General features: G+C 49.5%; 3 protein-coding genes and 1 long non-coding RNA gene across 19 annotated transcripts; all 4 read right to left on the bottom strand.

Moving 5' to 3' along the window:
* Nucleotides 1-2739: 2739 nt before the first annotated feature.
* On the bottom strand, nt 2740-12682 carry dact3a (dishevelled-binding antagonist of beta-catenin 3a). The gene is made up of 4 exons (XM_023824659.2): nt 12170-12682; nt 5695-5824; nt 5204-5329; nt 2740-4603 (listed from the first exon to the last, which is right to left on the bottom strand). The coding sequence occupies exons 1-4, from the start codon at nt 12416-12418 to the stop codon at nt 3207-3209; spliced, it is 1902 nt and encodes a 633-aa protein (XP_023680427.2). The 5' UTR covers nt 12419-12682; the 3' UTR covers nt 2740-3206.
* Nucleotides 12683-16352: 3670 nt separating this feature from the next.
* Nucleotides 16353-80278, bottom strand: LOC111850619 (protein Aster-B-like). 12 transcript variants are annotated; one of them, XM_072706206.1, is made up of 22 exons: nt 66088-66348; nt 47554-48282; nt 44063-44155; nt 42006-42026; nt 32597-32795; nt 29028-29048; nt 27071-27155; nt 26773-26876; nt 26518-26613; nt 25511-25591; nt 25209-25324; nt 24708-24873; nt 24323-24551; nt 23461-23607; nt 23261-23382; nt 22730-22872; nt 22478-22581; nt 22185-22388; nt 21948-22038; nt 21106-21213; nt 20800-20917; nt 16353-20590 (listed from the first exon to the last, which is right to left on the bottom strand). In XM_072706206.1, exons 2-22 carry the CDS (start codon nt 47862-47864, stop codon nt 20501-20503), a joined length of 2649 nt encoding a protein of 882 aa, XP_072562307.1. In that variant the 5' UTR covers nt 47865-48282; nt 66088-66348; the 3' UTR covers nt 16353-20500. The 12 variants fall into 12 exon arrangements, with proteins under 12 accessions (XP_072562307.1, XP_072562306.1, XP_072562310.1 ...); XM_072706205.1 differs by lacking the exon at nt 66088-66348 and adding an exon at nt 56077-56435; XM_072706209.1 differs by lacking the exon at nt 66088-66348 and adding an exon at nt 56077-56435 and having other exon boundaries at nt 24323-24527.
* Nucleotides 69378-71707, bottom strand: LOC111850621 (uncharacterized). Its single transcript, XR_002839851.2, has 3 exons — nt 71090-71707; nt 70528-70646; nt 69378-70275 (listed from the first exon to the last, which is right to left on the bottom strand). It is a non-coding gene; the product is annotated as an uncharacterized lncRNA (long non-coding RNA).
* A 1483-nt stretch (nt 80279-81761) lies between the features above and the next one.
* LOC111850661 (CXADR-like membrane protein) lies at nt 81762-123033 on the bottom strand. Of its 5 annotated transcripts, XR_011985225.1 has the most exons (8): nt 122428-123033; nt 91004-91161; nt 89143-89341; nt 87631-87798; nt 86980-87102; nt 86450-86591; nt 84542-85682; nt 81762-84426 (listed from the first exon to the last, which is right to left on the bottom strand). XR_011985225.1 is itself a non-coding variant. In XM_023824794.2 (7 exons), the coding sequence occupies exons 1-7, from the start codon at nt 122453-122455 to the stop codon at nt 85343-85345; spliced, it is 1158 nt and encodes a 385-aa protein (XP_023680562.1). In that variant the 5' UTR covers nt 122456-123033; the 3' UTR covers nt 81762-85342. The 5 variants fall into 5 exon arrangements, 4 of the variants coding, with proteins under 4 accessions (XP_023680562.1, XP_072562701.1, XP_023680563.1 ...); XM_023824794.2 differs by having other exon boundaries at nt 81762-85682; XM_072706600.1 differs by lacking the exon at nt 122428-123033 and adding an exon at nt 98114-98149 and having other exon boundaries at nt 81762-85682.
* Between the last annotated feature and the right edge of the window lie 461 nt (nt 123034-123494).

Raw genomic sequence — 123494 nt, 5'->3', positions numbered from 1 at the left:
CCTATTTCCAAATTATACACACGTCCTGACCATTAACAAATGCAGTCTTTTATAGCATACGCTTTTAAGTGACCCGTGCAACGAGATCTTCTCATAATGACAGTCAATGGAATACAAATGCTTCTTTTATAAAAGAAGTGAAATGAACATTGCTGCCATTCCGTGCTGCAAATGCCATGAGGGGCCAGTTTAATCCCTGGCAGATGTTTTTAAATGGAAGAAAACCATCGTTACCTTGAAAGCAAACCACGACTTTAATCGGCCCAGTTGGGCCCAAATGCAGCCCAGGTGTCTCATGTTGTATTAACCATAAAAATCTTAGAAGCCAGGATGCTGACTAGGGCCAGAGCGAAGCCTTCCTGGGATGGTCTGATTTACGTCTGTCACGAGCCTTTTTTATGTTCACTCTGCTTCATTCTACCTGAACTTACCGAACGTCAAGCTCCTGAAGACTGATTACCGCCTCACTCCATCTCTCTCTCTCTCTGACACCCTGTGTGATGTCCGAGTACATCTAGGACACTGGAGAGTGGGAGCGAGACTTAAAAACACTCCATGGAAACCAAGCAGAAGATGGAGGAGTGACTCGTGGGAGATGGATAGCTGGCAGGAGATCATCTACGATGAAAAGGCAGTACAGATTCACCCATGTCCTCCGAGGTAATGAGACGGCCTTTAAAACATTCCGCATGGAATCACATGTCTATTCACAAATCGGAATGGTTGGGGCGCTGTCATGTCGTCATAGTAACGGCAGGCTATACCGCCTCACCCTCTAAGCCCCCAGAGGTGGGTCCACTTGGGTGGCCTGGCGGACATCAGATCCACACCCTGCCCCAACCTGGACCTCCGGGGGAGAACCGGGACTGTGTGCTGGGAACAGCTGTCTGGGAGGTGAACATTCCCAGTGTCGGGAATACGCGGCTCTCTCCCCTTACAGGACTGGCCTCGCTCCCGAACTGTGGAATGCAGACGGAGACTCAGGCAACAGCAGGCAGGAAACACGGCTTCAGTGTGCGAGGGCCTCAGTGTCTGTGCGTGTGATGGATTAAATGTTAGCGGCGAGGGAAGGGAAAAAGAGGGACAGAAAATGGACAAAGACTGAAAGTAGCCACCTTTCTCCTGAGAGGCCAAGCTCGTCTGAGTCTGATAGCAATGAGACAAAGAAAGTTATGAAGGAGAAAGAGGTCAGTCGGCCTGTAGGATGAAGAAACCGTGCCAAACTGAAAACCGCGCCTCCCCCCTCCTCATCCTCCCCCCTCCCCACCCCCTGCCAGTCGCAGTCACCCTGTCCTCTCTCCCCTCCTCTCTTCCATGTTAATCAGATCCAGATGTTGTACGGGGCCGGGCTCAGTGATCTCCCCACCGCTGCAGTTTTTTGTCTACCTCTTTACTCTCCCTGTTCCTGCTCTCCCCCGGATCTCCTGGTTTCCGTTTGCCCCCGCTGCCGGTCCACCGTCGCACCCCTGCCCCCTCCCACTTTCCCTCCATCTCCTTCCCAGGAAGTGCTCCGGGTTCCTGGCCCGAAGGCCACATGCCTCTCTAACAGCATCCAGATGGAAGGATGGAGTAAGTAGGACTGAGAGAGGAATCAGGAAAGAAAGAGAAACAGTGCTGGGTTGGGGGGCGGGGGTTTGCTTAGATGACTTTAAAAGTCTCTCTCTCTACTAGATCCTCATACAGCTCAGTCTGTAGGGAGGCCTCTCAGCTCACTCCTGCTGACCCATGTGTCTGTTCACCTATGACTCACTGCCTGTCCGACTATCTGCCTGACTCTTTCTCACTTGCGTGACTCTTCCTGACTGTCTTCTGGACTGTCTTGCACTGACCGTGTTTCCTACGTGGCCCTTCGTGATTTTCTTGCACGGCTCGACTCCAGCTCCCCTCCGCTCTCGCACTTCCCGGCTATCCGTGCACCGCCTCCGCTTCCTGTGTTGCTGCCCCATGCTCAGCCCAGGCCTGCAGACAGATCGCCCTTTGTTCCCTCGCTCCTGACAGTATCCCCCTCCCCGAGTCTGTGAGTGGCGCTCGACATTAAACCGCAGCCATATGCGTCTGCGTGTGTGAGTGTGAGCGTTCATTTCTGTGTGCACGTGTCCTCTGAGTCTGTCTGCCCATCAAATGTGTGTGTATGTAGGGGGGGGGGGTCTGCACACTAATGTGAGAAATAGGAGTTGTGTCCCATTCCCTTTGGTGCTGAGGGAGAATGGGCCGTACCATGTCTGTCATGCAGCAGGGGGGAACAGGGGCAACCAGCCCATGATCCCATGCCAGCACATAGAGGAGTCCACTGTACCCCCAATGGTACCACCTCCCCAGTTACTGTCCCCCATGTGACATCACAAAGCATCCCAGAATCCTTCTGTGCAGATCCATCTGTATAAGCGGATTCTTTTATTAAAAGTGGGTGGAAACGAGAACACAGCGACCTCATCATTAAACCAAAATCTTCTGCTCCTTAAGGCTAACCTGCCTGCTGCTTCACTCAGAACAAAATAATAACTCAAAATAGACTCTTTGTGCAACACAAGGCCAATGGCTACTTTGAGACGGAGATGTGGACAGGGGTGAGGAATGGAGAAAGAACCTTGGACCAGAACAGGGGTGGGGATAAAGAAGTAACTATGGCCCAGGACAGATGGGTGGAGGTGTGGGGCGGGGGGGGGGGAGGGGGCTGTATAGGCTCCAGACTCAGTCTGTCCACCGTAACCCTCCCTCCTGATAAAATAAACCATTGACTGTTAGATCACAGCTATTTATTTACACATTTTATACAGGCTGCACGTCGGTATGTACACATTTACAGGTAGGGCGGCGCTGACCAGCGGGTCGGCGACCTTGGCGGTTGTGGCTGGGATCAGATCCCAGGAATGCTTCAATGGTAGGTTGATCCTACTCTTCCCTGCCAACGGCTCCAACTTCCCGTCCTTGACCTGACTTGCCTGGTGGGGATGGGCAGGGCTGGTCCGCCCCCTCCCTTACTTTCCAGCCTCTTTCCCTGGAGCCTTGCCGTTCAATAGGCCTCCACACTTGGAGCCCCTAATCAGCGAAGGGGTCTGTGGGGTACCTACAGCAGTCTTGATATCCGACATCTCTTCCTGTGGCCCGCAGGGGTCTTGTGACCAAAGGGGTTATGGTTCACAGTGGCAGCGTGGAGGGACAAAGTGAGCAGGTCTGTCTGCATGCTAGGGGGTGTGGCCCCAGCCTCACACGGTGGTCATGACCTTGAGGGAACCTGTTCGGAAACGCAAGATCTTCTTTTTCAGTGCATGGGAGGCCTTGATCTTAACGAAGGCTTTGGGCTGCGTTGGGGCCCCAGGCAGGGCTGGCGGGGAGGGGGGAGCCAGCTGAGGTGGCAGCTGCTGGGGCCACACCAGACCGCCGCTTTCATCAGAGTCACTGGAAAGGGAGGTGGAGCCAGGGGACTCGGCCTCGCTCAGGCTGGACTCGGACTCCCCCGGGGCAGGAGGCCCATCCTCTGGCCTGCACATCAGCGCATGCTCCAGGTACTCTGGGTGGTGGTGGCCATGGGGTGGCCCGTGAGAGTATGGGTAGGGAGGCCCCGGAGCCCGAGGCTTGCGAGGGCGCCGGGCGGGGCCTTGCTCCCCCGGGTGCTCGCCTTCATCTTGACTGAGCTCCAGAGTGGACCGCCAGCGGCGGTAGCTGGAATTACCCTGTGGGGGGCGGCGGCTCTTGGCCGGGCCGCCCCTCCCGCCATCCCGCTCCACGGTGTTGTACTTCCTCTCGGTGCCCCCCCGCTGCCCCAGAAGGCTGTTCTCTGACTGTGAGCGGCAGGCCTTACGGCCGGGCTTGCGGGAGGCTGGTCGTTCTTCACTGAAGCGGCATTTCTTGGGTACGGCCCGGGACCGGGGCTGGGGCTGCTCGGGCGAGTAGCCAGCCCTCCCGGGTTTAGGGGCCGCCGGGGGCCGGTGCGTGGGCGCCCGGCTGGGCGTGCGGCAGGGCTGCGCTGGGATGTACTGGGCGCTCACCATCTGGTCGTAGGACGACGGCGAGTCAGGGGCCGGGTAGCTGGGGAAGTGTTGGGGCGAATCGGACTCGCTGACACTTGGGTCGGGGCCCCCCCCAGCGTAGTCCACAGAGGCGGAACGAGGCAGCCCGGTGAGGGCCGCCTGCCTGGGCAGGGCGTACATCACGGGCAGAGCGTCCTCCGCAGGCAGGGCCGCGTAGTGCTGCTCATCCAGACTGCGGCAGGCCCAGGCTTGGCCCTCCAGCCCTGGTGAGACGTTACGCAGCTCGGGACCTAAGGGGGGCTCCTTGCGGCACAGGCTGCTCTGCCGGACCACGCCCCTGGAGTCGGGGGGGCCTAGGCTGGTGCGTGGTTTGGAGGGCCGCTGGGGAAAGGCCCGGCGCTGGATGAGACCCAGGATGTAGCTCTCCACGCGCTGGGCCTGCTTATAGTCCTCGGCCGTGGGCTCCCCCTCCAGCTCCGAGGGGCAGTGAGAGTCCCACAGCCAGGGGTCCTCCTCCGCCGCTCCCTCCGCGATGCCCTCCAAAGAGGGGTACGGGGCAGAAAAGGAGCGCGGGACTGCGGGCCGTGACCCCATGTCCAGCATACCATCCCGGTTTGCTCCGAAGGCTTCTCCTGGGGACAAAAGACACGGCTTGAGGCTGAGCAGACATGCGTGTTTGCTTGCATGTTTTCCCGTGATTGTATGATCACTATAGCAGCTGTAAGAATGTGAGTGTGTGTGACTGCAGTGGTTTAGTCATCGCTCGTGAGCTGTGAGGTCATTCAGCTCCACCAAGGTTAGAAACTTCATTATTATTTTGGGGAGGGGGGGCAGGCCTGAGTTTGTCATGTAATAAATACTGCAGCTGCCCTCCCTGCACTGCTGCCCCTCTCCTCTGTGCTCCCTGCATGTGCATGCCGTTCCACATGCGCCGCTGTCATTATCAGTGTGCCTTCCCTGTGCCTAAAGCGGGAAGAGGTCCCATCTGTACCGTAGGAGGCTCTCAGTGTCCATGAGCTTTCCTGCTGCTGCCGGTGAAATTTTAACGCAGCGATCAGTGTCTGGGGCTGGAAAAACGTTCAGCTTTTTTAAATGATTTTCCTGCGGAGGCGAGGAATTCAAGCTCCGCGGGCTGCCAGCTGCTCGCTGAAACTTTCTGCGGCGATACATCAAACTGAGCCCTCCGACAGCCCCCATCAAGGTCCACGCAGATCTGAGGATAGGGGACTCACCAACGGACTTGGGTCTCTCCCCGGGGTAGGCTGGCCGTGTGGGGCGGGGGCAGCTGGGGGAGGGGAGCTCTCCCAGCGTGTCGGAGAGGCCGGCGGAGGAGCGGCCCTCGCTCTGCTCGTAGAAACCTGCGGGAGGAGCCGGCGAGGCGGTGAGCGCTTCACACCCCATACTGGCAACGCGCTGACATGCTAAACACGTCCGTGGCGTCGGCGTGACCCACTCTCCTTCAGTGCTAACCGGGTGACGCCAGGCAGGGAGTGACTGGCATGACCACCAGCTCCAGGCCTCTCCACCCCGTTACCCAGAGGGCTGTGCAGCTGAGTCAGAAGTTTACTCCAGGGATGTGTGTTTGTTTATTGTCACTACAGACCAAGCGTGTGAGAATTCACAGCAAACTCCTAACCTCCTCTGAGCTTGGAAATAAAATAAACGCTCTGGTTCTGGATGACGGGGTGTGGAGCCCGGCGTCATGTATGGGTCGGGGACGTACCTGAACTGGGCCGGCTGTCCCCCACCTCGCTGGGGCCCTCTGGGACGCTGGGCTCCACGCCTACCCTCAGCTCCCCCACTTGCTGTTCCAGCGCCGCCAGCAGGCTCCACGGATGACACTGCAGGCTGTTCTGTAGAACATAAATGCAGGGAGTCAGGGACACCACCAACCCACAGCGCCCCCAGCAGCCCTGGAGGTCACATGACCGTGAAGCGCGGTTTGAAGGTAGTGCATTCCCCTGAGAGACGGGGATGCCGGCTGGGGTGCTGAGCCGTCTCACACTCAGACATTGTAAACACTGAGCCTGTCTGTGCGCCTACACATGACGGGGGGGGGCGTCTGGATGGGAGCAAGGGGCCGGGGAGCTGGAAAATGGGAACGTACGCAGATTCCGAGGAATTAAACCTGACCGTGTGAAACACTGATCCCGGCTGCAGACTGGTGGCTGTCGAATGCTGTACTAGGAAAGAGATGTTACGCATCTGTACTGCTCAACATTCCAGTCAGGACATTCACGGACTGACCCTGGCATGGCTGAGGCGGACCCAGACTCCCTTTGATCGTTTCTGGTCCTGTTCTGGCCCCTCCCATCGCCTACAGGCTTGAGCGGCTGTCCGAGAGGCACTTCTGTTCTGGAAAGCCGGGGCTATCGCTACTAAATCTTTCCCATCAGTCCCTTGGTGTCAGTCACACTGATGAAGTGTACACCATGACAGAGAGACCTACCCTGCAGGGGACTCGAGACAAACGGCCTGTCAGATTCTGAGGGGGGGGAGGTGTCATGGGGGTGGTGACAGTCTGGGACAGCTTCAGACAGGGGCTACGCTGAGACACCCCGAGGGACAGCGGCTGTCCCATCCATCCAGCCAACATCTGCCTCTCGTCTGCTCGTGTCCCCCCCGGGTGCCAAGCCCCTTGAGCCCCTTCTCCAGGCTGTGAGGTGGGGGAGGGGGGTTCATTGCAGTGGACAGGAGAATCGGTCCTTAATTTGGTTCTAAACAGTCAAAACAAATGAAAAAAAAAAGATCAAAACTCAGGGCAAATGAGCGGCACTCCAAGTGACAGGACCAGCGGGCTGTTTACATTCCTCCCACAGAGACACAAACGGAACCTTCTGGAGCGCCTCAGAGGACCTCGCCGCAGCACATCACATGACCACCAGAGCTCCCACAGCGGGGGGGGGGGGGAACATTTCACTTTCGCCTCCAATAATCCGCCGTCTATTCCCATATATTTGCCACAAAAGCTCATCTGTGTCCGTGGATGGACAAGACCTGATACCAGCTTAGGGGACGGTGAGCGTGCAGGAATGTCAGTAAGAGACAGAGAATAAAGAGTGAGCCACATGCAGGAGTGTGAGGCCTGGGGGGCATGGGTATTTGGGGGGGGGGGGGGGGGCATGGGGGTTAGGAGACACTGGCAGCGGTGACCCGGCCCTGGAGGTATTGCTGCCCCCCCCCCCTCATATGTGGCTTGTACCACTTGCCCAAAAGACCCAGAGGGTCGTGATAATAGCCAGACCCCTCCCCCCTCGAGCGCCAACATCCCGTGTTCCTGCTCGCCACCTGAAAAGCCGGCACCTTAAAAAGTACACGGCGGTTATTGAAGGAGCGACTCCATCTCTGAGGCTGCACGTCTAAGCCAATAAGGGCTCCATTAAGAGGTTTAAATTCCGCCCTGGACACGCAGCGATGAGCCGAAATAGATTATCTGGCACTTCTGTCTCTAGCCTGAGGTACACAGGAAACGAATCAATATCCATCTGCCCGGTGAGTGATGGATTTACACCATGGCATTCGTTCTTTGGTAATAAACTTTACCACAGGCCGACAGTGGTGGCGTGGCTCTGGCGTACCGTCAAGCAGGCGTTTAGCCCTGCTATCTGGTCAGGGTCGGCCTGCCCAGTGGGACGGCCTGTTAGCTGAGCTACCATGTGAAGTGGATGTGATCCGAAAAGGGACCAGCTTGACCTAACAATGCTAATATAGCGCCACCACCTGGGCAACACTGCTAGTTTGCCAGGGTCAAACTGAAAGGTAGAATTTGGCTTTGGCAAAATCGATATGAAGAAACAGGCAGAGTGGAAGACGGCTAGATGCCTCCGGAAGGCCCCTTTCACTGTTCCGTCTATCACATGACCAGTTTGTTTTCTCTGCACAAATACCTTTTGCAGAAATATTGCATCACAGCTTCACTGAGACTGACTGGCTCTTACCGGAGGGAGGCTTTGCCGTGTTTGTTAAGAGTGGACCGCTGTCTGGAGAGACGGTGGCAAAGCTTCTGGTTCTCTCACATCTCAGGTTACTCAGCTGGTAAAATGTGAAGGATTATGCTAAAAATTAGCCCATTAAGTTTGTCGTTTTCTCTTCCAAAGGGAACCCTGACGTAATGACCAAAGGATCAAGCTGTGTCAGAAGGCATCCAGTGAAGAGTCCATTTTTATTTAATTGAGTCATATTTCATCAAACTCCAAAGACAAATATACGCATCATAAGGGTATTAGCCATTAAAACTGCGCGCTAGCAGACTGGCTGGTATTCATATCCACAGGGACTGTAATTAACCCTAGGATGTCTGCCACCGCGGATCCCGCCACAGCGCGTCAGACAGCGCAGCTGTTTGCGGTAACAGCTGTGCTAATACAGGGTGATGACGTACAGGGAGGGGCCCACACATCACAGATTCCCAGAGCTCCCGGATGGCAGCACCACCTGCTGGTGGGAGGATAGAAGGTGTGGCCACTCTCAGGGACTAATTAACCATCAGTAGCCGGCTGGGGAAAAACACCCTCCCATCGCGTGAGTTTGGTTTTACACACACGGGGGGTGCGAGGGTGGGACCTGTGCTTCAGGGTTAGTGTCCATCTTAGGATATTGAGATGATGAAGTGGGATCCACCCACATAGAGCTACCTGATTATCATACAGACACACATAGATACAGATACACATAGATACAGACACACATAGATACAGACACACATAGATACAGAGACACAGACAGGCGCCAAGGCATGAGGTAATAAACTGGAAGCTGGTTTCTGGGATTAAGTGGGGGAGCTGGGGGGGTTTTGCACTTTTCCTGTGTTCCCTATCAGAGCGCCGGGCTGTTCTCCTGAAGACTGGAGCCCCAGAACCTCGCTGCAGACATGGTCATTAGCCTGGGCCAGTGATGTAACCCAGTGTCACCATGGCAACATGGAGGCTTGGCCGCTGGAGGGGTGATGGAGCGAGGAATGGGGCTGGGGGGTGGGGGGATCGGTACCTCGACACCATCGCTTACGCCGTATGAGTCACGCCGGACCAACTGTGCATGAACAACACGAAAACATGCACACACACACAGACACACACACACACACAGGCTGAGACACATACACAAACTGAGACACACAAACATGCACACACACACACACAGACACACACAAACATGCACACACACACAGAAACACACACAAACGTGTACTCAGGTGCACACAAAAAGACAAACACATGCACTCAGCTACACACCCACAAATGGATAAACACACAGACACACATGCATGGCCGTCAATCAGTCCCAGGAACACTGGCTCAGCGCCCCCCCCCCCAAAACAAAATGACACCTCCTCTCGCCACAGCTTGAGCTCCTGCTCCTGCCACTGTTGTAATTATAAGGTAATTACTGGTTCCAGCGATGCCCGCTCTGTGTGGGGGAGGGCAGTAATTACAGTTTCTTCTCTGCCCCTGTTCTCTAAAGTGGCCAGGCGCACACACCCCCCCCCCCCCTCCCACAGCACGTGCCTGAGAATTCAGAATGTTTACCCAACACAGACGGGTGTCAGGAACAGCCCCCCCCAACACACACACAGGGCCTATGTCCGGCCCCAGTGACCCACAGACTGACATCTGACACATTTAGTCTTTTCCGTTGTCTGGTTAACATGCTGCCGTTCATATGACATTGCATGGCATCACCCTGTCCTACGGCATGTAATGCCGCACTGGAATGTGGCCACGCTGTGACATTTGCTAAACGTGGCACTGTGACCCCAAATAATTGCCGTGTTCATTTCACTGAAATAAATCAAAGCTGAAATTAATCTGATATAAACAGATATGCACATAGATGCAGAAACCACACATGCCTACACAACATGCAAACACAGACACACAGACACACACAAGACAGACTCCAGGGTTTTACAGCTGCCGTTGCCCCTTGGAGGCCTGTCAGCACCATGGGGCCTGGAATAAACTACCAGCCTCTGGTCACGTGGTCACACGGACAGGGCACGTGGGGGGTGGATTAGGACCTGCTGGGTGGGTGGCAATGACTCACTTCCAGGCATGATGGGTCCCCCCTTGAGCTACCCAAAACCAGGCTAACGCCGGCCGGCCGACAGCATCCGGGGTCCGAGGCGCTGCCCATAACCGTGAACCGTCCCTGACCCGTCCCGACACGCCAGGGCCGCCTGCCCGCGCAGAACACACCGGGGACACACCGGGGAACACGCCCACTCCGCGTTCGGGACAGAGAGCAGCGCTGTCAAACTCCCCGTCACAGATATGCGACATGCAGCCTCATGACTGCTCTGCGATCGCTATTTATAAAGATCCCAGTCAGGGGGATAAAGGCTTAAATAAAACATCGCTTTTCTGACAGGATTTTCTGTCCCAGCCTCAGCTCAATGAGCGCCTTGTGTACAGCTGCACCGAGCTGCCCTGTGGACTGCAGTGAAAGTGCATCCTGCAAACAGAGGCTTTTAACAAACCCCTACAAACAGTAACGTTTGAAGGCGCAGTGATTACGGCGCGATAATGGAAACGGAGACGAATTCCGGCTGTTTCAAGCGGAAACATCGCAGATGTCTGCATGCCCTGTCATAAACCAGGACAGGATAACTCCGTTTTAACAAAGAGCACCGCGGCGCCAACATCACCGGATAGTTTCCATTCCTTACCCCCCCCCCGGTAAGCAACACCGCAACCTGTCAAATTTACACGGCATCCATCTATTCGCACTCCTATCCTATCTATTCGTGGCACAGGTGTGCGCTCTTTGCCAAGGCACCGGTTTTATATCCACGGGACTGTAGATAATACTGAGCGCGCCCCCGCGGTTCGGCGCGCACACGCACGCCAGCAGCGCCGCGAGCGGCTCCAGATCATTAGTATTCCGGGCCATCCGCGCCCTTTGTCAGAAACGCAGCACTTGGGGGAGAACTGAAGGGAGCAATGTTGGAGAGGTGGCGCGAAAGGCGCTGTTTATTTAATTTCTCCCACTAATTTAAAGTCCCCCTGAACTGAAGCTTTACGGCTGGGGGCGCCGGCAGCGAGGCCGCATGGACAGGGAGGGGGGAGGTCTCGCTCCGTGTTATCACATAGTGCCGCACTACACAATTAAATCTGCATGAATATTAAACTGCTATTTAAATTCAGCTCTCCTTGGAGAACAGGGGGGAGTGAATCACGTTGTGAAGCACACTAATAAAATGACTATATATCACAGTTATGTACGAGGGTATATCATTTCTGCATGGTCTGTCATCCAAATAACAGGCGGACATTATCGGTGCATAAACCTTAATATTGCCGAACAACTTTGCCCTGCTTGGCCTCTGCATTGTAATACGCTGCGCCCATAAAAAGAAATAACACTGGATTTACTCCGGCTTTAATACAATAACGACTCTTAAAAATCAGTTTCAACTGCAAGAAACTTAGTAATAACGAGAAAACTTTCCACACCCAAAACACGGCAGGCAAATAAATTTTTTGTTCCTTGCTTTGTTCTGCAGAAAAAAATGTGGCAGGAGATTTAATTAAAAACCATCACACAAAATTAACTACAATATAGTGAAGATTTCCATGACAGTTAAGAAGCGATAGCAGCGTCTAAATCAGACCGTCCCGCATAAGTTTTTCTGGGTTTAGTTAAACTGCTTATCGCTTAAAAGTTTTACATACTTTTTAGCCCGAGCTAATAATTGTGAAATATGAAATACTGGGTAACACCAATGCAAACTCCCTTGAAGACAAGAGCCTCTCTCCCCCGGCTTCACCCTGCGAACGGAGCCGATCCGGTTCCAGTGTAAACAAAAGGCTCATTACTCATTTTAATTCGACTTAAAGCCGCAGCCGGTGTGATTTAATTCAGCACACAATGGGAAAAAACCAAATTCGCCGAGTTCGCCATAAAAGGCCACGCTTGCATGGGACTCCGGGCGCTCTTTACTGTGATTTATTATATGTGGGGGGCCCGTTATTTTGCGCTTGGGGCAGTGGAGCGCCAGTCACATTATAAACGCTTCAGGACATCTTTACTAGAGAACCGACCAAGGGGCAGAAAAAGGGGCTATCCGAAGCGCTGCTTTACTCTTATAAAAGTCTCCACCGTCTACTTTAGTGAAGAAAACCTCCATCACTCCTGAACAGACGAAAGAATACGCAAAAACTTTTTTTAAACAATCAGTTAAAATTTAATTAACTTCTTACCAGCTGCCGTCTCAGAGTCAGGTCGTCTTGGCTCCGGAGCTGAGCAGAAGCAGCCGAGCGGGGAGGCTGGAGGTCGCCCCAAGCGGGCTGCCCCGGGGTGGCGTCCCCGAGGGACAGGGCGCTGAGCACCAGGCATTCCTGCCTCTGCTTCAGCAGCTCCAGCTCGCACAAGCCGGCGAGGCTCGCCTCCAGACGCTCCTTATTCCGGCTGCGCTCCGCAGACATCGGGAAGGAGAAAGCACGGTACATGCCGTCCTCCCTCTCTCCTTTCTTTTTTTGGACAAAAAAAGACCCGCAGATACTTTTCTTCCACAAGCCGCCGCTATGAGACCTCCCTAGCCCTGCCGTAACTTACTGAGGAGTTGCTTTGCACGGGCTGCTATTGCACAGTGTGCATTCCCATTTTTAATGCAGAGCGACGTTAGTACAGCTGCGGCTGCGGAGCACCGCCACTCTCACCCCATCCCTCTCTCTACATCTAGATGATTTTCCTCTCGCAGCTGTCAAATGCTTATTAGTCTTCTCCTCTCCCTTGGATTCCCATTGGCTACAAGGGTCTAACAATCGCTTAATATTCATGAGTGGGCCCGCCTCCAGGCACACCGCTTGCCATCGACTGGGCGACAGCTGGCGTTTTGCATAAATTGTCCCTCTCTTCGCATCGGATTCGCCCGGCGCAAGTAAGGGTCCCGCCCCTTCCACATAGCCGGACCCCCCAGGGAGCCCGTTGACTGGGAGAGTGGTTATTCCAGCGTCGCATTCTGAAGATTTCACATGAATGAATTGCGCGCCGATGAATGGCGGCGCGAGGGGCGTCCGTGGCAGATGCAGGCCACCATCGGGACATACGTAGCGCTTTTTGGGAGCCATAGTCTTGGCAGTCTGCTCAGGTAACATTATAATCAAAAGTTTAATCAAGAAGAAAATAAAGAGAAAAAAAAACGCTTGTACATATATTTAAAAAAACAAAAAACAAAAACAACATAATATGCTACCTTCTTACACCGGGGAGAGACAATTTAACAAAAGACGCTTTTGTCCAAAGCGACATAGCAACGTCACAAACATACATGATGTCACCAGGGCTACCAACTCAAAAGCATCTGGCGTGACAGATAGGCTATCAGAGGCTCACGCAAAAAATCTTACGGCAAATCTATACATTATTCCACTATAAAATTAGCTACATCAAAGCGTCGGAGTAGTTTGCAAACCCTACATACTATTTACAAGGTAATAAAACTCTTACATACATGTCAATGCGCGTGCAGACTTGTCTCGAATTGAAAATCTTTCTCCAGCCAGCTGACCAAAGCTGGCAACCCTGTGTCACGGAGTGGACCAGGCACAAGTGCAGCTAATCTTAAAGCAACTGCACAACTAAAACACCCTATTATGAAGCCATTGCGTGTTTCACTTCCACTCTAGACTGTATACAGCATCATCTCTGCTAAGGGTGGTGGCGCGTGCTTAATCTGAGGCTATGTATAACCCTAGACTCCCAGTATTTATGGGAGGGAATGATTTTTGGTACAGCTGCATCCCCCTCCCATTAGTTTAGTGCTGCTCTTACTTTAAATACAAATAATTTATAAACCACACACAATTCCCAGTTCTCTGCCTTCTCTGTTCATGACCAACCCGACTGTCCGTTAGACTATTTTTTATTTCTGCTCCGGCGCTATGTGTCGCGGGGGCTCCTAAGGGGTCTTAAATAGCGTGACTCAGCTCAGACCCTTCAGTCTCCCCCTTGTGGCCGCCATTGTTAGTTTTCAAACCACGCACAGACAGTCCGCATCCCCCCACCCCCCACCCCATCCCACCGGCCGTTTCTCTGTTCCTCACGCACTGACCCGGGCCTGCTTCCTGTCACTCAAAACCGAATGTGCGCAATAAAAAGGATGGCCTGTTCTTGTCCTTCTGTGAGAGGAAAAAATGACTCAGCACGATATATGCACAGATACACAGAAACAGCAAACCTTGAAGGCTGTGTGAAATACAAGCTTTATGAATGTTTCACATTCTTGTTTAAATAAAAAAAAATACAAGGTACATTTTAGCATAGTGCTTTACAGTATATTTCAAAGACAACAGAAGCAAAAAGAAACTATAAAAAATTCTATTTAAATATTTAATACCTTTCCCTCCATCGTCTGTTCTTTGAAATCGCAGACATCAGTTTCCATCTTATAACGATGTAGGTATAACGGTTAGATAATACTGTATCGTCAGAAAACAAATCAAAGGCATTAACTCATGGCTCCTCCAACAACAAGAAGCAACACTACCCTCTGGGTGTCATTTAAAATTACTGTTATAAGTCGACATTGACGGCACTTCAAAGAATAAAGATTTAGAGATGACGGTTCATTGGCTGGATTTTACTGCCCCATAGTGGCGGAAGCAGTCACTGCAGCTGAGTGACTTCTAGCATGGTTATGATGGGAAAATTAAGCTTTGAAAGCCACTCTGGGTGGGATTAGCAGTCACAGCTTGGGTCAACTTACTTGGAAAGAAAAGCAATGGGAAGTAGGTCAAGTAGGCAGTGATTGACAGCACACACTAATCCCGCCCAATTTTGGCTTCATAGTCTGATTCCTCCAATCACTGCAGTGACTGACAGCATGTTAATCCTGTCCGCTTTGGGTTTTCAATCCTTCTTCCTCCAATCACTACTGAGCAGACGGTGACTGACAGCACATACTAATCCTGCCCGCTTTGGGTTTCAAAGCCTCCTTCCTCCGTTCGCAGCTGAGCAGGCGGGTTGTGGGAAGCGCCAGGTGTTTGCGCAGACCATGGAGGATTTGAGGTAAACATTAAACTTCCTACTGAGGGATATAAGTAGAATCAAGAAAAGTGCCCTTCCAGTCACAGTGATTCAGCGACTTGGAAAGAATTTGAGTTCATTTGCATGTCACGTATAAACCATCTTAGGCAGAGCATCAGTGAAAGTGATTGATTTTGGTTGCCTGTGCACCTTTGGGTAAGTGCCAGGTGACAGGTGCTGCTAGCTAATAGGCGCAGCATTATCTTCCTGACGCCTGACACACTGGAAGCCTACCTGCTCTCAGCTGCCTGCCGCCCTCCTCCTGGGTCACTTCCGATCAGCCATTCTGGTCCTCGCACTGGCCTCAGATCAGCTGGAACATTGGATTGTCATCCCTGTCAGACGTAGTCCTGTAAGATACTGGCAGTCTCACAGGAGATCTCCATACACCACCAGCATGTCAGCAGTCCAACTGGTACTCGAACCTACAACTCCCCCAGACACCTTATACCCACCTGATATCCAGTACAGAAATGTACAGAAATGTCACAGGCAGAAGGGCGAGCAGGCCGGAAAGACGCCACAGGCAGAAAGGAGGGCAGGCCGGAAAGACGCCACAGACAGAAAGGAGAGCAGGCCGGAAAGACGCCACAGGCAGAAAGGAGAGCAGGCCGGAAAGACGCCACAGGCAGAAAGGAGAGCAGGCCGGAAAGACGCCACAGGCAGAAAGGAGAGCAGGCCGGAAAGACGCCACAGGCAGAAAGGAGAGCAGGCCGGAAAGACGCCACAGGCAGAAAGGAGAGCAGGCCGGAAAGACGCCACAGGCAGAAAGGAGAGCAGGCCGGAAAGACGCCACAGACAGAAAGGAGGGCAGGCCGGAAAGACGCCACAGGCAGAAAGGAGGGCAGGCCGGAAAGACGCCACAGGTAGTGGAGGCATCACAGGCAGCAGGGAAGGCAGACTATCTTGATATTTTGGGGTCTCCAGGCAGCACAGCCCAGGAGGGGTAGGGAAAATAAAATCTGCAATGTTCAGTCTATGGCACCAATCTTCAGTAGTACAACCAGTCTTATTTTTTTTAACTTAAGTCATTTAATAATACGTTGTGCTCTTGGGTGAGACCAAAACACATCTCAGGAACAGCTTTAAATGGGTTTACTTTGTGCAAAAGGCCAGAGGCCATCCAACATCCGCTGTATGGCATTTTAAACCTCGGCCTGCGTCTGAGGGCTTCTATACTGAACAGGGGTGCTGTGTGGGTGTCATAACAAATAATGGCCAGCAGAGGTCAGGGTCAAAAACACTTTTGTTTAAATCACCTTCTGCGTTCAGTAAAATATGGGGTGTTTGAACCATATTATGCAACCATTGCTAAAAATGAATTTGTTGCTTGAATGATGCGCTGAGACACTGCAATGCTGAGACATGGGGACTTTAATCAGTACCTTTATTCATACATTTCATATGCCTCTAGCTCACATTTTCATAAAGCTGATTCAGAGTCCATGTCTACATGGAAATGAAACCACGCACAGCGCAGATTCTGATTTGTCTTTGTAGATATATACAGCATATACACACAATATATAGTATAAATATATTAAGGTTCGTATACATACATAGATCAAAACTGTTCTAAAAACAAACAAAAACATACATTTCCATTCTTTTTTTCCACCCCACATAGTTATTTAATGCCACAACACACCTGCGGTACATTTTCCTTAAAATATCACCATAAATTTCTTTCATAATTCCATTTCTTTTCTGTGTGTAAATACTGCATACAGATGCCTGCGCGTGAGAATGTGCATCAGCAGCACGGACATGGGATGTGACACTGGTTATGGGCGCGTGTCCCTAAACTTTGAGTTGACTGTAATGCCCCCTACAGGAGGACACTGGCAAACCGTGTGGAACCGTAGGGCCGTGAATATGTCGTCATGGAGACACTTCCCAGAATGTGCAACATCTATTAAAGCAGGCGCTCAGCCTGGGATTTCTGAGCATTCCTCTTTGGATTTCCAGTGATTTAACTGGATAGTGACAGCGGATCTTTCCGATTAGCTGGGCACCCCACTGGGGTAAATGTGCATGGAAGCTGGGCTACCATTGACTGGCACTTTATACACGAGGTCTTGTATGGCCTTGAATTCTTCCCTTAGATTAATAAAAATGAAAAGCATTAACATGAGAGGTGGCATTTTGGTAACATGGCAGCTGCACTTTTTCAAACCTGAAGTCAAGTTTATAATGGAAATATGGATGTGACGAGGAGTTAATTTAAAAACACAAGACAAACAAAACTCAATGGTGACAAGTGTGATGTGCAACAGGCCAAATCTTAGTAACAGCGCCACATAGGGGACAGGAGGTATCACTGTCACATATCACAACTAACTTCTATTACAGTTAAAGAATGCTGTCAGCTCAGTACAACTGGCATGCACTGGGAGGTGCTCAGGTGCAGCCAATCAAATCAGAGGAAAGCATGAGTGTTGAGAAATTGTAACCACTATTGGCTGAGCTGCCGTGCAGCCCCTCCCACCTCATTCCAGACACATCGGAAAGATTAGCTGCTAGTGAAGGACAGACAGATTACACAGATTCCTGGGTGGCGTTTTTGGCATAGGCATAAGACTAAGGCTTCAGTTTTCCTCTGACTGTATTAATCAAACTTAACGATGGCTGCAGCCAGCCTAGGAAGACAGGAAGCATGTTTATAAGGATGCAAAGACTCTTTCACTTCAGAAATCTGGGCATGAGACAAAAATGTGGCATTTCATGATGCTGGAACAGTCTGAATATGACACTTCCTGTAAATGAAGGTGGGTTTGGTGTGCATCAGTCCTACAGAGCACCGCAGATACACACCTGCTGTTTCTCATACTGTCCAAACAGGGGCTGAATGAAACACTGCGGTGCTCCAGAATTCACAGATTTGGTAGATTAAACTGGTTTCTGTGATCAGCCTGGTTTTCTTTGGTGATGTTTTTTTCAATCAGCTGGAAATGATAATAAAGATTTTGGTATCAAATAATCAGATCATTCTTTGATCTACCCTTCAATGTTTGAACCCATTGTGACCTCATTTTCTGTCACAAACGCAGGCTGTATGATACCCATGAGAGGACCATGTCCAGAGTGTCCCGTAGTGACGGCCAAATGAAGCTGCATGAGCCATTTTCTGACCCAACTAAATGGTGCTCTTGGTTTACTTTGGAGCATGGCTTTGAGCCCTTTCTTTTTTAACAGAGAGCACCACCTAGTGGTGTCAGACAATACAGCAAACGGTTCAAGCAGCTTCATTTAGCCATCATTAGTGTCCTGGCATATAGGAGGGCTGCAGGTCTGCTCTTTTTGCGGGAGGTTTGAAACCAGGATGCTTCAGATGACACTGAATGATTTATTCTAAATGGAGGGGTTTAGCTTTTTTACAGAAACATCTAGATGTGACATTTTCCTCTGTCAGAGAGCAGTAGTTTTGACCGTTATGCAAACAAATACCACAGGATAAAATGCATAGAACTCATTGGCTCATCCAGCAGGATGTGCGAGAGACACGATGCTGAATAGCACTGATGTCAACTCTCAAGATGCATTAGCCGCACGTGACGAGCGAGCCGTCGTAAAGGGGCCCGTGTGACCCTTGTGAACACAAGCAGCTCCCGGATCATAAATAACCTCAGAGCGGAGACGTTGGCTCCGGCGTCAGGGCCCATTAAGGGACATTCCTGTCCCTGAGTCACTTTATACGAGTGCAAGCCTCACATGCCACTTCAAGCACACTGCTCAGGTTCACGGACCGGGGGGAGGGGCCAGTCATTGTGCGTATGCTGGGTGCGGCTTCACGTCGCAAAGCCGCGACACGCTCATATACGTCAACCGGACAGAAAAGCAGCACATCCGGGCCCAAAGAGGCTCCGGTAAGGAGACGGGGGCCAATTAAATCTGGCCACCGTTCAAAGTGATCATAAAAATGACAGCAGATTCAATTGCCAACTGCTATTTTCAAGACAGGAATGACATCTGGCTGAATGACTGGCTGAAAATGAATATGACCGTAATAAATAATCTAAGCAACAGGTAGATACTAATGTCCAGGCTGGGGCAGTGCGCTGACAGGTCCAGTGTGGTGATACTGCCCCCTAGTGATGAGTCACTGGTAGTAGCCTTGAAAAGCATTAAATACTGTCCTGATGAAAGGGGTACAGTTTGACTTCACTCCTTCACATAATTGGGAACAAAAAAAGGACAAAGTAAGGACAAAGACAGACTGGCGGGCACGTCACGCCCAGTAATGCCAAATACATGGTATTGTCACTCAGCTGGAGTTCTTCAACCTCTTCTGTACATCATCACATCACATATATAATCCTCTTATTATTTAAATGTTTCCAGTAAAGCTATTCACAGTTTCTGAAATGAAATACTTGGAGAATAACAGTCACCTTACTTAGTTCAACTGCAGATTCCCTTTAAAATACCCCCCCCCCCCCTTACCCCAACCCTGACCTTGAAAGCCTCAGAGCACATGATTATTCACCAAAATCTGCTCGATTCTCTCACAGAGGTGAAAGAGTAACACTGATGCTGTTAGCTGCTGGCTGTTTGATCTGTAAGGCATGTCCTGATCTGGGAGCCAGCCGTGAAGAAAAAAAAAGCAAGAAAGAGCACAGACGGTGATGACAACATGAGAGAAGCGGCCATGATTCACAACTGGGGGGGGGGGGAGGCTTTCCAGAGCCCGTCTGGACAGGTCGCCTTTGACTGCATCATTATGTGCCGCTCTCTTTCAGATACCTGCTCGACAAACCTGTGTCATGTGACTCTCCCATCTACCCATAACCAAGTGCAGGAGCATCACTGCAGCTTCCAGGACAGCCACCGGGGGGCGCTGCGGTCTAATGGCGTTCCCGCTGGGCATGGTGATGGAGTGGGATCAGTGCAGTCTTTTGTCAGATTCTCGCTGGACATGGTTACCATGGGAACGGCGAGAATCTTTGATATGGTCCATGGATGCTTCATACCAGGACGACCAGCCTTGTAACACGATGGTGTCACTACGCCGCGGCCACACGAGGAATCGGGGAAACCAGCCCTGATTCCACCTGGCCGCAAATGCCATACAAAACCAATCAGTATAACTATGTACATGAGTACAGCTGTGTATCTCCATGGAAACCCACACCAAGATCTATGTTTGCATACTGATTGGTGGTAATTAACTTACGTGGTCCCAGATTTTCAAGGTAAAAAAGGGGATACTGCAACACTGACCACCGGGGGGCAGTCTACCTGGAACAGCTGAAGTAGACCTAGTCCTGTATGAACAGACGCTCCCTGGAAGGAGAGGGTCTTCACCGGGAGGAGGCGTGGCTGAGAGAGATTGGCTCTCTCTCTACTGGAGATAAAACCTCACAGCACGTCTCTAAAAAGGAGACAAGCTGACGGCTTGGGCCAAGCAGAGCAGCTCTGCTGTCTGGGAGGGACCGCCCAGCCGAGACACTGCTACGGCCTCCTGCCTGTCAGAGGTCAAAGGTCAGCCGGGCGCACTCCTGGGTTTAGTGGTACGACCCTGCGCTTTCCTCCGGCTCAGAGCTGTAGTCCTTCAGGATGATGCCCTTCTGGAGGTTCAGCAGCGACTTCTTCATCTGGGGGTGGGGAGTGGGACACGGAGGTGGGTGAGAGCTCAGTGGAGGATGCGGAAACGAATTAATATTCATGAGATGCTACATGATTGGCTGGTGAACTCTGTCTATGGTATTCACTGGCCAATCAGGTGGTGCTTACCTCATGAATATTAATAGGTTTCCCATAACCACCCTGTAATATGAAAATTTACCCCCAGAGCGGCCCCCACCTGATCCAGGAGCAGCACCGAGGACCGCAGGATCTCTCTCCACTTCTGCAGCTCGTCGTCATGGTACTGCTGCTGTGACTCCAGCAGCTGCGCCCACTCTGCCTGCGTCTGTGGGAGCCTATCATACCAGGAGGGCACTCTGAAGATACTTATTCATACAACACTAAGACTGTCAAGCCAGCAGAGGGCACTCTACCTACATTTACTGACACTGCACCGACACCGTATAAAAATGAGAGAGGAGCACTCCTGATGTAAGAGACACTACGTGCTGTGATGCTCCTCGGGACGGCACGTACACGGTACCTCTCGTGGGGTCGAAGGCCTGGCCAGGCAGTGAGGCTCTGCGTTGTGTGCTCCAGCATCCACAGCTTGTAGAAGAGCATCATGTTGAGGAACACCAGAATAACAAGGCTGTGTGGAAAGATGGAGAACTAACTGAGTACACACTGAGTACATCAATACAGACACATCACCAGCAGAGCAAGGCTCTGTGGAGAGGGGGAGAACACACTCAGTACACACCAAGTATATACTAAGCACAGAGTACACAATGAGTACACACCGAGTATATACTAAGCACAGAGTACACAATGAGTACACACTCGGTACACAGATACAAGCACATCACCAGAGCAAGATTCGTAGCGAGACAGAGTACACACTCAGTACACACCGAGTATATACTAAGCACAGAGTACACACTCAGTACACACCGAGTATATACTAAGCACAGAGTACACACTCAGTACACACAGAGTATATACTAAGCACAGAGTACACACTCAGTACACACTTTGTGGCACACAGGTATCAGAGATCAGTTTGGAGAGACAGACTGGCACACAGACCGCCAGAGTTAAACAGACAGACAGACAGAGACAGACAGAGACAGACAGACCCCTGTGACAGTTCTGTATCACGCTAACCCTATGTCACCTCCTACGGCTATGGTGAAAGTACGTGTACCTTACACAGATCCTGCAGGAAGCCGGAGGAACAAGGAGAGAGGGGTCAAAGAGCGAGTCAAAGCAGAACACCGACCCTGCCACCCAGCGGCGCCCCCTGCCTCCGGCCGAGGGAAGAGCGTGTGAGGGCATGACGGAGGTTAAGGCCAGCGGCTCCCCTCCCCCGGCCGGGACACTCACACAAGACTGACAACCAACAGCAGCCTGGAGACGCTGTAGAGAGCCAGGCCTCCTGGAAGCTCCTCGGGGATGTGCCGGGTCTGAGTAGATCCTGTGAAGGGGGAGGGCTCTCAGTACAGCAGCCAGTATAACAATCTGAGGAATCTGGTGAATCTAGGTGATTTTAGCTAGTTAAAAGCAGGATAACGTCGCCCCCTACAGGCCCGCGTTAGCGCGAAGGCAGAACAGCTCACGGACCCTGCACGTGCCGGATGCGGTGGATGGCCTCCTCGTGCTCGGGCATGCTCACGAGGCTCAACGGCTCCTCCTCCAGGTGCTGGGCGCGTAGGTGCGACAGCGCGCGCTTGCGGCGGCGGCAGATCGCGGTCCTGGCCACGCGAGACTTGGGGGAGTTCCTGGGGGGCTCCGTCATCACCGCCTCCGTCTTACTCAGCTCCAGCTCTGGAGGAAGAAGACCGGGCGCATGTGCCCAGTGGTCAGTCACGGCCACCAGGACCTGCACAAACTGCCCTGCGGGAGGCGCTAGTCACCTAGGTGTCTGAAGTACTCATCCAGGCCACTCCAAAAGTTTCTCTCGATGAAGCCCTTGACGAGACCCCAGGGCTGCTTTTTGTAGCGGAGCTCCGTGGAGGCCCTGTTGAACCGGGGGGGGGGGGGAATCACTGAGGTCATGTGATCACTGACACGAGACAGCCGACAGCCATCGATTCTGGTAGACAGAGAGGCTGTAGCTTCACCCACTGCCTCTGGATTGGTTATTGAGCAGTAAGCTGCAGCCTTACCTGAGTCGGCACTTGTTCTTGGCCACCCGCGTCAGGACGTAGCGGTTAAGCGTGTAAAAGTAGTCGTGATACGGGACGTCGTGGGCGATCACCTCGGCGTCGATGATGTAGCACTCGCTCTCCTGACTGGCCTTGTACAACGTCTGCGTGCGGTTAAGAGAGTGAGAGAGGGAGGCAGGAAGGGAGACAAAGAGGGAGGGGGAGAGTGAGAGGGAGGGAGAGAGTGAGACAGGGAGAGAGGGAGGCAGGAAGGGAGACAAAGAGGCAGGGAGGAGGAGAGGGAGGGGTAAACATACATCAAGAAACCCATGCAGCGCCGGTGTGTGCTAATGCCCATCGCCACAGCTCACATGCTACTCAGCATGACGGGTATTTATCAAATGATGAACCGGAGCTTATACACGGCTGTACGGACAGCGTAGTACAAATACCAAGGAGAAATCACACAACACGTTTCACTGATTATGTTCCCCACATGAGCTCATGAGCCTTTGGCCCCGGCCAGCAAACAGGCAGGACGCCGAGTGTCACCTGCGTCTCGGTGACGGTGGCAGTCTTGGGGGCCAGCGGGTTGCTCAAGGAGATGGTGTACATGATCTCCCGTGTCTGGTTCCCCGTCTCGTCGTCCTTCTTCCACGGCCGGTACACCACGCCTGCGGGAACGACACGGCCCCACGTCAGCGCCCGGGTCCGGTTACGGTACCGTGGGCCGGGAGGGACACGGGGCAGACCTGAGAACCTCCGCAGCTCCAGGAAGTCCCTCATGAACTGGGATTCTGTGAAGAGCAGGCTGTGCATCTTGTCCACGCTGAGCTTGTAGATCTCATTGATGTACAGCTTTCCGGGCAGGTCCTCTTGGAAGGCCTGCACCTCACCCACTGCGGAGAGACAGAGACAGGGTGGGGGGGGGGGGGGGAGAGATAGGAGTGCACTTCAGAAAGCTCCAGCTCCAGGAATAAAGGGCTGTCACATCACCGATACCACCTCCCTACTCATGTGCAGCTATGGAGAAGCAATACAAGCATCCCTCTGTGTCTGCGGAGGACTGCTCCAAAGTTCACGGATGCTTAAGTCCCCTATATACAATGGTACAGTATTTGCATGTAACCTGCGGACATTCTCCTGTATACATTAAATCATCTCTACTTTTAACCATATATCTATATATCTAAATCTATATATTCATATCTATACTTATAATACCCAACACAATGTAAATGCTATGTAAATAGTTGTCATTCTCTAAACAACACAATATCACAAGATAAAAAATCCGATACATATTCAGTACACAGCACACAGCACAAGCAACGAATGAATGGCGTGAGGCGAACAGTGCTCAAGCAATGAGTGCTGGAGAGAGACTGGGCATCTGAGATGGCGAGAGGCTACGGTGGGATATGCCTGCACATCACTTCATTGGCACAGGTTAGGCGTGGCACGGGGAACTTCTGGGAATTTTTTTTTCCCCCCGAAAATTTTCGATCCACGGTTGGTTGAATCCGTGGATGAGGGACCAATGGATACGAAGGGCCAACTGTAATCGGAAACAAGAGCGTAGTACAAACTGTGTGCTGTAGGGGGCGCTCTAACCTTCATCGTGCGTTTCTGAGGAGTCGCTGAGCTCCGTGGGGAGGTCCTCGTTGTCGTTGAAGTCCAGCGACGGCGAGGGTGCCACCGGCTCCTCCCCTTTACCATTGGGCAGAGGAACGGCCCCTTTTCCATTGGGCAGTGGGACGGCCAGGAGGTCTCCGTCGGCGAGGCAGTTCGAGTACTCCTCTGCTGTTGGGAGGTCGGTCTGTAGGCAGGGGAGGTACAGACACTGCTCGGGTCAGAACGTTAATCAGAAAACCCCCCCCGACGACACGAGGAGAACATGCAAACTGCACTTACGGTTGTATAAGATTCTTGAAATGTACACGTGGGTAAATAGTTAAGCTAGACTGTCATGATTATGAAGCTAATTTAGGGGGTTTACTGGAGGAGGCGTCAGGCGGCCGCGGTGCTTCCTTACGCCTCCGTGGGGGAGGGGCTTGCGGGGCAGCTGGGGGCTGGGCTCTGGCCGCGCCTCGGCGCTGCTCTTGGATGAGCTGTCGTTGGCCTCGTTCTCCTCGTTGTACCTGCACCAGGGCGGGGGGCAACAGCTGAAGGTCAAGGTTACCAGCTCGAGGCACCGTGCCGACAGTCCGTGGATGATTTCGGGGAGGTATGGAGTCATGGTTGGCTGGAGAGCGTTCCTCCTCTTCCGCTCGGACGGGTTTTATCAAAAGCCGCGGCAAAACTGCAAGGTCACCGGCACCCACATATAAGACACTCCGCAGGTGCACAAATATGGAGTGAGGCATTATGGGAAATACGGCAGGATCAAGGACAGGCCGCTGTGGGACTTCACACCGTACACAGACCAGCAGACATGGAGCCACAAGAGGCCAGGGGGCGGTGAACTGAGGCGTGCTTGGAGAAAGGCGACCCCACTCACCCCATAGTGTTGAAGTCATCATCGGGGGGGACATAATCCTCGTCATCACTGGTGAGGCCCAATTCGTTGCCATAGCACTGGTGCACAAAGTGCCACAGCTCCTTGGGACAGAGGGGCTGGAGGGACACAACAGCCACCCAACAGACAACCGTGTCAGACTCTAACCTCTGTCCAGCAGGGGGAGCCTTCCTGGGCACAGACTGAGGGCCCAGTTCACATGCATCAAAAATGAGTGTGCCACTGTAGCAGCCATAGAGAGACGGCTCCCCCCACCAAACCGGGCCCCGGGCTGAGGTTCTGACCTTTTCCAGGAGTGCGTTCTGCCAAAGCCTGAACATCATCATGTAGGTCCGGTCCCTGGCGCCGAATGAGGTTAAGAAGTGCTGCGGAGATGCAGAAGATCAACAGATGAACAGCGGCTTGAGGACAGCTACTGCCACGACCTTGTTACTCAGTACAATAGATGTTATAAGAATAAGTAGGAATTTCACTAAAAGTAACCGTGCACTTTGTACTTACAGTATGAGGCAGGGCTATTATTAACGAAAACAATTCCTAAAACTAAGATACAATAGGAGATGAAAATAAAAACAACTAAATGAGAACTAAGTATTGCTTCCAAAACCAGCTGATCTTTGCCCATCCCATGCAGAAAGAGCCAATGCACTACATCGCTGCACTTTGTAGAGAGTCCTACAGCTTTCTGTCTATCCCTAAAAATACAATGACTAAAATCTGTGGTAAAATATAGCAACATCTTTAAAATAAAAACAAATGAGCCTCACCAAAAACTAAAAGCAAACTAGATTTCAAATGAAAATAAACAATTATATAAAAACCAAATTAAAGAAATAAAAGCGATAACACATACACAAGTATTGCAGTAACAAACGTATTTTATTTTAGTTAGGATTAGTTAGATAGTAGCGAGGATTCATGTATTTCCAGACTTTCTCAGTCAACCATTCTTCAAATTTGCTAGTTATTCATGTCATCATTACAATCATAGAGGGTCGAAATGGTGTTTATATACAATCTTTGGTCCGACTACTTTCTGACTGCTACTTTTATCCTGGCTGACAGACGATCGAGGTTTGCTTGTGTCATGGAGTGCTGCGTGGCCTACGACAACAATGGCATCACAATCGCCGCGGGACGTTGCCCTAGGAATCCTCGGGCTTTTAGATCCTGAGGAGATCCTCCAGACAGCCTTCGCGCTTTGTTAAAAGGACATTTTAGAAGGACTCGCAACATTTAACCCGACCCCTTAATCGCTACGCCCCCTGCTGGCCCACAGACCCATCCTCACCTTTTCGGACTCGGTGCACAGCTGGATGGCGTTGGGAATGAGGCGGGCCGTCTTCTCCTTCGTCATGGAGCAGATGTCCTTCAGACGGACCATCAGCTGGACGGGGAGCAGACAGTATCTGAACAGCACTGCCCACACACATGGAAGCAGGCGGCGGATTCTACATACTACACCATGTCTAGCATGCATTACTCTAACATGTGCCTGTTCAGTGTTAGATCACCGGGGGGGGGGGGGGTCTTTTTCCAGCCGTACCAGCGTTTCCCAACGGAAGATGTTGCTATAGAAACAGATCCAGTTCTCAGACAGGTAGAGCCGACCTTGCAGCAGGATGTCCCTCTGTAGAGCGCAGGAGTAATCTGGGGGCAAAGGTCAAAGGTCAAGAGTGAAGCCCAAGCCCCCACTGCTGTCGCAGTGACTCGCCCTGACGAGGGGTTGCTGGGATATCGGTATCTCACACTCCATCCTGCCACTGGCTGCCAAGCCCATGAGTGCAGGTTGGCGAGAGCTGCCCCCCCAGCCTTGCCCAGCGGCACGGTGCCCCCTGGCTCACCCACGATGAGCCGCTCCGAGTCCGGCAGCTGCTTGAAGAGTTTCCTGAAGTCTTCATTTCGCTGCTTGTAAGTGGGGCTCAGGACCTGGGGAGAGGGAGGGGACGGGTGAGCAGAGGAGTGTGCACTGACACACACACACACGCACACGCACACGCACACACACACACACACACACACACACACACACACACACACACACACACACACAGCAAGCAGCCACGGTAGAATGAGGAGCAGAAGCCACTGGCTGTGTAGACTGGCCCCCCCAATTCCCGAAAGTCCATGTGCAGAGAGAGCAGAGAGCAATGGGAGTGGCATGACGGTGAAGCCTCTGGCCCTGACTGGTGCCTCCAAAGACCACACCCACATCTTGTGTGGCCACAAAAACGGTCCCTCGCTCTGACCCCAGACCAGCCGCCTTGCTTTGGGAAGCCAGCAAAACAAGCTTTCCCTAATGAGCAGCATCACACCAGGTCGGGGACGTGTCACAAAGCAGGGTCACACTAATGAGCAGGCTCTGGGGAGGGAAGGGCAGGGACAGAGAGGGGAGGGACAGGGACAGAGAGGGGAGGGGCCAGGCTCTGGGGAGGGAAGGGCAGGGACAGAGAGGGGAGGGGCCAGGCTCTGGGGAGGGGAGGGCAGGGACAGAGAGGGGAGGGGCCAGGCTCTGGGGAGGGAAGGGCATGGACAGAGAGGGGAGGAGCCAGGCTCTGGGGAGGGAAGGGCATGGACAGAGAGGGGAGGGGCCAGGCTCTGGGGAGGGAAGGGCAGGGACAGAGAGGGGAGGGGCATGGACAGAGAGGGGAGGGACAGGGACAGAGAAGGCCAGGCTCTGGGGAGGGAAGGGCAGGGACAGAGAGGGGAGGGGCATGAAAAGAGAGGGGAGGGACAGGGACAGAGAGAGGAGGGGCATGGACAGAGAAGGGAGGGGCCAGGCTCTGGGGAGGGAAGGGCATGGACAGAGAGGGGAGGGGCCAGGGACAGAGAGGGGAGGGACATGGACAGAGAGGGGAGGGGCCAGGCTCTGGGGAGGGAAGGGCATGGACAGAGAGGGGAGGGGCCAGGCTCTGGGGAGGGAGGGGCGTGGACAGAGAGGGGAGGGGCCAGGCTCTGGGGAGGGAGGGGCATGGACAGAGGGGGAATTCTGAACACAGTATTGTCTTGAGAAGCCGTTGGGACCCAAGCAGTCACAGGACAGAACAGTCCAGCGATCCTTGCATCAGAAGTTGCCATATTTCATGTGAAGGCAGACGAGATAAACATTTCCCCAGAACGCAACACCCCTAAGTGCCAGCATCCTGCTTGTCTGTAGTCATGATACTCAGTGTGCAGCCTTTCCTGGACAGAATACAACATTTCTGTGAGACTGAAAAATGTACCATCTGGAACAAACAAAAATATGCCGTATTAAAACCATATTGTAAAATGCCTTGCCGCTGAGAGATAGACATACGGAGGTGTGAGTACTACCGAACGTGACTCGGTGTTTAGAACCAAGGCACGAACCCTTTTCTAGGGTCAGTGGTAAGTTATCTTGATTTGGAACACGGCAACCCAGCTAGAGACAAATAAGATTTCAGGAAAGTACATAGAGCGACTTGCAGAGACAGTGTGCGCCTCTCCGCTCTATGGGGATGGGCGGAGTTTTATGAAAGAGGCAATTTGATTGGAGCACAACCTCACTAGCCCCATGCAGCAAGCCAACCCCCAGATACCATAATTTAACCTCAGTAACATCCCCAGACAGGTGCCAATGGTCCGGTTAAGCAGCCCTGGAATGAAATCTCACAGTGCTGTTTATGTTTCAATTTTCCAGGGCAAAGGGGTCAGCTACAGCTCACAGGTTAGCCACTGGCTTGAGACAAGGAGCCATAGAGATGCACGGAAGGCGGCTTGATTCACGCTGACCAGCACCACTGACAGGCACGGACATGGAGAGGCACATGGGCTACTTACATTGTACCAGCTCTGGCTCTTCTGTCCACCAAAGTCCGGCAGGGAGCAACGAGGGAAAAGAAGAGTGAGGTCATTAACAAAGTCCTTCATGCATTTTATCAGCAGGCATTTCCCCACACAGAGCAAGAAATGCCACAAGCCTCAAGAAGTGCCTACAGTTCATCTACAGACAAACTCGCATAGTTCAGAACTGGTAACAACTGCTTTCCCCAAATCTGCGTTGCCTTTAAATAACGATGGATTATCGTAAACAGGAAAACCTCGTGCAGCCTCAGCACTGTAAAGACAATCTGCTCGACACAGATTGAGATTTTCACCAGCCGACCATCGGTGACTGACGACTCAAAGTGTGGAGACACGGCTCTGCAGGGTCAGCAGGGCTCGGTGTGAACAGGCTGTGCAATAAGCCTACACACTGGCTCCATGAAACAGATCACCAGTGCTTTTCTGCTGCCACTAGGAGGGAGCAGTGCCATCTCTGTGGTGGAATCCAACACACCAGTGCCTCAACGCTTATTCCTGAGGTGCACATAAATAGAATTTGTGTTATGTTATTTGACAGTCTTTACAGTACAGCATTTAGAGCATAGGTGCTGCTGTCAGTTTTGTTCTTTTTCACTTTTGTGAAAAAGAATCATTACCATTCCTACAGCTGGAGATTTACTAAAACAATTCACTAAAACGTGCAACATAATAATTTTGCCTATAGATATATACCAATGTAGATGAGAGCCCAGTCTTTTCTACCAATGCAGATGAGATCCCAGTCTTTTCTACCAATGCAGACGAGATCCCAGTCTTATCTACCAATGCAGATGAGAGCCCAGTCTTTTCTACCAATACAGATGAGAGCCCAGTCTTATCTACCAATGCAGATGAGAGCCCAGTCTTTTCTACCAATGCAGATAAGATCCCAGTCTTTTCTACCAATGCAGATAAGATCCCAGTCTTGTCTACCAATGCAGATGAGATCCCAGTCTTATCTACCAATGCAGATGAGATCCCAGTCTTATCTACCAATGCAGATGAGATCCCAGTCTTATCTACCAATGCAGATGAGAGCCCAGTCTTATCTACCAATGCAGATGAGATCCCAGTCTTGTCTACCAATGCAGATGAGATCCCAGTCTTGTCTACCAATGCAGATGAGATCCCAGTCTTATCTACCAATGCAGATGAGAGCCCAGTCTTGTCTACCAATGCAGATGAGATCCCAGTCTTATCTACCAATGCAGATGAGATCCCAGTCTTTTCTACCAATGCAGATAAGAGCCCAGTCTTGTCTACCACTAGAGATGACAGCTGTGACTTGGGCCATCATGTGATCCATCCTTCGCCATGGGATCCATTCATTATCACCGACTTTGTGAGAGCAGCTTAACTAAAACGTCGACTGACATAGATACAGATGTAGACTGCTAAGCAAGGTGGGGAACATATCGTAAGCACCCGGTTGACTTAAACCATGACACTGCCAAATTAAAGCTGAGAGATTGCTTTGGTAAATCTCTGCTGTACAAATGGATTGTTTGTAAGCTCCATGTGTTCATATTAAATCCATGTCAAGCCGGGTGTACAATCAGGTGCCACGTCGGCCACTGGGACTCGGCCTGCAGCTGGCAGCCCAGTTGGAAACAGACAGCGAGCTACTAAACGGAGAGACAGGGTGTCGGGCAGGGCATCGGAGCTGGGGGGGTGGGGGGGTGGAGCGCCGCGGGCCTGGGAGGAGAGGGGGACAGACGGCTTACTTTAATCAGGTTTAGCCTGTCATACTGAAAGGGAAATAAAAAGGATACCAGAGCTTTGTGACAGAGCCAACGAGGCCTGCAATGCAATCATTTTCCCTCCATAATTTGTACAGTTGAAACAAACAGGAGGAACATAAAATCGGTTTGACAGCCAAACAAACACCACTGTAATTTTTCCTTCACCACAGTTAATGCCACCTTTCTGTCACTTGTGGACTGACACTAGTTCCATTGTGCCACCAGCAACTGATATGCATATAGTACCGGGAGAGCTATGATAATAATTATAATATTAATAATAATAACAACAACAACAACCTTTCTGTTATACGGAACAAGAAGCACAGCTAAAAGTGCTATTTCAGTAGTAATAATCCTGCTGAAAGTCCCAGGGCATAATGCATGATACACATCCGGGACTCGATCCAACAGCCTTTCACAGGCGGAGGGAGCATCCCAGCAAGACCCTCACATCGCTTTCCACATCACCAGGACAACCACAAAAGCTGCGTTTTGCTTTCGGACGGTGTAAAGGTGGGATACAGAGCAGACACACTATCCACAGGAGCGAGAGTGTTAGATGGAGAGGGAGCTGAAGGGTGACATAAGGGAGGAGGATGTGGGGGTACGGGATGCGGGGGGGGGGGGGGGGGGTTGGGGAGCAGACACACACAGGGAAGAGAGGGGTTAATAAAAGAGCAATGCTTACTTTGGAAAGTCGCTTGTGAGACTAGCATGCATGAGAAGAAGAACAGTGATCAGAGGGCAAAAGCACACTGTGCCATCGGCAGTCACAGGAACAGATCAGTGTTACGCGGCGGACAGGTCATGTGACGAGGTCCGGGGGGGGGAGATGGGAGTGGCAGAGAGAGGGTGAGATGGGAGGAGCCAACTGCTGGAGGGGCCCGTATACAAATATGGCATGGAAAGGGGACAGTGCAGCGCCCTCCCCAGGGCTCGATGAGGAAGTTCACTCTGAGGATTACAATACACCTCAGTTTCTCACCATGCAAACTATTAATCAACATATAGCACAAGACGTGAAAACCTTGACCTGAGTGTTTCTCCCATGCAATATCCATCAGTATAAAGGAGTAAAAAGTTACATTTGTATTAAAAGTACTCGGTAAAGTTTCAGAATAATAATGACCAGTAGCTCAGAAATTAATTACTTGATCCCTTCTGAACTCCTGTCTGACTTGTAAGGCACTATTATAAATGGTTGACAAACCAATGAGAAGTTACAGGATGAGGGGGTCACAACCTCTGACCAATCAGTAACAACGGGCTCAGTGCTGAGTCAGCAGCTAGTGACCAATCAACAGTGGTGCATTATAGGCTGTGACCAATCAGGAAGTCAGGCCCGGCGTGAGGTGGCTAACGGTGCTGAGGAGGACATGGGGCTGCTGGAAACGCTGCCTGTCTGTGGGACTCAGAAGGCTAGACTGTCCCACATAGCAGATAGACCTGCTGCATGATGAGAACCTGGCCTGTTTTTGCAGGTATAACCTTCAGTAAACTTTGTGGCATCAGTAACAAGTTCTTAAGGATTATTCTTGTTAGTTTATGAGTTTTGTGCCAACAGCGACTCTGATTGAACATAATCCATAACGCAGACACGTGTTACCCTTCCAGCCAGTTCCTGATTGGCCTGTTTTTGCAGGTATAACCTTCATGATGACAGATCTTTCAAGCAGAAAGGGACCCCCCCCCCCTTTCCCGGGGCAGGTTATGCTACATTACAGCTTTAAAGTGCTTTGTCTATTATAGGATGTGACCCGTTCGATTACTTCAGTCTGACCCTGAGTGTGCAGTTCTCACCTTGGAGTTCTTGCCGCCGCTGCCGGATCGTGGGGGTTGCAGGGTCTGGCCGGCGGTGGGGGGTGAGCGGTCTGCGGCATGCTCCGCGCTCTTCTCCACCATGGCGTCGCCCTCGGGGCTCTGGGGGGTGGGTGAGCGGGAGCGCTTGCGCAGGATGGGCGAGCAGGCGGGGGAGCTCCGGCTCGAGTTACTGGCAGTGCTGGGGGGGGGGGGGGGGGGGGACAGGGCGGCGGTCACTGCGGCAGCCACGCGGATACATCAACACCATGAAGACACAGAATGCTGTCAAACGACCCGGCTCTGCTCAGACGGCAGTTTGCGTCAGACTGACCGCCACGCCGTGGGTAAATGCCAAATGTACGGCTCCTTCACCACCTCTCACCGGCTGGCCAGAACAGTTTGTACCGAACGGTATCTATCGAAGCCCCTTGGGGACAAAAAGCCAGAGTTTCTGGGCAGCATCCCGTTGAGCTCCTGCGTCCATGGGGAGGACTAAAGGGCACTCCAGCAGATTGTCCCAGAGTGAGACAGAGACAGCATTGCTGCCTGTCCTCACCACATCACCGCCTGTCCTCACCACATCACCGCCTGTCCTCCTCACATCACCACCACTCTGCTCTTTTCCTTCTGACCCGCTTCCAATCTCACGCTCCCCCTCTATGCTTCTCTCATCCCTGGTTCCCACCCCAGGTGTTTATGTGAGAGAGCAGGCAGAGATGGAAAAACACAGGACAGTGAAGGGCAGAGCTGCTGACGCAAGCAGGGAGGGAGGTTGTAAGGGCACCAAGGGCGATTGGGGGGGAGGGGGGGTTCCTGCTTTAAGGTGCCTGCCCACCGCCTGCTTTAAGCAGATGTGCTCAGTACGGCGGATTGACTCTTCCCGTGGATGTCAGAGAGGTGAGCAAAGGGAAAGGTGCCCGTCAGGGCAGAGAGCCTCCGTGAAGAACACCCCCCCCACACAGAAACACACACACACAGACACTCCCCTGACTGGCAAACTAGCAGAACAGGGAGTCCCTGTTAAAGGTCGCTTGTGGGTCAGTTTGTTCACGCTGCAGCTACAGTGGAAAAATCGAATAAAATCTCCTGCTCACTGGCCTGTTTAACCTGATCCATACTCACAGTCGCTGTGCTTCATTTGAATGGTTCTGGTTTTATTAGCTTATCCTGGTCAGAGTCATGGGGGGATGCAGCCCATTCTAGGGAGCCCAGGGCACAAGGCTGGGGCACAGTCTGCGAGGGAGGCCACACGCACACACAGACACAGACACAGACACACACACGCACAGACACAGACACGCACATGCACAGACACGCACGCACAGACACACGCACGCACAGACACACACACGCACAGACACACACACGCACATCTTGCGAGAGGAACATGGCGTGCCAGAAGGAACGCTGCATGACATGGGGAGAACACACAAGTTGTACATACACAGGCCGGAGGCTGGGCCGGAACCCACAGCCATGGAGGTCCCGCCCACAAGGCCAACGCGCCACGCCCAGATCATAATAAAGAATAGCAGCACAGGAGCTTTTGTAACAGTGAAACGGGAAGTGTGACATGTCTCATAAAGCCACTTCCACATGCCCCAAAGTACTGGGCACCCCTGCACTTAAGTTACACGCCATTACAGGGCTGGAGTGCAGATGAAAGCATAAGGGGACCCGCCCTGCATTCGCCCCGGGGTGTGCGGGCGACATGGATCTCACGGCCGTCCCAGACGGCTCCGCTTTCCTAGGACGCCCTGTGGCGCTTTCCCACAGCACCTCGCTCCCACACAGTAAGGTGTTAAGGTAGCCGGACTCGGGGACTCCAACAGGGAAAGCCACTCGAGTCAGATTCCAACCTGACAAACAGCGTCCAAAGGAACATGCATCAGGCAGCAATCTGGGAAGCAATCTCCCAGATGCCTTTGCTATAATCTTTGTGGAAAGTTAAACAGGGAACTCAGCTCCTGGGCTAAAAATAAGGCAGAGGGAGATCTGGAGAGCGAGTACGTCCTCCGTGGCTTAAATGAAAGGGGGGATTCACGGCCCCCGATCAGCAGCCCTGCAGAGGAGGTCTCTAAATGGACCAGGGAGGCGGCGATATACGAACACGCATGGGTCTGAAAAGCGGAAGCAAGAGCGTGACCTGTAAGCGGCCTGCCATCGATTCAGTTTAAAGTGCTATAATCGGAGTAAAAATGTGAAACTAGTTTAAGGAATATGGGTGGTCTGAGACACATACACCTGACAACTTAATATCCAAATCGCTGAACACAACACTACCGGATATGAGAAAGACTGATTTATATATGTATACATGCACAGGAATTCTGGAGAGAGATTTATCCGGAAAACCAGTGGTAGTATGACGGTGTGGCGATATGTGGTGATGGAGACCTTTCCCCGCAGTCATAAGAGGTGGGGGTCACCAAAGCCGGCCTACCGGGGGTCACCAAAGCCGGCCTACCGGGGGTCACCAAAGCCGGCCTACATCCGGGGCTCAGGGGTTGGGCTCTCTCTTCGCTCGATTGGCCGAGGTTAGAGATGACAGCCATCTGCATGGCTGAGTCCAGGCAGTGAGGGGGTGATGGAGGACAGACAAGAAACCAACAAGACCAACAACATTCAGAGACGTCATAGAGATGGACGATATTCATACGAGGGTAACTGCACCAGCATACCACCACCTGGGGGCATAATTCCTGACAAATTTACTCTGTCACATGAGACTATAGAGAGCCAAAGTGTCCCCAATTTCCATCAGGACCAGCCAGAGACAGGGACCCAAAGTGAGGCGTCAGACGCCCTCCACGTGACCCTGTGACGGATTTAGTAACGTGGGGGAGGGCTGGAGGGACACAGGAGTTACAAGGAAACCAGGAATAACTCACAGGGCGCCGCCACAATCGGCACATTAAAAAATAAACAGCTTTCATTACTTCTTAATGCCCGCGGTTCTAATTCGAGCAGAATCGACCGACCCTTCGGACATCTAACAAGTGCTCATGAAGAGCTCGGTAATTTCAGCAGGCTGCCTGAACCCCCCCCCCCCCCCCCGGTACAGGGGGTCCGGTGAGTTGGAGCCGGGCGGCCAGTCGCTGCGAGGCTCTAGCGGATGCTATCGCTAAGCGCTAAGAGGTCTCGTTAGCCAGCTTAACCCAGTTAGTCAGTGCTCAGCGAGACCTTCTGCTGCCTTCATGCAGGCTCCAGTAGGCTTTACATAGTCAACCCCCTCTTAGCGACTAGCAGGGCACTCGGCTACGGCACTCGGCTACGGCACTCGGCTACGGCACTCGGCTACGGCACTCGGCTACGGCACTCGGCTACGGCACTCGGCTACGTCTGCCCTGATTACGGCAAACCCCGACATCCTCTTTACCTCACTGAGCAGCAGGAACTCCAGGTAAAAATCGGTAGAGCCGACTTACGCTGTAACTCTGGACTTCCTGTTTGCCTGACTGAGCCCGTAATGATATTTACTTTCTTGGTAAATGCTCCACTGCTACACTAATCATACACTACTCCAGGGCTGCTACACTAATCATGCACTACTCCAGGGCTGCTACACTAATCATACACTACTCCAGGGCAGCTACACTAATCATACACTACTCCAGGGCACGCTTGCTTCTCGGTTCATAACCCACAGTCCCTTGAAAGCCTGCTGTATTCCGTTGATCTTGAAGACTCCAAAAAAGCATCAGAATTTGAGAAGAGGACACTGGGTGTTTAGTTTATAGGCTTACATCCGTCATCACAGCAGGATGTCTGCTTCGCCTCATACTGGCCGGACTCCTGACCTCCATTAAGGGAGGTCGGCTGCCGGCCAAACACCACGTGAGAGATCCTACTTGTCAAGAGTTCTCAGAGCTCAGGACTGACTCCTCTGGTATAAGGTAGGAGCCCCAGGACCATTTGAATCAATCACTAGAGCACAGACACGTAGATGATCCTCGGGCTGGCAGACCGTCAGCGCCTCCTGGCATCTGCAGGTCTTTGGTCAAAATCTGATCCCTGACAGGCGAGATTCTCAGCGATAGGAGCTACATGAGACGCCCAGGGCTGAAGCCTCCATCACCTCATGATGCAGCGTTCAACATACGGGCTCTGTACTGATGTCACCCATGTAGCGAAAACAAAATAATAGCAAAACGTCTTTTTGTGACCTCAAGAACATCCAAAACAAAATAAAACGTTACACAGATTGCTAGTATTCAAAACGGTAACGCTTGACAGCTAAAATTTCACTGGGAAGGTCGAGTATGACATCAGCTGAACGGAGAAGACGCTTTTCAGCATTCTGACTGCACATCAGTTCTGGTATTCAAAGAACTCAGTTATGCATGAGATGCATTCAGACCATCAGTCTGACACGAATCCACATTTTCATACCCAACCGTTGGTGCAACCTGTGGGATTGTAATGATCGGGGCCTGATCGACTGGCCATCATTACAGAGAGGAGGACAACGCGCTCACCCTACCACGTGACCGAAACGCCTGGGGGTGTCACGGGGGGGTGACCTGACATGCTCAGCCGCTCTGGAGAATGACGTTCACATTCTCGTCCGTTGTCGCCGACATTACTACAGTGACATCATCCCAAAATGAGGAGCTCAGAGAAACACAGTGACAGGAGAATGGTGATTCCCCCCCCCGCCCCCCCCCCCGGATATGGCACTTAAGGTCAGCGATGCGAGCAGACTGAGCAGGAAGCTGAGCTGACACCCCTACCCAGCAGCGGGAATCGACCCAGATACAGAGAGAGAGCGCAGACCGGACAGGGGACTTTTCTATAAACATCATCACCTAAATAGACCGAAATGGTGACGATGGTCAGCTGTCAGGCAGCCTTGACCGGGTTGAGTGACACACTTCCTGCCTTCTATATCACAAGCTTTCTGTCGCTCTCGACCACTGAGCCATGTCTTTGATGACCTGTTCGCTCCTCCCAAAATGGCAGTGGGCAGGGAAAGGTCTACATCAGCGGTCACCAACTAGCGGCTCCGCCCTGCATCCGGAAAGAAACCCGGCTGAGTCAGCCCCATACCGCCCCCCCCCCCCCCCAACCTACCCCACCCCTCCCCAAGTCAGCATTTTTTTGGATACAGTGGATGTTGGTAGTTCCTGACAGAAAACGGCCTTCTGGGAAAAATAGCTGGAGACCCCTGCTCTAGGTAGAACAGTCTAGGGGGGTAACAGTACATAAAATTCACGGTTCAGTAAAATTTCAATATAGCAGGAAAAGCTGAACCTATTTTGAAATAATTTATAATTAAAACACAATTAGGAACAGTTGTTTAACCAAAAGCAATACTTCTGTCAAAGTGTTAACAAAACCTAAGAGATGTATATTTGCACACTGTACAAATTAACATGTAAAATAAATTTTTAAATCCAAAATATAACATCATAACTATTATAATGAACTAAATCCCGTCCAAAGTCTGGGTTCTCTATTAACACTCCTATAGCTGTAGTCATTTTTTGGCCTGGTCAGAATTTCCTGGTACCTTAAATGCAACAGGCAGTTTCAGCCTCGCTCCAGTCATACACACTCACATGATTTCACATGTTGGACGTGCTTCCAGCAACATATCCCACTTTGGTATAACAGAACCGACAGACAGTCCTGGTCTTGTCAAGCACACTCTCTCTAATGTTGGAGAAATTTATTGTGAGCCCAAAATGTTCCCAAGCCTCGGAGTACGGTTGACTATAGCCAATGCACAGCCACAATTAGCGTGAAGTTTTCCCATGTTGAACATCATTTGTGAATTTACATTCTGCAAGTCAAGAAATGTATTCATTCGTTTCATTGTGCATACTGAACCGACAGTCACACAGACACGAGCGCGACACACACAGACACACACACACACTTACCAGGCGAGCTTGAAGCCCCTCATAGGTGTGCTGCATTATCTCTCACAGCCATGACGCCTCGATCGCGAGCCATTCATGTCGAGCCGGCGGGCTGCGGAGCCCCAGCCTCGGCCCACGTGGCACCCGTCTCTGCCCTCCGGCTGGGCGCTGCCGCGCTCTCGGGCACGCCACCCCTCAGTGCATCTTGCGCCGGGGGCCCTGCTTGCGTGCGTGTGTGTGTGTATATGTGTGTGTGTGTGTGTGTGTGTGAGCGCGCGCGTGTCGCCGAATACGCAGTCGCTCCCAGATGCAGCCGCCTCTCTCCCTCCCGATCCTGCTGCAGTTAAACAACATGAGCTGCGCTGTGCTGTGCTGTGCTTACTGAGCATGCTCCAGCTCTGCCCCTCCCCCGACAGCCCAGCGGGGAGTGCACGGCTCTGAGCTCAGCGCCCCCATACCGGTCCCCCCGCCCCGCCTGGGGCGCTGATCATTGTATCCTGGAGAAGCAGCTGGCCTTTAATCCCTTAACGTGCGGGGGGGGGGGGAGAGATCTGATCCAGGATACAATGATCAGGAAGCTGCTCCCTCAGCCTGAGTGCAGCTCGTCCTCATACTCGACTGGGAGGCGCAGTCACGGTCATGCCGTGGTATGGGGACATGGGGGGGGGCTGCTGAGTCACAGTCACCGAGCAGCCAGCGATGGGGGTGGTGGCTGGAACAGTCACTCTCGTCACTTATCACTGATGTATTTATGGCTCCTTTGTCACCTATGTTTTCTCACTGACCGGACCGGGGGTGCTGAACGGACAGCTCCAGGGACGGGCTCTGCCGACGCTCCTCACTGCCGGCTCCGTGTCATGTGGGCCAGGGCCCTGACCACGCCCTTCTGGCCTCGGCCACGCCCACCAAGCCCTAACCACGCCCTTATGGCCTCGGCCACGCCCACCAAGCCCTGACCACTCCCTCGCTGCCCCGCTCAGCCTCCCTAATTAAATGACAAAGGTGTCACGCTTCTCTGCACATCTAAAAACAGAAAGAGGAAGCAGCTGACGGGGGGTGGAACAAAAGGCTGCCATATGCCAGGAGGGTGTGTGGGGGCCGGCCAATGGGAGGTGGTGACGCGGCGTCAGGTGATCGGGTGAGCCTGGCATGCCGCTAATCCACGACTGGTGACGTAATCTGCTGGAGGATGCCTCTGCGTGACAGAGGGAGAGCAGAAGGCGGGGTGATCACATGCACCTTCCATTTATCACTCCATTCTGCTCCCCCCGTAAAGGGGGGGGACACACCTCGAATGCAGAGCGTGTCCACCTTTCTTGTGGCAGACAGAGTGACCACCTGGGGCTCTGAAGGCACTGCGGGTTCGAGAGCCGGTGGAAGCAACACCGAAACTCGTCTGTGACCATAATCTGCAGTGTCTAGGGACTGGAACCTATCAGCTGCTCGGACGCTGTGAGGACAGACGGAGGCTGTGCGTCTGTATGCAAACACGCTGCCTGTGCAGACGTACACCCCCAGGGGCAGCACTGAGCTATTTCCGGCTGGTGATCATATGATCTGACCCGTTTATCAGAAACAGGGACCCAGAACCACACACAGAACCAGTCAGTCATTGTTGTACACAGGTTATAGCCCGTATTGGAAGCAGACACAGAACCAGCCAGTCAGCGTTGTACACAAGTTCAAGCCCGTATCGGAACCAGACACACAACCAGCCAGTCAGCGTTGTACACAGGTTCTAGTCCGCATCGGAACCAGACACACAACCAGCAAGTCAGCGTTGTACACAGGTTCTAGCCCGCATCGGAACCAGACACACAACCAGCAAGTCAGCGTTGTACACAGGTTCTAGCCCGCATCGGAACCAGACACACAACCAGCAAGTCAGCGTTGTACACAGGTTCTAGCCCGTATCGGAACCAGACACACAACCAGCGAGTCATTGTTGTACACAGGTTCTAGCCTGCATCGGAACCAGACACAGAACCAGCCAGTCAGCGTTGTACACAGGTTCAAGCCCGTATCGGAACCAGACACACAACCAGCCAGTCAGCGTTGTACACAGGTTCTAGTCCGCATCGGAACCAGACACACAACCAGCAAGTCAGCGTTGTACACAGGTTCTAGCCCGCATCGGAACCAGACACACAACCAGCAAGTCAGCGTTGTACACAGGTTCTAGCCCGCATCGGAACCAGACACACAACCAGCAAGTCAGCGTTGTACACAGGTTCTAGCCCGCATCGGAACCAGACACAGAACCAGCCAGTCAGCGTGGTACACAGGTTCAAGCCCGTATCGGAACCAGACACAGAACCAGCCAGTCAGCGTTGTACACAGGTTCAAGCCCGTATCGGAACCAGACACAGAACCAGCCAGTCAGCGTTGTACACAGGTTCAAGCCCGCATCGGAACCAGACACAGAACCAGCCAGTCAGCGTTGTACACAGGTTCAAGCCCGTATCGGAACCAGACACACAACCAGCCAGTCAGCGTTGTACACAGGTTCTAGCCCGCATTGGAACCAGACACACAACCAGCCAGTCAGCGTTGTACACAGGTTCAAGCCCGTATCGGAACCAGACACAGAACCAGCCAGTCAGCGTTGTACACAGGTTCAAGCCCGTATCGGAACCAGACACACAACCAGCCAGTCAGCGTTGTACACAGGTTCTAGCCCGTATCAGAACCAGACACACAACCAGCCAGTCAGCGTTGTACACAGGTTCTAGCCCGTATCGGATTCAGACACAGAACCAGCCCGTCAGCGTTGTACACAGGTTCTAGCCCGTATCGGATCCAGACACAGAACCAGCCAGTCAGCGTTGTACACAGGTTCTAGCCCGTATCGGATCCAGACACAGAACCAGCCCGTCAGCGTTGTACACAGGTTCTAGCCCGTATCGGAACCAGACACAGAACCAGCCAGTCAGCGTTGTACACAGGTTCTAGCCCGTATCGGATCCAGACACAGAACCAGCCAGTCAGCGTTGTACACAGGTTCTAGCCCGTATCGGATCCAGACACAGAACCAGCCCGTCAGCGTTGTACACAGGTTCTAGCCCGTATCGGATCCAGACACAGAACCAGCCCGTCAGCGTTGTACACAGGTTCTAGCCCGTATCGGATCCAGACACAGAACCAGCCCGTCAGCCCCCCTGTCCAGGGTAATGAAATGGACACAGGCAGCAGCAGACATGTTGGCAGCTTAGGGAACTCGAGCAGAGAGGGAAAGTGGTCTGGCTCACACACAGTGGCTCAAAGGGTGTAGGTGTGTATGTGTGTGTGTCTGGCTTGGGGGGGTGAGAAGCTGCACTCCTGTGAAACAGTGTGGTCACATCCTCACCCCCAGATGACCATTTAAGTGGAAACATCCGTTATCAGATAAGAGCCACGGAGACACACGGCAAAGATCATAAGTATAAAGTGAGAAGTAATGGCTAGTGAGCTGGTTATGATGGCTCAGCTGGTCACATGGTTCACGGGCCAACCAATGAGAGCTCGGGCCAGGAAACTGGAGCAGAATCAGAAATGGAAGTATTTACCTCAGTCTGTCCCCGTCAGCCCTGCAAGGAAAGAGAGAGAAACCAGAAGGTTAGACGGCTGCTACGCCCAACAGCCTCACACACGGCCTGGCCTCAGGGTCATGTCCCGAGAGAGCGAGAGCGAGAGCGAGAGCGAGAGCGAGAGAGAGAGCGAGAGAGAGAGAGAGAGAGAGAGAGAGAGATGGTGGCAGTCACCAGGAGGTGGCGCTATTGTCAACGCACTAAAAAACACTGGGGGGGGGGGGGGGGGGACCCATAGGGATCCAAACATAAACCATAAACTGAGATGGGGAGTTTGAGGGTGATGACAGCAGTTACCACACAGTGGCAGCGAACCTCTGAACTCAGGTCCTTCACAGTAACAGAAGGCAGAGTGACCACACACACACACACACACACACACACACACACACACACACACACACACACACACACACACACACACAGGATGAGCAAACATCCGCCAGAAAAATGGTACCCGCAGCAGACAGGAAATCGTCTGCTTTCAGCGGCCACTGTGTGCGTTCCCACGCTGCCTGTACAAGGATCCAACAGGGGGCGCTCATGTGCCTCAAACAAAACACCCACCTCCATCATCAATTTTACCATAACACCCCCACCCTCACACTTACACCAAAAAAAGTGCAGGAAAAAAAAAAAAAAAGAAAATAAATGGATTGACTGAGGCAGAGCCCCCCCTCACCCCCCCAGCGAGGAGGCTGATCAGCACTCCATGTGCACCTATGCAGACACACGTGCCAGGATCACCTTGGCAGCTTTGTGCCCTGGGGAGACAAAGGCATGTCCTGCCCTGCAGAACAGCACCCCCTAGTGTCAGAATCAGACAGGGGTCCCGAATGTGGAGATTTCCTAACTCAATCCACACATCACAGCCTTAGATCATTCAACTGCATGAAAATATACGCCTCAAACGCATTGAAAGAGGCTGATATGCCCGTGTGGCTGTTGCCCAACACGCACACAGACACTTCAGGACGGGGGGGGGGGGGGCGCATCGGCTCAGGGGCAGCAATGGCGAGGAGCAGCATGTCCGCCTAGGCCCCCGCCAGCGCTGCAGCACGCCCAGCCACATGTCACCTTTCCTCCTGTAAACCGCGTGTCGGGTGACTGAACATCCGGGGCTGAATCACAGCATTTATTTACACTTCGCGGTTATTAAACAACAATGGCACCCTATTGTAATCCTGCCATGCCTCTCTGAAAACACACACCTACGCAAAACACTCAAACTTCTAAGCAGACGATCCAACATTAGAGATACCATCCGCTGCCAGTTTAAATCACGTATCACAGACAAGTGCAAGTCCCTCATTCTCTGCAAAAAAGCACCAGACACTTAAGTAGCTCACTCCTTCTTGTTTTCTTGAGGATAACATTATATCATGGAAGGAAGCATGCGTGCACGCAGACACACAGACACGCAGACACGCAGACACACACACGTCGGGTAAACATATCTTAATGGGGACCTCTCATTCATTTCTATTTGAAGAATGCTGACACTAACTATGACAAGCTTAACCCCTACCCAGTCCTAACCTTAACCATAAGTAACCGGACAAAATACAAGAGTTTTTGCATTTTTAGTTTTTCATTGCAGTCACAGGTTTTTATAAAATTGAGTTGTCCCTTATGGGGATCAGGAAACTGGTCCCAATAAGGGGGGGAAAAAAACGGATATCCATCACATTGTGGGGACATTGTGTCCCCATAAGGTAAGGTATTCCCGCACCATTCATTTCTATGGGAAAACTCTAATCCCAACATGACGACCTTAACCCAGCCCAGCCCTAACCATAAGTAGCCAAATTAAATATGAGACAAAGTTTTTTGATTGCATTCACAGATCTTTGTGGGAACCTGAAAAATGGTCCCCACAATGTCAAAAAAAAAAAATTTTTAATTACATTTTGGGGAACATTTGGTTATCACAACGTAATAAAAACGTAATTCACAGACAGACAGACAGACACACACACCTACACACACACACACACACACACACACACACACACACACACACACAGAGTACTGGCCTCTCCTCACGGATGAAGGGACTCAGGAAGTGAGTGGTGAGTGGGGGATGGAGACTGTCGTCCTCATGGCTGTTGAGCTGGCCGCTCTGATGCCTGGAACAGAGAGACAGAGACGGAGACGGACAGCTGTGAACCACCGAAACGCAGCAGACCGGAGTGCATCGGATGCTCACGGCGTCGGCACGGAAACGGTGCAGCGCACTAAGGCTGTGGATGGCTCCTGCTAATCCAGCTCCTTTATGAACCACAGTTTAATTCTTCATAAATTCCTTTTTCAATGCAGAAGTACGTTTCTCCAAAGAGAAGCAAAGTCTTAAGGCAGCAGTGCGTTGCAGTAAAAAATCTGTCCACTGGAGGGCAACATAAACACCCCAGCATTATTTTGTGTGTCCACTTGGCACATTCCTTAAAAACCATGGGTTGGCACCTGCTAAATAGCTAAACAAATGCAAATAAATGTACTTCAATCTGCAATGAATCTGCAGACATGGGTTGACCTGACCCCACCCCCTAGAGGTTAGAAACCTGAATCGCAACCCACAGTTCACTTAAACTGCTAAACAGTTCTGATAAAGTCAGTTGCTGAAGTTTTTGAGTTTGCTGCATGACCTACTACGCACTAATAGAGACGAATCTGGCTGTTATACCTGAGGCTCCTGATTTGTGTCAGTGACTCATTCCTAACAGTTTTAAATGGTTTAAACCATCAGTAAAAACAACCCGAATTTCAGGCTCCAGCTTGTCTCTCTGCTGTCGTGAGTCTGCTGTGTGTTTTAAAGCAGAAAAACCCAGCACGCTGCAGTTGACATTTACCACAGGAAGCGGCAATTCAGGACAGAAGTGGCACAGAGCAAGGAAAACCCCACTGCACTGAGACATCTTCACACGCATATCAGCTCATCTCAGTTCACCTTTAAACTGGGAAATGCTTCTTAACCGATGCAGATCAGAAACCAAACCAGCAGCCACATTTACACAGCTACATTGTCACACAAGCAGCTGGCCCAGGGCCTTCCAGAAAGGGTACGACGCACACCCACGAAGAACGCCGCCCCCCGCAGACCAGTCTGCAGCTTCCTGGCTCAAAGACGAGTCATTCCTGCACTCTGTCGTTTGCCATCTCACGCAAGCAGTGAAAGGACGAGCCACATTGAGGTCAGATATGCTCTGCCAGTGAGGCGTTTGCAGTGAGAAGCATGTACGCAGTGTCAGTATGGGTCTGTGCAGAGCAATGGAAGGGGTCTGAGATACGCATCAGTGTTCCTCTGGCCTGAGCAGTGCTATCTTTGCACTGATGGGTGCAAAGATAGCGCCAAGTTTAGAGCGTTATCCATGAGTGGTAAAATCACGTGTAGGAAAGCACGTGGGAAACACCTTCACCATACATGAACCTAGAGCTGGGCGATATAGCCTAAAAATAAAATCTCCGATTTTTTTCACAGTAAATCCGATTTTCGATTTTAATCGATTTCCCCCTCCCCTACTCAAAATCAAACTACAGATGTCAAAACAAGTTTTAACTTTATTTTATGCACTTTAACTCTAAAGTAAAATCTGACAAGCCAAAAAAGATGCTTGTGAGATGGCAGACCACGCCATTGTAAACACTTTTAGAAACTTGTAAAAGCATGTTAATGAATCCCGGCTTTTCCACAGTATGTATGGGCACCATGTCTTTTGCAATATACATCGCGACAGCGTTTGTTATCGCCTCCCACCGTGCCCCATTCTTATCATATGGCACACAGTTCGAAAACGTGTCGGGGACGGTTGCTTGCTTAACTTCGGATGTTGTGCTGGCGCTGCGGGTATTTTCATTTCGCTGGAAGCTGCACTTCTCCCACTCCGCTGCGTGCCTCTGCTTTACGTGCTGGAATAAATTTGTCGTGCAGCTTCCTTTGGTTGCAACAGTTTTTAAACATACTTTGCAACGAGGACCTGTTTGGTCTGTGTCCGACGGCGCAAAACCGAACCATTGCCATGTTGTTTGTGAATCTGCTACAGCGTTTGGGTGCGCCGCGCTAATTTACCCGTGAAGAACGGTGCGTCGCATTAGTTTCGCTTTTGGTGCTTGCGTGTAAAATACGTAATAAAATCAATTTTCATAAAAATACATCGTTCTGAACTGTAAATTCGAATTAATCGATAAAATCGATTTAACGCCCACCTCCACATGAACCGCTCTGATCAGCGGTACTGATCTTACCCTGATACTGAGCTCTCTGATATAAAAGGTTGCGCGGTCATAACCTGATGCCAGAGTGTAGGACAGCTGAAGAAGCTCTGCGGGAAAAGCCTTCACAGATCTTTCTAGAATTTTTGCCCTCATTTTCCAAAAATCGACGGCACCCACGCATCACCACATAAGGACAGGGCGACGGCCATAGCTGGTGGACAAGCGGGTCGTAGTTGAGTTAAGAATTGTGGGAAGTCACCTCACTTTGCAGCTCTGACTACTTTTTCGATTGAAATCTGAGGAATCCAGGTGACGCTACATCACACACCAACAATGACTTAAGAACTTGACACCCTATTGGAGAACAACTAGACACCGTTGACCTGGGGTCAAAGGTTAGTGAGGCATGACACATAAACAAAGTCGGCTAGGCAGCAGTTTCTACCCCTTGTTCCTCATTGACTGAAAGACCTCGCTTACGACTTTCCAATTGCACTGAAAACTGACTGGTGAAACTGACGGCCACAAGTGGGAAGGTTTCGTGGAGCTGAGCCTGCCTCCTGGGCCCGGTCCTACCCCCAGGGCCCGGTCCTACCCCCTGGGCCCACAGCTCAAGCAGGTTTCCCAGCGCCCTTAATACCCTGACGCTGGCATCACGACAGTGACTTAAGTTCTGCCAGATAGAAATGTTTTACTACACAAAGTGCTCGCACAGAACAAAAGCCCAGAAAGATGGAAATCGCAGGTAAACAGAGAGAATCAAATGATTCATGGTCCCAGAGGTTCAACAGCAGTGTCCTGCCAGATGGATCATCAATCAGGCTGTTCTACGGCAACAGACGAGGAGTTTAAGGTGAAAGGGAACGGGTGAAGGATTTGTGGGTTGGTATTCGTGGAAGGAATTTTTACTAGACGAGTGTAGGCCACTGACGGTTCCTTGCAGAGCATGGGTCCACACCCCAGGTACCCCCCCCTCCAAAATCACAGACTATCATGCCTCATGAAAAATGAAATGTAAATCGTATGCAAGGCCCAGCTCTGACATGGAGGCTCAGCCAGTTAGCAGTCAGGGACTAATTGCTGATGATGGACACCCATGGCACTGACCCGGCGGCGGTTGGTGACCTCAGTCCCACCAATGACATACCATCCACCTGGTCACCAAGCTGACGACTGCTCCCCTTTTGCTGGGTCGCAAAACTACAACCGCCCGGTTCCTGGTTCCTACATAGTGGTAAAACGTTTCACCTGCCCCCTTTAGCCGTGTAATAGCAGCATAGCTTGTAGGGGGCCGCCGGCTCGCTGCCATACCGACCTGTTGGCACAGCAGCGCCTCTTCCTGTCGTTCACCTTGAGCCAGCGCCGTATGAGCGAGCGCTTTTGGCGGGGCGAGGAGCTGGGCGTGGAGCAGACAGAGCGCGGCGTGTCCTCATCGCTCGACGGCGTTATCGCGATGGACGGCAGTGGAAGCTGCTCCCTGGACCCCCCCAAGCCGACTGGCTCCCCCACCCTGCACCTGCTTCGGTGTGACCTGGGGCTGCCGTCCGGCCCAGGCTGGCCAGACCTCCCCACAGCACCGGCCCCTCCATTCCCGCCGTGAAGCTGAAGGTGTAGCATGTCAGCCATCGCCCCCGCTGCCCTCCAGGCATGAGAGGCCCACAGAGGAACGGGAGAGTCTTGCGGTCTGGATTGTCCTAGCCGGGTTGCAGCTTCCTCCTGCTGTCAGCGCATCACAAGCAGCGAGTCCAACGTGAGGCCTTCAGTTCTTCACTGCCCGGTCCTGCCCTGTCACACAGCCCTTGTGACTCAGCCACTGGCAGCTGTGCGGTACTTGTACAGGAAATCAGTTTGGAGGTGTGGCTCTGTGGCAGTGGGAGGGGCTTCAGCTCTAGGCAGAGCAGCCGACACCGGGGCGCGGAGCTGGACCGCACTCCAGTTTCTGCCAGGTCCAAACGCCGAGAGGCGGCCGCTCCCTGGGAGCCCTCCACTCTGTACCTCAGGGCTCCCCCTGCTGGGACCCCCGTCCACAGCTTCACGGCTGGTCCTGTAGAGCAGAGTGCACAGGGCAGCAAGGGGCAGACGGGCAACCACACACACACACACACACACACACACACAGAAACCACACGGCTCTATCACACTTACACTTACACTTTCCTCTCCCTTTCAAACACACTGTGGGCCAGTTGTCAGAGGCTTTCTATGTTCATGGGGCTTTCGGCAGAAATCGACCTGGACTAATGTTATCCATCCTTAGCCAGAAGTCGCTCACTTGAAAAACAAAGTTCCTTCTTTTCACGGTTTAGAACGATTCCTCCTCAAGAAGGGGAATTCCCGGGCAAAACAGCCACAGCTTCAGGGCATCCTCAAAAACGAGCCGGCAACATCTGAATAGCTAGAAAGTCGCCGGGACTTGGCACAGACGCAGGTGTACGGTTATCTCTGCGTTAAAGCCCCATCATCTCACTTCTGCAAAATGAGGATCGGCACAACAGCTGCACTGTGCTCGCGGTAAAACGCCTCTATAATTATGCCGGACACGGGGGCATCGTGGGTCTGACGACTTTCTGAAAGCCTACAGACTGGATAAATATAACAGCCGACATTACCGCTGTGGTGGGGGCAGCTGTGGCGAGGGCCCGGACGCAGGTGGATGGCACAGCGGCGACACTGGCCAGTTGGAAGGGATTTGCAGAAGCTCTGGGATGATTGTTTCTTTGCTTCTAGGAGGCGGTGAAAAAGTACTTAGTGTGAACTGCTACAGTATAAAATTTAGCTGTAGAAATTGGCAAGAGTACATTATGATTATTATTATCAGTATACTAGACAGGGGCAGCCCAGATACACAAACATGCCACACTGAACTTAGCGTCATCACGCGGCTCTAAGCACTTCCAGAGAAGAGGTCCCTGTTTGGAGAAGGAAATGGTCACGGGAGGGGCTAAGAGGCCCAAACACGGAACGCGGTCACAGCTCGCCCCCCAGGGACAACCTGCACAGTGACCACAGTCAAAACAGCGTCTTTCCATTTGATAAATCAAGTGCTGCATAATTACTCAAGATCATTTCTTTCTGAGCAAATAATATACTGTGCCCTGGCTGCAAACCAGCACATGCATGGTTAAGGATTACGGCAAACACAGCTTACAGAAACACTAAACAATACGAGCAACATGATAGGCGATAGGCCTGGAATAAAAAGTGTTCGGCCAAACAAAAACAGGGAGTATTAAATAATAACGATTTACTTGAAACAAATCCATTCATAGAGGTGCAGCGGAGTCTTAGGTCACCTGACAGACCTCAGCAAATCAGTGTGCAGTCCAGCGAGAAAGCGACAGGCACAATAAGTAATGGAGAGAAGAGTATCTCACGCTGAGAAAACAGAAAGCTGTCAGGCAAACACAGCTATCGGACGCATCAAAAGCTAGGAGGGACCCCTGCCCTCAGCCGCAATGGTACAAAAACAGAGCCTGGAGATAAGGCCAGCAGAAACACAGGAGGGGCTCAGGGCCCAGGGCCCAGGGCTCAGGGCCTCTTCTCTGGAAGTGCTCAGGGCGCCGCTGGTAGACTGATACACCTGCGGCTGTGCTCCCATGCACCCTTCACTATGATTAATGTGAAACCTCAACAAGACCTTCCCACCCGTGGGGAGTTAGACTGGGTCATGGCATCCGTCTCTGACAGGGTCTCTCTTCCTGTTAAATATGACCAAAGGTTTAAGAGAAAATGTGAACAGCACCGAAAGTTTAACCTTCCTTAACACCAAGTTCCCAAGAATCAGCTCACGGCATGCTTACAGACACTGAAATGCCGTCAGTGACCAATTATCATCTCACATACTGGCAGTTAATGGAACATCTATGTCTTAAAAGCATTACTGATTGACCCAGATTTCACATATTCATTGTGCTGGAGAGTAACTGAGACCATGAGTAGACATGCTGAGATATTCTGGAGCCTCTTTTGGGTGAATAAAAAGCCTTAGAGTCCATTAGCTCCTCACAAAAGCAGTAAGTTGCCCGAGTCTCTCCCTGACATCCATACATGCGTGTTCAGCACTCGCTTCCTCTCTCCGCTCAGCTAATAAATAATGCAGCTGCCATCGCTGCCGACGGCGGAGATCGCTGTGCGATCGCTTACGGTGCAGCTTGGCTTCCCGGGAAAAGTGCTGCGGCCTGCGTCCCGCGAGCAGGGGACAGGACCGGAACCAGCAGCTTCCCCCCCCCCAAGGCCACCTCACCCCAGACATGCGGCTCAGGAAGCTGCACTCATTATGAAAGGTGATCAGGCACCCTTTAGCAAAGCACATGACCTGAATTCCTTCAGCAAAATAAATGTGACAACTCTATAAATATACCACTGAAACTGTAAGCTCGAAATGGCTTTGGATAAAAAGGGTGTGATAACCATCTTGACAATGACATCGTTGTCAATGCACCATGCCCGCAATTAATGGGCGTTACGCTCGTCACCTGCGATTACAGACCCGAGGCCAGCCAGCCGGACTCCCCCAGAGTGTTCCTCCTTCCATAAATGTCACCGGTCCTCCGTGAGACCCTATATGCCAGCCGTTGGGCCTGCAGGCTCCCCTCCACATGGCACAGAGAGGAAGTGGGTGGCAGATTTTAAAAAGCCCGTCCTGAACAATGGAAGCACTGTATTATTTCAGTCACTTTGGGGGGAAAACACGTGCAGATTGGCTTACGACCATGTGTACAATCTGTGCCAATGTCTGGAATGTTGTGGGTTCAAATCCCATGGCTGTAACCCCAATTCTTCCAGGATCTCTGGCTGACCCTTGTCTTTGATCTTCACTTGTGCATGGCTTTGGACAAAGAAACCTATCAAATATATGTAAATATGGGTACAACCCTATTGCTATTGATGAAGTCATAATTCAACCACTTAAAGAGGTTCCATTCCAGCTAAGCATCATAACAGAAGAGAGACGCATAATAATCCAGGGTTTAAATATGGCCTATGTGTCTGGCTTTATTTTCTTATCTCAAAGCACATCAATACATGAAAACAGATTCAGACGAGACAAGCCAAGATTCAAGTTTTAAACGCAACTACTCGATTTTAAAAAAAAAGCATCCATTAAAATTTGCCTTTGCGATTATTTGGCAATATAGCAAAAGGAAGAGGAGCTTAAACATCACAACAGCACGACTGCAATACAAATACATCTTAAAAGAAGACATTCTGGTTTGACGGACTCACCTAATAATGTGAGATCAGCCATAGATATGTCACATTTGGCCTCTCAAACTAACCAACCCTGTCTTTGTCATCACTTTGCCTTAAATTACTTTGCTTAAATGTACTTTCTACAATCTCTCTCTCTCAGAATAATCACTGCTCAAACACAGAGCAGTGCTGTCACATAAGCCACATCACCTTACAAAACACGATACATGATAACCTTATTTTTTTCTTTGTGAACGCATTGTGCGTTTTGAATAGGGCTGAACGACAATAGAAAAAAGTTCACACTGTGATATTTGAAGTTTTTGGGATTTTTAGGAGCTGAAAATGAACTATAGCCAAATAGAACTTATCTACCAACAGATTTGCCAAGTAAGTTGGTGGTGTAGCCACAAGTCGTGCCAATAGACAAAGCAGTGCTAACCAATCATTTGCTTTTGGTCAGCATTGTCTCCATGGAATCCAAAATATTTCCAAAACAGCGAAAGATAAATCTACTTAGGAAAAGACATTGTCTATGTTATTTTTTCCCACAAACGCACCACACTGTCTATGACTGCAGCGTTTCCTGTGGATCAAGACGTTTCATGTGTATTCTGAGAAAAATAAATTAAGACATCCAGCCACTGCTGTACATATGATTTTTTTACTGTTTAGTTATGGCGTGTTCTCTTTCTGTTTATGGAGGTGAACAAACACTTAATTTTATGAATAAATATCGGCTAGTTATTTTCAGTGACAGTTATAGCTACTTTTTTGCCGGTTGTTAAATTAAGTCCTCAACAGTTTGCCTGTCATCAGTGCTTCACTCAGCAACGTAACAGCAGCCTAACTGCGCATGTGACTCAGTCAAATTTAGCGGGCTTGTCGTGGGAAATGATTTGCTCCCAGTGTGTGACTCCCTTTCACATGTAAAACCTGGTAGTGTATCAGGTTAAAAGTATAGGGGATGGAAAACAAATTTTCATTCCCACTCAGTCATTCAAACCAATAAAACAGAGATACACAAGTGTGTTACAGTGTGTGTCAATGGAGCTTAAGAAAGTGCAGAGAGATGCATCATAGCCCCCCCTAACCTAACTAAATGCCTGTTCTGTTTACCTACCTTGTTTGTTTTTCGTTTCCTTGGAAAATACCCAAGTAAGCTCATTTTATTACAGCTTTATAAGAACGTCTGCTAAATGACAACGTAATATAGCTTATTAGTGCTGTTAACCAGCTGAATTCCCGTCATGCATGCATGAGGGGTCGGGGCGGGAATCGGGCTTCCCGGGTGAGTCAGCGTTGGATTAGATGATGCGTCGGACTGAAGTTGTATTGAAGTGGCAGCAAAAACTTTGTCGTGGCCGACTGCCACAGAGAAATGTTACCAGCAGAAACACTGGAGTGAGTCAAACGGCAAGGATGAGAATGATTACCATAATGTGCATGCAGGCCTCATGCAAAAGCAGTGGTGGCAAACTTCAGACTTTTTTTAATTAACATTAACAACTAAATGTTGAAAACAAAACATCATTAAATTGCAGAGCTTGGAAAGTTCACTATGACAGTAAAAACACTTTAGCATAACTTTTTGAGGCCAACCATGCTGACCGGCATGGTCCTTGCAATGCAACAAGTGCATGTACATAACATGTGATGTCGGCATTAACACTGCACATCGTGCAGACCTAGTATTGAAGGTGGAGAAGTAGGTGGAGCTATTGCTGCACACCACTGTTTTGTGTGTGTGGAGTTTGCGTGTCTCTCCATGTGCACATGGGTTTGTGCCAGATTCTTCGGATTCCCACTGTCCAAAAAAAAAAAAATGCTATTTAAGTGAATTGGAAGTGCCTAAACTGACTGAAAGGGTGAGGTGAGTGAATGAGTACCCTGCAATGGGCTGTAAGGGTGAGGTGAGTGAATGAGTACCCTGCAATGGGCTGTAAGGGTGAGGTGAGTGAATGAGTACCCTGCAATGGGCTGTAAGGGTGAGGTGAGTGAATGAGTACCCTGCAATGGGCTGTAAGGGTGAGGTGAGTGAATGAGTACCCTGCAATGGGCTGTAAGGGTGAGGTGAGTGAATGAGTACCCTGCAATGGGCTGTAAGGGTGAGGTGAGTGAATGAGTACCCTGCAATGGGCTGTAAGGGTGAGGTGAGTGAATGAGTACCCTGCAATGGGCTGTAAGGGTGAGGTGAGTGAATGAGTACCCTGCAATGGGCTGTAAGGGTGAGGTGAGTGAATGAGTACCCTGCAATGGGCTGCTACCCCATCCCAGGTTGGTTTCTGCCATGTGCCATTTACAATTTATATTCTATATAAACGATTACTCGATTAATCGTTAAATTAACCTATATTTAAAAATTGAGTAATATACAATCAATAGTGACAGCCATACTACAGGCGACATAACACCACATTGCAGCCGACCCCAGCACTTAATGCACATTTCCTGTTACTGACACTGGAACGGAACACGCCATCCCTACAAGCTGATATTAAAGCAAAGCAAGCAGAATTCCCCTTACGTCAGCCCTAGGAACCGGATAGGAAGCGCCTGTGAGTGCCAGTAAGTTTTGTTTGTACATGTCACCCCCCCCCCCCTGCTCATTCTTACAACCTGACGTTCCTTGAAGTACAGGCTGTTTTCCAGTTTCATGCCCTGACACAATCACCTGGCTAACAGAACACTATTAAAGCCTTGCTACACCGACAAGAACTCAACACTGCAGCAGTTTTCAGTCTGGCCTCTGAGAGGTTACACATCAGATCTGATAGGAGCCGTTTGCCGGCCCAAGGCTTCCTGCCATGTCAGAAGCGAGGATAAGCGGAGGCTGGATCAGCAGCCCATCGCATACCATGTCAAGGACACCGACGGCGAGGGCCGCGGGAGAACCGAGGCTGAATGAAGAAGCCGCGTAGAGTCCAGGCAGCAGCAATAAGCCCGTAGGATCTCTGGGTCAGCTAGACCAACCTAAACCCCAAAAAGAAGCCCTCAGCTGTACTGAATCTCCTCAACAGAGGGCGCTCAACTACACTTCAGAAAACTAACAAATAAAATGCGTAAATAGTCACTGCATGTAATATTAAATGCATCGAGCAAGAGGGTGTGTACATCTCCCTGGTCATGCAAGAAAAATCATTCTGCAACCCAGTGAGCATCCATTCCAAGCGAAGTCTGTTGACCTGACCTAACCCCCCCCCCCAACTAATCCCTACTCCTGACCAACATCTGCAGTGAAGTGCTGGGAAACAAATTTATGTTGGTAAGCCTGAGTGATGGAGAACGTTTCCCCAACATGGCTACCCGTTTACAGAATGCTGACTCGGCAGGGGGGAAAAAAAAAACCACCTCGGAGCACCACGGCACCTGACATCCTGAAACACAGCTCTCCTTCACCTCAGGTTTAAAGCAGAACAGATTTAGCTTTTGTCCAAAAAGTTAAATAGATACAGAATGCACTCCTGTAAAATCATTTAGCAGCTTACACCCTGGGCGGCCCCAGCCCCGTTCCTCTGGGGATAGACTAGAGGGCTATAGCGACTGTACTGGATAAGTAGATAATGGAACAGCGGCTGGAAGCTAAGACTCAACTCTTTCATCCTAAGTGGCTTAAAGCTTGATTCATCACAGCATAGAAACCCTTGCAGGGACCCTCAGGTAGTAGGATGGGTGCTTCACAGTTTCACTCCGACACACAGGGCCAAGTCATTTTTAAAAATGACATTAGGGAAAAGATTTTGTGAGATGTGTATGTGCCTGCGTGCCTGTAAAAGTGAATTATATAGTTGTACTACGCCGATGCTTTTAATAGCGCTACAGCACACGCTTAGTATCTCGCAGCCTTAGCAGTACAGGCGCGAACACCTTCCGGCGAGCGGCCCCGACTGGCTGCAGGCGTGTGAGCATCGACACCGGCGCTGCGGTCACATCGGCAGGGGGGCGGGAGGCACCGAGCTCTCGCACCCAGGCGGGGGCCCTGGGCTGTGACTTCCTGCAGGGCTATCTGTAAAGTAAGCGAAGGTGTAGGCAGCAGGGGACCGTGGGGTTATCTCCGTCACCAACAGCCTGGGGTGTGCCGTGTGGACCCGGCATCTGACCCGTCCGTCAGAAGCCCCGAACGGTGCTCGTTAAACTTCTCCATATTTAAAAATTAAAATCATGCTGAGCAGCCTCAGTGTGAAAAGCCGGGTATTTTACAAACTTGGGAAGCCGAATAAGGCTAAATAAGCGGTACCTTACGCGGGATTTATACCTGTCCGCAAAGGAGTCGGGGAAACTCCAGTGGAATTTTCTGTCATACTACATAAACATTACTTGTTTTGTTATAAGATTTGTGGATGATATAGAGAATGTTATAGGACTTGTGGAGTTTCAGGAAATCAAATAAGAAGCAAGATATTATTCGGTGACATAATTCTGAATTCGGTGATCTAATTTTGAATTTATTTATGGTAAGGTGACATCTATCGACTGCACTGTTAATCGGCCACGATTTAACTCATTAGTAAAGCTAAACAGGGGCACCCTGTTGATCACCCATCGCCAAGCGCCGCGTACTAACTAGTCACGCCGTATCCAGCTAGTCGGCGAGTGCCGGGTAACAACATCCATCCGAAATTATAAAAGCCAGACCTCAACCTACCTTTGGCGACGTCCCCTTCGTAGGGAGGCCCGCCGGAGTCAAAGGCTTCCCCAGCGGAATTGCGACGTCTGGGACATCCCTCGGTAAACTAATCCAATTAACGCTACCATAATAATTTGCAATTTATCCGGTCTACAGATTTCCCTTTTCTCATAAGTCCAACCACTATGCTACTACGGGGGTTGTAAAACCCCACAGATCTGAATTTAGAAAGCCAAAATCCCTATTAACAGCCAAATACAAACTTTTTTTCTCATTAACAGACTGTAGTTATTCTAAGTATCGATTTACTTTAACTGATGAAATGGTATTTTAAAATTAAGAATTTGGTCCCCGTGGAAACATAGAACAGTCCAAGAAATCGTTAGCGCTTTTGGTTTAGATTGACACTGATGCTGTCCAATCAGCGCAGAAGTTCCGTGTCGGACTGCTCCAGCAAGGACCAATGACAGGCTCAGGAGGTTGGCTCATAACATTCCGTTATGTTGGGTCCACGCGCCGCTCTCTCAGCCGAGCCAAGTACTGATAAGGAACTGACGTGATGTCCCAACATAATCAGCCTATTTTACTCAAGCGGTTTTAAACAAAGCGAGCATTGCTGATCACTTGAAAATGGATCATATGGAAAATTGCACTGTTTTTGAATTATGAGAAATCACGGTTGTGACAGGAAACCCACACTATAATGTACTGTATACAGTGGTCTCTGCTGTTATACGTATTATACACTTAATATAGGAATATATCGAGATATAATAAAACGCAGTTACAACATTAGAACACAGCTCGCACAAAGTTTGACCAGAATGGAGCACAATAGCACAAAAATCAGCTTCTTTAAGAATGTAACACAAAGCTACTGTACGCCTCCCTCTCTATCGCATTATGCTTTCTTTCATGTGGTGTCAAAACAGAGCCATCAGCATATGACACAACTTGAAGTACCCGTCAATCCATCTAATCAAATAATAAACGGGATTAATCATCAACCACCATTTTAACCCCGGATACTGTGGGTTTTGGGGACATATGTACAAAATTATTATATAAAACAATGAATAGTATAATAGGTTCTTTGATGCCATTGTTGGTGACATTGTTGTTTCTTTGTGTCCATTACTCGAAGCGCTTTCACCTCATTGGCTGCGGTTGATCAGGTGTCCCTTCTCTCATTATTACATCACACGCTGCCAATTGCTCAGCACGATCTTTTCCCGCATCTGGGTACCAAAGGCCATGAGGGTCCGGCGCTGGCCCGTGGGTGTTTCTGTGACTCTGTGAGTGTGTCTGTGGCCAGGCTCAATGTGCTCTTTGTGCCAATGGCTGGCTTTCAGCATGCCTTCCTGGTTTGTAAGACGCGAGGCCGGATTCCGGAAGGCTCCGAGATCACATGATGAGCCCGGCCCGCCTCAGGGGAAGCTTCCCTGTCACTGGAAGGCACCTGTGCTTCTGTGGAAATAGGATACCTCTATACACTGTGCATGCAGATTACAGAGCACTGCAAAGACAGAGCAAAATTTATTATTTATAATACTGAAATACTTCCAGCTTCACTATCCTTCTTCTTTTTAAGGTTTCTGTGCCTTTTTGCCAGAAAACTTTACAGGATAAATTTTTTCTGACATTTCATATCAGAACATAGGATATGAAAGCAGCATTCTACTTCACTGAGATGTATTTAAAATGTTGCGGATGTTTCTTAAACAGCTGTCGGAAGTCAGCCAAACACACCCAGACCCAAAGAGCAGCCCTGGACATGACTGACACTGGATTAAGGTGTTTTTATTTAAAGTGCATTATAATCAATCGTTATTTATGCTGCTTCAGCATCCATGTTTATTAATGAATTATTCTCTGTACATACAGTCTTGTGAAAAAATTAGGACACCCCATTAAATGTTTAGTTCTTTATTAAGAAATATCAACATATCACTATTAAATCTTCTTTCAAAACATATGTGTAGATAAAGGTGATGTAACTGTATTACCTATGCAAAAAAAGAAACAAATTCACTTATTTAACAGAAGAAATTAACTATGATGCCAATTTCCACTTAGGAAAAAGTTAGGACACCCTCACATCCATTATTATTTAAAATGCCTAGAGTTAGATTCAGGTGCACCACATCAGGTGAAAATGATTTGAACATTATTACAGAGCTTTTTGGTGGAGTCTATCTTATTTATACTATAGACATTTAGTTTGGTTTGCTCTTGATTGTTGAAATGAGTGGGATCACCATGGTGAGATCCAAAGAGCTCTCTGAGGCCTTCAGAAAGAAGCATGTAGATGCATATGAGTCTGGGAAGGATATAAAAAGATCTCAACACAGTTTGGAATCAGCCATTCCACTGTCCGGAGAATAATTTACAAGTGGAGAACATTTAAAACAACTGCCAGTATGGCCAGAGCAGGCTGTCCTAGCAAGTTCAGCCCAAGAGCAGAGCCCAAGATGCTGAAATAAGTCTCCAGAAATCCTAAAATGTCATCACGGGTCACACAGGAAGCTCTTGCCACAGTTGATGTCAAGGTACATGCATCTACCATCAGAAAGAGACTGTGCAAGTTTGGTTTACATGGGAGCTGTGCAAGGAGGAAACTCTTGCTGTCAAAAAAATACCAGGGCAAGACTGAAGTTTGCCAGAGACCCACCTAGACAAAAACCGGGACATTTGGAACAATGTGCTTTGGACAGATGAATCTGAAATTGAATTATTTGGACATATTAACAGTGGACAGTTTGGTGTAAACCAAAGACATATTTTGAGCAAAAGAACCTCATGCCAGCTGTGAAGCATGGGGGTGGAAATGTCATGGTTTGGGGCTGCTTTGCTGCAGCAGAACCTGGCCAGCTCACCGTCATAGAATCCACTATGAATTCTTCATCATATCAGAGGGTGCTTCAGGACAACGTGAGATCATCTGTCCAAAAGTTGAAGCTGAAGTTGGGGTGGATCATGCAAATGACAATGACTCAAAACATTCCAGTAAATCTACCAAGGAATAGCTTACAAGAAAGAGTTCTAGAATAGTCAAGTCAAAGCCCGGATCTGAATCCTATTGAGAAGCTGTGGGGTGATTTGAAGAGGAAGTGCATGCAAGACACCCGTCAAACATCACACAGCTTAAGGAATTCTGCATTGGAGAGCGGGGAAAACTTTCTGTCAGTCGATGTCAGAGATTGATAGATGGTTATAGGAAATGTCTCATTGAAGTTATTTCAGCCAAAGGGAGAAATACTAGCTATTAGGGCACAGGGTGTCCTAACTTTTTCCTCAGTAGGCATTGGCATCTTAGTTAATTTCTTTTGTGAAACAAGTGAATTTGTTTCTTTTTTTGCACAGGCGATACAGTTACATCACCTTTATCTACACATATGATCTGAAAAAAGATTTAATAGTAATATGTTGATATTTCTTAATAAAGAACTAAACATCTCCTATTTTTTTCACATGACTGTAGGTATCCCTCAAAAGTTGTGTTCCCGTCTTCAGCTGGTGCAAAATTCCACTGCTAGACTCCTGACTGGTACCAGAAATAAAGAGCATATTCTTCCTGCTTGTCTTCACTGCACTGGCTGCCAGTCAGATATAGGGTCCATTTTAAAGTCTTATTGTCTTTAAGGTCTCACATGGTCAGGCTCCCTCTTCGCTTGTTGTTATTGCTCCACATCGGTTCTAGTCCCTTCTTAGGTCTTGTAACCAGCTTAATCTCCTGTTCTAAGTTCCTCGTTCTAAGTTAAAAATGAAAGTAGACCAGGCTTCTGCTGTTGCTGGTGCGAATCTGTGGAATAACCTGCCCGTTCACTTTAGCTTATCCCCCTCGGATGTGATTTCTAAAAACCTTGTTTAAAAACATATTTTTTTGTCCCTCTAATGGCTTTTCGTGTTTATTTTCTATTGTTATAGAATATTTTTGAATCTATTTATTTTATTCTCGTCCTTACTCTCTGCAGCACTATGGTACAACTTCGGTTGATTTTAAATGTGCTGTATAAATAAATTTGACCTAGACCTTGACCTCAACGCACGGTATCGTGCTGCCTTGCATGGAGGTATCCATCCATGCATATGCAGTAATCTGGTACAGGGGCAGAGTGACCGTCTCAGTCTCAGGAAGTACAGGGGGACCCTGAATAGGATGACTGCCTGCGTGTAGACCAAACTTCCAAGATGCTGGATTTCAGCTCCTGGAGGAGTTGGGCCCAGTATGCCAGTGATATTTGTGCCTTTACCCTCCTCTGTACAGCTTTGTTCTCATATAAAGAGCCAGCTTGTGCCAGTGTGTGTTACAGTCAGGCTGGGAGTGAGACTGAGTCAGACCCGAAAGCTATGACATCTTGTTTTCTGAGCTGAAAATACACAACTGGGAACTTCTTTTCTGGACGGACGATGAGAAGCTGCTTCCCACATGCCAAATGCAAGGCTTTCACGTGCTTCATCTTTGCGAAACATCATGTCCTTCTTCAAAGGGACTGGGGAAAGGGTTTGCTCCTGGGAGGTTTACTTACACAAAAATGTTCCGAGGGCAGAAGGATCAATGATTGGTTATCATTCTGAACCAATCAAATTGGAGAGGAGGTGAATCCAAGCAACTAGAGGAGGTGGGACCAACCAATCAGATGTATTAGCCCCACCTCTAGTTGCTTGGACCCGTCTCCTCTCCAATCTGATTGGTTATCTCCCTTAACCAATAATTTTCCCATTAGCCCTCAGAACATTTTTGTGAGAGTAAAACTCCCATGAGTGAAGGATTTAGAACTTAATATGGATTCTGTTTAGGAGAGAACTTCACTGTGTTAGCACCCTGGGGTGGGAAGGGGAGGTAACAAATAATTTATCATTTATTCTGACACACTCGGCTGACATGGTTGGCTTAATGTGCTTCGAATGATACAGTGCATTCAATGAAACCCTATATCGCAGCTTATTAATTAGGGTTTTTTAAATGAATTAGGGTTTTAGTGGTCTGGAAAAACCCGCTCACTTGTGACACCTGCAAACGTCTGATCAATATATATAAAAACACATGGCTTTTACTGTTTTGTACTACAGGGAGGAAAGCGGAGCACCCAGAGGAATCCCGCATGAAACGGGAGATCATACACGTCCCACACGCGGAGTTCAAACGCCCAACCCTAGCGGTGTGACCATGGATTTTACCAGTATTTTTCGGGTCCAAGCAGTGGCAACCGCCAGATCCATATTATTTTTACCATGGTTTCCTTAGTAGGTTATTTTATTGAAACTCTAAGCTTTGGGAGTTCAAGGCCAGATCTTTCACTGGAGCCATTACACCTAGAGTAATACCTTGTGCCAATGGCTATTAGTTACTCCAGGGCTTTAATCTAACATTTACAGAGTCAAAAACACTCGCTTTCCAAATGCACGGAAAAACAACGGGAAACAGGGCTAGAAGGAGAGAGCAGCTGTGTTTTTGAAGTTCTGCTCCTTAATGTGTGATGTTCACAGCACCGCTTAGCCATAAGCACACAGTATGACATAAAGGGACCCCTATGACATCTGTCATGCATCTGAGAATATTTCGGAATAGTGGGCATTTAGCATCACTAGCCAGGTCTATGCTAGGTGGCGCCACTTGTTTCCGTGTCCAGACACCTGCCCCCTTTCATCCCCTCCGAGGGAAAGTGCAGAGACACGTTGGACATCCAGCAGACAACTGGGCTCATTCACGGTGTGGAATTCCGCCTGACATTTCCAGACCTTTCAGGAGAAATCCGCCTCTTTTGAAGCTTCTGACTGCGGCTCTGTGCCCAGCAGTGAGTCACACGGCCTCATCGCCAACACGCTCATCCTCCTTCATTTCAGCCATTAAAGACCCCTGACTTTAAAGGGGGGGGGGTAATCCTGCCAAAGGACACCCCCTCAGCCCAATGGGGTGGGCAGCACGCATGAACCAGATCATCCAGCTACCAGTGTCTGTTAGAATATACGTCTAAGGTGTTCAGGGGAACAAGATTTTCAAACAGTTAAATACAGTCAGTCAGTCAGTCAGTCAGTCAGTCAGTCAGTCTGTCTGTCTGTCTGTCTGTCTAATGTGTCCTGTCTGGCAGTTTTTGCAAGCAGAATAATGGTCTGAATGCACTGCTGTGTTACACATATTTGCTTTACCATGAGGGGCTCTATAAACTCTGTATAGGCCCTTCATGTTGGTCAATTTCTTTTTATTCGTAAAAAGAAAGTTGTATCTAATTTTTAATACGGTCATACCATCCAGATATACTGCGTATTTTTACAGCAACATAATTTAATTTAATTTAAAAGCAACATTATTCTGGTATTTCCCAAAAGCGTGTGGGTTTGGGGTGTTTTCGAACGCAAATATCGCAGTATACCCAAAATACCACCCTGGCTGTCCCTGTCCCTCATCCGTCTCCCTGAAATTAATATTCCGAATGTAGGATGTGAATTTTCACATATCATAACGCCTTGAATTTGGATATTTCTCTATGTTAACACCCCAGATTTGTACTGCAAGAGGACAAACTGTAGAGAAGAATAAAGAATCATTTATCGATAAGCCTTGCAGATGCACTACAAAATGGCCAGCCAGCTTTACGGAAGCATGTTGCATGCAAAACGACACGCCGGTGTTGCAATGAGATCCTGCAGAGGAACCGCAGACCGATGCTGTGGTTTTCAGTCGTTATTCAGCACTACAGAGCACTTCCTGTTAGGCCGCATCACGGTGCCCAGACCCTGGCTGGGACAGGCCGAGCAAGCGATGGGTCAGGTGACCATAAGGTTGATGGCCAGTGTCTCCAACAAGAATAATAGATTTGACAAGCCGCATCAAATTTTCTGGAAGTTTCTCGAAGCCACATACACAATGGGGCCTCAGACGTAGAATATCAAAGTATATTTTGCCTGCGTGACATTTATGTCCAAATTAAACAGACGGCTGTAGGCTGTGGACCCAAGATGGACCAAACGGAGAGTGATATGATTAGATTTCTATGGAGTGAAACCCAAAAGTTTGATGACCGATAAGCACTGCCCCTGGGCTTGGATCTGCACCTGACTGATGCCTGAAAAATGTGTTAAGTATGTGGTCTGGAAAGGAGTCTGAAGGAGAGGGAAAAAGGTCTGGGACAGCCAGGCCAGGACCCCCTCCCACTGGGGTTTGGGGTCCCAAAGTCAGGCGGCCTACCACTCTACCCAAAGGGTGATGGATAGACGTAGTCTGCACTCAGGACAAAGCGGGGTACAGGAGGGGGCAGTTTGTAGGGGGCAGTCTTGTGTGACTGGGTTTCTGTGTGACATCACAGCAGTTATGCAAATCCTCGGCTGATCTTTCGATCCACCTAGTTCTGTCGCATTTTCCCAGCACCTTATGATGTTTAACGGCAGAAGCCTGAGGAGAGTCGCACTTGGGGGCAGGCCTATGTCCGAGCTGGAGGGTTGGGGGGGGGATGGGGGGGGGGTGTCTGTGGAATAACCAGCTGCAAGAACAAATAAAAATGAACGCATGCAAGTTCTTCCAGAAAAAAAAAATGCTTGCTAAGCAGCTAAATCCCTAAATCATCACAAACGTGGAGAGACAGCGAATGCCGAGAATGACCCCATGTTCTTTCCGTCCTCAGGACAGGAAGCTTCTGGGTTTCCTCAAAATGGGTCAAAACAGCCGAGTTGGTTTGAATGACGGTGCCAGGCCCGAGTTCGAGAGGCCAAAAGTAGAGTGTCGGCTGTCCCGGGGACGTGGAGGTGGGGCCTGTACCCATGTCAGCTTCATAACGCAGGAGCTGCAGAATATCCTCATGCTAATTCTGCCCTCAGATAGTCTTGCTGAAATACAGGGTTTCTTACGCTCAGCACAGTGAACTCGCCTCGGTGGCCCTGAAGTCATGTGCAGCCGCCGATTGCCCGAAAGTGCCCTTGCTGTCACAAGGGATTCGGATATAGCCCTCGCCGTAAAATAAAAACGGACAGAAGAGCCGCTGTGGCCATCTTGCTTTACCTTTACTATGAGAAAGAATGCTTCAAATTCAATAGGGATTCAGCAGCATAGCTAGAGCCATCATGTCAAAGGCCTTGGTAAAGACTTTGCTGTAGAACACTCATATGTTTATGGGGGACTGCTGGAAGAACAGCGTTTCCCAGAATGCATTATGAAGGAGGTGACGACATGGAAACCCCAGGACAATGGAAGTGGAATTCTAGTATTCAGAACATAAGACAGTAAAAGTCTCATGGAATGGGGGACACATACAGGGGTCCCTCACCTAATGATGTCTCTCTCAGGAAAGGACATGTGTGACGGCCAACTAAACATCCAGCTCACATCAACGGTGACACATAGCACCATGTTCATGACACTGCAAATGTGATTCATTTACAGTATATAGCGGACCAAATTAGTAATATCACTGACAAGGGATGACTAGGAGTTTTAGTGGCTGCGTACTTTATGTTGGCCTGACTATTTTTACACACCTACTGTCAGAAGCTGCATGTTGACAAGTGAGAAGCAGATTGCATTATGGGTAAGTTACTAATTCAGTTACCAGCAGTTCTACCACTAAGCCCAATACAATGCCCACCTGTGGCATTAGCAAAGGGGACGTCTAAGCATCGCCTGCGCTTAACGAGCTGACTGCCTGCTTCCTTAATCCAAACATCCCATGTCCTGGTATGACCAGGAAAACGTGATTTGCATTTCATACCGTGGAATTTCCCTGCGATTACAACCATCTGTGGAACACCTGTGCAATATTAACAATTTGACATGCCTGGTTTTTACAGAAGATGGTGAAACACAAACGAATGGCTGAAAGATCCCGCAGAGATAGAGCAGGTCGTTCTACCATGTGCTCGACTGTTCTGGGCTGCTGGAAGTCACATGCTGAAGAGGTACTGAGTGAATCAACTGTGAGGGCGCTCAGGACAAGACACCAGCCAGAATTAACTTCTGTACCTCTTAACGAATTAAGCGACTTGTTTGCATAGCTCAGACCAAACGGCTCGGAGTCTCCTACAAGACACCTTCTCTTAGAAAGTACTTGTACTTTCTACATCAGTGTTTCTCAGCCCAGTCCATGAGAACCCACAGACGGTCCACATTTTTGTTCCCACCCACTATTCTACAGGATTGTGCATTTCACAGAACTGCATAAAAGTCTAACAATTTAACTCGCCTTCACGAGCGAGATGATGCTTTCCCATGCAGGCGCGCGGAGCACATTGGTGCTGCCCCCCGGCTGCCATCTGGGGTAGCGCAAGCTGGAGAAAAAGGGGGTCACCTTAGCAGGTGTGGTCGCCGTGGGGTCGGGTCATACATGAAGCACGTGCACTTTGTCTCTGCTTAGAACGGAGCAGCTGCAAAGGAACCAACCTGCAAAGTCCTAACAAAGCTCACCGACTTACTGCGTATGACGCTCTGTAATACCGTCTCCGGCTGCCACCGCAGATACGGTCACTCGGGTGCCCCGCCTCTGTTACCTGCAAGCTCGTCAACCAATCACCTTGCCGGCACGGCAGGTTGGCTGACAGCGGCGGATTCCACTGTCGGCCACGGCTAGGCTCCCCTGAGATTTGGACCTGCAACATTCCCAGCGTTCCTTCCCAGCGTCCGCACTTCGGGACAGGACATCGCCTTTGCCAGGTGCGCAGGGACTGCGAACGAGGCTATTTTCCGAAACACAGCTCAGCCCCCGACTCCACGGCCCAGTGACGGGACGGCTGCTCACGCGCCGGGACCAAACCTGGCTGCCTGCAGGCGGACGGGTGGCTTTATTACTCCTGGGCATTAGTGACAGTGTGTGCAGAGTGTGGGGGTCCCTCTGTACCACTGACAACGTCCCCATATGCAAACCATCCACCCACGCATCCACAGGCAAATGTTTAGCACGCGCACAAGTTCACCACACGACGCAAACACACACTCTGTCACTGAGAAACCATACAGACAGACACACACACGTGCATGCACGACACTATAAAGTGCAGCGGTCTGACTCACACACACACCTCACAGCCGTGTGAAGGCATTACCTGCATGTCCGTCCGGGGGAGTGAATTGTGGACACGTCTGCAGATCGGGGCTGCAGCCTGGGCTCCTCCTATGCTCCTCTCCTCTGGCTCTTCCTCCTCCTCCTCTTCTGTCTTACATCTCCCTCACCCCGGGCAGCCTGACTTCCACACTTCCTCTTCTCCAGGGGTGCGGCACACACTGTGGTACTGCACAGCCCCTCCTATCTCTCCCTCCCTCAGTCTCTCTCTCTCCCTCTCTTTCCTCTTGCACCTAAATATCTGGAAGCCTCTTTTGACTCTCCCATGCGTGGCCAACCCCCCCCCCCACCCCCCCCCTACACACACCCAGGGTCAAGTACCAGGCAGTTAAGTGCACCCATTTGAAACCTGCCATGTTAAACCCCCCCCCGGCAGTGTGACCCCCCAGCATACATCACACCCACTCCCAGTCCACACGACACACTAAATCGCATGGCAGCATGAGGCTGTTTTCTGGCTGTGAAGATGCACCGGATTTAACTGCATCTGACAGGCGGTGTGATTGATTGACTTATGGGACTGTAAAGCAGCAATGGGTGGTGGTCAGCGAGGAGGGGGGGCAGTTGCACCTTGACGGATCCTGGAGGTGTAGGATGCGGATGCCCCCCCCCCCCCCCGTTTAAAAAGTGGCATGTTTATAAATAAAATGGATGCCAAGTGGCGTGTTTGTAAATAAAATGGACGCCTCACTGTTTCAGAGTGCCAGGGAGACACACATGTAATTAAAATACAAAGGAAAACATTCGCCTTCAGTCACAGGCTAAACCACAAACAAAAAAGACCCAGGGCACGTGTGCAGTAATACCTCGTCAGTATCTGTTGATTTATTTAACTTTCTAGTGCAATTTCTAATGTACTTATCTACATTTATACCACCTGTTTTCTACTATCTCTATATCCATCCCATCCATCTTCTATAATTGTTTGTGCTATGCAGGGTCGCCCATTCAATCCCGGAAGCTATGGGTGCAAGGTAGAGAATAACCCAGGACTGGGGGCCCACCCATCGCAGGGCGCACACACCATTCACACACACACACAGACACACACACACACTCACAATGTTCACCTCTGCATGTTTTTGGACTGTGGGGGGAAACTGGAGTATCTGGTGGAAACCAAATGACAACACAATGGAGAACATGCAGACTCCACAGACATGGGGCCACAGAAGTGGAACAGCAGCACCAACCGTCACACCGTTCTGCCCCAACATCTCTATAACATGTTATTCTTGTTTACTTTTATGCAGAAATAACATGTGTATGTGGAACTCTGTACTGGCTATTTTTTTGTCTTTTTGTGTGGTTGTTTTTTTTTTTTGTGCGGCCTCGATCACAAACAATTTCCTCAGAGACAGTAAAAGTTTCCTGATCCTGATATATCATACACAGGGAACATTCCCAGTACCTTAACTGTTACATGAATTTCTTTTCAAAGTTGACAGAGAACCTTACTGTTACATTTTAACAACGGTTCTGAAAATGCCAGCACTGTAACATTATTAACTGATGCAAGATATATTGAAAAACATCGCTTTATAATAAAATGCCATTTTGTAAAAGTGCTGCCTGTATACTGTGAACGCTGCCCAGCGTTGACCCCATGACCCTCGAGGAGTAAAGGCACAGTGTACCATGCCCTTGTTTGGTTCTGCATTATTCTAAGCAGCAGTAGTAGCTGTTAGCAACAATAGCGATTACTTTTTACTGTCATTTCTTGTATTGCATTCCACCAAAAAAATGCTGTGGATTATGGGTATGCAGAAATATTAAATCTGAGGGTAATAGCGCAGCTAGAATGTAGCCAGGCGGCAGTTTAGATGTGATTATGCTAATAAATACAAGCTAAAAGGCTTTCCCCTCGTTCATAACACGTTTAACACTCTGCGTATGTATGTCCCAGGCAGCAAGAACATCTGCAAGGCAGAGATACTGCCCACCGCCACTCAAGCCACGCACTTCCTGTTGGCCAGAAACGCTCCTACACTAAATATTAAATAAACATGTTTCTTATTTAGGAAATGTTCCGCTAGCTACTATAGCTAGCCACAAACTCGACTCTCCTCGCTAGCTCTTGGTCGGGGGTGTTTCTCCATATGCGTACTTGACCATACTTGTGTTCTCCCGTACCCGTTTTACGTCGTCTTCCGTCGCTGAAGCCCAGTCCAAATACTCAAGAACAGAAGTACAGAGGACGGTAAAAATCCGTTCCTCCCCTGCTCCGAATATCGAGGATACATCAGCCGCATCCTCACCAAATGAGACCAATCAATGATTCATTGCACCCCAAGTGCGTCCGTGGGAGGCAAGTTAGCAAGACCCGTCTTGCCAAGACCACAAGCACGATCTTTGCGTTCTTGGTATTGAGAAACACCCTCAGTTTTTGAAATATCTGGGGGGGGGGGGGGGGGGGGGGGGTTGAAGAGATGTCAGTATGAGCAGCTGGGGTCAGGTGACATCTCTGATGGAGCTGCCTGAACACCTGTTACCTCCCATCATGCCTCAGTTCATGAACTGGACTAAAACAGACCTTGAGCGCATGATTCTATGGAATCATGCTGTGTGCCGCAATGCCAGGGCTGTGTTGAGGCACGTGGGCTGAGAGCCGCCAGCTGAAACATCGCGGGGAGGCCAGGAAAACCAGATCTAGATGTAAGGAAGCTAGAAAGAGCATCCTCTGTGATCTGCACTCATTTCTGCTGAATCCCTTTCAGGACGGAACAAAGAGCTCCGCGGCTGCTGTACGGGAGCGGCTGCGGACGCCCCGCGGGCTGGGCGCCATGTTCTCTTCAGTGATTTCAGCACCTGCTGCCATTAATTATCATGTTACAACACCCAGCCTGATAAATTATACGCCCAGCGACGGCATTTAAAGATGAGTGACAGGACAATATAACGTGCAATATAACATTCTGCAGATTTTAGGGTCCGATCGGTCTGCTGGATAGCTACAGAGTGCTGCTGGACTTCCCCGTTCCCGTGGTGCCAGTGAGGTTTGATGTGTGAGTCCTACCTAAGGCTTGCATGCTGTTATGCTGATACACATTCACAAAATTACAACCTCGGGGGGGGGTGGTTAAGCACCCACTGGCAGCAGAGAAGCTACCCCAACATCTGCTGCCATTCCTTAGCTCCTCCTACTCACTAATCTGATTGGTAGTTCAAATACGGGTATTTTTTTTCTAATAAGCAGCCATAGAAACAAGACTGATTAATTTGGGCAGCTTAAAGTTAATTAAGGGTTAAAAAAAAAAAAAAAAATAATAATAATAATATCAAGCAATTTATTGGGATGGTTCCCAAGCCTGTGTAGAGGGTTAGGGCACCCCAGCTGAGCACTGCCATGGATTCAATTTCCTGCTGACGAAATAAGAGACATTTTAGGCACAATTCATGGATTAATTGCATTGCAAGGCATGAACCTGTAAGCAAAATTACCTGTGCAGCACCTGCACACTCTGAACTGGCTCTACGTAAGCAATTCAGCAAATGTCCTGTTCAAACACCTGCTGGGACTTGAAGCTATAACATTCTGGTGACAAGTCCAGAGCCCATGCCACACCCTTTGAGACGTCTGCCATGGGTGCTGGCTTTCACCTTAGTACTAGGCTCCATCCCTCCGCCCTCTCATCAGGCGTGGCTGAACTGCCACATGCTTACTTCACAAACCCTCAGAGCCTCTGCTGTCCCACACCTGCCCCTGCAGTGAATATGGCCACAGTTGGCTCTGTGGTTCTTGTGAGTCTTTCTCACTCTTCCGGTCCAGCTTTCTCTGGACTTCCCTGGGGCTTTATGTCTCTGGATACTTTTCCCAGTTTCCACAGCTCTTAATGACTCAATCCCCTAGTCTTGATGGAGGAGAGAGAAGAGCTTGTCACTTTTCAGAAGCCCTCTGTGACACCTTGAGGGCTTCTGTGGTCTTGAGGGTGTCCTGCGATCTCCGGAGACTGATGGAGAGCTCCTGTGATATCTCGAGGCCTTCTGTGATGTGTCCCACGATCTCTTCTGCCTGCCTGAGAGGCGTGGTTTACTCTTAGGATGATGAATCATGTTGACACTGAATCATCTCTGAGCCACTCTCAGCCCAATGGCTCACAGAGGAAGGCTGGATGGGGACTGACACACTCAAACACGCATCTTCAGACTGCGGTGACATTTCTTCCTGTGACTGGAACACAGATTATTCTTATGTCAGTCATCAGCAGCATAACTAACTGGCCGTATCCATCAGCCCGATGCAATATTCACTGTTTTCAGGTCAGGTCAGGTCAGGTTGGGGAGCATGAGCTGATGCAGCTCGTTGCCGCACCCACCACACAGCGAAACTCCTCTGGATCCCGGCTGGTGACCCCCCAGGCAGACACACGGTCCAGTCCCACCCTCCGGAAATGACTATCCATCTGCCGCAGCCAGGTATTACCTGGGTGTCCCCTTGGCCTGGTCTAGTCACTTGGGTCCTCAGCAATGAGGATCCTGAGAGCCGGATCACCGTCAGGGAAACGCGCCACATGGCCGTAGTCAGTGTGGTGCCAGATCACACTGAAAAAGAACTAGCTCAAAGTTCATAGTTCATTTTTTTAAATTTGGAACTAAGTTCACAGCTCCAAAAATGATTCGCTCATTAGTTTTTTTTTTTTTTTTTTTAACTATTTCAATACATCTTTCTATCTGAACCTCCTTCAATTTTTTCCTTCTGTCTGTCATATACCACTGAAGAATCACAGACATGAGTTTCATTAAAAAGATTAAGTTACATTAAAAGCCAATTCTGAGGTTGAGAATCGATCTTACCACTTGTGTCATGTTATGCTAACAGGGAAAAAACGAGGTAGAGTGTATACTGTATATGCAAATTTTATTCAGACATTAACAGAAAATGTAAAAGGCGTCTGCTTAAATATTCAGACATTTAACATATTTTAAAGTGCTCGGAAAAGAACATAACTAAAAGTAAACAGTTGTTAATAATTTTTTGTGCTCACCATTAAGATGAAGGTATTCCCTAAAACTGCTTTGAAGGTGTAACTCGATGTGTCGTTTCAAATTGGATGCAAATGTGCCTGACGTCCGGACTTGTTTTTTCAAACCAGTTGGGCATAATTTGCATAAAAACGTGTGGTTGTTCCCATCTAAATCTCTCAAATGTTTAAACAAACCACCATCAACAGAAGCGTCCGAACTCGAAGCGCCAGTCTGTAATCGGCAAAGTTTAAAACCGTCATAAAACGTGAGCAGCGTTCAGTCTCGCGAGAGCGAACGTCACTCACGTTCACGTTCATAACTTGTAAACTGATCCGTTCAGTTCAGCGTTCACGGAAAATATGAACATGTTCAATGAATGCCGTTCATTGAACACGTTCATGCACAACACTGGCCATAGTGCCGTAACTGATGCTCCCTCACAATGCAGGTAATGTGCCTCATTCAGGACTCCTCTATCAACCGCTCATTCGACACCAAGTCAAACCAGCGGTAAAGAAGGATCCTCTGAAGAGACACAGTACTGAAGGTGTGCAGTCTTCCTCTCATCCCACTGGATAGTGTCCATGTCTCACAGCCATACAGCAAGACAGGGAGCACCAGGACTCTAAAGACTTGGACCTTCATCCTCTTGCAAAGATGTCGGGAGCCACACACCCCTTTCCAGCGACCTCATGACCCCCCCATGCCCTCCCCGTCTATGTGCTGACTTCATAGGAAGAGTCACCAGAGACATGAATGTCACTGCCAGGGTAGGTGAATCTCTCAACAAGGTCGACATTCTCCCCGCAGACAGACACACTACTGATGGCTGTGCCTAGGAAGTCATTAAATGCCTGGATCTTGGTCTTTATCCAGGACACCCGCAATCCCAGACACTCAGACTCCTCACTCAGTCTCTCGAGAGCCCCGATCAGAGCCTCCATTGACTCCCCTAAGATCACAGCATCGTCAGCAAAGTCAAGATCAGTAAATCTTTCTTCACCAATGAATGCTCCACAGCCGCTGGACCACACAACCCCGCCCAACACAAGCATTTAACAGAGTAGGAGAACACACCCCCGGTGAACCCCAGAATCAACTGGGAAGAACACGGAGGATCTCCCTCCTGCATAGCCCTCACAGTACCAGTGTACAGGGCGGCCATGACGTCCAGCAGCTTCAGGGGGATCCTGAAGTGTGCTTAGTTTCACATTGTTCAAAACTGATGTATATAGGAAAGGTTTGGAAGATCGTCCCTCCTATGCAGCCTATTAGTGCTAAATCAATGCAAAGGATTGTACTCGAGGCCGAAGACCTACAATGTTTTTCCTGGAGAGTGTATCATCGAATGCCCATTCTGAAGCAAGTCTGCCACCCTGTGGCCAATGAGCAGAATGCACATAATAGGCTGCAGTTTTAAAGTCACAATCTACAAAACGCAATCTTAATGTTTGACCCCGGCTGGGAATCCGTTATTAATTTGTACTGCTTGTAGATAAAATATTAGATCTGTTCCACAAGTACTACTGAGGAACGTTTAAAAGGGACTGTAATTTAAATTGAATCAATTAATCTCTCAAATAAAATAATAGCCTTTTGTGATATGTGGTTATGAATCATTTAAAGATACAGAGGTGCTGCTGGAAGATGGGCATTAATCAGCGAACGACTCACTCTGGGCCAGCAGGAAATTCCCATTAAGCGGAGTCATTTACTGGAATTAGATCAATAAATATGTTACTATTTAATGAAAAAAAAAATGTCCAGAGGTCTAAAAAGTTTTGAAATATTTTGAATGTGTCTCCAGAACAAACAGTAAATAACACAAGAGGTAAGAGAACAATGTAACAACTGTCCTCTGCTTCTTTTGATTATTAATGAGGTGAATTAATTATTAATTCTTTGTAACATTGGCCTGAGCAGGTTAATCAGACCTTTTTAGCAAGCATGCAATTAGCTGGGCCAGACAGTGTTTGACACCGCAGACATCAGGAAGAGAGAATGCCGGTATCAGTGGATGAGGCGTCTCAAGACAGCGCCCCCTACAGGCTGTAGGCTAAACAGCATGGGGATGGATATAAAAGTGAATATTCCCAACAGCCCCTCTGAAGAACTCCAGATGAATAGAGATGTTTCCACTACCTGGCTAGTCGGTGGAGTCGAGCCCAGCAGCATCCCCATGGAGCAGGACACATGGTCACCATCAGGACCGTCACGCATCCCAAAAGGGGGCGTGGCCATGTCAGCAAGGAGCAGACTCCTGAAGGCTGCAGTGGGGTTTGAGACATGGAGACGGCAAGCGCACCATCCTCAGCTGGGGGGTAATGGTCTAAGTCTGGGCCACAGCGCGCTGTCAGCGAGGAACAGGGGTCATGTATCACGGCTCTCAGATGACAAACTACTCGATAGTCACTGGGGGGGGGGTCGATGCAGAGCCTGGGGGCCCATTCTGATGGGGGAGCTTTACGGGAAGGAGGCTGAGGGCTGGAGCGGGTTGGGTTTCGGAATGGTGTCATGATCTCAGGGCCTCTTGGGCAGCGGAGTGGGACAGGCCAAGGTGAGGCCAGTAAGCGGAAGGGTACCGGGGTGAGGAACTTCTCGGCTGTGCTCGTTAGAGACCTAGCCAGCGGCCACCGGCAGCAGCCGGCGTCATAAGTAGGACGACTTCACATCACGGACGTCAAGGTGACCGGCGTGGCAGCAATGGGGCGGACCGAGAACCTGACCATGCTGTGGGCTCCCATCCTGTGCGACCAACAGCCTCACCACCTGAGCTGTGCGTCACTGTGACATCATCGATCTGCATAGGAAGTGCCTTCACCCATACAAGGCACAAAGTCAATAGACGCCTCTGATTGGCTGGTCGCTTGGTCTGGTCATGTCCTTCAACAGGTATGGCTTAGGGGGGGGGGGGGGGGGAGGGGTGAGTGGGTAGATAAGTGACTGCGATTGTATTTGCTTTAGCCCTCATGAAAGTTTAATGGTGCTATGCTTTAGGACGACCAATAAAAACTAGCTTAAAAGCCCTCCATCTCGGGCTGGCCAATAAGATAGTAGTTTAATAGCACTCTCTTGCAGCCTGCTCTGTGATTGGACAGAGATGGCATGTAATGTCATGCAACCTCACTGAATAATTCCAAGTAAAACTGATTCCAAAAAATGAGGTGGAATAAATGAGACGCTGATGATTCCCAGCACATGGTTTTTGGGCTTTGATCTGCTGGCTGCTAGATCCTGAAGCCCACAGTTTCACAGGGAATGAGGGGATTGCATCCGTTTGCTTTGATTGAGATCTGATTAATTCATCACAACTGCTTCATCTCCATGTTCATCTCCATGAACTCCACGAAAACATACTGCCAGGGGGCTCAGGATGGATGGGGCTAGATCACATCTAGGGATGTAGGGGGCAAAGGTGGAACAAGAGGAACACGAGGAAGTCTACCAGTTTATCCGAGCCAAACATGCCTCCAAATAAATTACAAGCTTGTGGGAGTTTTACTTCGACAAAAATGTTCTGAGGGCTGAATGAAAAATGATTGATTCAGAGAGATAACCAATCACATTGTAGAGGAGGTGGGTCCAAGCAACTTGATACATCTGATTGGTTGGCCCTGCCCCCTCCAGTTGCCCTCAGAACATTTTTGTCTAAGTAAAACTCCTAGGAGCGAATTTCACTGTAAGTGCACAAAGTTGTATAACAGATCTTTACATAGTCTAGGTTACTGTGATGGACATCCCCAAACACAACCAACACAAATGGCAACATTGTTGTAATGTGTTGCTTGTTTACTTGTTCAGCAATCGAATGTGTCCCACTGCCCTCAAGAAATCCCTGCGTACTTAGATGTTTTACATTCACTTGTGCTCTTAGCGTCTTACATGAACATGCGTCATCACGGTGGGTAGCATCTCAGTGCGCTTGGCCTTAAGTGTGCTGCATGGGATGAAGCCATTCTCTTAAAGACCTCATTCCATTTTCAAAAGGTAAAGTGAGGCTGACAACAGCACTGTGAAGACGCATGAAGGTCTTTCACGGGAGGCTTCTCCATGACAGCATGGATGTTACCTTTCCATCTTTTCCCCCGTTGACCTTAAGACATCAATATGTTGCCCCCGGGGTGAAAACAGAGACCTTAGAAGATAACCTTCCTGCACTGCGCAGCCTATTTACAGCCCCCCCAAATCGATACTGCAGAAAAGGTGATGTTTCAGAGCTGGCCTGTGAAGCATTACCCACAACGCCGTGCATAAAAACACTCAGCAGCATAGATATTTAGCTGAACTAGTTTCTTCAAAACCACATGGCTGGTAATCCATCCAACCATCATGAAGTCTGCGGGCAGACCCAAGCTACATTTTTTCACTAATCACATACGCTGTACACTACACATTTGCAGCAAATATCCAACTCTAATTTACGTTAGTTTTACAGCAACTAGCTGGGTCATTATCACATATTAGTGTGTTTTAGAAACAGGTTAGCTGTAAATTGCTGTCTGTTGCACTGCATTCTGGGAGATGTGATGGGGACCAGCAACTTGTGCGGATACTAATGTACAGGAAAGCACAGCTGATTTCAAGCTAATGAGGTTTCTCTGACAAATCAAAATGTCCCATTTAAAAATGTTTTTAAAAACACTCCAGCGATGCTTTTCAACATTGCTTATGCTTTGGTGTTTAACTAAGCCTTTTTAAAATGCGAATCCAACTATTGTTGTGATATTTTTTTTTTAATCTTTTGCTAGACCGTAAATAGTAACTGTACAAACTTTACAGGGGGCTTTGCAAAAAATACATTAATTAACTTAACTTAACAGTAACTTCAGGTTAGTTTGATTCTTGTTAATAAATTGATTGTCAGAATAATTCTGTAAAAGGATCTCTGGTGTAGAGTCCCATCCCCTGCCAAGTACTGGTCCTAGTCTGTTTTGCATGTGTTCCCTAGGTGATGTTAGAATGAATCAGGGTGGGGGGGTCTGATTGCCCCCATCTTGCCAAGTGAGATACATCGCGCCCGGCCCTCTGAATTACCACTGGGCATCGATGCCCACGGGGGTGTCAGCCAGTTGACAAAGCCCCCCTCCATCAGCACAATGCATCAGCAGACTTTTCCTGAAAAACCCCCAACCCCTCCCCCCATCCTGAAATTACTGCTTAAGAAACAAAATGAGATCAGAGAGGCTGGCAACCTTTCTGTGCCGAAGATGGGAGCAGACAAACTTAGTCGTATCCATAAATCCATCTTCGAGCTGTTTGTTCCCGTCAGCGCCACATTGGTCCAACTTACATCCATTTCAGAAATTAGAGTAGAGGCTTACATTTCCAAAATGGCTTTTTACTGAAAGCTCCGTCCATGAAGGCCCACTCAGGCCTAAGGAATGAAAAAAAAAAAAACAGTAAATCTTCCGCTTGTCAGGAAACTGTATCGGAGGGTCGGCTGATACCTGTGATAGAACAAAGTTTAAAATCAGCCAGCAAAACGCTGTAAGAATAAACGATGCTCTTCGCTGCACGTTTTATTGTGCACAGTGTGAGATGCTGAGATACCCTGCCCTTCACATCGTCCTCATCAGATCACCTGACCCAGGACACCTCCTCAAAGACAATCTGATTTTCGTGCCTGACCGGTTCTCCCAGATTGCCACTGTACGAATTTATTGGGTTTCAGGGTTCTGGTTGGGGGGGGGGGGGGGGGGGGGGGATCATTAGGTATTAATTACTTCTAAAAATAGACTTTGTTTATATTTTGACTGACTTCTCCAGTTTTTTTTTCAGTTTTTTTTAAGATATCACACATTTCATTTTTAATAATTATTAAAGACATAGTCCATATATAGACATAGTCTCCATAAATAAGAGACGCAAACTCAGACCCCCATTAGGTAAGACAGCTGAACTTAACAAAGACATTCTGGTGATAAAGAGGCCTGAATGTTGCCACAACAAACATGCCCTTGGGTGGGTGGGTGAGGGGGGGAACAAGATTCACGTTTGGTGGGGGAGCAGGGGGGTTGCTGGCCTGTGGGCACAGCAGTTGGTGACAGAAGGGTCTGCCAGTGAGGGCCGGCGGCGAGACCGAGGCAGTCATTGTCAAGGACGTGTGTGTGTGTGTGTGTGTGGGGGGGGGGGGTTGCTGGGGGGTAACCCATCCTGTTCCAAGTGCTTTGCTTCATAAGGTGCCCTTCAAGCTCCCAGCCCATCCAGAACGCCATCCAAATAACCCTCTACACACACAGACACACACAGACACGGCTGCTAAAAAACGTGGTTATTCCCTTAAACAACCAGTCATCCACGTACAGGAAGAATTTCATCTCCCTCCCCTCTTCTGCACACTCCTCTGACATCCTCCCAGCTCTGCCCCATGCTGGTATCAGCGACCAGGACCGATCAATGGACCCAGCACCAGTGGTACAGTCCATCTCCCGCCACTCACCATGGCTGCTGTCCTACTAGCCACAACATTGATATCCATAACAATCCGGCTACATTAACTCCAAAAGAACCACAGGGGTGCCTCGACTGAAGCGCGACCGGCACACCCTGCGGGATGTGACACGGGCAACCCAACGAAGCGTTGAAACCGGCCGGCGCAGCGGAGGGCGTGAGCGGTGAAGCGGAGCGGCGCTGACCCGACTTAGTTCACGGGAAGGCGGCTTTTACTGCTTCTAATCCGGGCGCACAAGCTGGCTGGAGATTCAAATGGGCCACAGTGCCAAGAATAGGGACGTTTTCCTCGACCGCTGGAAACCTGCAGTGCCTGGAACAAAGCCCCGATCGGCGGAGAGCCCCTATCGGCGGAGTCCTGACACACGGCGTGAGCCGCGGCCACCGAAAACCCCACATAATGTACGGTCACACTTCACTAAATCTCTGAGTCACTGTGCAGAAATACCCAAACACCATTCCAGAGAAATACTGCATTAAAACATGGACGTTTGTATTATACACACGTGTACATCTCTAAGGAATAAGGGTCCTTGTTGTGTGGTGATGCTCCAGAAATCCAATTCCCTCCATGTCTGGTACACACAAAGAGAGAGTCATGGTATTTACTGTAATCACATTTAAAATGCATGTACATTACGTCCCATTCCACGTTTTCTGTGGTGGACGCTGTAACACATTAACCCAACCCCCCCTCCGTATGTTAATAGTAGGGCCTATAAAAATATTCACATGGCCCGACAGTAAGCTTTTAGAATAAATGCTATTCTTTTCCTCCAAGGCAGACAGTACCGTCTTGGATTTCACACTTTAATGTATTTGTTAAGCTTGTAAGTGCTGAGGCGGCACTTGAATCAGCCGCTGGAGTTTTTTTTTTCATCCGCATTAGATCATTTCTAAAGTTCTACAATGCTTGTTTTCTGAGGTTTTTGGGTTTTTTTGTTTTGCAATTACGTCGTGAAAATTAGGTGACAGACGCATGTCTGCATCGCTCGTACCCCGGAAAAGATCGGCCAGATATCGATTGAGAGAGATCCTCCCGTCAGGGTCGCCGACGGCCAACCTCACGTCACGAATCATGCTTCGTCATCGCTTTTTTAAAAATATTTTTTTTTAAAGCGTGTGTGATCAGACCGAAACTTCGCCATCACCACAGACGTCACCTACTCTTGTCTCACTGCGAATCTCATGGACCCAACGTTTTCTTAATGCTGTAACGCGGCTCCATTGTAACTTAGTGACAAGCGCTATATAAACCATTCAATCAACCAATAAAACACGCATTTCCCAAAGTTGTGTCATGCTGCCGTTGTTTGTTGACCATACAATTAGGCCTAATTTAAATCAAAGGAAGGCAAAATTATTCACGCAACAAAGCGAAAAATGTGGCCGGGATGTCGGGCTGGTGGCTTGGTGATTGTTTATCGGTCCAGACCTCACCTGATAAATAACTTGGTCTGGCTCGGATTCATCGCCAGACACGAATCGGAAAGATTAATCAGCCACAGTGCTGATTCGCAACATGGGAAAGTTACCGTGAAATGAACTCTGCCAGGCGTGTAAAGCCTGCAAAATGTCACACGATCAAAGTTATTTTTCTGCTCCCTAAGCAACTAGAGTCATGTTCGTTTCAATGTACCAGTGAGGATGGTAATTAACTTTAATATAAGAAAGGTTGTACACATTATTATTAACGGGTGACGATAGGTATCATTCGCGAATTAGGTATCAGGCACCGTGATTCTATAGCCAAAGAGGGATTACCGACACAAATCCCTGCGGCTTTTTCTGCTCCGGGCTGCGAGACCAGAGCTGACGGTCCCGGGATTCCTTTACTAATTATCCCTTTTGCGCAATGTCTTCAACGTATATTAACACTGCCACTGAAAAGTTACCAGCTAAAAGTCTTAAGGCTAGACCCTTTATGTACATTTATATGACAAATATCCCACTTAAATGCACTGGTTGTTTTGTGTTTTATTTATTACCACTGAAGACTGCGTAGAGATGTGCGTTTACTACAGTCGTTAGATGTTCACAACAAACAGGAAGGATTGCCGACCCGTACGTCCATGGAACAAGCAGCGAGCGTTTCCCTGCTTACCCGATCTGACATTTACGCACATTGTTGCGGACGCCGCTGTCAAAGGCGGCCGTATTATGTCAACATCTCCAATGCCGGTGCGCCTACAGGCCGTTCCGGATTCATCATATCGGAAATCCCAGGAAATTCCTAACTATACCACATAGGTTATAGCAGGTGGCGTGTTTCAGTCGGTCGTATTCCGAAATATTTGAAAAATGTTAGTTACCAGCCGGGTGCAATCGCCCGGGCAGTGTTTACGATCAGTATCGCCTCTTCAACCTTGGATGCGTGCAAATGTCATTGAGCTTAAGTCTAGGAAGCAGCGCAGATCCCTTACCGGTGATGTCTCCTCATGCTTGCCGGGGAAGAGGGCTTGCTTCGCGGCTGCCCCGGCTGCAAAGGCCGCTGAGCGATGCTTTGGAGTGAACTGTCGTCCGTCGCCTCCTCCAGCTTCACTTGTGGGATGATGTGTCCCGGGTTCGCGAAAGCCATTTTCCACTCCACGTGTGTAACTAATAAAACGTTGGGGGTGTGTGCTGCGGGGCAAACTTTGAGGCAGCTTAACGATCGCGGACAGTTACCCCGCTCAAGCGGACGGGATGCCTCTGAAACGAGGTATTGTCTCCCTTTGCGCCCCCACCGCCCGCTGTAGGCTATGCAGCTGACGCCGGGTCCTTCCGCTGGAGTATCAGGGATGCAGGGATGGGTTATCGGAGTCCTGCAGTGCACGGCGGCGTAAGGTGGAGGGAAGCTGCCGGAGGGCGGGGATGGAGTGTTTAGAGATGGGTGGTGCTCCTATAGACCTGTTTCCAGTGCTAGAGAACGGGCCTGCGTTTTTCAAGATACCGTATGTTCAGAAATGACTGCCGTCTCAGACACAGTTAGGAAATTGTCTCTTCTGGAAAAGTGGACACACAGTCTCTAACTGTGGGCAGAAAATTTCTCAAACAACTTCATTAATGTAAGATCAAGAAAAGATTAGGAATTGACTGTTTATAGTTAAGCAAGACAGCGTGCGGGACGTGTTGGTTAAAGCAAGCAAGTTTTTTTTTTTTTTTTTTAAAGTACGCTATTTTAAGGGGATCAGCGATGGATTTCAGGATAATCCGAGACGTGGTCGTTAAGTTTGCCTGACTCGCCGCTACCTTTACCTTCACACCGTTTTCCATCCGCAAATGTGCGCTATTAATTACTTAGCCGCGTCGTAAAGCAACAGCGCTGTCGTCAGTTGCAGTGTAATCAATTTGCTCTCCTCTGGATGCGACCCGACAAGCTCCAACTAAACATTATCTTAGTGGGGGAATATTAATTTCATCACGGGCCAATCTGGCTGCGTACCTCTGGGAAATGCATCTGTTAGCATTTTTTTCCCCTGGAACAGACTAAACAGTGTAATTCACTGTCGTGTATGTCTTAAGCAGTAATATAATTATTATATCATGAACATTAGGCCTACATAATTAGGCGTATATATGTACAAAACATTTTGTTGGCATCAAGCAGAGCAAGAGATATCTTGTCCTAATGAATATTTAGTTCCTTAGTCATTAGATGCTGCGAATTGTACACTACAAATTCTGTAAAAAGAAAAATCGAAATTGACACTTATATAATGACATAAGGCAGAAAACAGTCATTAATATAACGCGCGTGTGTTTGTATGTAGGCCTGTTTGTTTTTCGGAGTTTGTTAGAAGTCATGATGAAAATGTACCACTTGAGGGAGACATCACACTTCCACCCATCCAGTCACTCCCTCTCCCAGACAATAAGCAGAGCATCTGAACAATCTGGATTTCTAAACAGATACCCACAAATCACTGAAATCGACTTACTGAAGTTTAGCCTATAATACTATGGATTAAGTGTAAAATAAAACGACATTGCCGTATTCATTGTGGCCGCGTAACCTTACTGCCTGTGTTACCTCTCAAACAGCGCGCTGCTATGCGTTTCATTTTATTCGTCCACAGCCGGCTTTTTTTAACCTCCTTTTACTTCCCGATTTGCTAAGTTCGGTAAAACATATGCATAGAGTACTATTATAGGAATAAAACATTTTGTAAACACATTAACGAGTAATTCCGCACCTTATCATTTAAACCAGAAGAAAACACATCAGTCAGATGTATTCACGAAAGGAAAGGGACTAGATGCTTACACGTTGAATATTTTATTACAAAGAAAAACAATGTTTAATATTTTACAAATGTACAGTTTCACCAGCGAATGGTATATATACATAGTGTTTCCGGTCAAACCAGTACTGCAAGATGATCGTGAGAAGGTGAGAAATGTTCGGCGTTTCCCTTTATAATAGTCTTTCTGACAATATACAATCAAGAAACAGGTGGTTGGAATAAAGACTGGAATGAAATAACTGAACGCAAAAATAGATAGGCCTATGAAAAATAAACCTGGGTAAATGAGAAATGAAAAAAAAAACAAAGGAACAACCACTTATAACTTCCTACAATATTTATTCATAATTTGATATGTTATGCCGACCCGCATATGAGCACACAGGCCTAATATAACGAGATAGGAAAAATCTCCAGTGAAATGGCCGAGTCGGCGTTTGGTGCACCTCAATCGGTGAGCGTATGCAGAGGTCATGGAGAAAATGCCTCCATTCTGCGAGTCCATTGGAGAGAGGTTCATCTCAAACAATCTGCTTAATGTGGTTCTTGTATAATAATTAGATAAGGCCCGTCAGGCACGCCATAAAACACAAGGGCACGTCCCTTTCGTAGGAAGAAGGGCGCCAGCGGAGCGGAGCGTTTGCTCTACGTGTTATTTCAGAGACGCAAACCTTTGACTGCGAAAATGTACATTAAAATGTTTTCGTGAATCAAGGTTCTCTCTGTTCACTGAATTGAACTTTGTGATATTGCTTAGATCGTCACGCTTGTGTTTAAAGTCCAAGTAGATTATAATTCCACATTCACTCATCTGCTTAATATGCATTGTAAACGGAAGAGCTTGTTTCAAATGCTCGTGGAAATACAAGATGTCCCTCTTCCACGATCCCTTCGATTTTCATGTTTTAGTGCTTTACCATCCCCGCCGGGAGAAAGTGAGGGTCTCCAGAGCAACTGAGCTGCTTTTTTTTCCGGGTCCTTAAGCCCTTTACACCATCAGTTGACCTGGACCTTCCTTGATAAGCGATCCGTGTTTTCACTTTAGGGCGCGAGCAAAAAATTAAATATTTCCGTTTTATGCCGTGGCATTCAAAAGTTCCACTATCATGAAAGAGGAACCGTTGAAAAAGAGGACAACAGCGGTTGCAGGCTTGATTTTTTTTAAGGTTGCCGTCCGGGCACCCTGGACAGGGATACAACATAGCCTACGTGCGCATCTTGACCGCACTCCATGAAAATCCGTTATTTTGCATGACAATCAGTAATAACATACTGGAAAAAGAAAAAGAAAATCTATAATCACAGTTTCTTTAACCTGGCTGCATAAAATAAGAATACATTATCTGTGAGTTACACATGCAAACGAAGCACATATATGAACAAGCGAGATGCTGATAGATTCATGTTTATCAATTTAGACTGGAATAGCTATTCAGGTTAAGCAAGTTGTTGGAGGGACAAAGAGCAGGTCCCATACCGGCACCTGAATCGGCGACGTCCTTAACCGCTGCACCGTCCTCTGTCTTTGCGCTTTACTCTGGTGAAAATTTCCAAAAATACCCGACCGATATTTCAACCCCCATCTTCACTGTTTTTCTATTTGGTTCTGTTAATATTCTGTACAGTCAGCTGGCTATTTACATATGCCGTAAGGATTAACAAGTAACCCCATATGCAAGAAATTGGTTTCAAAGGCACACAGAACAGGCCTCCAGTCCAGCTTATTTCTTACACCACATTGTCAGAAAGGTTCATTTATTTATAGAATTAAAATGACATTGAGATATTTACCAAAAGCTGAGGTTGGAAACAGCGCACCGAGAATAGGGCTGTTGTAAGCCTGAACTCTCAGAGTGGCCATTATTCAGCTTCGTCCAGCACAGCACCACCCAATGGCCATGTGTGGTATCATCGCTGTCTATTTGGTGGTGAGAAACAGCGCGTTTGCCATAGGCGATGTGTCCCCGCAGGAAATCCCAGCGGTAATAAGGCAGACGTCCTGGTGGCCCTTAGTGTCTTCTTAGCGTGGCGTGCCATGGCGCCACCTAGTGTCCAGATGTGCACAGCTATGGAGGCTTTTTCGCTAAACAAATCGGGGAGTATAAATGTGACCCATCCTCGTTAACATACATTTAAAGTTTAATAAGGTCCTCTGATAGTGTCGTGGGAGACGGTTTATTCCTGTATGTATACTTTTATGCACGTATTTTGTGGGGGGTCCTTTAAGTTTAGGTACAGCCAACTGGAGCTGCTGGTAATGTATGCAGGTATGTAGAGGTTGTGGGTTTGAATCCCAGGGTGCACCCATAAATCATTACCATTCCCTCCACCTTAGGTTGCATTGGATCACAGCACTAGATAAATCAGTTAATTGTAATTTAAAATTGGTGACCTCTTCGGTAAACTCGCTGGCTGTTTATGCTGGGGGGGGTGTTTCCGAGGTCAAGTGTCCCATCCAAGGGCCAGAAGAAGGCAGAGCGCCTCCTTGTGGATAAAACTGTCAGTTGTGTGTAACTCTTTAATTGTTGGGAGTCACGATGTGCTAAATGTTTTAGCTATTTGATCCTTTCAAATGCTCCAGGAATCACCACACTTTCTGTGTCAGGAGTAACCTCACTGTTAAATGAGGAGTAACCTCATTGTTAAATGAGGAGTAACCACACTGTTAAATGAGGAATAACCTCACTTTTAAATGAGGAGTAACCTCATTGTTAAATGAGGAGTAGCCACACTGTTGAATGAGGAGTAACCACACTGTTAAATGTGGAGTAGCCACACTGTTAAATGAGGAGTAACCTCACTGTCGAATGAATAGTAGCCACACTGTTAAATGTGGAGTAACCTCACTATTAAATGTGGAGTAACCACACTGTTAAGTGAGGAGTAACCTCACTGTCGAATGAGGAGTAATCTCACTGTCGAATGAGGAGTAACCTCACTGTCGAATGAGGAGTAACCTCACTGTTGAATGAGGAGTAACCTCACTGTCGAATGAGGAGTAAGCTCACTGTTAAATGAGGAGTAACCTCACAGGAATGCCCCTTAGCCAGTGGACTTTGCACATGAGTACTGGGAGCTCTTGCTGTTGGTGATAAGTCTTAGGCTCAGACTTCTTAGCAAGCTTTTTGGAGCTGAAATGTGTGCATAGCGTCTGACCCCTAACCTGGGCGTGCCCAAGAGGGCTCTCTACACGGGACACATGCTGAAGGGTGAAGGACAAGCCCTCTGAAGCAACGCGGGCCTTTTGACCACAGACCCTGTCTCTGTAACGTCAAATCACCTCTTCAGTCAGCAACAAGCTTTGTGTGTTTCGAAATGAAATAAACTCCATTTATCTGCTTCTGTCTCTTTGCACCCACATCTGTAGATAAATACAAATAAAAACAGAAAAATGTCTACCCTTGGGCTTAAGTTTTTTCAATCAGGAGGGACAGGAACTTTAGGTCTCCTTTAATATGCATTCATTTAAACGCTGTTTGATTATTAATTCCTTTAAGTTATATCCACTACGATATCTGCAGCTGGATGCTGCTTATGTGAAAGTCTGCTACTTCCTGTCTGCATCTTTCCCGCACGCTGCCACTGGGGGGAGCCCTTCTACACAGTCTGAAAGGCCTTGGTTTGGGCAGGGATCATGACGGGGGTGGCGCCCATGCGAACCAGGTTCCCGGGACTGAGCCGGGGATTGCCCAGCTCGGAGGCCCTGGGAGGGGTGCGTGAGTAGGCTGGTGGGGAGGGGGGCAGCCCGGCGGTCGTCCGGCCGTTTTCCCGCAGCGCGGCCACCACGGGGAGGCAGGGCCGCTGGGGGGGCACGTGCGGCCCGCTGCTGGGCACCATGGATTGCGTGGAGGAGGTCCCGGAGCGGGAGCTGCCAGAGCGCGACGAGGGCAGCGAGTGCGGCTTCACCAGCTTCGCCTTGGGGGCCTCGGCGTCCTCCCTGAGCGGGACACAGAGCGCAGCCGTGGGGCACGTGCAGCAGCTGTGTGCTGTCACACGCGTGCCCTTACACGGCCGCGTGCTGTCACATGTGTTCCCTCACGCGGCTGCGTGCTGCCCTTGCATGGCTGCGTGGTGTTACACATGTGCCCTCACACAGCTGTACGCTGTTACACGTGTACCCTCTCACAGTTGCGTGCTGTTACACGCGTGTCCTTACACGGCCATGTGCTGTTACATGCGTGCCCTCACACAGGTGTATGTTATTACACGTGTGCGCCCACACATGCCTATGCTGTTACACACATACCCTCACACAGTTGCATGATGTCACACGCGTGCTTTTGCACTGCCATGTGCTTTTACACGCGTACCCTCACAACCCCTTGCTATTACACGTATGCTCTCACACAGATGGAAACACTAACGCGTGTGCCCGCACATGGCTGTGTCCTGCTACACACATACATGTACACGCACACTGCTCACAGATTCACATCACGTTTCCTCAGCATGTCAGAGGCGACACAGTCAGTCCCCAGTGAGCTTGTTTTTTGCAGTGTGTCCAGTGTTACTCGATAAACAGTGTCACAGGCTGAAAGGCCCGGCCTGCCACTTGCCTGCCTGAGGCAACTCCTGCATGCATAATGAATGACTCTCATGCAGGTGTACACAATCACAGATATACAAATGAAAACCAGACTGACACTGCGTTAAACCGGATCCAGCCGCTCTTGCTCCTCCCCCCCACTAGGGGGCAGCACCTACCTAATCTCATTGGGGGTCTCGTCCTCCTCGTATTTCTTCTTCTCCTTCTTGCGGAAAACCAGCCAAATGATGAGGATGATGAGAAGGACCCCAAAGGACACGCCCACCACGGCACCCGCGACCACACCCACGCCACGCACATCTGGGATAGAGGGGGGATATGATAATAAGACACACTCGTGCGTGCACACACCGACATTTAAATTCCTAAATGACATGTGTATACATGCTGTAAACCTATTTTTGCAAAAATACCTATATTTGTAACATTTGCCGTAATCTGATCTGCGCTTAATATAAAGATGTTTTGAGATTAATCGTTTAATCTGTACAGCAACAGTGAATCATCACCAAACTCTAATGTCTCCACTTTACAAGATGAGGGTTTGAGCAAAACCAGAGGCATAAAGTGTGTGCGTGTGAGTGCGTGTGTGTGTGTGTGTACAGGCGTATGCATGCATGCTTGACTGCGTGTGTTCTTGGGGTGGGTGCATGCGCTGCACAGACGGGCCTGACGGTGGCGCTCTCACAGTTCATCTTGACCTCGATGAGGCAGTTCTCTTCGCCCACGTCGTTGCTGGCGGTGCAGCGGTACATTCCGGTGCTGTCCTGTGTCAGGTTCCTCAGCGTGATGATCTCCGGGTTCTTCAGATCTGCCCACGAAGGGATAGGGAAGTGGAATCCCCCACAACAGAAACACGTCCACTAGTGGCTGACGGGACGCCTGCCGCACCATTAAACCCAGATCGACCATCACGGCCCGGGGCATCGGCGCCAGCAGGATTAATCGATGGGCGATGCTAAGATTAGATTTTCAGAAGGATTGTAAAGTGGCGGAGGTCGTGATGTGACTAAGAATGAGGGTTGGAGTGCAGCAAGCACAAGCAGAAGGTCACACCGGGAGATGAGAGATGCCCATCAGAGAGGCGGCACTTCAAGCATCATCCATGTCAATCATGTCCAGCGCCAGATTTTTTATTGGCCAAATTAAAAGGCACAATCTCCCCACCAAGCTTCCAGTTTCTCCGACGTTTGATTGTACTTCTATTTCATTTTTGTTACTTGGTCATCTGAATCCCACCTTTGCCACGTGTGTGTGGAGCTTATGTGTCTCTTTAAAAACAAGTGTGTATGTGTGCCCTGAGGCAGGCTCGCGTAGATAGGCGGCCGGAGCAGATTACCCATGAGTGCCAGTGGGGGCAGCCTGCCCACGTTCTTGCCCTTGTCCAGCAGCCGATCCCATCTGTAACGGATGGGTTCAGAGCCATCAGCGGAGCGGCAGCTCAGCCTCACGTCGCTGCCCTGCAGGAGACGCCCCTCCATCCAGCAGCGAGGCTTGGATGGCTTTACTGTGGGAGGGAGAGAGAGAGGAGCCGCTGTCTAGTTGGCAGGCTAGTGAGGGCTAACCGAGCCAATTAGCATTACGCTGTTTAGCCGGAAAGCTATCAAATGCTAACCAAGCTGATTAGCATAACGCTATTTAGCTGGTTGGCTAACGAGGGCTAACTAAGCTGAATAACGTTACACTGTTTAGCTGATGGGGTAATGAGCGCTAACCAAGCTGATTAGCAATACACTATTTAGCTTGTGGGCTAATGAAGGCTAACCAAGCCAATTAGCATTACATTGTTTAGCTGGAAAGCTAGTGAGTGCTAAGCAAGCTGATTAGCTTTACACTGTTTTAAACTGGAAGGCTAATGAGCGCTAATCAAGCTAATTAGCTTTACGCAATTATTCTGGCTGGCTAAGGAGGGCTAACCATGACGATTAGCATTACACTGTTTAGCAAGCAGGGTAATCAAGAAGATACTATATGGGGGCGGGGGGGGGGACGGCAGTCCCTTTAAGGGAAGAACTGTATTTTAAACTTTACGTGGATAAAAACAGGTGAAACGGCTACTCTTATTCTGAGCGCAACCACACAGCCAAGGCCCACGAAATGATTCCATCGCTGACCTTTTTGGTCGCCACCTGAATTGCTACGGGAACCGCTGACACATCATCATCACATTGCATCATCCCCAAAGTGATGGCACACTGTTACAGCAGGCATCGCATCGCCTCCCCCCCCCCACACACACACTCCGGATTGTTGCAGGCCGGCTCTGCAGGGGATGCGATGGAGGCCCTGCAAGGAAGCGGGGGCTCTTTAATCTGCTGGCACTGTCACAGTTGCTGCTCCTGGATCCCTGCCAGTGCCTTATCGCCATGCCAAACAAGACAAATGCAACGCCCCCAATCCAAGGTGTCACCTGTTTGAAATAATATATGCGTGGATTTGTTGAGATATCTTTATAGCAGGGGGGCGTGGGGGTGGGGGGGTTAGAGCAGCAGATGCTCACTCTAGCTTCAGACGAACAATTTGGGTCCGACTCTCCATCATTCAATACTGGAATCTTAAAGTCATTGGATTTTCTTTTCATACTTATTTACTTTTTGGCTTGAAGTGTGGCATATCAGATCTCATTTCTTTTCGTAATATTATTAATACATGTGATTAAGTGATAACAACGATCTCAAGCTCTACTAGCTAAATGACATGTCAGAATACCGACATCTGTGAGATTACCGTGTCGTTTAGTCAAAGGCATTTTCAAAGGTAACCGCTCCTGGCTGAAGTTTGAGTGAATCCTCTGCCTTACTGGACTGTAAGACGGAAATGAGAAAGGGTGCCCCCTGCTGGTGCGACTCACCCAGCACTAAGAGGGTGACTGTATTCCAGTGGTATTTCCCGCCACTCTTGACCTTGCAGAAGTACTCCCCCGAGTCGGTGAGGGCCAGGTCGCTGATCAGCAGGGAGGCGTCCCCCTTCAGATAGTCCCCGGCGAAGGAAAGGCGGCCCGGCGCCCCCTCCGGCATCTCGTACACCCTGCCCCCGAAGTAGGTGATCACCTGGTGACGACAGGTTAACAGCACGGGTGAGAGAAGGTCCTCCCTCGGACCCAGCCGGCCGCACCACCGACGCCGCCATGCAGAAGGTCCGCCCACCAGAAACAGCCCCGGCAGGTGCGTGGCTCAGCAGGTTACGCCACTGTGGCCCTGAATGGGAGCACAGCAGTTCACATTCCATGCCTGGCAAAACAGTCACATTGCTGTTGGGCCCTGGAGCCCTAGGGGGCGCTACATAAATGACTGAGCCTGTGCTCAGATCCCAGGCTTCATTCCCACCTATCTATGTCTCAGCGTAATGGGATAGGTGAAAAGTAAAAAAATTCCTATGTACCCGCACATTTCATTTCATTATAATAATGACACTTTATTGATCCCTCATGGGAAAATTCTCTTTTTGCTTCCCCATCTTGTTTTTCATGACACAGGCACATTTGTGGGTGAGAGCAAGTTTGGCAGCAAAGCTGGGGGTTAAGGGCCTTGCCGAAGGGCCCACGGATGTGAATATGTTGCCGAGGCTGCGCTCGAACCGGCAACCTTCCGATCACATGCATAGAGACTTAGCCGGCTGAGCCACATGCTGCCCCCTTTTAGCTCTGTTGAGTGTGTTTTTCAGCATGAGCATGCAGCCTGTCCTGTATGTGCGCGTGTGAGAGGGCGAGAGAGAGAAAAGGAAAGAGAGAGAGAGAGAGAGAGCGAGCACAGGTCATCTCCCCAAGATACCTTACTGCAGGATGAAAGGATGATTTACGCATTCCACGACACAGTCCTCCGTATCCCTCCATCATACTCTCAGATGTTTGCTTTTAATTAACAAACTCATGCTGCCAATTTAAAATAAAGCCCCTTATTGCACCGGAGGTATCAAAGCTGGATTTTCTCCCGTTTCATCTGCTGCCGTTCTCGTTACATCAAGAGATCAGTTTTCTTATGGGGGCGCGTTTGTGTCTTTTCAGAAGGTCGTCGGCTGTTTAACCCGCCGTTACGTTCTGCAGGGAGACAGAGTTCTCCTGCCTGGTGACCGTTTAGTAACACACAACAGGAACAAAATAATAAAACAGATTAACGCGACCCTGAAGGTTGGGCGGTCCGCTCCCTCCGCGAAGATGCGGCACACTGCTAAGAGTTCGCAATTAAAAGCTGCTTACACACCCACTGGGCCACTGATAAATACATTTTAGCGACCAGTTGCCCCCCCTTCAAAAAACCAACACTGGTGGTGGGAGGTATGGTAACAGATGGAGTCTTATTCACAGGATGGACCAGAACCATGCGCCGAGATTAAACTGAAAGCGTCTACCTGCAAAGGTGGAGTCACGTGACAGTTCTCAATGCCAGCATCACTGCTGGGTGAAACCAATAATCCCTCAGAACATGAAGGAGGACTCTAATGGAGCTACTTTTATTGCATTGGGGTTATTTCAATCTAGAGCCAATCAGAGGACCCCTCTCTGGCTAAGGCCTGACAGAGCTGCTCCAGTCTGCTGTTAGTCAGTCAGTAGCAAATCAGTGTAATTTACTCCCGTAAATATCTCTGTGTCTAAGGAGGCCATCCTTAATCATGAAAAATAATCCATGGGTGAAGGTTTAAGGGAGAGTGCATGAGGCCCAGCATGGGGAGAGAGAGGTGGTGACAGTAAAAGACCCCCCCCTCCCACCCCTCACCACATTCTGCTTAGAGCTCGGCTTCTGCAGCAGCCACTCGATGTCCAGCATGTGGGCATCGGCCTGCCAGAACTGGTGGTGGCAGGGCAGCGTGGCGTTGTCCCCCACCACGCGCTTCATCTCCGTCTGGGCATGCGCTGCCAGCAGGCTGAAGAGGACTGGAGTGGGGGGTGGGGGGGGGGAGAGAGAGAATGAGACTGATCAGAGGGGCCAGCATGAAAATAATCAGAGGGATCAGTATCTGTACAAATAGAATGAGAGAGATCAGTAACTGAACAGTAACTGTACAAATGAAATGTGAGCGATCAGTAACTGATCAGCAACTGTATAAATGAAATGTGAGAGATCAGTAACTAATCAGTAACTGTATAAACAGACTGTGAGAGATCCGTAACTGATCAGTAACAGTACAAACAGAATGAGCGAGATCAGTAACTGAACAGTAACTGTACAACCAATGAGAGAGATCAGTAACTGAACGGTAACTGTACAAACGGAATATGAGAGATCAGTAACTGTACACATAGAATCTGAGGGATCGGTAATTCTGTGAGTTCAGCCACTTTTCAGTCAGCAGCTCCAAACTCTAACCAATAGCACATTGCAAACTGCGAGGTCAGATAGACAGAGCAGCAGCAGCACAAGCAGAAATTGCAGCAGAAGCTATGAGGGTGGGATCAGCAGGCAGCCATTCTTGGCTCTGGGCGTAGTGGGAAAATCTGACGGCATTGATCACGGGTGTCATGTGAGAGTGAGGTAATGCCGACAGCCTGTGCAGAAATACCCACCACTGCAATTAGTATCATGGGAGAGTACTAAACACTGACAAAACAGCACAATAGATAAATAATAACACCAAACGATAACAACAATAATGACAATAATAACACCACCACCAACACAACAACAGCAACAACACAACAACAACAACAATAAGATCTTCGGTTCTGCACCACACACTCCCACATTAGTGCTCGGGGTTTGCTGATGGGAGGGGTCCCATTTCTAAGCTGGGTAAATGGCTGCCAAACTGAGCGACCCTTATCTGGCAGCTAGTATCGTTTCACACAAGCACAAACACACACATGAGGCACCATCTACCTTTAGGTTTACGGGGGTGCTTTGATTCTGTTTATTTACACAAATAAAAACATTAATTGGTGGAGAAAGCCAGGCCAAGTACCTCTGTCAAGTACCCAGCAATAGGGTTCCTCCTGGGATCTCGAATCAGTTATCAGTCATAAGCTACAATCCCATGTGCTTTACCGCTACACCACCTGCTGGCCATTTTCACCTTTTTCTCCTGGTGTGTCACACATGTTCCTTTATTTCCACACAGCTATGATACTGCTCTCTTGTAACCCCCCCCCCCCCCCCAAGGTCTAGCTGGTAGTCTCATTCAGAACAAACAACTCCCCCCCCCCCCCCCCCCCCCTTCCCGCACACGGCTTTGGGGGCTCTCCGCTTCGTTAGATTTTTGGCTCACGCCGGCCAAATCGTTTATCTTTGGGCTTGGCTATGCTGGGTCCCAGGGGCCGCGCTGAGTCTGCCTGCCCGGCCATCCCTGCCACTTGCTCACGCCCCGCGCCCCACGCACAGCCCTGGAACAGATGGACCGGCAGGTTGTTTGTGCATGTTTGCTGGAATGGGGGGGTGAGGGGCAGTTTTGGGCATGAGACGGAATCCGCAAATCACTGCCCCCGGGTAGAAACTCCTTTTCGCAGAAGCCTGTTAGGATAAGAGTAGCTTTCACTATCCATTAACTACATTTAGAGGCCTATAGAAGACCTCAGCCATGTACAGGACATGAAGGGGGCGTGGCCAAGAGCACAGAATGCTGGGTAGAGCTTCTGCAGCCACAATACCTCTGCTGCATGTAGATCATGAGCCAAAACCGCAATAGAAATGTTTCTTTCCTAGAGGATAGCAATGCAAGAGAACCTAGCTAACAAATAGGACAAGAAACCACATCATCCTACCCTAGCTAAGGGCAGGTCTCGTCGTTGAGAAACACATTTAAAATTCTTCCAGCATGAGCAGCTTTGCAAATCCGCTGGTACCTTCCTGATCCATCAGATGGTAAGAGTCTTACGGCACTGAGCAGAAAGAGATACTAAAGGGCTTTTGTGGACGTGCTGAGGCGTCAACATCGCACTGTTGCATCGTCATCACTCTGATCACTGGGTATGTGGCAGAAGATGAGGGAGGACAGTGATAGCTGGTAAGAAAAAAAGCCTGGAGGGTCGGCTGACATGAGCTCTAACTGGCGTAGGAGCCGATTTCCTTGATGAAATCCCCAGAGGCACTTGCGCTCCGGCGACTCTCCTTCCCAAGATTTCCCGCAATCTTATTATGGGATGGCTAGTGGAATGAGCTGAACCAGCGCCCTTCCGATTGCCCGAGGTCAGGCCGAAGATCCCCGTCGGCATATCACTGTCTCCAACTCGCCCATCACCAATGAAGCCACTGACCCGGAACTCCCAGGACAGCCCAAACGCGACACTCAGAACTTTGAATTTCACTTGCTCACTTCCATGCTGTGCCCTTGAAGTGTTCCGGAAAATACCAGAGCATGAATCAGAGGGTGGATAAGCAAAGACAGGGATGTGGAGCACACTTTAAGGCGATCAGGTGATTTGGCCTTCCACCGGCCGTCACAGCAGGTCGCGTAATTGAGTGCAGTTGCTGGAAATGCTCATACGGTTGTCCATATGTGCATATATGCGGGCAGGTGAAGGTGTTCCCTTGCCTTACACACCGGCTTTGACCTTTACTTGACACCTAACTCTGTCGGTTCACCCCCCGAGAGTGGACACACTGCGACTTAGACATGCTAAAATGGACCAGAACCCTAGAATATTCAAAAGCCTAAACTGAGAATACAACTCAGCATTTTACAAATCGCTCAACAGCGAGATATTGTTAGCGAGGTCCTCGACTTGGAGAAACATCAGACAGGCAGAAGGGCTGTACGGAGACGTGGGTGGGGAAGCTTATCACACATCGACGTCTCCTGGCACTTTCATAGACCCTAAAGGCCTGAAGAAATTGAGGTTCTCCTGCATTTATAAAGGCCTCACAGACACAGTTTCCACAGATGGATAATGGTTTGGCCTCCAGTGTTATTGACAGTGCTGGCTGCCTTTTCCTTGCCTAGGCCCCCACAATTTCATCACAGCTTCCTCTGGCCTGGTTATTCCTAGATATTGCATCGGCATCATGGTCATATACCGAAAACATTCAAATCCCAGCCACGTCTTACGCAGAAATCATAAACAGAACCCCAGCAGGTGACCATTACACAGTACTTATTTAACCACAATGGACCAACATTCAGCATATATCTAAATCTAAATAAGCCAAGCTTTACCATGCAAAACATGCTAACCTATCAACCTCCAAGGTTCAAGCCTGAATACATACAGATCTATGTCTTGGAAGAAGTCCCCAGTTCACAATGTCTGAATAATCCCTCTTTATCATCAACTACAAATAATGAGTATCCTCCTGAAGCTCCAGATGCATAGGAGAAAAGCTACTATGGGTGTCCCACCTCATCTGGAGTTCAGCCCCTGGCCCCCAGAAACCACAGTGCCTGCCATCATTCAGAGTGTACAGGTCTCTCTGAAAGGCTCAAACACAGAGCACCTGGAGTGCAGGATCTAATGTATTAAATTCACGCACTAATTGATCCAATTAAGTGATTAGGCTATGATCCAATTACTCTTTGAGTGTAAACAAAGAGCACAGCATCTCTGGCTCTGCACGCACAGGCCTGTCTTTTCTGATCTTGACTCATCGACATCCTGGCCAGACAGTCCTCAGTTTCTGTCCTCTTTCACATCTACTGAAGGTCTAACAATCTCAACTTTCTATATTACAAAGAACTTGAGCTCCCCAGAGCTGACTGATCCTCACTGATCTGGCTGGAATGACCGGGATTAAGGCTAAGATTCTTCCTGTAGAACATCAAAAATATCTGAGTCTACCTCAGGGTCATCCCAGTGTAGATCATACTCCCCAACCTTATCCTCGCTATGACCGCTACAACTAGTCACGGATAATTCATGGACATCTTCATCAATCACGTTTCATGGAAAGCCGCCACCTTACAGCTAATTTATCAAGTGAAAGTTACGAGTGATTTCTTCAACAGGGAGACGGAGGTGACCTTCACCGATTCCCGCCCAGCGACACCCATCGGGGGCTTGATGGTGAGAGTAATGGAACATTAGGTATGATTTAAAGCTCATCTTCATATCTGGATTCACCACAGATGTGAGTTGACAAGGCAGCTCAGGTCCCTGCACCAACCTGAGAGAGACTGACTGATCGAGCGTGTTGCTATTACAGTATTCTGCTAACGCGTCAGGTCCAGATCCTATTACCTCGCATTAAAATCTGCATCGATGTTTCCCTGTGACATGACGCTGCTCTTTCTGACTGCAAGCTTCCCCGGATCCCCAGCACTGTAAAACCTCTCCTGCTCTTCAAGATGCAACTCCAATGTCACCTCCTCCGGCTCCTCTTCTGCCCTGACCTCCTGGCTGCATCCTAATTGCAGGGAAGCTCTGCTGAGCTCTTCAGCTTCTACGGATCGACCCGTATCTGTAGCTCTGGGCTTTCTGCTGAGCACTTTCGGGTTCCTTCGCAGCTGCACAGAATCCTGGGCTAATTTATGGGCTTAATTTATATCTCCTGGTGCAATATGTTTTTACGCAACACAATTATCGCCATGCTGTGCAGCTTACAATTCCTGCTCTCGCTGATTATGTGTCGATGCTCTTTCTCTGTCGCTTAATGCAACTATTATCTGCTCCAACGTGTGTAAATCATGGTTTCAACTTTCTTGCGCCGTTGCTTAATCAGGGCGTTTCATGCGAGTCTTACCGACAGTGTTGGGTATTTCAGGTCCAGAACCTGCAAATCCAGACCAAGATTTTGTTTCTACCGACCAGTTTAATACTCTGTGACTGTGACTCTTTATGCCGAACTGGTTGGTAGAAACAAAAACTTGGTCTGGATTTGTACTTTCTGGACCTGAAATGCTCAACACTGTTGCTAAGACTCCCATAAGATGCCCTGACCAGAGGCCTGGAAGAGCATGGCTATTGTACAAAGGAAGGAGTTTCTCTTCCCATCGAGGTCCATAAGCGGCTGGGAGAAAAGGCAGCACCAGGTGCCGGCACAGCTAAATCCGGAGATACGGAGAACGGCGTAAAGAGAAAATGTGTCTCGTCTGACGACTCGGTGTTTCTGTAGGTCCCTTCTATGTCGATATCCTGTCTAAACGCTGTCGTCACCAAACCACTCGACAAAGCATCGCTACGGGGCTGACATAATCCTCGGCGAAAGCTTGCTTGACACCTGAATTGAATCGATGTGACTGGGATGCTTCGGTTGTTTCCAGATGCAGAAGCCTGTACTTCAAGGCCACTGCCTGCAGGAGTATTTGAAAAGCCACTGTGCTAAGACCACTGCGCATAGATAGACCCGATCAAAACCAACCCCCTTAGCCTATGATGTCACACGTTTACGTTTTGTGTATCTCTCACCTATGTTGCTAACTCTTGTTACTGTTATTGGTCTTTCATAGGAAGCTCAACCTAGCCACACTTATGCCTAGTTTGCTCCTTGATGGCTGTAGGCTTGTATGTCACTTTGGACGAACGCGTCAGCTAAAAAAACAAACGCAAATGCCAATATCAAAAACTCTGATCCCTGCTCCTCCATCAAAGGTCCTTTGGTTGGTGTTCATTTGTGGGTGGGGCCTGTTCAGTATTCACCCCCTTCTAATTCAGTGAAGGGTGTCAACACGCCGAAAACACTTCACCTCGCATCCAGCAAGACTCTCATGGCGAGATGCAATTAAAACTAATTGGGGTATTTTTAATCGCCTGCAGTGCGCCCTCTTACATTCACTGTGTTTACAACGCCGTGCTGAATAAACCTATTTCAGACTGGAGTACAATGGAAGCCTCGAAAAGCCTTAAAGCTTTCATGGCTATTTATGGAGAGGAAAACACAAACAAAGGCGGTCCCGCAACTTTGATCTTTCCCCCGTTTTATGGGGCATTAAAGGCTCGTCGTGGAAGTGCCGGCCGGCTGAGGCGAAGCCGTCTGGCGACACCGCGTCCCTCGGAGGGGCCCCGGAGCAGAGGGCTTGGCAGCCACTGCGTGGTCCCCGCTTGTTGGTCATGTCCAAAACCAGTCTGGAGGCCTGAGGGCAAGCTGGACCCCATAGAGTGGGAGGGGGAGAGAGAGAGAGAGAGAGAGAGAAAGAGAGAGAAGGAAGCACATGTCTGCCAGAGAGTGCAACACCGTGGCCAAAATGCCGCAGGCCTGCTCTCGGGAACTAAGCCAGGGATTTTCCGGTAGATCAGTGACGGCTGGTGATGGACAGAGTGTAAATACAGGAGGCCGCACCTCCTTGTCCCGGGGACATTCACTCCAGCCCTACGTCGCTGCTTCAATACCATGGCACATCTTAACCTGCAGCCCTCCCGCAGCCCTAGCCGCGCAGCAGTGCGACAACACGCAATATGGCCGGCGTCATCGGGTCTTCGCGCATGCCAGACCTGTCTCTGTCTGAAGGAAGCTTCAGGAAAAGCCCATGAGCGAGAGGTCGGGCCCTTCCTGTCGCTAAGACATCACGACGACAGGCTCCAGCTTTTAATGTGACGAATGAAATGTGGTTTTCTTGAGCAGAAGAGGCCGAAAAAATGTCCCCAAGTGCGGAAGATGGTGGATAATTTGGCTTCCCGCTCGATTTGAGCCAGAGGCTCTGACGCACCACTAAGGGTAACCCTGAAATACCTGATGCTTTCTGTTCTGCCCTGCAAGGCCCATCCAAACACTCGCGATCCCAGCCATCATTCTCAGGAGGCTAAGCCGATCTCCTTGGGCGACCCATATTTTGTATATCATTCATATTACACTTCTTTGACTTGCACGTTGTTCTGGTACCATTCATTAATCGCAACACCCACTATTCACCTTCACTGTCCATAATGCCCATGATGTGAAACAAATAAAAAAAAATAAAACATGAACACTTAACGTAAAACCCGTCTTCACGCTTCAGTCCTCGGAGAGAAACGCCTCACTAACAGGTGGAATGTTAAAATGCAGTCGGGACCCAGAGCGTCCTTCCGTCGGCTTTTTATTAAATGACATTTAATACTCAGGAGGTTCTTAAAAACGTCTGCGGCTCTGGCTTGCATCAAAGCAGTAAAAGGATGAATAAAAAGCCGAACATAGTGGTGCGTAAACGCGGACTAATTGAAAAGCTCAGTCTGCAGAGTCTGTATTTTCCTGAGCAGTAAATGGGGGGGGGGGGGGGTGCACAGCTGGAGTGCTTCGGTTTCGGGCCATCTGGGTCTGCTTAGTGCTCCCAGCACTTGGGGAGGCCTTCGATTCGCCCCCCCCCCCCCACCCCCACCCGCCCTGCTCCTGCCCAGGCGTTGCTGTGGGGAGCGATGGCCCAAAATGCTTCAACTGGGTTCCGTCACACTATACAACACCCATCCCAAACAGCTCTTAACTGAAAACAGGAAATGCCAACCACACCACACCCACGCTGTTTACTCTAAAGTCAAATATTGGGTTTCCCTACCTCACCCCCCCCCCCCCCGCCGCCCAATAACGAAATGTTATTTTCTGAGCATGCACACTATACTGTTTCACCCCTGGTGACTGCTATGATTTACATGAGCGACGCTCTAAGGGTACGAATAACAAAGGCATCGAACCCCAGGAATCACCCACCTGCAAACAGTGGCTGGTCGTTACAGAGCACCACATAAAACACAAGCGGACCACATCGATTCCCAGTGCCCCCCCCCCCCTCATGTGTGAATTGAGGGGATAGCCTCATGCCCCCCCCCCAAACAGAAGCTGTGGATTCTGGGAAGGTGCCATTCTGTGGTTTTATAGTGGTTCCCGGTCTCTATGGTCTGTGGAGCCTTGGCTCAGTACGGGCCAAACAAGGAAATTCACAGAAAATCATAAGTATATTAGTCACTTAACAGCCTGGAACCCCGAGCAGTCGCCCACATCCTGTTAGCCTTGAGGTTCATCGTCACGCCTCGCATTTAGACACACAGCTGTCAGTGGCTGTTAATAAACAGCTTTCCACCTACGTAAACGTCATCAGAAATTCCCTGGTCAAACCGTCGGATTATTAGCGGCGTGACTGAGCAGATTCATCCCAAGTATCGTAAGTAAATAAAAATGGACACAAATTCAAGTTTTAGTAAGTCTCTCGTCCCCACCGAGTGGGACCAGCGCTGACGGTGCTTATCCAGCAGGGGGCGATCTTGGGAATGCTGGCTTGGCCCTTTCTGGCTCAAGGTTCCAATGCTACCCACCTCTTTGCCCGCCTCCTCCACGTAATCAGCTTTGCACCTGCAGCTGGATGGAAATACCTGTGACTCACTAGTCGAAGCTCCCATAATGCTTTGCTTAAGTCTCTGCACCGCTGGTCATGATCATAGGAAGGAGCTTGGTGTGACAGGAAAATGGGATTGAGTAGGTGGCCAATGGAAATGGTCACAGTCGCTTGCGCATGGCACTGTGGGACCATGAATGTATGGATAACTGTTCCTGGGGCCTGATTTTGCAGGAGGATTTCACTGAGATATGGACTAACTGCTCCGAGGCTGTAGAATGAGTTTCCAGGCTCAAAGCGGGAAGCTGTGAACCCAGCAGCCAATTCCCAGCATCTGCGAGAAAATGACAGGGACATCCTTTCAGGGGGACCGTGTCCCCCGGAGCAGGACTCCACATGCAGGCACATGGGGATGCATCTGCATGGATGAGGCTGTGATCTCCAACACAGCGACAGGAAGCCTGACGTGAGGAGAGGCCCCCCCGCAGGGACCATGTAATACCTGGGAGGGAAGAGCAGCTCTCTGGATGGGGCGGCCTGTCAGCGGCGCAAGGAGCGGGAGGGGGAGGGATGAGGAGGGAGCAGGCGGAAGAAGGAGTGCCTGCGGAGAAGGTGAGGTGGAGGAGGGAGAGAGCAGAGGGAGGAGCGGGTGGAACGAGGAGTGGCCACAGATAGGGTGAGGTGGAAGAGAGAGGGCAGAGGGAGGAGCGGGTGGAGGGAGTGGGATGAGATGGGACTGGGTGGAGGGAGGAGCGGGTGGAGGAGGGAGTGGCCACAGATAGGGTCAGGTGAAGGAGGAAGAGGGCAGAGGGAGGAGCGGGTGGAGGAGGGACTGGCCACAGATAGGGTGAGGTGGAGGAGGAAGAGGGCAGAGGGAGGAGCGGGTGGAGGGAGTGGGATGAGATGGGACTGGGTGGAGGGAGGAGCGGGTGGAGGAGGGAGTGGCCACAGATAGGGTGAGGTGAAGGAGGAAGAGGGCGGAGGGAGGAGCAGGTGGAGGAGGGAGTAGGTACGAAGCAGAAGAGCAGCATGCCAAGCTGCATTTCTCTTCCTGGAACCACTGCCCTGAAAAGTACCAAAGCGACTCCCCCTCTGGGATTCATACCCATCATTGACGACCCCCCCCAATGTTACCGGACGGCAATCGAGGGCATCGCACTTGCTGACCAGTGTCGCCATCTTGAGAGAGAGGCAGTGCATCACACCCTGAAGGCCAACACAAAAGACCACCACCACACTCATTTCCCCCATCACTCTCTCTCTCTCTCTCTCTTGCCAGCATATTATGCAAATGCCTCTCTCTTCGTCCTCCATTTCAATTTGCTGGTGGACCCCCCCGTTTTTATGGAGCACTTATGGCTGCATACGGCAGCACATGAGTAATCAAAGAGCAGCTCCCTGTAAGCCAGGAGAAACCCCCCCCCCCTGCTGCCCCCCCCCGGGCTAAATGAAAGGGCTTGTCCTGTGGCCAGGCAGACGCGGAGCCTTATTTACCGCTGCACACACTAAGTGCTCTGCCTCTGATGGAGCGTGTGTGGGGGGGGGGTGACAGATTAAAATGACAAACACTCCCGTCCTTCAGAGAAGACCGTGTTCCCCGGGCTTTGCAGGGTGTGTGCACAGAAAGGTGTTCGTGGGGTTACTGGAGGAGCACCGTAAGTGCAGATTCATCAGATCAGTCTTATTTCTCCCATTGAAATCCTGGTCCCGTATCGGCATCCTCACCCCAAGCGGTAATTCATTCAGAAATCACTGTAAGAAGACAAGGTACAACCCAAAGCAACCATTTAATATTTAATGCAGACACTTAATATGAAAATGGTGATAGGATTCAGGTAGCAGCAAACAATTCACTTGAAAAACCAGCGTAGCCAGGTAGCTAACGCAGGTGGTAAGTGACTCAGTAACAGGGCTCACTCAGGGTCTGTCCTTGCCTCGCTGAATAAAGCAGCTCAGTGATGATACATAATGGCTAACACCCTCCGTTTCTTTACAGCGGCCAGCCTGCACCTTCCCCTATTCACCGGCACATATGTGGCTGGCTGTTTCTGCTTCTCGACACATGCTGAGCGTTCATTGGGAGCCCGTCTGAGCATCTCCATGGCAAACAAAGAGACATAGAGCTCGCTCCCACCCCCACCCCCAAGCTGCGCTAACTGCCGGAGGCAGATCGGCCAATCGGAGGGGAGGAGACGGCTGCAGACGGCGTCTGCGGAGTGCCTGCTCTTGTGCTGTGGACTGGATGGCCTCTTTGTCCTTTAAACCCAGCTCTTCTCTTATTCCTACCGTTTGCCCCCTTTCTACCAATGTGTTCCACTCGGCAGATAGTCCAAGAGAAGGAACTCCAGAGGGGAAATTCCCCAGCTATAAATCTGATGGAAGCCAGAACGTGGTATGCGGGGTGTGGCTCAACAGCCTCTTCCTATCCACCTCGGTCCACTCCCTGCTGCTGTCAGGCCTCAGGGGGTTCAGCATCTCGCTGTGATGCACCTGCGGCTAAGAGGAGAAGTACAGCTTCCACGAGAAGCTCCGACGGAGGGAAGGACGGTGAGTTAATGATGAGCATGGTAGGGACCTTCCCTACTTTCCCCAGCAGGACCTGGCACCCCCCGAGACAGGCTCCTGGGGGCTGTTGATCCAGCAGGGGCCCAGTACCAGGACTCCTCTTACACCAGCTATTCTCCTGTGAGCCTGGAGGGGTGGCTAAAACTATCGATGCCAGCCCACCCTCTCACACTAACCCCTCGCTCCATCAGGGTCAGCTGTGTCGGCATGGCGACAGATGCTTTGTTTTGACAAGGAGGGACAGGCAGGATCCACATGTAAGATTTGATATCTTCCTGACATGCACACGGGCCTCGTGCTGATAAAAACCAGAACTAGAACACTAAATATCCATTCTCCGGCAGAGAGAAGAGAGACTAGTCACTTGGAGCCAGCATGCACGGCTAACTTGGGACTAGCATGTACGGCTAACTTGGGACTAGCACACATGGCTATCTTGGGGCTAGTAGGGTTGCCAACTTTGGTCAGCTGGCTGGTGTGAGATTTTCAGTTTGAGACAAGTCTGCACACACATTTACGCGTATGTAACAGTTTCGTTACCTTGTAAATTGTCTGTAGGGTTTACACACTACCCCAACACTTTTGATATAGCTAATTTTAGGTTAATAATGGAATAATATAGATTTGTCATAAGATTTCTGGTATGAGCTTGAGAGTCAGAAAACGTGAGTGTCACACCAGATGCGTAAGAGTTGGCAACACTGGGCTAAGCCACATGGCATAACTTGGAACTAGTATGCATGCTGTTCTTGGGGCTACCACACACAGCTATCTTGAGAATAGCACACATGGCATTCTTGGGGCTAGTACACATGGCTAACTTGGGGCTAGCATGCATGGTTTTCTTGGGGTGACACTCATGGCTAAATTGGAGCTAGCACGCATGGCTAACACGAAGGTGGCACACGACCAACTTGGGACTAGCCTGCATGGCTAACTCGGAGCTAGCATAGACTCCTAATACAGGGTTAGCATACACTGCTAACATAGGGCTAGCACACACAGCTAACTTGGGGCTAGCTAATAGCAACTCATCACAAACATTTGTTATCAATGTGCCATTGCTTTACCGATGACAATACCTCCTCTGAGGTGGGGAGGACAGCTGATAGGGCTTTGTAATGATAGACCAGTGAACTGCACAGCGCTATCAGGGTTTAGCGCTTACCGCTATCAGCCCACTCTTCAGACTCACACAGGAGCAGTGCTCCTACACTAAGGGTGATGTGGCAGGATGTGGGGGTATTGGGTGGGGCAGACGAGTGATTTAGACAGAGCTCCGAATTACAGAAGTGGCTGAGTGGCTGTGAGTCAGTGGGCAATCCACTCTCATTTGGCCGATCAACTTCACATAACAAACTGAAGGAGCTGTTTGATCAGTGAACTACAAAAATGCTCATTTCTGAAGCGATGGAGGCTTCTGTTAATCCCTCCCCCCCCTCACCCCGGTTTGCTTTGGCTGCATCAGCACCCCCCCGGTTAGAGGATCGCTGGAGACTGCAGGAAGGAGCATGAGTCTCGACCCCGTCCCGGATCTGTCCCAAGAGAGAACATGCGTTGGATCCTGAGGACATCTGGCTCAGGTTCGTTTGGAGGGGGACTGATCACGCACATGAGTGCTGGTGTGAGCGATTAACACGGAAGGCGGCGATGACGTGGTCGCTGGAAGAGCCCCACCTGCAGGCGTGGTCATGCAAGTGCACTCCCTGAGGGACAGCTGATGTCACTAGCTGCAGCTCCTCCCCATCCTCCAGTGACACCTCACCCAGCAGCCTCCGAGCGACCCATTCAACTAAGCGCTGACCCGTCTGCTAACCAAACACGAGAGATTCATACAGACCGACTGCCGCCAATCACCCACTTTGACACTGGCGCTAAAGACTACCACCAGCCAGCCCAGTGGTCACATGACCGATCATGTGACATGTCAGCAGAGCCGACTTGACTACGGGTGCTACTATCGTGGGTTTCAGCAATTCACTCGGGCGTTACCGCGCTCTCCATCCGGAACGTTCCGCAGAGCCCCCAGACCGCCGACGCCGGTGTGTGATTCACAGCGTGACCGCAGGCTGAACCTCTCCGTTTATCAGCTGTCAGGACGGGGAGCGGAGAGGCGTGGGGGGGGGGGGGGCATCGAGGTGCGAGCATGGCAGGACCAGCACCCGGCTGGCTTCTCTCTCTCTGCTCCATGATTAATGTCCGGATCCGAGGCTGTAGGCGGGAAGAGATGGGAACGGACTCCCTGTCCGGCCGTCATGCCGCAAGGATCAGCGCTGCCTGGGGCTCAAAATCTACACTCTCCTACAGGGGGCGCCACTGAACCATGTTTAACGCCAAGGTCTAATTAGGCTATGAATACATTCAATCTAAATTATCCATCTTTTACAAGATATACATCCTACATTATACATACATTTTCGGAAATAATTAAAACATTAACCGTAGAAGGCGTTATAGATGCTGCAGATAACTGCATCGGCGCATCACTAAACCAATTAGCCTTAATTAAGCGCCCATTTTCCTATCACAGTTAATACAACCTATTAAGTAATTCCATAATTAGGAAATCAATCGCAGTCAAATTTCACGTTTCGTTTCTGCTAAGACACTTTCCCTAACCACCACAAAGGCACCCCCCCCCCCCCCCACAAAAGAAGACGCGAATGATAAGCTGCATGATTTTTGAATAAAACGCCTGTCTTGGTGGGGGGGCAGCTCAGTCCCACGTTCAGCCCAAACAAACAGTGGCAAAGCCTGGACCCCTCCCTGCCCCCCCCCAGCACCCTGATTGTCTCATTCTCCCTCATGGGCTCTCATTTCTTCATTATTCTCTTTACTGTCTACCCCCACCACCCTCGCATTAAGCTGAATGATTTTAATTGTGGTAGTGACACCTTCTTAAACGTAGCATGGATGTTTGTCAACACGCTCGCCGCTCTGGCACAATGACAGTGACAGTGGTACGGAAATAAAACAAGCCAGATGAAGATGAGCCGGTGGAATGCACTCCCCACTCTTCATTCTCACTGCGAATGACACACCGAGGCCATTTTTCAGAGCCTGGGTCTGCGTGTGGCCTGAATTAGACTAGGCCACTCCGGGTTCACTGTGGTGCGGAAGAGCATCGCTGCGGTCTCCCGGTCTCCCGCTGGCCGCACGTTTGCGAGCAGCGCCGTCCCAGTGCCAGCACGGCACGACGGCGCTCAAATGCCGCCCCCCTCCCCCCGGGCACGTGTCCAATCACGGCCGACCGGCTAAGCTCTGCCAGGGTGGGGGGTTGGGGTGGGGGGGTGGGCGTAGGATAAAGGTACACGTGGGCTTCTAAGTCGGATCCATCTGCAAAACGACCCCCACCCCCCCAAAGCCAGCAGGGGGACAAGACGTGACACATCCACCAGGCGTGGCCCCACCTGCCCACATGGCTAGCGAACAGCCGTCACCGAACCACGCAACCGGAACCTGCCGGTTCTGGTACTACCGTCCCCGTTAATAAAAATAATCATGGTGATGCTAACGACATCGTCATCAGCAAACGCGTGACGAGTGGTGGTGACGGTTCAGCGAGAAGACACACTTGCAACAGGCTGTCCTGTTCACGGTGTCCCTCTGAGTGCCTGTGCAGGATGGATGGATGGCAGGGGTATGATTTCCCCTAAGGACTCACACACGGACCTCCAGGCCGCGTATGGTCTGGCCCCTGCCTCAGCGCCGGCAGGACGCTGTTAGCCTGGCTGGCTCCGCCGACGCACCACTGGTCCCCCTGGGACGGGCGGCTGGAGCCGACTAACATCAGGAAGCAGGGTGTTTGCTTCCGGCGCCCTAATGGCTGGTCATGGTGAGGAGCGCACAGCGGGAGGGGCCTGACAAGCAACAAGCCGCCGAAGGTAGCTGAATCTTAAAAAAAAATTTAAATTAAAAACATGTCAAGTAATATTCTGTGAACCTGTGGCACAAGAAAATATGACAGTCAAAACCAGTGACTCTGATTGAGACACAGGAGAACACACATAGGATCAGATTTTTACAACTCGCTGCACCTTTTCTCTCAGAAAATAATTACATGATTATTCCCAAACTTTTTTTCTCGACATAATTACTGAGGTAGTAACCTAATTAGTTAATGAATTAGGCCTAAATGTCACTGTCCTTATTATGACAAAGTCATTTTTAACGGGAATGTTTTTTTTAGGAGAAGCTTTTATCAGCTGGTGTAGTTTCGACAAATTTCGTGTTTGCTAAATTTGTAATGATAAAAAAGATGGATTTAGAAAGGAGGGGGCAAAGCACACGTCAGAGCGGGATCTGTGATCTGTTTTCTGTGTCAGAAGCATGCAGAGACCTGAGCAGCATCCAACCCGCAGGAAACCCGCAGCACGGCGCCAGCGTGTGGCCGCGGAAGCGTGGCTTTAGTCCGGCAAACACCAGAGCCATCCGGAAGGCCGGGCTGCAGGCCCACGAGGCCCGATGGCCATGTATCCCCCCTCCTGCCCGCGATGGGCCATGAGGAGCGAGGCGTGGGCGGCTACCAGATTGCGCTGGTGCACCCTCAAGTCCGAACGTGAGGCGCGTTAATCTGTCAGGACCTGCTGGACAGGCCTCTCACTTTCTCAGGGGAAGCAGATTGTGCCACTTCCCGAATAGCATCCAAATGCTCCCCCCCCCCCTCCCCCACACCCCCATTTGGTCACCCTCGTGTTTTGGACTGCACCGCATCCATACTCAGAAATTCCCCAGGTTTCTGTTTTCCAGCAAAATCTTCACTCCCGGAAAGCAAAGCAGCAATTTTTGTCCTTGGACTTAAAGGATCCATTCATCCAGCCGCACAACAGTGTCGAATCAGAGATGGCAGCCTGGACGCCGGCCAGCTCTGCCAGACCGGAGATTATTTAAAGGGATGGCCTTCATTTCTGTGATTTTGGTACCAGGACACTGGCAGCCATTAAAAGGGAGAACCACCTGTCATTTCAGGAAGGCTTCAGTGAAAAAAATAGCAATTTAAACAAAAATGTAAAGAATATTAAAGAATAAAAATGTAGCAAGTGACTGTTTTCACTTTAGTTATTAGGTAGAGATTCATGAAGAACATGACTGAAAGATACTGGATATGCAATACCTGCTTGTTGGTAAATTTAAAATACCAAGTATTTGTCCATTTGCAATATACTGCTGTCAGCTGACACACACGCGCACACACACACGCGCACACACACACACACACCACTGGCTGGGGACGGCTCCCAGTGCCAAATGTGTGTTTTAATGACACTGAACGTATCAGTGTTTTCCTGAGCTCATATGAGAGCTATTTGGGAATGTCAGAATAATAAAGTCTCCGGTACATTCTATTATTTTCAAATAACAAGCAGGATAAATTAGATTTAACAGTCTTGAATTTTCTGGTCTACTGCACACCACCAAATTGCATACTGTTAAGTTGCGAACGTGAACCTCAAAGGAAATCCTCCACTTCTCTACATAAATGAAGTTTCTACTCTGCTAATACACGCTGACATTAGCGTGAAGCATATTTCCGTCTAATTAGCAGACACACATCTCCGGTAGCAGACTCAGAGGGCAGAATAGTGGCCTTACACTCCTTTGTTGGGGCTCTGATTCCCAAACACCGGCTCCCCGTGTTTATTCCAGGTTCCTGCAGTCTAAAATCATGCAGATTGGCAAAGCGGTGCCTCTGAATCACTCGCATGACTTATTGCAGTTTTCATGACTTTGCAGTTGCGCTGGATTCGCACACGCGCAGCGTCCGGCCAGCACGGCCTGGCTCTGGGCCGGGGGGCCACATGCTTTGCTTCCTTACTCACGTAGATCTTCCACAAATGCAGGCTAAAGGCTGACAGTCACCAGCACCAAATGCTGATTCCTCCAAGACAGAAACGGATTAGGAAACATGTGGAACACGCTGCACAAGTTTGCTAAGTTCTCGGCTGCACAGAGGGAAGGTCCCCGCCAACCTGAGGTTGGAGAGGGTGGGGCAGAGCAGTGTTAGTAAGAGGAGGAGGGGAGAAGTAAGAGACAGACCCCGCCCCCCCCCCCCCCTTGCACAGGTCACTAAGCACAGTCACAACTCGATTATAAACTCAGTCTAATAGCCGGTCGCCACGGCGCCGGGTGCTTTTAATTGTAAAAAGGCTCTGGTTTATTATGATGGATGGAGCGACACCTGACAGGAGATGGCCTGCTGACTTCCATGTGTCTCTGCTGCAGCAAACAAGAGCGGGGGGCGGGGCGGGGGGGGGGATGGCAGGAGGTTGAAGGAACAGAGGGAGAGAAAGATGAAAATGGAATTTCTTGTCTGCAGCACAAATGCGTGACACCCGTGAGCCTGCCTTAAGGGAGGGGCTCAATCTGTGGGCGTCCTTAAGATGATGTCAGCCATGGCAGCCCCCCTGTTGGCATGGCAAGCTCCTCCGTCCCCTGACCCCTCCCCCCCCGGGGCGTCCCATGGAAAACACACACACACACACACGCACACACACAAGCACACATGTTGGGTAAACATATCTTTATGGGGACTGCTCATTCATTTAAATGGGAAAATGCTAACGCTAACTAACGCTAACACCCCTACCCAGCCATAACCATAACCATAAGTAATGGTGCGTTCCATTTGCCCTCGGAACTCGGATTCCGAGTCGGATTCAGAGTTTCGAAGCCAGAAGTGACGACATGTGCGCTCCGGTTTCTCGGAGATCCGAGAAATATCTTACACAACACAAAGAATCCTGAGTTCAGAATCCAAGATGGCTGCGCCCTTTATCAACAGAAGGGAAAGTTGTAGTTTTATCCTGTTTAAGCACTACTTCTCATTTGTGGCTCATTAAATCAGTCGCACACACTGTACCGTCCAACTTATCTATGGACGTGTTGCTACGGAGTTTTATACGTAAAGCACTGTGCATAATGTGTTATCAAGTGATATTGCTAATAATGGCTAACAATTAACCGGTCTAGAATTGGATTTCATGAATAGTCGGATTATTTGTTGGATTTAAGGTAGTTTGGGCTAATTGTAAGTGAACGAAGATAAAGGCCATTTAAACTGAGGTACCTTAAATCTGACAACTTGTCCAGCTAAGCAAAAAATCTTGCTTTTTCATATGGGTCCATGGTATTGCACTTCTGTGGCAGATGGAACGCATCCGACTCCGTTTCCCCGAGTTTTTAGCGGATGTGACGTAATCTCGGATTCCAAAAATCGGATCCCAAGGCAAATGGAAAACACCATAACCAAGCAAAATACAAGAGTTTTTGCATTTTTAGTTTTTTCATTGCAGTCATAGATTTGTATAAGGGAAAAAAAACAGGCATTCATCATGTTGTGGGGACATTGTGCTCACACACACACACACACTCGATCCTGAGCATCAAAACCTCAACTTTGAGATTCTTGAAAAACCGCCATTGCCCGTCTCTCACAAGAGCAAAATGGATTTTTGGAAACCAATGGATTAATCCGATTGGCCCGCCACGATCATAATGACCTTTGTTTTCTGAGGCAAGACGAGCTCAGCGACGAGGTGGGGAGCATGACATAAGCGCTCAGAGCTCCTTGTCACAGACATGGTTGTCCGTATGCCAGAGGAATCCCTTTACGGGAGAAGCTGTGGGATGGGGACTAGGGCAGGGACAAGGACAGGGGGACACAGTGACTAAAAGGTGCCACCCCTCCCCCCCCCCGGCAAACTCCTGATAAGTGCATCAAGCGGTGAATTTTGGGGATTCCCAGCCTTTCCTCACTCTCATGGCACGTCTCCGGCCCGCCAATGAGCACTCAGAAGGTGGAGCAGAAATCGCAGCCGGATTTGCTCTTAGATGCCAGAATCTCCCACATTGGTGGAATTTCCCACAGTTCCCTGGGCTTGTCTCTTACTGTCGATGTCTTCACGCTCTTGTCTCACCCGCACAACCCCCACCTCCCAGCCGGGACCCCCGTTATCACCTCCCCCCCAGTCTGTTGACGTCCACAGAGAGTTCAGCAGCTAATTACTACCAACCCCCCCCCACCCCCGGCTTGAGCCGTGGTGCCCCTGCTCAGCGAACGCCCATGACCAGCCAGCTGTAGAAGGGACTCAGGGCTTGGCTGAGCCCTTATAGCGACCAACATTCTGAAGCTCCTTTAGAGAATACATTTACAAGGACGGGGCGGCATGGTGGTGCAGTGGTTAGCACTGTTGCCTCACACCTCTGGGACCTGGGTTTGATTCTTCGCCATGTCTCCATGTGCGTGGAGTTTAGATGTTCTCCCCCTGGGGTTTCCTCCGGTTTCCCCCCCCCCCCACAGTCCAAAATCGTGCTGAGGCTAATTGGCGTTGCCAAATCGCCTGTGGGTCTGCATGTGTGAGTGTGCCCTGCGATTGGTCGTTCAATGCCGTGTGCCCACTCTAGACCCTCTGCGACCCTCAACAGGAAAAGAAGTTACAGAAAATAGATAAATTACAAGCACAAGAAGGACGAGAGTCATGCTGATGACATTTAGCATTTGAGGTATGACTTATAAAATATGGGGATGCTTGGGCTTTGATTACAACAGTGAAGGAATGTGTACAGACATGAATGTACTAGAGTTAATATCATTAATAACCACTATCAAATATGCGTGGCATGAATTAGCAGTTAGTACAGCTGCTAAAGGCGAAGCTGTAGACTGGTTTGACTCTAGACACCCCAGCCTAGGAGTGATCGGCAGCTATGGCGGGGGGCTATTGTGGGATAGCCGGTGACCTGTATGTTGTCATAGCGATGACAGCGAGGTGCTAAAGCATTCAACGCCCACGTGATTGTAAGCATCATGTGGTAAATATTCAGCGTTATGAAAAGGCAGGAATGTAGCCCTGCTAGCGTGGAAACAAGCAATAAGAAAAGGATTTTGGTATCTGCAAGGTAGACTGGGGGGGGGGGGGGGGGTGTTAACCAGCTGAGACCCAGCTGTCCGTCTGCTATTATCTTCAGTGGTAACTGTCATGATGGGTAGTCAGATGCAGTCCATCCATCCAGCCATCAATCCATCTACATGCAAACGTCCCCCCACACACAGCAGAGGGCAGTATTATCTGAACTGCTGTGATAAAATGTTTTACAAAGTGAGAATGTCATCGTTCATGGTTGACCTTAGTGAGGGGGTTTAAGACAACCCCCCCTCCACGAGGAACTGGCTGGCGTGCAGTGATGCAAAAGTGGGTGTCGTGGCCGAGGGTGGTGGTGCAGGGGGGGCACGGGGGCCTGCAGAGGAGCCGGCTGTCCTCAGGACAGGGGACCTGGAGGGGAGGAGGAAGGTGCTGATCCGCCCCCCCCCCAGCAGAAAGGGAGACACCACAGAAAAAAGAGAGACATCTTCTGCATATTCATACATCCGCTGAGCCAGGTGACCTTGGCACCTATCGGTGAGAGCAGATTGGAGATGCAGGCAGTGCGCACACACACACACACACAAACACACACACACACATGCACACACAGAAACACCCAGACACACACACTCGTGGCCATACTGTACATGTGCCCCTGCTCTCTCCTTCTCTCTCTTCCCTTCTCCATCCTGCACACATGCCCGCTGCCGCCCTGCTGGATCCGCATCTCGCTGCATCTGAAACCCCAGCAGGGCTCCCTTGGCCTGCCACAGACGACTTGATGTGCTGAGTCATGAGCTGCGGTTCCGAGTCCGAGCCTCCTTCAACCGCTGCGCGAAACACACACACACGCACACAAACACACATGTACAAAGCCCACAGACAGACAGACAGACTGATGGACAGACAGCCGGCACCGGACAGCGTTTACCATAACTAACATGGTGAGTAACGGCACGGCGCGGTGTGGACACCTTACCTCCCACAGCCCGGATGGCCACCGCCGTTCATCACCGATCCCACCCTCGTTTCCTTTCAGCCTCCCCCCACATTTGCTTCTCCCTGACCCCCACCCTGACTCTTTATCTCACACAATATTGCAATATTTATTCCGGCAATTTGGAGAGAGCTGCCTCTCTGCTGGAAACACAATAACCACAACGATGATAAGAGGGAGGAATATAGACTGCTGTCGGCAAGAAAGACACGTGGGGGGAAAGAGCAGAACGTGGCAGAGTGACCGGGCACCAACAATAAGATTCTCTCTGTTTGGGTTGAATGGTGCCCCAGGAATAAAAACGCTTTAATAGACCAGCCCCCCCCCAGAGCACCTGCGTGAATGCTGTCCCCTCTCTAGGGGCTCCATATAGAACCATCATTATCGGTCCAAGACCCAAGGGCATCATCTCAAAGTCCAGTCTGATAGTTCCTGAAAACAGGCGGTGGTCCAGTGCTGCAGGGGATGTCTCTTCCTTTGCTGGTAGGGGGGGGGGGGGGGGGTGAGGCTTCCAAACTGCCCACCTCAGCACAGCAAACACCTGAAAGCTCTCACATCCACAGTGTGACTGCGCAAAGCTCTTCCGCTAGGGCCATTGACGAAAAGCCGTCAGAACGGGAAATCAATAGCGAAACAGCTGCTGCTTTCCAAAACATGCAGATCCCACCGTTCTACCATGTGCGACACAGGGGCAGGATGTATGCATGATAAATCATGGGCCCATGCTAGGAATTCTGGGAAATCAGTGTTACAAAGGGTGTATTTCTACAGAGGAAAAAAACACATGACTACCGAAGGCCTTTTGCCAAAACGTGACTGCTCACGGACGTCAACGTGCACATCAGCACAATTCAAACCAGCTCACACATTCAAACCGTCCATAAAGACTCCTTGGCATTTAATCAATGGCCATCGATTCTTTAATTGAAATCTATTGGCTGGTAAAAAAGCATTAGCCTTCTTAGGAAGGACTTCCTGATGATATAACTTTGTTAGCTGTGCCTCTACATGTAAATCAGCCGATACAGACCAATCGAGCTACAACGCAAGCGTGTGGCAGGTGCTAGGTTTGCTGATAATGCGCATTTGTGTGCGTGTGTGTGTCTGTGTGTGGGTATGTGGGTATACACTCTCTGTGTGACTGCCGGGTACAGTTATATGTTGCGCTCGTATTCCTCTATCACGATAAATATCTATCCATCCAGGTCTATCACCTGCTTAGCCAGTTAAAGTTGTCTAGAGGAGGCAGTGTGCAAAGCAAGGGGGGTCCTGTAGGGGGCGCAATTCTAAGGCATGATAATTCACGTGCCAGGTGAATGTATTGCTGAAAAGCTTTTGCATACGTTTTTGTTTTTTGCTGAGTCTGTTTTCACGCTCGTTTGCCGCCTTGCACTTTTCCGGCCCGGAAGCACCTGAGTTCTGATGAGGCGGAAACCACTTGACTCGGAAATGTGCGGAAGGCACCTGATCCAAGCTAATCATCCGTCCTTCCTCACCTGAAAGGCATACGGACACTTCGACAGCATGAAAGACGGTGGATCTGCCCCTTTTGTTTTCGTTCTGTTACACGTTAGAGCTAAAATAACAAAATGTTATGGGCCACCTCAACATCTTTGACCGTGATTTATCACATTGCTGCGTGCCAGGGAACCACATTTGATGGTTATGACTCTGAGCCCAAACCAGAGCAAAAATCAAACGGTATTCTTATTCTGAGTTTGGGGCAATGTTTCCGGCATACAAATACAATTAAAAAAACAGAAATACGATTATTCCAGCCAATTTCAATTAGCGTGTCTGGTCAAAACGTGATTCCAAACTAGAGGAGGAAATCACGTGAAAAGTGAGCATAATCATTCTCACATATCGGCAAACTGACCCGCCGGGTCATAAATTGCTCTGCAGCCCAGTTACAATGTGTGACTAAGATCAAAACCAGTACATTGATGCCTGTGTCGGGAAGCGACCCACTCGATTTAGGGGATGGATCCGGTAAGCCCATCGACAGGCCTATCCCAAACCAATCTATCGGCCCAGATCAGGAGTGAGGCGGTTTCCGAGGAAACGGCACCGTCTCCAAGGGAACCACAAGAAACGGTTAAGTATGACCACACCACATTAGAAATATTTTCTTAGTGAGAAATCTGTATGTACTTCATGTCATTGTTTTATTGTTGTTGCAGTCATTAGCTTATTTTATGGTTAGATAAGGTAGAGTTACACATTTTTAGGACGATTATTTCATCATCTTCTCAGTGATACCTAGGGAGAGAGTGGTCCGGAGAGGGATGTGAGTGAAGAATGACAGAAATTAGCCTTTGAAGCCCACTGGGGGGGGGGGAGGATTAGGCTGCACTATTACTCACCGCCTGGTTTAACCCAATGGGAACAGAGAGCAACAGAACTGGGATAAAGCTGCGTCTGACTGCCATCCCAGGATAACAGCAGCCTCCGGGGCAGCTGAAGCCTGGAAGCACGGGAGAGAGGGTCTGCAGCTTTTCAGACTGTGTCCCGGGGCCTTTCTTAATGTATTTAATTCCTATCTGATGGAGAAAATGACGTCACCTGACTGGAAAGTCGGCTGCAGGCTGGAATGGGACCAAAATCACAGAGAATTACTCACACCTGCAAAAGCCAGGTGACGTCATTTTCTGTCTGAACAACGACTTGATTGATCAACGAGCCTGGCCATCCTCCTCGAACAGGGGTGTCCGTTTCGGCTCGCAACCGTGCAGAAGGCCTCGGAGTGAAGCTTCACGGCCGGACAAAGGAAGGCGGGAGCTCCTGGTGTCTTGAAACGTCAACGCGCAGACTGCCGCTTCCCAAGCCCCCCGTCTGGTGACGAATCAGAGTGATGGGCCAGTGTCCCGTCCCAGATCAGCCAAAGGAAACAAAACGATCTCCCTATTCAAAGACGGGTCAAGGATCGATACTGTTTATCGATAAACAGTGGAATATATTGTCCTCTTTGGATGAATGCTCACATATAGGGGAAACGCCCATTTTCCACAGTCACGTTTTTTCGGTGTGACTCCGTTTTAAAGCCCACGTTCTTCTACAGAGGGTTACTTTTTAGTGTTTCAAAGCACGCACGCTCCCGAGACAACTGTCTGACACGGGTCTGTGCGTTTTTGTTATTTCAGCAACAATTGGTCCGCAGGCTGGGCTGTCAGGTGGCTGAGAGGCCCAGGTACAGATGCTAAAAATAGAACGGAGGGGGGGGCGGTGCAAGATAAACCACAGCGCGGGGGGAGGGGGGATACTAGCGTTAGCCATAAATAACTCCATTTTAGGGGATTCAGCAGATCTGAAACCTGGATGAAGGCCAACGATTCGGCGGAGGAGCTCGAGAAACGCACCTAACCTGGTTTGCCACAACGAAAATATCCCACCGCATAAAAATAGAAGCACAAAGAAATGCAAACGACGGTAACTTTCAGTGACATGTATGGGAAGTAAAAAGACATTAAAATAAATACATCAATTCCATTTGTTTGCCTCACTAGGCAATGCAAACAAAAGCTAGCGCCCTGCTTGTTATATTTCCTGCCTGGAGTTTATATATAAATATCAGTTCCCGAGGATCAAAACACAATGGACACTTTAAGTTTGCCAAGTTAGCTGCTCTGAATGATAATCGTGCGGTGAGGTTTTTTTTTTTTTTTACACCAAGTAGACGGCCAGAAATATTAAAGAGCACACGGTGAACGTGGACATGCAGCGTCACGGAGAAGATCCATTTCCACCAGAAGATGAGACTAATGACCCGTGAAGATAACAAAGGTGACTGTGCCATCTGCTCGCGTACAAAAAACGGCCCGGCGCCCTCGGCTCTGTGCCAACACGCAGACGCACGCATATTTATTACGGTAAAACCTCCAAACGTCTAATTATGCAGAAATGCCGAACAACAAGCGCTACGTGAGCGACGGCGTCATGACTGATCATGAAGCTGGACCGGGACACTTTGTGCACGTTAATTAATTCACCCAGAATAGTAGGAGAAATGTGAAAAATACTGCATGGAATTGGAATTAAAGCCAGAGAAAAGATTTCATACAAAAGATGGTAAACAACGCCATGGGGAATTACGCAAGGCACAATTTCAGATTGGATTGAGAAATTCTGGCTATTTAATGATTTAATAACACCGCAATAAATAAGACTTTCATTGCCAGAGGATTACACACTTCTGGGGTAGCTGCTTCTGATTAAAACATCTTGCACAAAAATAGATTTCAATAATGGAAAAAACCTGCAACACTTCTTTGCCTGGATTTTCACACAAAGTGTGGGTACCTGTTTATCCCTGTATATTTATTGCATAATGTTAGATTCAGAACCTTGGTCAAGGGAAGGAGATGTCCATTTACCTCCATGCCACAAGTGGCCGCCACCAACTGACATTAACCACTTAAAACCAAACTGGGCAGCAGCTCTGGTCCTGCACCTGAGGCGGATATTCCTGCTCTCTGGGGAGGGTCACGGCGAAGGATGGCGTGGCGTTCACGGCAAGCTCTCGCGGACCGCCAGGAGAAGCCGGGGTCTAAACATAGACACGTCTCTACCTGATAAGACATCAAACGCCTTTCATCTGTGTAGATAGAGAGCTGGTGTCGTCTGCTACTCTGGGAGACATCTGAAGGCTGTGAGATTGGCAGAGCACCAGTCATCTGGAAGAACAGGGGAGGGGCCAACTTCCAAAGTGAAATATGATTTTGTATGTTTATCGACTTACTTCAATTGCAAAGCAGGCAATTTTAGCCCAGAGTTACTTACGCAGCTTATTAATATTGACATACCTCCTTTATTACATAAGAAAAGAATTTCGCTTAAATAACCTTAATCAGCGGTACAACAGAGGGGCTTAGCGTCAAAGCTCCACTAGGCCACTGCGTCACCGACTTGCCTAAGTACCACACCAGCACTGTGGACGCCCAGGCCATCCAATCAGAGTTACCGTCAGCAAATCAAGGCGAAGGAACTCATCCGATTGGAAATGATGTCGTGCAGCCTATGCTGGCTATTGGTTGAGATGAATGAGCCGGGAAGCGGTGAAGGTTACGGGGTGAAGCTGAGAGACCTGATATATCCCTCCTACAATGCATGAGCGACTCCAACATCTGCCACGGTGTATCCCTGTATCACCTAATTATTTCAGTGGATTCTGATGGCGGGAAGGCTGGGGCTCTCATAGTAAATGGAGGGTGTGTTAATAGCTTCATGCGCGGGCGGTAAGGCACTGGGGTTTCACACCTCCAGGGTTGTGGGTTCCACTCCAGTCCTTGTTACATGTTCTCCCACAACCCATGTGATCGCAGCTCCAGCCAATCAGAGTCTAAATTATGGGAAAGGCTCTGGCTTAAACAAACCCGGATTTGATAAACGGGTATTAAAGAATGACGGCTGAAGAACCAGCAGCACGTCGCTAGCGTCATATTTTGGATCTATTTCACAAACTGACCTGTAGTATTATGCATTATAAAGCAGGTTGAGCTTTTTGCAGTTTTTTCTGCTCATCAAAATGTTTATGTGGAAGCGGGATTGAGGAATGGGGAAACAAAAGGAACTTTGCAGTTTTTAGCTCCTAACAGAAACATGTAAAAGCACATTCCTGTTCAGAGAGGACAGTGTTACATAACTCCGGACCTGCCACTTGTCGGCGGGGCTGTACGGAGCCGGCCCTCGCCTCAGATGGATGGTTCCGGATGCAATATCTATTGGCGGAAAGTAGAAGGGGTCCAAGCGTGGCTCGAAACGTGGCCTGAGCGATCCAGAAACATCCATCACCCGTCAAGGTGAACGTCCTTGTTTAGAATGAATCCCCAGCCATGCAGTCTGGTTTTCATTAGGCCAGCAAGAGCTCAAAGGCAGGCTGATAATTTGGAGGGAGAGATTTAAAGAACCACAGATGGGGATGGGGGGTGACCATAAAGACCTTTCATCATAAAACATGTCAATACAAGGTAACTGGCATGATGGAGACAAGCTAATAGGTAACGGAATAAAAAAAAAATACAAAGATTGAAAAGGTCTGACTTTCTGGTATATTCTACTGAAGCTGGGCCAAGCTGTTAAAAAGACCTTACAGCCTGAAACCAAGATGTCCCTCAGAATTGAACAAGACATCCGACCAGGAAGTCTGGAAATGCCCCATTTGTACTGAAGGTCGCTCCAGTGGTGCAGTTGCGCTAGACATCTCCAGTGCTTCCTGACCTGCCTGGAGGCTGAGGTCAACGGCTGGGCGTGGCATTGGTGGCAGTGGGCAGACATAGAGCAGAGGACCAGCAGAGGACCAGCAGAGGTCAGACTGAGTTGGATATTGTATCGCCGTGACCTTTGGGACGTCAGATGGCACTGCATTACAAACATACATGATTCTACAGCGGAAGTCACTGCATGGACACTTCTGAAAATCATTATCTGTGACCACAGTTTGTCACTGCATCCACAAATGCAGGATGAAGTTCTACCATGCAAAGAAGAAACCATGTCTAAACACGACCCAGAAACGGCTTCTCTGGGCCCGAGCTCATGTAAGATGGACTGAGGCAAAATGAAAAGCTTATCATCTGGTCTGACAAGTCAAAATCTCAAATTCTTTTTAGAAAACATGGATGCTGCGTCCTCTGGGCTAAAGAGGAGAGGGACCATCCAGCTTGTCATCACCGGACAGTTCAAAGCCAAGCATCCATGATGGTATGGGGGTGCATTAATGCCCATGGCTGGGGTGAAAGGCACCATTAATGCTGAAGGAGATTATATATATATATATATGTGTGTGTGTGTGTGTGTGTGTGTGTTTTGGAGCGACATATGCTGCTGTCATTTTCAGAAAAGGCCTTGTATATTTCAGCAACACAATGCCAACACGCATTCTGCACCTATTACAACAGCATGGCTCCGTAGTAGAAGAGTCCGGGTGCCAGACTGGCCTGTCTGCAGTCCAGACCTGTCACCCACTGAAAACATTTACCGCATCATGAAACAAAAAATATGACAAAGGCGACCCCGAACTGTTGAGCAGCTGAAATTCTGTATCAGGCAAGAATGGGACAACAAATCGCTTTCAAAACCCCAGCAACTGGTCTCCTCGGTATCCAGACATTTACAGAGTGCTGTTAAAAGAAGAGGTGATGCAACACAGCAGTAAACATGCCCCTGGCCCAACTTTTTTGAAACGTGTTGCTGGCAAATTGTAATCGAGCATATATTTGTTATTAAACAATACAATTTCTGACTTTCAACATTTGATATGTTGTCTTTGTTATATTAAACATGGGTTTATATGATTTCCACATCATTGTATTCTGCTTTTATTTACATTATACACAGCATGGCAACTTCTTTGGGAACAGGGTTGTATCCTAAACTAAATGGTACATTTTTCGAAGCACTAAGGATTCATGGGAAACTGAATTAAAAGATTAGAAACAGAATACACAAGGGTTGAGGTCCTCTTTTCCTGTTTAACATCAAGATATATTAATGCTTGTTTTAAAGCTGATGGAATATTGTTCAGTGGGTGCTGAGATGAATTTCGATAACCTGCTGAGCGCAAAGTCTACTGTCAATTTACGGACAGGCAACACAAAGTGGGTGGGGCCTCGAGTCGTGGTATAAAACTGCCACTCTTTATTAAATAAAAAAGTCTGGCTGGGGCCATGCCGGTCAGCGTCTGCATATTTCGGCAGTCCCCTGACCAGCATACTCCTGCATCTGGTCCTCATTTGTGTCACTCTGGGAGTCATTTAGGGATTAAGAGGCTTGAAAATTCCCTCGCCCAGCGCCACAAGAATGTCCCAGCCTCTGCCCGACCAAAAATACCAAAAGAAAGATGACGAATAGTGAGGTCCACTATTGCAGATACAAAACGGATAGTAAAATTGGATTGCAGGAAACCACGGGATTACACGCATCAAAACATTATGCGGATCAGAATCTGAAATAGCCTAAATATATAACAGCCACGATGTTATTTATAAATTATTTGTACCGTCAGGAAGCAGTGATCAAACGAGTTAGTGGCGTGTTTTAGTGGGTAGATCATATTTTAGCAGAATACCGATTTAGACAGGAAGTTATTTATAGAAACCATTCTTGCCAACCACCTAGCTCAAGGGTACAACAGCTGGACACTTCAACCTACCCAGAACTGTAACTAAGCGGTTCGGGGTTCAGTGAGAGTTCAGCCGAACAAGATAATCTAACGCAGAATGAATCGACGGTACCAGCGGTGCATTGTGTTATGGGATGAAAACCTGCTGGCAACAACAACAACAAATAATAATAATAACAACAACAATAATAATAATAATAATGAAGACTAAATCGCATCAAGTGAGAGGTTATTTGAGAAAACGCTCACGTACGTTAAATGTACGTTAGTCACGGACGTTTCAGGGTTATCGAGGCGGGCGGACAGCATGATCAGGACGCCTTTGCGGCTCGACCAGGGTCATCGAGCTCCGTTCGCAGGGAGATGTCACCACGTGACCTGCGGATATCGGAGGCCCGAGACGCCTCCAAAATTGACCCAGACCTTCTACGTCTCCGGAGATTATAGACTAAATATAGAAGGCAGGCAGAAGCACCACTTAACCTGCCCCCCGATCCACCTCGAGCGTCGAGAACTCGACTGCACTCGCGGAGATTTTAATATTTACTCGGCGCATGCAATATGCATGTGGACAGTGGAGGTCAGAGCCCCTACGTCCGGCGCCGGTCCATAAACCCCCCCCCCCCTTCCCACCGTGATGCAGTACTCCAGCCTATAGGAGAAGGAGATGTAGGCGTTCACCCAACCCCCCTCCGCCGGACAAGGGCACAACACCTCTGGGTTGGAATTTTAAAAACGCTCGTGTTAAATCACCAGTCACTCAAAGGGAGAAAGGAAGGTATTTCATCCTGAACTAACATGTGAGCCCCATCACGACTGAACAGTACAGCGCCTGAGAAGCTGCTGAGAGTCCAAGTTTGTAGACATTGATGTATTTCCCATTGTGGCGTTTATGTATGACGGTAGTCAGTTCTAGAAGTGTAACAGAAATTAGTAACTTTAATATACCGGTCTTACGTTATTCTAAATTGAAAGCTGCACGACCAGAAATTCCATAACGAGAACAATTGGCCGATAGCATCAGTCCAGATCAAAGGAGATCAATATCTTCAAAAAGCTTGTTAGCGGGAGAATGAGAGAGGGAGCTCGATATGACAACGAAAACACCCACGCAGGCTCGGGGGGAGGGGATGGGTTGTTGAATTAATTTAGTCACGGTACCAGCAGTGTCTTTTTGCCAGTTGTAAAATGATGCACGCTGATGACTGAGAACGGCATTGCGTAAGGCAGCGGGGACTCAGCGCCGCTGTCCGCCCGCCGCGATAGACCTTGCGATGTCCCGGACTAGAGCGCGGGGTTTCGGCGTCGTCCCAAGGACGTGTAAGCGTGTGACACGGCGGGATGGGGCGCAGAAGGGCGGCGCAGTGCGCACTGCCGAGCATCCGAGCCGCCTACTATCCCTACTATCGCGGCTAGATCGAACCTTAAAGTGGCCGGCATTCCATCACCTGTACGGGGACTACAAGTGACATTGTGTGTGTGTGTGTTTTTAATTAAACGTGCGATCGGCATAAAACTATGTAAAGAATGAAACTAGCTATAATGTCCAGACTTACTTCAAAGAGATATATGACAACACAAGACGGCTCAAGTGAATGTGTTAAAATCATACTGCCAATTTCGCCGTGTGACAAAAAAAAAGAATCTGCAAAGTTTGGTGCAGTGATTGTAACACAATTCAAAACACGGAGCGTGAGTGTAAAGGCTTAGATCTGCTGTAATATATAACACACGCTATTTACTTGCCAATATAAGACGATCGTCTTGCAGTCCAGGCCAGCTGGCCGTCTCATAACTTTGCAATCCCAAAGACGAGGGTTAAGCAATGCGCCTTTGAACACATTTACCCCAGGATTTGACCCCGCGCCCCGACCGGTCAGGAGCCCCGCGCTCCTCCGCAGGTCATTCAAAAACTCAAGGCCACTGGTTCTCTTTGAGTCCCACAACGTGTGCATTTAAATAAATAAAATTAAATTAAAAACAAACAGTCTTCCGGCAGTATTTTAATGACACAGCAATGAACACCCTTCAGTGGCTATAATACGGCTATCATAACAGAAAGGCAAGGTGCCCCTATTTTAACGTTGCTATACAGAAGCCTGTTGGATTTTTCCCTTACGGGACGGAACTTCCCTCTTTTTAATTCAGGATAAATGCCGATAAATCACACTAAAATATTCCATGCGTTGTTTAAAAACCATGCCGTGTCTGAAGTCTTAATCTGACTGGCAAGTCAGTAGTAGGTTGAAGAGACAGAGACAATAGCAGTGCATGACTGGAGGGATACACTGCCCTTTGTACAGAGTAACCACTGGAATTTATAAATTTAAAACAGAAAATTGACATTCATCCGCCGCAAAATGCAATAAAATCTCAGTGAGAGCTGAGCACGATCGCGAGCCGCGGGTGCATTTGTCACCTGTGTTTCCGTTCCGCAAAGAACAATGGATGTGGCATTATTCATGTGCTTTATGCGGAAAATAAACTTACCTAACAAAGAAGGAAATATCGCAGACATTACGGCCCCGGACGCGTTTTAAAATCCCACACGAAGGAGAGAAATGGCACGGCGTCTGGGATCTTTTACATTCATTAGAGTCACGAAAGTGTGAGATGCAGTCACGCCGGAGCAGACGAACGAAGTAGATGTTCACATCTTACTATCTCCCACGTCTTACAACCTCTCTCCGTCCTTGCGATCAGAAATAACAAAAAGAAGGTGTGCCGATGCTTTTCTGTCTTCCCCCTCTTGTCCCCGGGAATTAAAAACTGCGGCTGTCTCTGATTCGGCGGCGATGCGCGTCCCCGGTCCGGCTGTGCGCGGATCTCCTCACGCCGTCCTCATTTCTCCGTCCGTCCGTCGCAGTAGGTGGATGCTGAGGATAGGAGACCCTCTAGAGTCCATGCTGGACCGATGCGAGCAGAACCGTCAGCTTTTCCTTTTTTTATCCACACGGGACGGGCGGCTCTTAATAAAACGCCCCTCACCAGCAGGAGTTATATTAATCCGACAACCTTTGTGCGCCCCTTTAAACAAAGAAAAGGCAAAAAACGCCTTTGTGGCCTTTGTGGTTTATTCCTGGGTGACTAGGACAAAAATAAACAAGAAACGGAACCGATTGCAAAAAGAAACCTACCCAGTGCATATACAATCATTTTCGTAGGTGTTTTTTCTTTTAACAAATCATGCTTTTAAGCATTCATTTTTTAGATGCGTACAATGTCTTTCCCCTAAATTAAACTCGACAGTAGTTAAAATCATGTTACGATTTCAGATTATGGCTATCTTTTTTTATAATGATCATAAAGCATGACAGTGTGGGAAATTGATCGAGGGAGACATTTAAATCCCAGTTGGGGTATTACCTCCACGATCGCAGCCTTATCGTAGGTCCAGATCAGTTATTCTTATGGTTTTGTTTCATTAATCGTGCCAGTTTGCGAGGGTGCTGGGCACAGGTGAAGAGCCGGAAAAGAAAGATAAATACAGTCATTAAAATCAACGCAATGGCCCGTTGATTATGTCCCGATTGAAAGCACTGTACTTTTACACTGCA

Source organism: Paramormyrops kingsleyae, chromosome 24 (genome assembly GCF_048594095.1).
Source record: "Paramormyrops kingsleyae isolate MSU_618 chromosome 24, PKINGS_0.4, whole genome shotgun sequence".
In the NCBI taxonomy this organism is placed as follows: domain Eukaryota; kingdom Metazoa; phylum Chordata; class Actinopteri; order Osteoglossiformes; family Mormyridae; genus Paramormyrops; species Paramormyrops kingsleyae.
The sequence above is the reverse complement of the archived record's forward strand: the minus strand, read 5'-3'. Positions and strand labels throughout refer to the sequence as shown.

What these genes read in the sequence shown, in the direction of transcription:
- dact3a (XM_023824659.2), bottom strand. Translation starts at nt 12,418, where the DNA reads ATGTACCGTGCTTTCTCCTTCCCGATGTCTGCGGAGCGCAGCCGGAAT. An exon ending in TGACTCTGAGACGGCAGCTG is followed by an intron (nt 5,825 to 12,169) that starts GTAAGAAGTTAA and finishes TATGTTCTACAG; the next exon opens with AACAGCCTGCAGTGTCATCC. An exon ending in GGACAGCCGGCCCAGTTCAG is followed by an intron (nt 5,330 to 5,694) that starts GTACGTCCCCGA and finishes CTCCTCCCGCAG; the next exon opens with GTTTCTACGAGCAGAGCGAG.
- LOC111850619 (XM_072706206.1), bottom strand. Translation starts at nt 47,864, where the DNA reads ATGGCTGACATGCTACACCTTCAGCTTCACGGCGGGAATGGAGGGGCC. An exon ending in GCTGACGGGGACAGACTGAG is followed by an intron (nt 32,796 to 42,005) that starts GTAAATACTTCC and finishes CCCCCCCCCCAG; the next exon opens with CACTGCCAGTAACTCGAGCC. An exon ending in TCTTCCGTTGGGAAACGCTG is followed by an intron (nt 26,614 to 26,772) that starts GTACGGCTGGAA and finishes CTCCCCGTCCAG; the next exon opens with CTGATGGTCCGTCTGAAGGA.
- LOC111850661 (XM_023824794.2), bottom strand. Translation starts at nt 122,455, where the DNA reads ATGTCTGCGATATTTCCTTCTTTGTTAG. An exon ending in CATCGAGGTCAAGATGAACT is followed by an intron (nt 86,592 to 86,979) that starts GTGAGAGCGCCA and finishes CCTCTATCCCAG; the next exon opens with ATGTGCGTGGCGTGGGTGTG. An exon ending in GAGACCCCCAATGAGATTAG is followed by an intron (nt 85,683 to 86,449) that starts GTAGGTGCTGCC and finishes TGTCCCGCTCAG; the next exon opens with GGAGGACGCCGAGGCCCCCA.